The sequence below is a fragment of the Sprattus sprattus genome (assembly GCF_963457725.1).
Source record: "Sprattus sprattus genome assembly, chromosome: 4".
Classification (NCBI taxonomy): Eukaryota; Metazoa; Chordata; class Actinopteri; order Clupeiformes; family Clupeidae; genus Sprattus; species Sprattus sprattus.
Genome location: NC_137923.1, coordinates 2,927,984 through 3,070,922, shown reverse-complemented (window position 1 = coordinate 3,070,922; position 142,939 = coordinate 2,927,984). Strand labels below are relative to the sequence as shown.

The following is a 142,939-nucleotide window of genomic DNA, read 5'->3' as shown; positions in this document are numbered from 1 at the left end:
CCATCTTTGATGCTGCTTTTTCAAAAGGGTGGATTTAGGTAAAGGGATGATTGCTTGATTGGTAGATTCAAGCATGCACACATACACACACACACACACACACACACACACACACACATGTAGACAGGACAAATAGTACATATATTTGCCAGTATTTGTAAGTCAGCAAAAAAAGCTGCTTTGGTGCCTGTGTCAATAGATCTGAACAAACATTCAGAGTTGCTGAGTTGCTGCAACCTACACTTCAAGAGGACAGAGACTGTGGGGGAAAAAAGATATTTCCTTGTATTATAAAGATTCATTTTAACTGGTACATTTGTAAGTCGCTTTAGCCTCCATCATACTCCATAACACCAACTTTTTGAAATATTTCCATCTCAGATGTGCTGAGAACATATACTTTCCACATGTATGTGAAAAAGTATTTGAAATTCTAAAGCACAAACCTTACAAAAACGATACATCTCAAAGACACGTACCATTGTGTTTCCTCAATTACAATTTAGCTTTTTTTTGTTTCTGTTTAGGATGCCAGGGTTATGCAAGGGACCAAGTAAACTTTGAAGAGTGTACATAAACACTAACACTGTATGTGTTTGGTGTTTGTCATGGCACATGTGCGTGCCGTCTCATCAGTGCCAGTGCTAGTGGCCACTGGTTGTGGAGGAGGTCAGTTTTACGTAAGCAATCTAAATTAAATGCTGCGGTGATTTCAAATCACAGAGCATACTTTCAGACCTGGGAAATAGACAGCTTAATTAATTTTATATATATTACGATGAAAATAGTAAGGCTGGTTGTGTGTGTGTTTGAATGTGTGTGTGTGTGTGTGTGTGTGTGTCTGTGTGTGTGTGTGTGCGTGCGTGCGTGCGTGCTTGCGTGTGTGTGTGTGTGTGTGTGTGTGTACTCTTGTCCGGTTAGCGACACAGGGGCACCAGGGGCCTTTGCCAGCTTTCTCTGGGTACTATTTTTGTTGCCATGGAAAATTTTCCCCAGGTTCTTTGGGGACATATGATGAGTCCATGAAAAGAGCGTCCTGGTTTACTATAGCAGTGTGAGCTCTGGGCTGGGGTGGGGGTATTACACACTAACCACACTAGCATGGGTTGGCTGTGTGTGGGATCCCAACAAACAGGGCCAGTAGAGAGGCCAGCACTGACGAGGTGCTGCCAACATCGCAGCTAGGTGAATGAGAAAGAGACACACAGAGAATGAGAGAGAATGAGAGAGAGGGAGAGAGAGGGAGGGAGGGAGAGAGAGAGGGAGAGGGAGAGAGAGAGACTGAGAGAGAGGGAGGTAGAGAGAGAGAGAGGGAGATAGAGAGAGGAAGGGAGGGAGGGAGAGAGACTGAGAGAGAGAGAGAGAGAGGGAGGGAGAGAGGGAGCGGGAGAGAGAGGGAGGGAGGGAGGGAGAGCATGTGTGGGCCGATCAGCACCAACCACACTCAGAGATTGATAGCTTGTTTATAACCTGTACATTTATATTTAATGATAATGTGTAACCCTACTCAAATTCAAGTACATGTGAAATATTACAAGAGAGAAAGTGTTTTGAGTCATTGTTTTTCCACTGCTCTTTTATAAACCGTTACTGAGCATGAATACTTGCTTCCAAAGTTTGCATCATTGACTTTGCTGAGTAAAGTGTAGTCCGTCGTAACAATACTTAACCTAGCAAATTCACAATGCTCTGTTGCAAATGTCCCTTCCCTTTCCATAAGACTTCTCATATTCAAATGTGAACACATTCAGACAAACCTCCAAATCTATAAATAAACCTGCTTTTGTGTGGTCTGGGAACTCTTGCATGTAAAGATATTTATGTTTATGCCTAAAATAATCCATTATCATTATACAACCAAAAAACTCAAACATGGCCTTACTGTGACTGGGAAAGTATGTTAGAATAATAATGATTAAATCTCCGTGGTAGCAAAGACAAATAAAGTGTGGGCTGTGTGTTTGGGAAGGTGGTGTTTGGTGGCCCATGCATACAGCATATATATTGTATATCCACCCAGGCATCCGCCTCAAGAACATGCACCGAAACATTAAAAACATATTTAGAAACCCCCAGCTGGTCTTCACTTGCTAATGGTGTCACAGAGGGTGGTTGGAAGGCCAGAAATTTCCAACATTTTTCAGCAACCGTGTAATCAGAAACTCTAGGTTTCATATGGGCACAGTATTTAAAGACCAACAGATGGAGGGCAAACTTGAATCATGAGAGAATGGTAGCACTGGTTCAAAGAGGTAGACTGCTGTCCTGTTGGATTACACCCGGCCCAAGCGTTTACTTTGACAGTCGTAATAATACCTGACATTTGTTCTACACTGGCTTGGTATTGACAAGGAATGTGACAAGGAATTTCTCCAGAAATGAGATCTGATACCCATTAGTACATGTAAACTGCATGCATATGCTTCAATGTTTTCAAACATTCAGTTTCCTACTAAAGACATTTTAATAGAGTTCATATAGGCTCTAGGAAACTGATTGAGGTGAAAGCATTGTGAAAGTAGACCAGGGCAATATAAACCTCATTTTGGTCTTACTACAAACATTCAAGCTGAAAAAAAAAACTATCCAATTTCTCTCCATATCAATCAATGTCTATACCTTCCTCCATAGTTCACCTTCGGGGGCTAAATGCGTCATCAGTGGTGTAATTGTGGCGGCATTCTTTGTCTTCAGTTTCCACAGTGCTCCCTCTCAGCCATGTTCATCAGGCCCTTATCCTCAGCACGTCTCCTGATGCAGCACTTACAGCCAGAACACTCATATCCTTATGTCTCCTCACCATATCCCACTGTTGCACTCCCTTGTGATTTTTGACAGTACTCTGATGCATGTCTCTCCCCTTTAGAGAGTGCCGCAGAAACCCCACCCACCCAACCCAGGCTCTCAATATCTGACCTTTCTGGAAAGTTCTTGGCGATAGGTCATCCCACTAATACTGTACTGTTCAAATAAAGTGCTTTTGAAACCCTGGTGTCAGCCAAACTGCTGAAGCTATCGGGGATGGTGTTGGTTGGAACTTTGACATTGTCTGACTTTGATTATATGGGGAGAAGAAGACTTTGGAACTTTGGAAGTTTCATTCTGTGACAGCCCAGCGTTCCAATGAAGCACTGAATCTGTTGGACGGCCAGTCAAAAAATAATCTCAACCCTTTAATCTTGGTATAATTGTATGGTTCCACAGTTGAGAGGAGTATCCGGGATAGTCTGGATAATCACTACACAGAACACCAATTGTGAGTGACAGACTTTTCTAGAAACTGATCAACCACATCTGTGCCAAGCATGGAGGAAATGCAACAGAAGGAAGTGAGATGAAAATCGAAATCTCCACACACACACACACACACACACACACACACACACACACACACACACACACACACACACACACACACACACACACACACACACACACACACACACACACACACACACACACACACACACACACACACACACACACACAATGTGTTCCTTTGCTTGCTGCTGCAGCTCTGCCAGCCTTGAGTGTTTTAACATGAGGTGAGTTCAGCTTTCATTTCTCCCAGTAAAGGAAGTGGATGTTGGTGCTTTTTAAAGTCTTCCAGCCTTAAGGCTCCATTAAAGCTGCCTTCAAACTAACAGACTAATGGAACGTCAAACTAGAAACATACTGTGGTGCAAGTAGGAAGCCCGCTCTAGCAAACTTAAGCAAAATTCTCTAAAAACTTAAACCCAGGACGAGTCCTCACAGATAAGTGATATTTGTGTCATGCCCAAAATGCACAATATGGAGAATATGGTTAAAGTAAAAACCAAAAAGGCCCATTGGATAATCAATCCCAGTATGTACTACTGATACAGTTTATTCATTGGTTTGTAATAATAAATAGCACATTTTAGGAATGTTTAAACTCTCTCATGCATTTTCTAGTCACCTGTGGAGCGTTCCTCAGATTTTTCTGGAACATTCCACGATTTCCTGGCCTGCAGGTTCTTACAGTATCAAATTCCAAACAAAAATGAAAATAGAAAAAAAAAATTGCTATGAAATACAACATATCCACCAGCAGCATTTTGACATTTTGTTACATATAAAAATAAACATATAAAAATATAACCATGTGTTGCATATTGTCTTGAGCTCTGAGAATATCTGATTAAGATCTTTATGTGATTGTGTTAAGATGACCAAATTATTCCTGTTACACACCTTATCCATAAAAAGATATGAGCGGCAACAAATAAGGGTATAATATATTTACAGAGTAAAATTGTATACACACGAAATGTACAGTTACACAAAATGGCTTGTTGATACAGGTTAAGACCCCATATTTCACTTGCTTGACAGGACCAAGGCCGGGTAGTTTTTTCTCCCCACAGAAGACCTGTCGTGACAGTGCTGGCCTCAAGCACCGCTCGGTGTGAGGCGAAAAACCAAACACACACTAATTACTGGCTGGTTGTAACCAAGTGCTCTATTTCATTGCTTGTCCTTGGAGCAGGGCTTCAAATGACCGCAAACACTCTGAAAGCTTTTCCTCCTGTGGGATTCCTCAGGCTACAGGGAAGAAGAAGAAGAAGAAGAAGAAGAAGAAGAAGAGGAAGAAGAAGAAGAATGGCCCATATTAGTGGGTTAAGAGAAACACATTACGCACTGTACTGTGCATGCAATGAACCTCCCGCAGCCAAACTTCAGGGGTGGCCTAAAACCCAATGGCAGTTTGTCATTCCCAGCTTGCTGAACAGTTAATACCTGCTAATAGCCCACAAAACAGACCCCTTCATTCCCAAGCATCTCAAGCTGCTCATGGTACCTCTCCGATGTTATCCCATTCTGGTGGGACCCACTGTATTGTTTCCTCTTGTCCGCGGGCATCGCATCCAGGTAGCCTCCCGATTCACTCCGAATCACTCCAGCATGGATGGCAGCCCGGCATATACTGGATTTCTGGTTAAGAATGGGAGAGAATGTAGTTCTCACGTGTAATGTGCCTTGCATTAACACAAGCAGTCTGAAGTCGGTGCATGGATTTTTCAGGGCATTTGTGAGAACTTACATCTGCGTAATAGCGGTTTCCTATGACCCGGGCAGAGCTCTCGTGCAAGCAGTTGCGAGGGCAGTACAACCTGATTGCAAGGAGAGCATGATTTTGAATATAACATCTATTTGCTTCAAACTGTTTGTCAGACTGCATGCCATTAACTGTCTTCCTGGGGGAAAAGTCCATGTGAATATTTACCTTGGGCAATGCCTGACAGGCTTTTTGAATGGGCAGAACTGTGCCACTGTGGTTTCGCATGTCACTTGCTTCACTACAAGAGAGAGTGAGAGATAGAGAGAGAGAGAGAGAGAGAGAGAGAGAGGGAGAGAGAGAGAGAGAGAGAGAGAGATGTTCAGATCAGAGAAGTCTGGCTCTGCTCAACACACCAGAATTCCCAGGCTGATAATAAATAGCACGCACCTGGCACTTTTGATACGGTGAAGGCATTGGCACTCTGATTTTTCCTGAAGGTGTGAAATTTAAGACGAGTCATGTGGTGCAATAGCAATAACAGCAACATGGTGTGTGTGTTTGTGTGTGTGTGTGTTTGTGTGTGTGTGTGTGTGTGTGTGAGAGAGAGAGAGAGAGAGAGAGAGAGAGAGAGAGTGAGTGAATTGGGGACAGAGAGAAAGACTGGGAAGTGTAAACGGTGGCATTAAGGCTCACCCATGGGACTGTATTCCATTTTTATTGGACTTTGTGAAGCGCTCCTTCCTGCCTTGCCTTGTGATATCCAGCCAACCTCCATCATCATCTATTATACCAGCATGTAGCCCAGCTCCACACACACTGGATTGCTTCAAAATGGGAACACAGGAACTACATTTCCACACAGCCAATTCAATGCCTACTTGAACAGTATACCTTGGTAATACATTTTGACACTGAGGTACAAGTTTAGCATCAGATAAAAAAAGAGCAGCCAATAACCGTTCAAACGTTTTTGTTATACTCACCATATCATAATGCCCTGTTCCAATGACCTTTCCACTGGTGTAAAGACAACCGGGAGGACACTCATACCTGAAGCAAAACATATTAAATGAGTGAACACTCACACCTGCGCGAAAACAACACTGCTGACATCCAGACAAAACGTGAAAATCCCTCACCTATTGCAGGTTGTTCCTTTACACTGGTCCCTCAGCTTTGTGTCACATGAGACTTGCTGGGCTGGATAATGGATAAAGTGTTGACATTCAGACAAAAGCAGAGAAACAGTCATACATTTCAGTGGTCTAAGGGTATCTTTCTTGACATAGAATAACCCATGAGTAGTTCTGAGTAAGTATCCATGTACTGTAAGTGCACTTATGAAACTTAAACACTGAACATTTTGAAGAGTAAACTCTATGGTTGGGGATGCCATCGGTGGGCCTGACCTTGATTTCAGGTCGGGCCCCTCAGAGGGGAAGAAGCCCCTTTAGAGACGTACATTTAAGTCTAGCCATGGCTTAACCCACACACATGACTTAGAGAAACAGAAGACAGCCATGTCAAATACGCTCCACACTAAATATCTTGAACATGAACCAGGAACAACCAAAAACGCACAAACCCACACACACACAAAATGTACATATAGTACACACTGTACACACAAACCCACAAACACACACACCCACCCACACACACCCACACACACACATACATCTGTGTTGAACACATGGATCAGCTTTCTCCAGATTACGGTGAATTGAGCATACAATGTATTCTTACACATCTGTTCTGTGCTGATGACCTCATTCCTCTCTACGTTCTCATTGGGTGATGGGGTTGGGGACTGCGCTCTCGGTCGAGGCTCTTGAGGCCGCTGAGCTTCAGGCTCAACGTAGTTGGTCTCTTCTGTCTCAGGCACATATTGCCTGTCCATACCATCATCTGGAAAAGGACAAAAAGCATGGATTTTAGAACCAGTGGTCAGACGAATACATCCAGAGCTTTGAAAGGTATCAATGTAATCAGGTACTTTCTTCATTACTACAAGGCAGAAAACCCGCTGGTTTTGCCATTTTGTTGGCAGGTTTCAGCATACAGGTACACAAGTGAGGTGAGCAGAACAGACATCCTCAAAGACAAATCTTCACCATACCTTTGTAACAGAGGTTGTCTCTGCATCCTCCTCCATAGCTGGCAGGACAGGCGGAGCATGGGCTGCCATATTTGTAAGGGGCATGACCCCACCAGTTACCCCTGAGAAGGCCAGAGAAAGGAAAGGCACCTGTTTTAGTAGGATCAACTGCAGTCAAGATTGAGTTACATCCTTCAATAACATTCAATTCAATTACAAGCACCGTTTGACCCATTTATGAATATTCAGCATAACATGGTAGTATATATGTGTGTATATTAATCCTGTCCAAATGGACACACAGAGTGGCAAAGAGGGCTTACGGTGGTGAGTAGTTGCACACCAGGTAGACGGCTTTTGCCCAGATCATGCCCCACACGTTCATGTTGTAGCACACGTTGATGGCACAGCCAATGCGATTGCTCGTAGCCCAGACCAGCTGCAAAAAAAGTTTGAAAGAGCCTTTGTAGAGGACCCCATGGAACACTGGCAGCAGATGTCAGCACAGATATATTTGGTTACCAAATGCAAACAAACTGTCTGGGCTCGATCCACCCACTCAAGCTAAATATGATGTGGCCTCGTGGGTGTACCCCATTAAAGCCTCCATTTAAGCTGTGTGTGGAGCTCACCTGTGCTTACCTGTGTGTAGTGTGTGCAGACCGGCCCTGAGCATCGATAAGGACAGTGTGGGTTACAGTCCTGTGCGTACGGGAAGCTAAAGTCCCGTACCTCGTCATACCATGCCTGAACGTGGAACGTTGGAGGTCTGTCCCTGCGGAAGCATGAGTGCAATAACACAGAACTTTGATCCACAGCATGGCTGGTCATGGAAGAGAACGTTAGAGTACTTTTTTGACACATGGATATCTCTACAAATCAAGTCTGCATCAAGGCCCATTTAACATGCCAGGAACAGAACTCTATATGTCCCTGTCTCTGTTCTTGTGTAAACATCATGAATCTCTCTCTCCCTCTCCCTCCTCTTTCTCTCTCTACCTTCTCTCTTTTTTTCTCTCTTCACTGACCACCATACCTTCCCCAGTGGGCTCCCAGGTTCTGCCCGATCTGTGTCAGTAGGTGGGATGGTCCGTGTTCCCACCGACATGCATGTGCCCAGTCCTCCGCACTCCTCTCCAGCTCAGTGTCCCAAACCTTCACAAAAAAAGTAACCAGACCTTAACTTGTGGCTTATGACTGTTAACCTACTGATCTGGAGGGTCGTGTGTGGGTACGAGGACCAACAGAAAGTGCCTACTTAACTTCAAATTATGTCAAATTATGTGTGAATTCCGATCAAGGTTTACTGTAGAAAAAGCTTATGTTACACCTTTGCCGTTGAAATTGTAGCTAAATGTGCCAACATTCTTTGGCGCAAACAACAACTTTTCCCCCCTCTGTGCGTCAATTCATGGCTATTAGGTCATTCAGCGCCATCAGATAACAGCTATTATCTGCGTAAACTGCAGGTTTACCAATGCTGTTCATTTGTAGAGGACTTATTTCTAACAAAGAATGCCTTAAAAGCAATGCATGGCAGTTTTACTTGTAGCAGAGGCTGTTGTAAATAATAGCTGGCTGATAAAAAGAATGGTTACAGTGTATAGCAGGGCTGCTGCCCAACGCATGGCCTGGTGCACACAAATATCAGGCTTAATTCAAAAACACAAATGTAAAGGTGGCTGGCCTCATATAACTCATTCCACGTGTTGGTATAAGCAGCCCCCTGCTTTCCCGCAGTCTGTCAGAGCCTCTGGGCTGACTCGAAGGTGCAAAGTGATATTTCTCTGAAATGATCTGACTTTTAAAAAAAAAAAATCATCTTTACCCCTATGACATGTATAAATTCAGTGAAATACAACAGGAAGAAAGAAATGGTGAAGAATAAAATGTAAGAACTGTGGGAACAGTTTCTGGACAGTACGCTTGAGTGGCACCTGTGAGCATTGCCTGGGAAAGAAATCTCCTGAACTCCAACCCTTCCCCAGTTTTGATATGCTGACATTAGTGCATGACTCAGAATAAAGGTGGCCTACTTCTGTCTATTCTGCTGCAGCTAACAGTCAATCTTTCAGGGAGCGCCACAGGACCGGCTCACAGAGCACAGCGAGGGCTCTCAGTCTGCCGGGTTAGCGACTGCATTGGGAGGACAAAACTGGCCTCAGAACTCCACCTGGTAGTTGTTTATTTGCTTTAACACCTCATTTGCGGTTATGCCAACCATCTGGGCACATTCCAGGGGAGATATGAATCCTCTGTGACCCCCTGGCTTCCTGCTCCTAGTAATTACCCACAGGGCTCAGGCAGAGAAGAGAGAATGTGAATGGAGGTGGTCACTGTCCCTTAGCCCGGCTCCCACACAAAGGCACGCACTGTTTCACCTCCACAGTGGATGTGGTTGTTTGAAGTCTGAAATATTACACATAAATGATTTTTACAGTCTCCCATGGCCAGCATGTGGAAGCTTCCTGAAATACAACGAGCAGGCAACGAGATACACACATTTAATCTTTTTTTTTTTTATTTTTTTTTTTATAACTCTTGTAAAATCATGGTCTGGTCCTACGGCATACCCAATTGGCTTAGTTTGTTGTACACACAACAATGAATGCTCTGACTAAGAAATATGTTAAATTGAAATGCACTGACTCAAGCAACACAGGCAACTTCTTGGGGGAAGGCCTTCGGACAAAAAGCTTGTGTCTGAGATCTTGCTTTTGTGTTCTTAAAAAAAGCTGACGCTCAACTTTTAATTTCGTACAACCTTAAATGGCAGATTCCAATGCTGGCACCAGAAATGGAGCTGTACGGTAAATTGACCCTGGAGATCTCTGATAAGTTAAGACATTTACTTGGCTAAAGACTGCTCACTACTCCAAGAGGGGAGGGTTGGCTGACTGCCAGGTACAGTAGGTGAGCCTCAGTTTGTGGGCAGGGGGGGAGGTTGAGGGAGGTCCTCCTGCTTTGGCTGATGGACTAAGTTGTTTGCAGTAGACCACAGACGTGTCTGTAGTATGCGGTTTACAAATCCATTCGTTCAGTATGGACTCCACAAATCATGGCACAAAAACTTTTCATGGACTGTTTCTCAAAATGTACAAACACTACCATGACTGCTGTCTGCTTCCACAAGCAACCCATGATAGTTCAATCATGTGAAAATGGATTTAATTTACAGTACAAGGCAAAAATGATTAACTGTTATATGAAGCAAACTATTGTGTTGAACAAACATAGAGATATGAGCTCTTACCATATATTCCATATTCGAGGCAGGTGGGTGAACTTCACCCCTCAGCTTGTTGTGGAGATTGAGGATGAGATGCATATCACTGTGTGAAATAGCTCTCTTTCCCCTTGTGTTGAGTTTCCATGAGCTCTCATTCGTGTCCAGATACTCTAGCAAATCTTCCAATTGTGTGCCATTTGGAATCACCATGGAAACAACTGTTTGGGCGAACAGCAGCAATGCTACACCTTTCAGCAAATCCTGCACTGCAACCTTCATGACTGACTGACGCCCAGGTCTGGGGTGCTCTCCAGCTTAAAGGCTTCAATTGAGGTGTGAGAGAGCAAGGGAAACACATCAGGGAAGAGTTGCAGGGTTAGATCTTACTGTGGCTGAGAAGACAAAGTGTACCTGTAGTTCACATGACACTTATAAGCATTTATTAATTTTAAGGCTGCCACTTTTGGTATTCAGTCCTCTCTCTCTCTCTGAGAAAGAGTTTGCAAATATTTTACATTCCATAGCAAAAATCTGAATACCTAGACTTGTGAACATTAATTCAAAGCAGTCAGTGGTTGAGATCTATGGTATGTCTATACAACTATTTATTTATTAATCTGGCAAATCCCTGCTGTTGGGCCATAATAGCTTTGTACCCTGATGGCATTCATTAAGCAAGTCTGTGCAAGGCTGAACATGGTCATTTGAGCAGCTGCACATTTATCACCTCTACCTTGATAAGTAGGCCAATTTCCCACAAACAACAGACTCGAGGATGCTTTTGTCCAGCACATGCATTACTTCATAACTAAAAAGCCTATTGGGAAAAATGTAAAAAGATAATACATATTGAACTTCCATTATGTCTTAAGTCAGCATTCCACAGCTTTCCAGGATACCTCAAACAGTTACCTTCCATATATTTGCCATGACTTAAAATGGTCCAAGCAATTACAAAATTAATACAAAGCGTTAACCGACTCAGTTATGTCACAAAAATATCCGGGAATCAGATAATGCACAGCGTTCAGCGATAGGGAATTCAGACCAGGTGAGAGAAAAAAAAAAGATCAGCGTAAAATGGTTTAGGTGAAATTACCTTTTTGCGCGTGCTCTTCCTCTATGTTATGAATAATATGAACACTTCAGATATGTATATTCCACATTCTAAGTCGCCTTGGTTAAAATTATGGTAAAAATTAAGACAGGATGTAAGGACTGAAGTGATCGATGATAATCGAATTAAATGCGTCTCAAGTGAACTGATGACACAAATAGATGCTTTAAAACCTGATTTTAAGGTCGTTTCCGAAGTCCAGCAATCTCACCGGTTTCGACCATTCTCAAATAGGTTTGGGCGCCCACCGCGCTTATATCCAAAAATGTAGGTTCAATAGAGCGTGAGGTTTTTAACCACTCCTCTCCCTGAGGTCTTTGAGAGTTCTGTCCAAGATGCCAGCGTGCAGCCCACATGTTCTGAGTAGGCTTTAGTTAAGCGATGTTATGATCATCACGTTTCTTTTGGTTAAGTCATATTTTCCGTGCATCAACGTTGTAGGTTATGACGTTGTATAAATGCAACGTTTTCCTAATAAAATAGCTATCTGCGGTTGACCTACAAATTAGTAATCTATCCACACGATGTAATATGGTTTTGACTGTCATATCCTACTTTTTTAGAACTGACAGAATAGTTAATTATGAAAAGTATTTAGGCAAAAGCAGGCAATACCTGCTGCTTTTCTCCTGCAAGAGGAATGAGCGAACTATATTTAGAGATGACTTCAGTGGTCTAATCTACGTATATGATTAGGTATCAGTGCTGTCATACATAATACACGTATTGCATACATTAAATGTATAGAATAGCACCACCACAGATGGCAGTCTTAAAAATATAAATATCATGTAAAACATACCAAAAATATGTCTCGGGCAATGGAGCATGAAATTACCATAAGGTAACTGCCTATACGTACGTTTCGGAGGGATGAATGGTACCTCATGCCATGCAGTATATTTAAAGCCTCTAAAAGGAGGTACTATTCCTAGTTACACTTTAAGACAGGCACCCATTATGTCTAGGCTAGCTATCTAAAAAGAAAAGTCTTGGTAAGGTTTGAGGACGTACAACGATGCTTCCTATAGCATCACAGCAGTGCAGATAAAAGACACAGAGGAGAAAAGTGTGTCAGAGAGAAACATAGAAAACTAAGTAGTATGCAATATCTAGCTTGAACAGGGAGGTTCAGCACATGAACACAGATTTACAATGACACACATAACATGTATGATTCATGCGCTTCACAGTGATGAAGAGTGAAATGTAAACAAATACCTAAAAGCCAAATGCAATGCAAATAAATATATAAGTCAGTCATGCAAAGAGCCCTTTTAGTTATTTCAATTCGTTTGTTAATTTATTATGGGGGACAGGAGGGGCAGAGGTTTTCAGGACATGTACTGGAGATTGACTAAAGGCATCCTCTTTCTCTCTATCCATTTGTCAGGTAAAGTCCTCTATAGATAGACAAGAAGCAAAGTTTGCTGTCCTTTCTTTCGGTTCATTTCATTTAACCTTGCAGTTAAAGGGATTTGTTCTTAGCTCTGTTCTTAGGTCCCCTTGTGATGGCAGAGCTGCAGAGCTTTGTGTTGTAGGGTCACCCCCTAGTGTTCACTTTGCCCCACAACACATATTACACAAAATGATAACATTGATCAAGTGATTTTAAGCACAATAATTCCTGGCCCGTGAGGACTGATTAGCTCTCTGTAAAAATGTTTGTGTACTATGTCTTAATTTAGTATAAAATTGGGGTGTAGAAAAACAACTTCACATCTACATATTGACACCAGGCTCATATTTGAGGTTTTAAATCCAGATTTGTAGATATAAACATTACTAGAGGCCTTTGTTGATCGATTTAACCCATCAGTTTTGTTCACACACAGTATTCTATTTTAGCAACAGACTTTCATTATTCCTACTAATATTTGACCTATATTTTAATCATCAGAGTTTGTTTTCCCGGATCAAGTTTCCTTAGATGCCATGCCAAGACTGGTTGTCCACAGAGAACCGACGTCAGCCAGAACAAACATACTTCTAGCTAGCTGACCCTCTCATGGTCCACTATGAGGAGAACCTATGACTACAGAAGACATTATCCCAAGATCTTTACCATCTCCTTCTAAATCCCTCGATAGGGATATTGGCAATGGTATAACATGTAATTAATTATCCTGGGTAAACAACTGAAACTCAAGAAGTGAGTAAAACGCACATTTGCGAGGAGGGGGGGGGGGGGGTTGGAAATGAGAGGATGACAGAGTGAAGGAAGGCCTAGTGAAAAAAAGAAGGGCATGGCCGTGAAGATGTTTCCAGGAAAAGCTCAACTGCTGGAGTGGAAACACAGACTCACACTTACGCTGTAAGCACAAACAATGGCTGTGTAATATCCTTTGGAGAGGGGCGTGTGACCCGGAGCTGTGTCAGGAATAGCTGGCAGATCAAGTGTGAGCAAATGCATGCTGACAGTCCGCTGAATGTAACAATCAAGTGAAGAGTCGGGCTCGTGATTACGACAGACACTTTGAATGGCCGGGGCTCTTTGGTAGATTAAGGGGAAATTCATCCCTTCTGTCCCTTAACCCCAAAAACATGTAATCATGTAGTCATGCTCTCCTACAACTTGACACAAGTATTGGCTCTCACCACGTGGACAAGAGTTTACAGGCCATGCTTTGTGATGACTTTCTTTGATAAACAATGTCAATGTAGCAAGAAAGTTTCCCTCCATTTGAGTGAACAATGATTTAATGTTATTGTGAAACAGAAAGAAGAGAGCAAGACAACACCTTTATCTTGACAAAAGTAGCCTGCGGTCAAAAGACAAGTATTAAGTCCCTTTATTCAACTTCATTCTACACAATGGTTTTATGTAGAGACTGTTGCTTACATGATTAGCAAAGTTACATCACGAAAATATAAATATATCTGTTAATAACCTGCGTAAACAATACGTAGTAGAGTGTTCGTCAGTGCACATCATGCATCTTTACATGGGTTACTTTCATAATTTAGAGCAGGGGTTTTCAACCAGGGGTCCGTGGCGACGGCATTGCAGGGGGTCCGCGACATGAATCTTTGTTGATCAGTTCACCATTGAATTTTTTTATCTTTATAAATTCGCTTTAATATTTCAACACATTTCCAGATTACACTGACAAGTGCTACATAACTGCATATATTTAAGTGTTATATGCAGAATATCTGTGCAGGGGGAGGGGGCGTGGCGGTGGCTAGCGATTAACCCGGATCATTTCACATATTTAAATGTTATAGGCAGAATATCTGTGTTGGGGGAGGGGGCGTGCACACAAGCACGTGCACGCAGGCACATCAGTGGGCCGCAAATTATTTTCTAGTCAGAATGGTGGTCCCTGTGACAAAACCAGTTGAATACCCCTGATTTAGAGAGTTAATTTGAAGAGCAACATCAATGAAATTCCATTTTTGCATAAACTTTTGCCCAGTGCCTAAAAATATGTCCACATAACCATGCTACTGCCAACCGATGGAAGGTTTGTTAAAGATTGTAGGACAATCCCAAAAGATTATCAAAGGTTTTATGTTACTCTGTACATTACTCATGATCAATTTGGCAAGATAATACAAAAGAAAAGCTTGCAGAGCTCTTAACTTTTGAATTTGAACACAGGTAACGTTCAATCATGTTTCATTAGCTTATAGGATTTTTCATTAGCTTATAGCTGACAATCAGCTTAAAATACAATTTTATGGTACTTCTGAAAAACAATAAAAACACACACATCTGTAACAACACAGTTTGATGCTATACAATGCTTATAACTGAGGAAGAAAATTAGCTGTGCAATAAGCAGTTTTGCATCCTTTTCAATGTAATATAGCACCCTTTATCCTACCTCTAACTCTTTGCATTTCCAAATCCTTCCCTTCCCGGACCTGCCCAGCGTGACAGAGATACTAAGCTGCCAAAATACACAGCACTCGTTTTATACTACAGTATGCCATTGATCAACCCAGAGATATCACAGGGATACTGAGCAGGCACCACTGAAGAATTTGGAGCAAATGTCAAAGTCCCCTTTCGAATAGCTGGTCATTCTGAGTAACTGTCAGTGATTTTGTGTGTGTGATTTGTGATTTTAGCACCATCAAAACACCCTGAAATGATATGCATGAGGATCACATTATGAATGTGATTTAAGTAACTCCCAAAAAAACTATACAGAGAATATTCACGGACTGACATCGACCTGACCTTGAAATATATGATTTTTCAGACTTTTTAAGAAAAAGTAAAGTTTTGTCCACACTATAAATATAACATAATGCAAACAATATCAAACGGATTGTGAAATAAAACTGAAGTCCTGAATGGACTGTGAGTGGGACAGCAAAGCAACATCAATGCGTTGGTGTTTAATGGCAGCACTTAAATAATCTTAAAGTTTCCTTTCGTCTTTGGTTTACTTGAACCAATAAAGGTAGTTTGAGCTCACACCTGGATAGCACATGTTGTTGCTACATGATCCCCCATAACTAGGAGGACATGCCGAGCAGGGCACCCCAACTTTGTATGGCGCTTCTCCAATCCAATTTCCCCTGGAGATTGAACCATCAGTTAGCCACAGCACTGTGTGTTGGGTATTTGTTTATGCGCTTTCTTATCATCATAAGCAATATCAGAAAGAGGACTTACTTTGGTGAATAATTGCAGACCAGGTACGTCGCTTGCCTCCATAAGGCACCCCATACTAGCATGTTATAACATGTTTGGACAGCACAGCCAACTCTGTTCGATGTAGCCCACACCATCTTTAGAAACATGGAAAAATAGACAGCAATCAGTGAGGAACTTCATAAAGGGGATTTGTTGTGTATATTTTTTGTAAAAATCAGAGAGGCTCACATACTTGAGTGTAATGTGTACACATGGGCCCATAGCACCGCAAGGGACACCTCGGGTTGCAGTCTCGGGGGTATGGAAAGACGTAGTCATTCACCTCATCGTACCAAGGTTTGACAAGCTGGAGAATAGACCTGTAGCTGATCACAATAGAGTAAGGGATTAAACATTAAAATCACCAAAATGAAAGACATCTTTTTAAAAATTCCTAACAAAGATATTGTATAAGAGTTCATATCAAGAACTAACTGTACAAGAGTTTGACCTAGCATATGGAGAGTTCATTGAACGAGAAGCCTCTTAGGTGACAGTTAAGTGACAAAGAGTCGACAGACATGAACAGTGGTTTGTTCAATTAGGGAGGAGACTGAGGGGGTTAAAGCACCTGTGGTAAGAACAGCATCTCCATGTGTCTGCCTAGCAGGTCATTATCATTATTGCCACATAGGGATGTCAATACAATATGCATTGTGTGCTCCTGTGGAAGTCTTTACCACTTACTTGCCCGTTCTGACAGAGAGATTCTGACCCAGAAATCGCAGGAGATACTGTGGTCCATGGTCCCAAATACAGGCGGCGGCCCACGCTTCAGCAGATCTGGCCAGACCCTCATCCCAAAGCTGAACACAGTGCAAAGACATTTCAACAGGCAAGACATAACGCTTACAGTTCCTTAGCAAGGAAAGATACAACCCCTGCATTTTCTTTGCTGCACAAAGACATTCCACTTGTACAGTTAATATTGACAACAAGAATAAAAAAAATACGTATTTCCCACCGGTTGGGAAGTAGACCTCTAAGTTAACATGTGGTGGATTTGCCACTGAAACGCTCTACTGCCCTCCATAGGCAACCATGGCAACAGACAGCACTCAAGAGGAGCAGGTAGGCTGACTACATCCTCACAAACAGTATAGAACAAAGTGTTTACACTGGTGTGCAGAAGAACTGAGTGTAGAGAGGGGGCAGTGGGTGAGGTCCAAGTGAAGCTTGATAGAAGATGTCACAGTTATTCGTTGAAGTTCATCTAAGTTGAAAGCTATTACACGTGGGTTCACTTGAGGTGAGCCGTAAACTGACACTGTTAAACAGCAGTAGCATCCCACAGATATGCACAAAACATCCCATCCAACAGTTCAAGCTTCATTGCAGAAACCTGACAAAAGAATGTACTTAATGCATACAAGACTCACTTAATTCATACACGACTCACTTAATGCAAACATGACATGTTCATATTGTTAAGATTTTTGTTGTACTTTTTTTGTTGTACTAAATCTCCCATTTCCCTATTGAAAATGTAATGTTCTTCCAGTTCCAGAAAAAAAGCTAAATAATTACCAGTAGCAACTTTACCCTTGTGATTCAAACTCACACGTATAATTCAATTACAACTTTTAATAAAAAAAATGGCCAAGAACCCATAAGGCAGGAGCGGTGGCCCACTAGTTAATTTCCTTACTGACACTGGGCTGGCCCAATCACAGCTGGCCCAATCACAGCTGGCTCAATCACATCTCTGGCTCAGTGCCCAAAATCTGTGGATGGATGAGGCCATCTAAATAGATAAACAAAAGCGCAAGGGGTGTGTGGAGAATTTGCGGGCCAAAAGAATAACAAATCTAGGGGCAAATGCCGCCAAATGTGCAAAAACTCACAGACATGTTTGCTGCAGGGGCTGCAGTAGCTTTAACGCTACAGAACCTAACATTGTGCAGCCAGCAACAGGTGGAACTTGAAGGAGAAGCGGTGGCTGGCCATGGCCACTGCAAGGCTGAGGAGCAGGTGTGTGACAGGAGAGTCGAGGTGGGACAGAGTGAGTAGTAACAGGAGCAGGAGCAGGAGGAGGAGCAGGAGGAGAGTGTAGTTGAGCATGGAGCAGCTTAATGATGAACAGGGACTGAAAGAGAGTTAGCGTGTGCCCTGCCATGATGACAATATATGGTGTAGATTCTTGTCATTACTATCCGTGGGGTAGCTCTCCACCTACAGTAAGCATGCACCCACATACTTGTATACTAATCAAATAATTAGGAATTATACACTGACTTAGCAGAGCTTTTTCTTTGACAATTACTTGTACCTGAATATGGATGGTTATGTACTCCTCTGAGTACCAAAGTCAAAAGCGAGTGAGCACACTGGTCCACTTGCACTGTTGCATTTGTTGACGGCACTTACTACTCACCTTTGCAGTGGTTTGGGGGGGAGTACAGCGGGTACGCATATTTAAGGGGACCGCAAGGATATTGGCGGAGGGTATTCGACCGACTGTGCCGTCTTGGCCAAAAATGCCCTGTCTTACGCCCCCCTGTGCCACAGGTGATGACAAACGTGCGCTATGTGCGTAACCCTGCGTATACCCGTGATTTAGCAACACCCAGTGGTCAACTGTATGCACTGTGCTGTTTTACACAAAATACTTGTGCCATCCTTGACGATTCAAGATCTCTTGCCACTCAGAACTATCATGGCGGATGAGACTGGAAACCAGGCAAGGCTTTCAGGTTGGTAAACAGAATGAAAAAGCAACGCAAGAAACAAGCTTAATGACCCTGTAACCACTTTCTCCGCTCCCTCAAAGGAAAGCGCTTTCCCAGCTGCGCCAAACAGCATCATAACTCCTCAGCTATTGATTTATTTAAAACATGTCAAGGAGATTGAGACAACCAAAATCATAAATTGTCAACAGACGTAATAAACATGCCATTTGAACCTGCCAGGAGAAAGGCTATTTGGCTCAATTAAATGGTCGGTTGGCAGGCTGTGTTGAAGAAAGAAAACTTACCATGTATTCCATGTTAGCTGCAGGTGGAAAGACGTTAGCTCGAACTTTGTTGTGGTAGTCTAAAATGGCAATCATATCGCTTTGGGAGATATAGCGCTTGCGTCTGGATTTAGGTAAAAACGCTGAAAACTGGTCCTGGGAGGATTCCTTTATGACAGTTACGTTCGCTTTATCCGAGGACGACATGGTCGAGTTTACAACTACACCTGCCCCACTGGCAATGAATAACAAAATTGCATAGTTGGAAAAGCTGGAATTCTTCATCTTGGCCAGCTCAAACAATATAGTTGGCAACGCGGGATCTGAAAACAAACACATGCATGAATAGCTTGAGTAAACTTGTCCACGCAGAATTCGTCCCTGAAGTAAATTTGCTGGTAAATAAGAAACTCTACGTTCAGATTGCCACAGCAGAGCCCTCACGATGCACTCTAGTGTTGTGAATGATTCCTTACCTTGCCAAGAGTGTATGGCACGCCAAAGACTTAATTTTCAAAACAAAGACATCTTGCAGGACGTATGAGAGTGAAGTCCTTAGTTCCCCAGCAATCCGTCTTGAAGTCTACCATTGCATCGCTGCGGTCTGGTTTATATTCTGACTTGTGGCCCTTGAAGCGCGTTCTTCAGGAAGGTGCAGAGAGCCCCTCCCTGCCACCTGAAACACGACGAAGGGAAACATCGTCTACGGACTCTATGGCTCGCTGCCCTTGAAATCGTGATACGTTAATACATTAATATTAAGATGGTACACTAAAAGTGTTTTTTGACACATCTTCATACATCCAAACGAATAACAGATGGAGCACAACTGTTTTTTGTATCATTATATTAGCCTGGGATGTAACACCACAGTGATATATTCCTAAGAAGAAAGCTGCTGGAGTTTAGTCAAATTGCCTAATATTTCATATTGAAGCATCTTAGTGTTTAGTGTGGATAGAGTAGGTGGCTTAACACTGAGTGTTTTCTTCTGGTTTGTTTTCCATGTCATATTTATTCCACCAAGAAGATTTAACTTGTTTGGTGCTGTGTCCAAGGTGATATTCTTCCAAGCCCATTTGTATGGCCAAGTTGCAACATAGCTAAAGACCCTTCAGCAACCCATAACTTTCTTTGGCAGGTGGAGTAAGGAGAGCAAGTGACATGTCATACTGCCCTCTCCCACTCTATAAACATTGTGGCAATGTTTTTGGAAATAATATTTTGAAGTAATATTTTGAAAGTGCATTGGCTGGTATATTACATGGACATCTAGACCAGCAATTTGTTTTTTCCTGAGTTAAAAGTATCAAGCACCAGTCAGATATGTGGATAAATACACAACAGTAAGGGAAAACCACACATATCTGCCACTGCTAATGGGCTGTATCTGTGGCAGTGTCCTCGGTTTGAGAGTTCTGTAATTTTGCTGGGTCAGTTACTTCAACATTACCTACACTGAAGCAGAGTCAATGAGTTCAGATAGCTTAAGAAATAAAAAGGATATTTACACAATTTACAAAATTATTTTGTAATTACAATGCATAATTAATCATTTGAAACCTAATTGAAAAACAATGTTATTGGAAATATGATGCTATTCACATTCTGCAGCTCAGGCAATGGGAAGGAAATTACAGAGAAGCTCAAGAAACCCAATGCATTAAAACAGCTATTTTTATTTGATTTATATCCTGCTAGGCACTTCAAGGACTTTTATTCCCCCTCTGCACTGGATTTGACACTTAATGGTGGACTCATTGTTTTTCCCCTGCTTGGAAATTAATTTAACAGAGAGAAAAAGAGAGAGAGAGGGCAATGAGAAAAGAGAGGGAAACCAAAGCACACAGTGAGTTATGGATCAAGATCCATTCAAAGTGCCAAAGAGCACAGCTTGTGTTTACATGTGCGTGTTTTTTTTTATGAGGGTGAAATAAATGTATTATTTTTGTATACATGAAACCAACGGTCTATGTGTAATGTAATTGTCAATTGTGAAGTGAAGATATCAGCATCCTCCAAAATAACAACAGACCCGTAGCTGTTTAAATCCTGTACTTTTTAGATTCAGGGGCATGTGCAATGCTGAGTCAGTCAGTGGCCATGCCTTCTCCTAGCTTTAGCAGCAAAGCACTCCACCCAGTGATGTTCTTACAAATTGGCAGCGCATAGCCACTTCACTTAGTCATTTCACTGCTCCGCTAAGTTAAGAAGTAAATACTCTCCCACATCCCTTTAAAACAGCCTAAGGGCAAACCTATAATCACTTCAATGACATACAGAGGCCAAATGCATTTATTTTTACCCATTGTTTGTTTATACAATCATAGAATCAACGTTTGTTATGTCTGAAATCTGAAGCCTTTGAGATGGCTAAAATGTCACAGTTAAACATAATGTCCACACAGGCTATATCCATCTTGAATGGAAAAAGAGAAATGTTGGACAAACCCTGTCATATAAGATGTTCAAACTAGCCAAAGATCTCATTTTCATACCACTGAAGGTATAATGATTACAAAAGTCTCAGGAAAATTGAATCATTCGGGACTATGTAATCACTGGATGTGAGGACGGTTAGCAGAAAGGAAGCCTAAAAGGTGATGCACTGGTTGAAAACATTATAATGCACTTCACCTAAGTATACCTTGGACTGAAAAGTTTAATAATGTTTCAATTGTAATTGATATTCTGTAACACCCATGTATGCGAGTCTTTCATGCCAAAATTAACCAAATTAACCAAATAAAGTTGAAAAAATTATTGATAATATTTGAAAGCTGAATTGGCCTACCAACCAAGTTATTTCCATGTGCCTAAATACTTCATCACCTGGCAGTTGAAAATTAATGAAACCAAAACCATTAGCAGCAACTTCCATCTTGCCAACCGACTAGCCAACATCCAACTAGAATGTGCTGGAAATACTTTCCCATTTGAAAAGTCACCAAAATACTTCAGAGTTACTTTGGACAGAAGCCTCACTTATGAACCTCACCTCCAGCTAGTCACAGCCAAGGTGTAAGCAGGAAACAGCCTCCTTCATCGTCTCGGCGTAACCTCATGGGGAGCAAGTTGCCCTGTACTTTGAGCTTCTACTTGCACTTGCCTACTCAACAGCGGAGCATTGTGTACCTATTGGTGCAAATCCACTCATACCACCAAGCTCGACACTGCTCTCAACAACAGCATGCGAATGATTTCAGGATGTATAAGATCTATACCGACCTCATACCTACCAATCCTCAGCAGAAACCCACCACCAGCAAGCAGCCTGTCACAGAGAGCCCAATGCAGAGCCAGCCACCTACTCCATCATGACATCAACTCAAACGATCCACCACCACACCTACCATTCAAAACACCAATCTCTGCAAGACTTCAAAATCTATTACATGAGGCAAATGATCATACAACTAAATCCTGAACCATAACCCAATGGACCAAACAATGGGGCTCAATCAACTCCAGACTGCACGGCTACATTGAAACACCGACAACACAGCCTGCAGGACACATCCTTGATTGAAACTCCTTGGTACGACTCAACTGATGCAGAACAGGACATGGACGCTTCCGAGCGAACTGTCCTCAGGCACTGTGTACTATGAACAATGAAGCCCTAGCATGGCTCGTGGACACTAACTTAGTTATTTAACTACAGTATGAGATTATTTTGAGTCATACAGGGATAGAATAAGTGCCTGACAGTGTGGTGGGGGTGAGTAGGTGTCGGCCGAGGGTCTCTACAAGTATGAGCTACTTACTAGTTAGGCTACTTACTAGTTCGGCAGACAGAAACTGGGCGGGTTCATGCAAACCTACATAACGCAGTAATATGCCTACGGACCCTGGCATGGCAATGGCACAGAAGCGATTCTCCATATTTAAAGTCATTGTAGCGGCCCAATTTTTTGTTATTTTAGGGTAAAACTGCTTATCCTATCCTAAACCCTGAAGTACAGTTACTGCATAATGCCACTTTAAGGTGTATTTCCTGTTAACAGGGAGTTTTTGACCCTGTCACCATTGTGCTTCATAGGGGTGTTCAGGCCCTGGGCTCTGTAAAACGGCTAGAGACGATTTTTTTGTTTTGGCACTATATCAACAAAATGAGTGAATTTAATTTGAATGTACTCCATGCTATTACTATCTTGATCAAGAGCTGGTTAACAACTAATTAAGTAGCAGACAATATCCACACTTATTTTTATGTGTTGATATGTTAACTGTTCATATGGCCACCCATCGTTTGATCCGCTCATAAAGCAGTGTTTTAGCTGCGGTCATGGATTCAGTTTTTTTTATAGAGAGTGCACAGGCTTGCTATAAAATGTGGATTACATCTTCTTCACCAACTGATGCATAAGAGGGTCCAAATGGCCTGTTTGTGTTTGTGTAGATGTTAGTATGACATAGTTACTGGGGCGGGGGGGGGGAGTTACTTCTATGGACATCTGTAAGTGAAGATGGAGGGGGCTGATTTTCACATGAGCGGATGGCCAGATGTTCACTAGCACACCAGTAGTGACAGTAGAGTATATCTCAGCCAGTGGCACTGCTCAGTGTTCTGCTTCAGCAGCAGATCTGCTTCACTTCCCCACTGCTCTGTCCAACAGAAACAGACCCCATAAATCTACAGTCTGACACAACTCTCCTACAGTCATCTGACTATTCACCTACCTCTGCGTAGTCATGACCATATACAACATCCATAGTTTCATGATGTATATTTTGATTTCATGCAAATTCTATGACGCTGTTTGTTTTGCACGCTGAACTAGTGTTACGCAAGATATTAGACAAAGGTTTGGCCGTTTTCATACAGTGTTGTCAGGCAAAGAGCTCCATTTGGAACTTGGCAGGGGAAGTGCAGTGAGTTGGCCATCGACCATAGATGATGACGATGAGAATGTTGTTTCAGATTTGAGCTTGATGTTGCCTCAGACTCCCCGCTGCAGTGGTCAGTGACTGGAGCTAGAGCATATGAGGCCAAGCAGGAAATCTAATTTTGATTAAGTTTAGATATTATTGTAAATGCAATTACAGATTGTAGATGTAGTGGGGGTAGGGTGCTCATAAAATTACATGTTTTAAGAAAGAAAGAAAACAAAAGTGGTCATTTGAGCCGGAAACGTAAAATAATAAGGTAAGGTATGGTGTTTCAGAAACTTAGAACTAGCACAAAGTCACTTACCACACAGTCAACATTAAAGAATAAAAAAGATACATTAAACCTACTTGCAGCATCTCCCTCTCTTAGTTTACTTTGCTTTTTTTAAAAGAACATAAAATCACTAATGACATCAGCAGTGGAACGGTTTAAAATATTAGTATTCAAATAAGTTATCTTTGAACAGGTGGAAACATGTCATGTGAATGCTCCTTAGACGGAAACATGAGAAGGCGTTGGCCACATGCTGCACACATGGTGGGCAAAAGCCAAAACACATCAGCCAAGCTGGGGCAGAACATCTGCCCAGTCGCATCTGTGCACTGTGTTAGGAAAGCAGCATCACTACACAGCCCTGAAGTACAGCAGAACTTCCCACTGAAATCCCCTCTGACATCATGGTGGTGCCTCACTGCCCCAGTCCCCGTAGGAGCATACGCTTGCGTTTAGATAAGACCTATCTTTTTTCCCCCTCTTGTTTTTCACTACCTTCCCTCTGGGTGGAAAGGCCACCACAATGGCTTAATATGTCAGGGCAAATCACGTTACAGCAACATGGGTGTGATTGCCAAAAGATTAGACAAAAGAGGAAGAGTCCCCTGAAATGAACTCCCAAACACAACATTTCTCTCATTGTCATCTGAAAGTCAAATGAGAAAAGTATGGTAATTAAAGGCACTACGTGACTGACTCACACTGCAGGGTCCCCTACGGCTACGCTATCACGCACTAGCTAACTAGCTCTTACCATTCGTGGCCAGAATGTAGTGCAACACATGGTTCCGTTTAACTTTTTACGCTGGTGATTCCACTCAAAAGACGAGCTACAAACGTTGCATCATGCACTGGAAAGTGAGTGTATAACACCTGTGCGAGCCAACTCAGCACTGGGACTTCAAAGCGGATCTTGACTGGATGTGGACTTGTCAATACTCTTGCTAAGTTTCCCTAAGATAGGAAGAAAAGTTGTAAAAAATTGTAGTGGGGGTTTCTTTTCCTGACAATTATGTTGTCACAGATTTAGTTGAGGTTTGGTCAGTAGCATCTGCATCTGGAGAGAATCAACTTCAGGGAGAATCACCAGCTATGATTGCTATTACACTGGCCAGAAAGGCAGATATTTATAGGGGTTTTAGGATATTTAAATTTGTCCCACCAACAGTTACTCTTTTAATTCCACAATCCACATAGTTTATAGAAATATGTGTGGGAACCATTGTATGATTTATGGGCGAAATGCTGTGTATAGCATTTAGCCATCATCATAAATTTGTCTGCTATGAAAGAACAGCTAGAAGCTTGGGGAATCTTCTCTTGGCGATGGGTTTGTTCAGGACGTTCTTTTTCCCTCTGCATCAACATCTCTCTCTCTCTCTCTATCATTCAGTTCCATTTTTTCCCAGGTGAATAAATACAGTTATGGATTGTGTAGCGCGTTGATTCAAAGTGAACATTATGCGATGGAGGTCCTAGTTTTAGTGTCCTGCATATAGACAGCAGGGAAATGATTACAGTACTGGTGGTGGACTTGGCTGGTCAGCTGTCTGGTCTGGGCAGGAAGCTGCTGTGACCACACTCACAGTCTGGGCAGCACTGCCGGGTGGACAGGAAGCTCTTTACAGTGGATTAGATTTCTCTAGTGTAGGGGCCAGTGGCAGAGACGGCATTGGGTGTTGAGAGGTGGGAGTGATGTAAAATTTGATTTCTGGGTAGGTCTAATCTTGACCCAATGTTGAATCGGGTTTTATGACATCATTGCATACCATGAGCAGCTAACTTATGATTTGGTTTCTATTTTCGGTGGCAGTGGTAGGGCCTGATATTCTTTTTTGCTGTTTATTTTCGGAATCCGAATCTTTCAAGAATATGCCGGCTTAGGACATGATCACAGTGTTAAATAGTTATAAATATTGAACAGCGCAGAATTAATGCCCAAGAGATTTGCATACCAACGTGCTACATCTGGAGGATTTTGCCATATTTTGTACTTTCCAAACTCTGTTCTTATTTATTTATTTTCTTTCACACAGTGGGTAATGATTTGCTCTTGGTGTGTGTGTGTGTTTGTGGGGGGGGGGGGGGGGGGGGGGGAGCAGTTCTGTGCAACACCATATATAGACTTTTATCTTTGAGCAGAGAGCAGAAAAAGGTGGTTTTGTGGGTAAAGACTGCCAAAAGAAAACTAACAGGCACAAATGGAAAAATAGACCATATCACTGACATTTCAAAATATGCACTCAAGCTCACAATATGTTAAAAAAAAGAGTGTACACAATCATCTGCTATCTACTTGATACCTTTAAAATAATATAGCAAGAGACAGCGTTCCTCTGGAAAAGAGTGGGGTGTGAAGAAGGCATGCTCTAGCTGTGCTGCCCTGCATGGCATAACTCAAGGAGTAGGGACTCAAGCCTCTCTGTGTAAAAACAAAAACCCCTCTGCTTTAACAATAACATGTGACATAATGGCAAGGACTCATGTTGCCTTTGCTGAAATCATTGTTTCTATAAAAGAGGATGATGTAATCCACTTGTGTTTACTCAAGCCAATACAAGGGAGACGATAAGAAACATATATATCAAAGTGAGCAGCACGTTGAATGAATGCTATGTAACCAGTATTTTGGCCCTTTGCAGGTTATTTTTTCCTTTTTCGTGGTGTTTTGGGTGTTCTGGGTCACAGTGTGCTGCAGAATGTTGTTAACTGTTCTGTTATTGCTTTCACACTGTTGTTTTCTGCAGACTGCCTGGGATTGAAACTTTGTAAGAGCACCTGATCACAAAATCTGGTGTATTTGACCCTGTATTTGTACAAGCAAGGATTCATGTGGAGAATGAATGTGTGTGTGTGTGTGTGTGGATGTGTGAGTGTGTGTGTGTGTGTGTGTGTGTGTGTGCGTGTGCGTGTGCGTGTGCGTGTGCGTGTGCGTGTGTGTGGTTGTGTTTATGTGTTTATATGTCTCTTTTACTTGCGTGCTGTTGGTAGTGGGCAGGACATATTTCTGTCTGATGCCTCCATACTTCTATAATATGAAATATTACCTTATTTGGATATTTAACTATAAAGTAGATAAAGGACAAAAGGGATCTTGGGCCTTATGTTAACCATTTGCTTTTAATAAGACAAGCTGAAATGCAACTCAATATTTGCAGGCAGAGGTTGTGTGTAGTATCTACGTAGATCTTAAACCTGAGGGGAGACACAAATGTTTATCCAACCACATCTAAAGACAAAATTTGAAAATAGTTGAGGATGCTTGTCTTCAATGGTCATGTTACAATATATTATTTGGTAAAGGCACCTCATGATCAAGCCACAGGTTCCTATTTTGTGACCACTACCTATCACATCAGGTCCAGTAAGTTTGAAACAACTGCCTTCAAAGTTGTTTATGTTACAACATTAAGTAGAGATAAAAGTGTCACCTAGTGGTGCCTTGGTTTGGCCTCGCCATCTGGACATTTTTGTTTTTGCTGTCTGTCATCATGCTCTATGATTTTGTAGCAAAATTACATTTCTTGTAAATGTGCCTCATTCAGCTTGTGACTTTCGTTTAATATTTTAAAGCAGTGTTTTTGGAGTAAGACTATATTGCCAGTGAATTACATTGAGAATGCAGGATTGGGTCTATGGTATGATAATATGTTTTCAAGCTTGTGGTTTTGTTGTCTAAATCAGTGGCAGCAGCTAATTTGATGTTCTCCATGTTTTTCACATGCTTCTGTTGCTGCTGTGCTCCTTTCCTTCTGTATTGAGAGGATCATTTAGAATCTCCCTTTAACAAAATAGATTAGGATCCGACACCAAGGCCCTCACAACCAGGCCTGACTCATACAAACCAAGACAAAGGCTACACCACCCCAGAAATCTATTACAAAGGATTTATTTATTTATTTAGTTTTGGTTAATGTTATACACCATATAGTTTATGTTGTGTGGGATAGTGCTACACAAAATCGAATGTGCAGTAGGCCTATCCAGTAGCCTAATTGACAACTGAATGGATCGCCTTCGTATGCCTCCCATCAAAACGCGCGCCAACAGAATTCAACGCTGTCAAGGGTAAGGTAATGATTCATGATTGGTTAGTGATTTAAATCCAGATGTTCTCGTTGAAAAAAAAACTGACATCATATCCACATTTACTCCCAACCTAACCACCGCTTACATAACACACTTTATTTCAAGTTAAAAAAAGGCTGTGACTGCTGTGTATAACGGTCAACAGGAATGAACGAGGTGAACGAACATTAATTTCCTATTACTGTTGGCTGTAGATTAGAGACACTGGCAGATTAGCGAGGTTACAGCAACACATCGTTGTAATAGCATGAAAAGTTCTCCCACTCCTTTCTGAATTCAGCAAGTGCAGGACCGCGGAAAGATTGCCTGCCCTGACACCTAGTGGTGAATTACGTTACTGAAGCCTGACACCTGTAGGAAAGTAGCCAATCTTCAAGAGGGCACTTGGAAATGTTCACAAGGACATTTTGGCTAATTCATTCTTAAATGTAATCACATACTGTTATCTAACTGCGTGCCGGTGTGCTGATGTCGCAGAGGTAAGGGGACTCTTTGAATGGAAATGGTATTCTATCGAGCCTATTTTTACAGTAGGCTAAACCACCACAAGCCGATTCCTGGCATGCTTGCTAATAAATAATAGTTCTGAAAATCAGTGACGGTAGCATGTATCGTAACGGTAGCCTTCTTGCCAATTCAGGAGGTGTGAATATTGTTTGCATGACGAGTTGAAAGGCGAGTGTGCCCTGTCTGTGCCCGTTGTTATAGCGCGGTGGAATAACCATGTCCTAATGGATCAGGCTTGCTATTCTGGGAAATGATGACGTTCTTTGTCACCTCTTGCACGATACAAGTTCAAACATCTTTCAACAACTGTCTGACATGGCCTGAACTGTACTTCTGCAAAGTCAACTGCAAATCGCAGGGAACACTGCTCTTACATATCGCCTACATTTCACGAGTAAGTAGGTCTAGTCCTGACTAGTCCTCAGTCAGTACGAATATTAATTCGGGGACTATGATCTATCTTTATTAGGACCATATTAGATGACAACATGACATAATAAACACTGTAGACTAGATTGTTGGGTTATATCAGTGGAATGCTAAGTCTACAGTGAAGACCTAGCATACAGGGGAGTTTTTTGGCCCACCAACTAGGCTACTATCCTAGACTAACTGGCTACTGTACTGCGGCGTAAAGTAAAGGACTTATTGCTATAGATAATGAAACCTTAACAAAACGAGATATCCCAGGCTCTGAGTAGGTGCTATTCATAGACATAAAAATGGGCTATATACGTTTAAACACAAATTGACTGAACATCAATCAGCCTTTGTTCTCATTATTTTTTTTTGCACGGAAAGTGCTTCACTGCATATAACACATTTTCAGGTAATCAGAGCATATCTGAATTACTCCTCAAATAACCCCGAAGAGAGGCCGGGCGGCGCTATAGTACTGACGTCAGCAATTAGCCGTCTCTTTCCCGGCTTCCGACTTCTCCCCTGTCTCCCTCCCTGTGTAGTGAACAGGGGGGAGAGAGTCATAAAACAAGGCTGAAACAGCGACAGTGACAGCGTGCAGCCCCGGCGCCTGTGCGCTATCCTCCCTCTCACTCACCGCCAACATCCACACCAATGCACGCAATCACCCATCTCCCCATGAGACGACATCCCCACGCAGCGTTGTTTTCCAGGTTTCTTTTCTAGCGGGTCTCTCGTCTCTCGTCTACTTTGATCCTGGACAAAGCGACAGATAATACACCATCAAGCTTCTGCAACGAGTTTTAATTTTTCTAACCCCATCTGAATGACGGGCGGACGGTTTGACTTCGACGATGGCGGCACATATTGCGGTGGTTGGGAGGATGGAAAAGCCCACGGACACGGTATCTGCACGGGCCCCAAGGGCCAGGGCGAATACTCCGGGTCCTGGTCTAACGGCTTCGAGGTAGTTGGCGTGTACACCTGGCCAAGTGGAAATACGTATCAGGGCTACTGGGCGCAAGGGAAACGCCACGGGCTCGGCGTTGAGTCGAAAGGCAGGTGGCTCTATCGTGGAGAGTGGGCTCACGGATTTAAGGGGCGATATGGGGTCCGACAAAGCCTCAATACACCTGCTAGATATGAGGGCACATGGAGTAATGGTCTGCAAGATGGATATGGGGTCGAGACCTATGGTGATGGTGGTAAGTAGTTACTTCTTATGATTCACTTCACAGATTGGTTTAGCCTTAACAGTGTTTATTACTTATTTGATAAGTTTCATGAAATACAAAGAATGCATGTAATCTTTTTAAATTAAAATGTAACATTTTTAAAAAGTTAGGCTACATATGAGAGTCCAACCATCACCTTTCAGTATTGTCCCTTTAGACTGTTCTTTAAAAGGACCTTATGCACAGCAACAATCTGGCAAATACAATTTCTTTTCCTTTAAACTGACAGAAAACTGATATAGTAAATGCATGATGACACAGAAACATAAGTGAATGGTCCTGCGCTGAGCTGTATTGATAGGCTACATAGCTCGAGATAGGACTGGTCAGCAGTGGGCTCTCATAGAGGTCATGGCTAATAATAGAAGCATCTGCAACACTTCAAATCAAAGCCCTTTTTAACCAGCACCGACATGAAGAGCAGTATTGATCTCTGTTTCACTATGGGGAAACTAGTGTGTACTATAGGCAGACATGTTGTTACAGTTTGGCTAAATGTATTTTTTGACGTCAATCAAAGCGTTTATATGACATTCCCACACTCAGTTAAGAGAAGGGGCTGTTATTTCAGACACGTTTGGACATGACGTGGGAAGAGCCTACTGGGCAGATACGGAAGCCAACGATAATGTTTGGTTGGTTTCTATGTCTGGTACACCTGTTTCATATCAGTTGCTGGAATGCCTATGGAATTATTGTAATAGTTTACCAATCCACAGCAAATCATGGGCTTTAACTGTAACCAGAACCCAAAGAAAAATCAAGTGGTTTTAAGGTGCTAGATTTGTTCAGAGACACAATTCAATTTGTTGAAGCCATCATGTCCTGTTCGAGCAAAACTTCCCTGGAATTAGCCTGTAAAAACTGGTAAGATGGGTTAATGGATTAGAGTTACTGCAACAAATGTTACAATATCTCAAATGACTTCCATGTTTTAAAATAGTTTTCCCTCCAATGCCGGAGCTGTCAGGCTGGGCAGACTTGCTGGTGAGAAATAGGGTGGAGAGCCGCGCACCTCGTCACTTTTTCGTCATGAGGAGGCTTGGGTTACACATGTGGGTATCATTGCCCCTATAATAAATAGGAAGGTACAAATAATAAATAAAACATGTATATAGCTGTGACACAAATGGATTATTAGAATTCACACAAGGGTGTTTTTTAAGTTTGTTTCCCAGGAATCAGAACCACTGCTTTAATCTGTTCCTTATGCCAGTTTTAGTCAGGCATGGAAGTGCGACAGGCCATACATATCTGAGTCAATGGTCTCTTAGTGGATAGGGAGAAAATCAACCTTTTTCTCATAAAACCCAGGGGAAGTTCTCTTTAAGATAAAAGCAGTCAAAAATAGAGTTGCTGACTTCATGGCTTTGAGCAGGTGCAGAAGTCTCCAGAGTAACCTGGAGACTGGGGTTTTGTTCGCTAGTTGTACACCAATAGTTCGCAACGTGTCGTATTTCTTTTTAATTCCTCTGGCAGGACCTCAAGCCAACTGGCAGGACAGCTGAGTGCCAGAAACCCTCTGTGTGTGACTGTTTCATAAATTAGACACATACCCACGGATCGTGCCAATTTCTCTCCATTTTTCTCTCACTCTCTTTCGCACTGTCTCTCTCACATGCTCTGGTAAGAGGTACTCCTGCAGGTACCTCTGTCAGTCACTGCGAAGATGTGTCACTGGCACTCTTTATAAATGGGGTGTGAGGATATGTGATTTATCATCACAATAAGCAGTAAAAGCTCCTGAAGACAATTAGACCTGAAACACTTACAGACACACCACAGCGTACCAAAATAGAGACAGAGACAGATATATAGATGTAAATATATAGAAAGAAAGACAGTGGAACAGTAAAAAGATAGATAGAGGGGGAGAGAGAAAGACATCTGCTAGTTTTGAGTCTTTTTAATTGCTTCCCATTGCCATGTTATCATTTAATGAACTGTATTTCCTACAAACACTTGTGTGAAGTAATATATAGATGCAAAGACACATGTTGGGCGTTAGGGTCAGTGGCAGAATCTGGAAATAGCAGAGGCCTGAAAGAGACAGAAATAGAAAAGATGAGCTCTATTATTTACCGGAGCAGAAACAGTGAATCAAGTGTAAGCAGTGTATTGACATTAATGGTCTGCTATGAAACATTTCAACAAGTAGGATTCCCCAGAGGTGCAGTGTTAAAGAGTAGAGGGTATAAATAGGCATCCCATGTCATTTCCTCTCTGAGAGAAAACAAAGCAGTCATTCAGCCGTACACAGTTTATTGGATTGTCGATGTTCAAGTTATAATCTGATGAATCTGAAAGAGCTCTAATCCATTTGTCTTAAGCTATGAAAGCTTAAGAGTACTATGCTGCTTGTTTCCACCATGTTTGGGCTGCAAACCCACTAATATAGAAAATAATTTCTTACAGAAGCATACACCATTGGGTAGTGTGTAGGTCAGGTTAATACACTTGCTTTAAACACTTTTCCATGCGGCCGAGGTTGTTGATATGATGGGGGTGAAAAAAAGGGGTCTTGTTTCCGGACCTCACTTTCTGGGCCCACTGACAACAAAAGAATGACTTTAACCCTCATGAACTCAAGTAACCTTTTGAATAGCCTTAATTTGTTTTGAATTGACCACAACTGTGTACTCTGAATAGGAGCATCGTCGCCAGACCAGGCCTCTCAGTAACCTCTTACAAATGCCCGTGTTTTGTGAATCCTGCAGGGACGTTCCAGGGCCAGTGGATGGGTGGCATGCGCCACGGCTATGGCGTGCGGCAGAGCGTCCCCTACGGCATGGCCACGGTGATCCGCTCGCCGCTGCGTACGTCCCTGGCCTCGTTGCGCAGCGAGCAGAGCAACGGCTCCGTGCTCCACGACCAACTGTCGGACAGCCCGGCGGGCACGCGTGGCGGCTTCGTGCTCAACTTCCACAGCGATAGCGAGCTGGGCTCCGGCAAGAAGAAGGGCCTGTTCCGCCGCGGCTCGCTCTTCGGCAGCCTGAGGCAGCTGCGCAAGTCCGACTCGCGCTCGTCCATCTCCAGCAAGCGCAGCTCGGCACGCAGCGACGCCACCTCCATGAGCCGCATCAGCTCCAGCGACGCCAACTCCACCATCAGCTTCGGCGACGGCGACATGCCCGACGAATACCTGCCGGCCGAGGACAACGTGGACGCCACCACCACCGAGGCCTACATGGGTGAGTGGAAGAACGACAAGCGCAACGGCTTTGGTGTTAGTGAGCGTACCAACGGCATGAAGTACGAGGGGGAGTGGACGAACAACAAGCGCCACGGCTACGGGTGCACGATATTCCCCGACGGCACCAAGGAGGAAGGGAAGTACAAAAATAACGTTCTGGCGCGGGGCATCAAGAAGCAGCTCATTCAACTGAAAAACACCAAGACGAGGCAGAAGGTCGACCGCGCTGTGGAGGGAGCCATCCGTGCAGCCGCCATTGCCAGGACTAAAGTGGAAATAGCCACCTCAAGGTAAAATGTGCTCACACACACACACACACACACTCAAAGACATGTGAACACACAGTCACACATGTACCAAACACATGTGTCACAGACCACGCACAGAATTACAGTCTAAATTCTCCATCTTGTAGATCTCACGCCTGCCAACTCCTCTACCAAAATACACCCTTATATTGCGTGAGCGCGCTGTGTGCTGTAAATTGTCGCGCTTTATAGCATTTTGTGGGTCAGGTTTCTCACGGTAGAAGATCACAACTGCGGCGGTGACATGATCCCTAAAAATGAACCCATAGATTGTCCTAATTATTATGAGGGCAGTGTTGCTGAGTTCAGCGTGTTAGTTAGAGTGTGGCCCTGGAAGCTGTCCTGTCATGTCATGCAAGAGGCGGACATAGTCAGACACCCAGGCTGGCAGGCACTAATGTTACACAGAGACGGTGCCGAGTAGCTGGAGTGGATGGGGGCTGTCACATGCCCGGCAGCCAGTACTCTCTAATGCTGACCAGCTAATCAATACAGAACCAAAAGAATTGGCACTGGGGGTGACACTTTGGTGGAATGGGCACCTTAGAAAGAGACTATAACCAAAACAAATGCGGGTGGTTTTTGTGGTAACTTCAGATCTTCAGATCTTCAGTCCCATAGGGGCATCTTGTCTCCTCCAGAAAGTGATGAGTGAAATCTGTGGGGGAACATCTCTGTGTGAACATCTCACTGATAGAGAGCTTATGTAACTACACATTGGCTGGTTGGTGCACATGTTCATGTTTTCTATTTAGTTCATATACTGTATTGTTACTGTGTATATCTGGTGACAACGCTGATCATTGTTCCGCGCTGGGTATTTGGTGGAATAGGCTCAGAATATTGTGTCAGGATTTAAATTCATTTTGTCTTTTAGTGCTGAAAGCCCAAGATTTTCCATAAATAGATAGATCACAAATCTTCTATACTACAACTGACTATACTTAAACCATTGATTGTTTATTCCCAAGATTACATTTGCTTAATGCAGTAATGATTAAAACATTCATGCATTCTTTAGAATGGATGGCCCAATGATTTGGTCACCGGACCCCAAAGGATAGCTCAAGTTCATGTTAGGACATGTGAGGTGGCTAACTGATGCTAACACGTTGCAGTTTTGGCATGGCTGAACCCTGTCTCAGCTAAACATTATGAAAGATGAGTCTTCTGAAGACATGCTTCCACACCTCAAGAAAATAAACACACTCTGCTAGATGAGTAGTAAGACGTTTGTCCAATTAACGTTGTGATTGACTGTCCGTCGCTACTAATATCAAACCTATTACATCATTTAATAATTATAATCATTCGCAATAAATACTTTTTTCTGTGAGATGTTGAACAAGATAACAAGAAAAGCCTTAGTCCTTGTTTTGACCTATTTTAAATCAGTTTTCTAAAGGTATTATTGTTGGTTTGAAGAACCAGTTTCAGTGTAATTAAACACTAAACAGTATAACACTACACCTTTGACCTATTTTAGAGCTTTCAGACCTCAAGCTTGAATAGTCTCATTAACCCTCCCTTATTCCTGATGCTGCCCAAGTCTGGCCACTCTTACCCGTTCGTTAGTGTGTGGGCTCTGTAATAGAAACACCTGATTAACATGTGTTTCACACATAGATGATTGCCAGGCATATGAATTTTAATGAAAACTCTAATAATGAGATGTTACGCAACCCCATATAGCTAATGAAATAGTAATGTGTCCCAGAGCAGCGTAATGAATGAAATATCTCGCTGTGCCTTTGAAGTTTGTTATGGAGAGGAGTGATAAGCGCGGCTGAGAGGCTGGGGAATGTGTAGAGAGTTGGAGAGGGCTTTGGCTTGCGTCAGTGACTCCTGTCGCTTGACTGGAGGCCTGGGAGAGAGAGAGAGAGCGAGAGAGAGAGAGAGAGAGAGAGAGAGAGAGAGAGAGAGAGAGGACGGTTGAGAGAGAGAGAGAGAGAGAGAGAGAGAAGGAGGTGAGAGGGGAAGAGAGCGGTTCCTGGTACTGGCGACTGTGTTCTCACACGTGGGGTTCTGTCTCCAGTATGTCAGCACCAAGGCCTGACTAAATAAGGCAAGACAGGGATATGGCCCAGTAGTGGCGGCTGATACAGTAGGCTGTATCTCTGCCACTGCGGTCATCTGCTTGAGTACTCAGAGAAAGAGAGTGAGTGAGAGACAAAAAAGGCGTAGAGAGAAAGAAACAGAGGGAGAGATTACCTCTATGTCTGTTTCACCTGCAACTGAGATGACTCTGAACTTCTTCTTCAGTGCACTGGTACAATCATAACGCAGCTGGCTGCAGACTACATGTCTGTCTAGGCTATTTCATGGCAGAGCTAGGAACAGGTGCGTAGGCCTGAGAAATGGAACTGAACAAGCCATGACTGGCATGACCTGTATAATGGAGACGCAAGGGGGGCTGATTTTCAAAAGGAATACTGTAAACTGCCAATCAGAAAATAACACCAAATAAAAAGTGAGAAATATAATAGTCCAACATGATACTTAACTCTTTTGATGTTTTTTTTGCTGTTTTGGAACCACATTCTCAATTGCGTCCTTACATTTTGAAACCTACATTACGACTTGTTAAACATCCTGACTGTTGAGTAAGAGATCTCACCGTAGCCACTGCTTATTAACTTTCATACTTCATTAAGTGTATACCAATGCCCTCCTCTATATTTGGTGTGTTTAAGGGGCAAATAGAATATGATGACTGTTGGCTAATGCATTATATTGGGATGAAGATCCTTAGGAATCTTTTCCCCTTTAAGGCGTTATTATCACCTGCTGAAATATTCTCAACATGCTTCACACATCACCCTTCGTGCGAGTGAGTCATAATGATTTAATAAACTACAACATAATAATTTGGTGCCCTTAGCCAATCTGCATGCACTGACAGTTTTGGTGATTATGTGCATACAGTGTTTAAATCCTTCTCCAGAATTTCTTTAGATGGGCCTAGTGCTCTGCTAGTTATCTATCTATCTTTGCTTATGCTAGTGTTAGTATTTGCTTTAAGGCACTGTAATCATTTTATTTTGTTCCACTGAAGCATGTAAAAGTGTTTCACAAAAAAAAACTACTTTTATAAACAGTTTAGAGCAGTGATAAAGTGGTCACTGGAGAAGTGGGTATACTCTTATTTTTTTTTAAGCAGGCCATACAGCACAGGATAAACGCCCTGTTTTGAGAAGTGGGCATACGCAGTGCTGACAGAAAAATAAGTGGGTATACTCTGTTACCTGCGTTTACACTGGTTTAGAGTATTCCCAAAGACTTCACACAGTAGGCCCATATGATCATGAATGATATGAAAATGAAATGATATATTGCGCTGTCTTTATATTTGTTGTGGAGATGAGTTAATTGTCATCCTTTAAATGATTTGCATGCTGACAGAGGGGACTCAGCAGAATGTATTTTAAAGGTCCGCCATGTCACTCTCGTCATAAACTTTGAAGAACGTTCTATATAAGCACCTTCTATTTGTGAAAGTTAAGAGATCATTCCTCCCAGAACCATAATAACTCTGTTGGTATTTGTCACCTTTGGGATACCAGATACCAGAGTCCTCCTTTACATTTTAGGACTAGTGAAGTCTTAAGGTTGGACAAAGGAAACATAACAGATGGGCAAAGGTAGTGGAACACACCACTAGCCTATATGGATGAATGATACAATAAAGAGCAAAAAGGGAATGTGTGCAATTTCAGCAACAGCCCCTCTGCTGAGGGGAGGATGTGAGGCTCTTGACATCTTTATCGAAGCTGTTGTGTGAGATAGTCGGAGCGAGTGGGTGGATGTGGGGTGTGAGAGATGATGGCTGCCAAGTGAAAACCTCAGAATATCTGCAAGTGCTCCTTCTGTCACCAAGGAGATGGTCCCTGGCTCAGCCAGTGGAGTTCTGACCACATTCACTATATGGCTCTTATATAATGCAAGCATATGTAATGTGGACAAAACAGGCTTTGAAAGACTTCATGTGAGTTAAAAATATATATTACTGGATAGCAAAATCACATGTGGATAGATTGAGTACAGTAGTTGTTGCACTGTATTGCTTATCAGTCTATCACTGAAGATAGACTGTAATATTCCATTTGTGTAGGCAAGAGAATCTTACGTAATGACCTGGCAGAAAGGAGCTCTGGAGCAGGTTAGGTAATAATGAATAAAGGTGGTGGTGGTGGTGGTGGTGATGATGATCAAATAAGTAATCTCGCTGACATCTCTATCTTTGACTACCTCTCTATTGATTTCTGTGCTATTCCTCTTGAGTCAAGGTAAAGGCATCAGGCATTTCCGAGCAAAGCAGAGACACTATACATGTGCTGTTGCGTAGTAATTGCAATGATCAAGATAACATGTAATCAGCATAATGATACCATGGTTCATGTGGCCTTGTTAATGAGCAAGGATAGTCTATACTTCCATCATCCAAATAATTTATGCAAAAACATATGTACACTGTTGGCGTTGTCTTGTGTAAAGGTATATGTTTATGGAATAGAATATATATGATATGAATACATTCTATGATATATGGGTCGACATGTGCATGATTGTCTGTTAAATTAATGCGTTAGAACCTTAATGATTGTACTGATCTCTAAGATCACTTCATTTATTAGAAACGTTTGTCTTGTCACAAAGCTTTTCACAAGGGAAACAGTCTGTAATCCTTTAAAAGCAAGCTTAGCGCTCCTGTGCCAAATACTTTTATTGATACACACTTTTTCTTTTAGCTTAGCTTTTAGCTTAAGAAAAAAAGGATATTTCTTATATTTTGTATTGATGCAGCAATCTGTCTTAATTGCAGTAAAGTGCAATAACCAAACACGTGTAATATACTCCAGTTTCAGCAGTGTAGGTCTGACCAAGAAGCATGTCAAATTCTCGCCATGTATATACTGTTTAAGATATCTCCTAGGCTCTTAAGTGAACTAGGCTTCGAATAAATAGGTCTTGGAGTTCACCGTATTCACGGGCCTGACCAAGTGAATAAACCGTAATTTTTTTTATAAGGCACTGGCTACAGTTTTGGAATTAGAATCCATACCAATAGTTGTGTGATAGTTGTACGAATTTTCAATACATTTTTTTCTGTATGGGTTATTGCGAGAACAGTTGCCTCCCCCACTGTGGTTAATTCTAGTGTGGCGCTAAGTCAGTGTGGGGGCCATATGAGGCACGCCCAAGAGGGAGCGCTAGGCGTGCTAGAGGTACCGGAGGCAGCTCCATGACGTGGCTTAGTCAGTGTAGTGGCGCTTGGTCCTGGTAAAGATAAAGGTCAGGTGATTAGCAGAAGCTTTTGTCAAAACAAAAATCCTGCATTGATCAAGATTTTACGCAAATGCACAGAACGGAAGACATTCCACGGAAGCATATCCACTGTACCACCAACACCCACTTTGACACTAGGGGGCGCAGACTATTAGTGGGCTATCACTACGGAACCCGTAGCAATAATGCCAATGTTATCGCTACGAAATCCATAGAAATAGCCACTTCATTTGTATTCTTTTTATTTTAGATCACTCAGATGCCAGCTAGCTAACTTGCTAGCTCTGAACCCAATGATGGAGGGCTAGCATCAACAAATTGTAAACACATTTTGAAAGAAAGAGTAAACATCATTCAGATAAATACTAAAGCAAATGTGTTTCTTGGTTGCTACATCATTATGTGCACCAACAGCAATACAACCCTGGTTTTACACACCCTGGTTAAAATAACTAAACTCAGCCTACCTTACAATGAAAGATTGACTGCCCTGGTCCCTGTTGCATCAAACTCTCTCAAAACTCTGTATCGATTTCAAAGACTTCATGAATAGCCTAATCATTAGAACCAATCCTGTTATTAGTGCCAATGTCTGTCTTACTGTTCCTGTTTCTAAATGTCTCAAGCAGCTGAATGACCTTTCCACCAAAGCAGTTGAGACAGGCACTGTCAGTAGAACTGTTATTATATTGTGAAGAGGTTTGGGATTGATGTCTTTTTCCAGATGATTATCTATCTATATCGGCATTTTTTTCAGATATATAAAAAGGCGTCTTTGCCACAACTAACCCTTAATTATTGAAGCTGTGAATCATTTAGAACCAATGCACCAGTGCATGCCAGCTTGAGTCAGCCAAGCTCCACATCAGCCAAGTCCAGACTGGCCATCACTATAGGCGATTTTCCACAGTGCTGACTAAGCTTGTTTTTTTTAATTACATTTCACTTCCACCAATTCTGCTTCAAGTTCACAACTGCCTTCAATATGCTACAAATAAAATGAAAACTGCCAGTGTGTGTGCGTGTGTGTGTGAGGTGTGTGTCTGTGTAAATGTATCTCATGTCACATTCAGATATTGTGTGTGTGTGTGTGTGTGTGTGTGTGTGTACGTTTATTTTATGACACATTCAGACATTGTGCATGTGTGTGTGTGTGTGTGTGTGTGTGTGTGTGTGTGTGTGTGTGTGTGTGTGTGTGTGTGTGTGTGTGTGTGTGTGTGTGTGTGTGTGTGTGTGTGTGTGTGGGTGTGTGTGTTCCATGACAGCCCCTCAAATGAAAGGTTGCTCAGTGATTCTCTCTTGGTGTCCCTTGTCTATCGAGGGTCTGTCTGCTCCAAGCAGATGACAATGTTTTCATCTTTGTCTTCATCGGTATGGTCTCTTTAGTTCCAGGACTTAAACTCTCAAGTGAATTGATGGGCTTGTGGGTGTTTGGTCCTTAGATCCTTGGCTGGTCTCGGGTCCTTGGATGGTCTCTGGTCTGCTGACCTGTTTTGTGATGGCCATCTAAGTCTTGTATTGTTGGTCTCTGGACTGGTCTGTGTTGGTCTGCGTCCACACCTCTGGTCTCTTGACTGGTCTGTGGTGGTCTGCGTCCACACCTCTGGTCTCTGGACTGGTCTGTGGTGGTCTGCGTCCACACCTCTGGTCTCTGAACCCTTCTGGTCTCCCAGGTGGACACTGGCCCCACAAGTTCGACTGCCCTGTGCCTCATACACACCTGGTCTACCTTTGCATTAGGTGGGTATCTGGTGTCTGAAACGATAACTATGAGAAATGAATGCTGCCCCTCCTACCCAACAAGAATCTTTACACGTATATCAAAGAACATATTCAACATACAACCTTTAAAATTCACCTAAACATTTAAAAAACAGTGCCTTATACTTCACAAATACAAGCAGATTACCCCTTTTTTTATTGTGCACAGGTTGGTCAATATTTGCAACTATCAAAAATAATGTGTTATTTCAAATTATCAGCTGCTTGCGACTGAGCTACAGTAATTTTCTTCAAAACAGTGCCAATTGCATCTCTAGACTATGTTCTTTTTAAAGCAGGTCCTGGATTTTCTCTTTGTCTGTGAAGAGTAACATCTTCTGGCTTTGTGTTCCCTCTTTCTACATGAAAAACAAAGTCTTGACTTTCTACTCCGTTCCCCTTGCAGTTCTTTGCTACGTATCCCTCTCTTCCACATGCGTGACAGACAATTCCTTGATGTCTCCCCCCTGTGTCTTGGCAACGTCTCGCAACGTGACCATCCCCGCCACATGCATAGCGAATGACAAACTTCTGTGTTGAGAATTGAATAGAATTCAATAGTGTTGAATGAACTACACTTGCATTCCTGCCCTCAAGTATGAGCTGGCTTTATACAATTCAAACCTTTCTTTTACACTTCCTTTCATGGAGAGTCTGAGTCATCATGGAAAAGTAAGAGCTTGACACATAGATGGTGGGCTAGGAGCAATTAATACACACTGGAGGATCTTGTTGTGTTGCCACTCCACCACTGTATGAACTAAACATGTCCTCCAACCTTGATGCATATGAAACTGTGTCCCCTGGCTCCCAAAGCCTCTTACTAGTTACTCTAGAAACCTCTCTCGTCTCCTTAAGTTTCCATTACATTAGAAACTTTAACTAAATGAATCAATTGCTTCATATTCTATTGTGCAGAGCTGGCCTAGGACCCGCACACCCTCGGCTCATTACCGAGTAAGTCAAGAAAACAATCCCTGTCCATAAAGGGCCTTCCGAGGTTTTAAACATGTACATTTTCTAAAACAAAGCAGCAGTTTAGTAGAATACTCACCTTCCCTTCTTAAAAAAAATCACACACTGGGTGCCTTGCCATTGTCAGACAAAAAGGATGTCACCTGTGATTGATTGAAGCTGTCTTTGTTCCAGTAAAATGCAATGATGAAGCACATGAACATTCCTGTCCCCAGGTATCTTGAGTGGTGCCAGGGTGGGGATCTTTCCTTTGTAATAGCTTGATGAGATTATCACTCTGAAGATTATAGTGTCCACATGTTTGGGAGTCACAGCAGCTGCTTTGTCATGTTTCTTATGTTCTCGGGGTAGGATATACTGTTATTCCTTACGGACTTGATGATCTTTGTGAGACAGATAAGGCTTTGGTGTATTGGTGAAGTTTTATTATGGTTCACTTAGCACATGAAGCAGTAAACTCAAAATTGTTTAATAGAAGTGATACGTTTTTCTGAACTAGTCCAGAAGGCGAGTCTGGGTGGATTGACATGAATAACCTGAAAAGAGGTCATACTGAAAGGATGAAATGTTAGAAAGGACTAAAATTAGAATGACATTTAAATGGACATGTCTGTGATCCATGCATATGTCCCCTTCCTTCTCTCGGAGTCTCTTCATCGCTACCCATTCCCTCTCAATCTTTTGCTAGCTTTAAAAAATAATAATTAGTAAGTCACTTTAGGATAATACCCTTTGCTTAAAAAAAAACTTCAGTATTTCTGCAGGACTCACCAACCCCAACCTCTTAGTGTCTAGTTATTGTTTCTAAATCCACAGGGGGAATTTGTGGAGCGGCTTATCTCATGCTCAACCCTCCCTCCCCTGTCTGTATCTGGCAGTGCCATCCCTTGTCTTACTCTCCCTCCCTCCCCCCCTTCCCTCCTCATCTCTCTCTCTCCCTTTCTCTCCTTCATTCAGGACGGCACACGCCAGGGCCAAGGCAGACCTTGCTGACCAGTCTGCTTTGTCGGCCAGCCAGGATGGAGACATCGCCCGGGCAGTGGCTCGAGAGCTGGCTCCCAACTTCCATCAGCCAGGTACACATCTCGGCACCCTGCAAACACACACAGGCATACTTGCTCACTCATACAAACACTCACAGTCTCAGCTCCCGTATTACCACTGATGTTTACACCCCTCCCTCTGATTAATCCCGCCTTTGTGTCCTTCTCTTTGTGTCTGGGTCGAATGTCTCCTTTTTTTTTCTTTTTTTTTTTCCAGCTAAAGGAAACTAGAGCAGCTGTGAATGTAAATGAGGTCTGAATAAGAAGAATATGATTATCATAACTTATGCATTGATTAAGCTCCATAACAGTGTACACTGTTCGGTTTATTCCGTGATTTAATGAGAACTGTACTTCCCCGAACTATTTTTTGTAACATTCTTACAGACGAGAGCTGCAAATTATAGAAAATTAAGCAAAATATATACAAGCGTATTCCTTAAATAAAATGTGTGAGTGTCTAACGAGCTAGTTATATTTGCGATCCTCCTCTTAAACATGCCTTTCTATATAGACAACCTTACACAATGGCATGCATGCCTATTAACACATAGGCACAGGCTGTCATGGAACACACACACACACACACACACACACACACACACACACACACACACACACACACACACACACACACACACACACACACACACACACACACAATACAAAGCACCCACACTCACACACAAAGACTCATATACACTGATCAGCCTGCATCATGATATCATGATCTGTATTCTCTGAATGATCCAAGGTGCTCCTGAATAGATATACATGTACTGCTTAAATCCATTCTAAACTGTTGGTACTTGCCCCAACACCAGCAATAGGCAACCCCAGGCTCTAAACTCAACTCTAAAACCTGTCCCCCTTCGCAGAAGGGATTACTTTTTAGGAAGAATATAAATATAAAGTTTATACGTTATATGTGAATTTAACAGAAATGGAGGCAGCACTAGAGAATGTATAATCTTTAATCAATAGGGCTTCAAAATGTTCTAAAACTTCATCACAAGAATTAATCTAAATGAAACACAGGATTCGTGCCTCTCAGAGTTCAAACCAGGGCACACCTTTGAACTGCAAACCACTCCAACCCTGATGGAATTATGCCATCTAGAATGATCTGCACCTTGACACAGCACGTTACACTATAGGAGCAACAGCACGGGAGCGCTGATATACAGACAGATTTATAGCGCTCATGGTTGCTAAAGGCGAACTAGCTGGACTCAGGGTGTCAGTGTTCTTGGAGGTGTGTGGGGGTCAACTGGGGGAGTGCTTTAGCGTTAGCGGTGGTCAAGAGAATGCAGGGAATGACTGGAACCTCATGCTGAAATGCTTAACCAGCTGAGGGACATTTTTAGCATCCAATGGTGGAAATGGTGGAATAATACTAACACCAAATCTTACTATCAACAGTGAATTGATAGCACATCATACATCATGCATGACAGTATTGTTGTCTGTTTCTTTCTACTTTTCAAGGCCCCGACTACATCAAACAGAGGTTTAATGAGCCACTTGACATTAAAGAAGTCCCAGAGGTGAAGAAGGAGAAGTCAGAAAGCCCGCACTTCTACCGCAAAGGGACTACCCCCACCCACACCCCCACTCAGAGCCCGGGGCCCACGCCTCCCCCCTCCCCGCCCCCCGTCAAAAAGAAGCCCTTTTTCAGCCGAAATAAGTCACCAGCTCCGGAGAGCATTGTCACGGGCATCACAAAGGCCGCCTCCAAGATATCACTAAAACAGGAAACCACCAAGATATCAGTAAAACAGGAAACCAGGCAGGAAGTGGTTCCGCCACCCAAGCCGGCCAAGTTGGCACTGCCAGCCGCCAACACCAACTCCAGTCCCGGCAATGGCGAGCTGCACTCGGAGTACCACGGTTACAAGGTCAAGGCCGACGTGATGATCCCACCGGACCCTTCAGAGGATGAGATGGAGATTGTGGAAACCCACGTGGAGCTGGAGAAAGCACCCCCCCCTGCGAGGCAATACAGAGCCCCTACCCCTAAACCCGCGGCTGTCAAAGAGAGCAAACCTGAGCCAAAACTAAAGAAGCAGGAGTCCTTAAGGCCAAAGAGTCTAACAGAAATGAAGAAAGCCAGCATGGAGATTACCACCGACATTGCTGAACCAGAATCCGTAAGTAGGCCAAGTGCTGCCCACATCGACTTGGTTGTCTTCCTCATACACTTTCACTGATAGCCCTCACATGTAGGGGGGACTATGAGGCATGAGAATGATGATGAGTTAACTGATGTGTTTCTTTATTTCACAGGGTCCTAATTCAATTCTGGTTGTCCTTGTGATGCTTATTAATATCGGTCTAGCTATTATTTTCGTCCATTTCCTTACTTGACAGAAGATCAAACAGGTAAGACACTGAGCATGGGAGCTTTGTTCAATGTGTATCGTTACAGCAGTTACTGCAATACTCTTTAATAAGCAATGCCTGTGATTCAACGTAGTGACTTTAACCCCTCTAACTCTTTTGACTCCTTCAGTGACCTCATGAAAACTAGTGGCATAGGCCCCTATTTCTCTGCATTACGTCGACAGCCTAAAAACAAAATGGCAGCAGGGCAGACTCAGACTCAGGCAAAGGACTGGACGACTGGACTTAGAGCGAAACAGAGAGGAGGAAAGAGAGAGTGAGGAGAAAGAGAGACAGAGGAAGGGAGAGAGAAGACACCTGGAGCTGTTGGGCCAGAGGTTTTCCATCAGTTCCTCTGGTTTTGATTTGTTTTCCTTGATGCCTGTGAGAGCTGAAGCAAGCAGGTGCTGGGGAGAGCCCCAACATGAAAAATAATAATAAAAATAAAAAAAATGAAAGAATAATCATCAATGAATAAAAAGAAAAAAAAAGGAGAATTCTGCTGATCCAAGCCAGTACCCCGTCAAGTGCATGGCCACTACAGTGGCGGTTTGAGAAGGGGGTTGGGACGGGGAAGGGGCTTAACTGGATATGTTCGGAGATGCACTTTTAGATGACAGAAGCTAACAGCTGCCTTACTATTTTGCCATCTGACGTTTTGCGGAGGGAGATGTGCGGCGCTTGAACTGCCAGGGTGTGTGTGTGTGTGTGTGTGTGTGTGAGAGAGCAGCAGAGCTTACTGCCATTCCTTGGTGGCAGAATGTGTGTGTGTGTGTGTGTGTGTGTGTGTGTCTGTCTGTGTGTGTGTCTGTGTGTGTGCGTGTGTGTGTGTGTGTGTATGTGTGTATATGTGTGTGTGTGTGTGACAGTGTCCCTCCTCGCCCCAGAGTTGAAGACACTAGGCATATTTGGTAAAATAAGGGTCACTCACCAGTCTTATTTCATTACCTGCTAATGGACAGCCTTGTCCAACATCTCCCTCCGCTCACGCTTTGGGAGGGCCACTCATGATATGGCCATGCATGGGGCTGGTTTAACGACGGTTTCTGTATTGTGTCCGTTTCTTAAGGTTTTTTTGTTATTTTTACTTCTGTTCATATTCAGTTGTGAGCAACAACTTTACAATCATGTTGTTTTTGTTTTGTTTTATTTGTTTCATTTTTTAATCCTAACTAAATATATGAATATAATCTTTACACAATTAACACTAGCCAATAGACAGGACATTGTTTACTGACGAGAAATATTACAATGTTTCCAAGTACATTTAGTGTTGTAGAAATTACTTCTTTGAATTATTGTTATTGATGTTATGAATTGGTGAATAACTCATTTATACCAGCATTTGAAATAAAAAAAAGTGTGGTTTGGTTTTAAAACTTTTTGACATGGGTGTAAGAAGTAACGTTACATCATGTCTAAAAAATTAATACTTGATCTAGTTTGCTCTTGTAATATAACACTAGGGTTTAATGCATGGATTTGTTTCTGTAGTGTATCTTGGTTTGGGGAATGACCTGTTGCATTTGAATTTGCACCTTTAAATCTTTAATCACTGAAAGTTATCCACACACCTTTTATGACCCAAGCTCTGGGGTTGTGTATGCCCATCATCCCAAAATGCTTGAGAATGCTGTACTGAATACATTCAGGTAGAACTCCTGGTTCTGAAAGACTAGAATATGCAGAGACAGATGCCTTAATAATAACATCATGAACCATTGTCAGTGTTTACCTCAGAAAAAAAATAACAGAAGTCATTTCATTTTTGTTTTGTCTTAACAGACAATTTTCATCATTAGAAGAATTTATTTATTTGTATTTATATATATACCGTAATTATTTAATGTTTCATTGGTCTCTTTGTTGGTAGATCACAAGGGAATTGGATTTTATTTTAATTTAAAAGAGAATGAGTAAACTCATTATTTTTGCACCAGGGACAGAATAATATACATATATATTTTATATATTCTATAGAGTTATATTTAGCTCAGTGCTAGACATTAAAAAAGGTATTGTATTAATCGCTCTAAAGCCTCTGAAGTTACTTGACTTGAGACGTTTGTTTGCATAATATATAATCAGGTTATTTTTTGGCGCTGACAGGCGAGAGGATGTGCTGTTGTTTGACATGGAGGCAGTAGAGAAGGATTTCAGGGGCAGTAACAACAAGGTGGCGTATTTTACAGAGGGTTGTTCTGACTGCCGCAGTATGTGAAAGTGGACGGGAAGGCCAGAGGAGGGACCGAGAAGGGGAAATGGCAACAAGAATGTTTTTTTTTTTTTTTTCAAATGTAGAACTCTTTTTTTTCTTTCTTCAAGGTGAAGGATTTTAATTTTTTTTATGTGGGAATTTTGTGGGTGCAACATCCTTCAGTGGATATGTACATGGTTATTGGTTTAAGTGTACCCCACTTGCCCTCCACAATGGGATATTGTTATTGAAAGGTAAATTGCCCTTTTTGGTAATATTTATGTGCCAATAAACACATGTGTCATGTTTCTAGCAATTTTTACACACCATGAACTAACTTGTTTGGGTATTTTTCTAAACAGTCAACTCTGATTGTATGCCATAACAAAGTTGATGTTACTTCTATTACACAAAATTAATTTGTTACTGATGCGGTCAAAACCTTGAACTGTGGATGTGATTGTACTGTTTCAATCATTGAGAAAACAATGAGAATGTGTTGATAAAAGTTTTGATACACACAACCCCTCAAGCTTTGATTAATACTTGTGACTGTATTTTTTTCTGGATATTGCTTCTGTTAAGTTATAATTAAAGAAAATGTGATTTTATGACAAGGGGATTTTAATTTTTTGTGTGTGGATATATCATAGTGCATAGTGTACTCATTTTGCCATTCCACAAGAATTTAACGACACCAGGCCCAAAACCTTGGTTGAGATTTGGATGGGATGTCCCCTTGCTATACTGTGGCTTCCACCCCAGCCATGGCAGCAGGTATGTGATGCTTTTTTTAAGAGCAGTTCACCCTACCACACACACTTGGGTGTCAAAACTGCCCCCTTGTCTGGAGGATTGCTGTGGTGATCCTACGACCAAAATAGTGAACAACAGCTGCGGTAGGGAGTGTCATATTTGAGAGCAGCGAGTGTAGCTCCCCCTCTCCCCAATGCACACACACACACACACAAACACGCACACGCACACACACACACACACACCTTCTCTGAGTGCAGGACCAGCCAGAGGGGCTGCCATATGTTAATCCCTCGGTTTAGACACACACAAACATTACAGTTAGCAAAACCTCACAAAAGAACACGCAATACATCATCAGACTTGTCACTGCATGGATACGAAATGTTTGTTTTCTACACAGATCTTATGAATTAGGACTATTTTTCTTTCTATAATGTGTCTGCCGTGTCTACAACTTTAACAGAACAGAACAGAAAGTCATTATTCAGCTGGGTTAGCTAAGATAATTAAGCTGAGACCTGCTTAGCACTTAGTATACAGTAAACAGTGTGCTTAAGAAATGAATTAATCAAGGCTTTTCATTTTAGGTACTTATTTAAGTTAAAACTGTTACTAACCCTAACCGTTGGTATGTTATAATGGCATGTAAAAGATACATTGTACAAATTAAGTCAACACTAGGTACTTTGGAATTATGTCAACTTTAAGGAGCAAATGTCGCTGTACCACAAAGGGGTACAGAAAAAAAGGCAAGGGCCCAAAGACAAAAATGCCATTGTGATTTTTTTCTGCTGTCCAACTGTTTTCCATGACAGTAAGCCATCACCTTTAAATATAGAGCCAGACAGCTGAAAATCTACACTGACATTACTCAATCACACAGAGCATGGTTATATTCCTCTTGATAACCACTCTGCACTGTTTGTTCTGCTCACAGCCATAGCGCCAAACTCCCAATAAACATTGCATTGCTTTTAAAGGGGGCTCTGGAACCAACAGAGAGGGGGGGTTAACTTCAGTTTCAGAAACATTTCTGGGGGAATGGCCAAGGTCAGACAGCACTGGGTACAGACCATCTGAGGCATGTGAATGGGAGACAGCGACAAACCTCAAACATCTCCAACTACATACACAATCTCAGGTTTCATGGGTCATCACCTCTTTCATATAAAAAGGCTCCTCACAAGAACAGGGGAGGAATCTAGCATTGGGGAGGATACCAGCCATATTTACTTTCACCATGAATGGCAACTGGACTTGTTCCGGTAGACGGAAAGCAAGGAGGCCCTGACTTTACAAACACTTCACATCAGGTCCATTTCCCAGTTTTAATGTGTGGGGCACTTGTGGATAAAGTGTGTGGAATTCCAGTTGTCCTGCAGAAAGAAATGCATTATTGCATCCATTATTTTTAATTAAAGTTAAAGAAGTCAGATTTGTTGAATTAATAAGTAAACACTAAAACAAATCAAGCTTAAAATCATCCCCCTTGACAGACTTAAAGACTCCTCACATCCCTTCAAGTTCAGCTACTGGACTCCCATTGCAGAACCAGAGCAGAACACAGAAGAAACACAGAAGTTCAAGTCCAGGTAACTCAGCAGGACCCCTAATAGCACACGCACACATCCATGCAGTGCAGCCAAGCTCCCTCTCCCATCCATCTCTTTACCCCCTGCACCTACCGCGCCATTCACCTATACTTCTGCAGCATATTAGGGGCTCCTTGATTAACCCCCCAAGCTTGCCCTGCTTCAATCTCCCCTCTACCCCACCTCCCCTCCACCTCCCTATGCCATTAGAGCAAGATTGATAGGCCCCCTGGGTCAAAGCTCAGAGGTGGGCTTGTGCGGAGCGGAGGCACCTGTTCTCTCTCGTCAGGCTCCCAGCAACACTGTGCCCAGTGGCGGATGCCACTCCCGCCCCCAGGGTCTTTCCGCTCCATGCTCCACCCATGCCCAAGGTATATATATATATATATAGATATAGAATACACGACAGTATGGCAAAGGGCTGCTTTTACGCTGCCCCGGCGGATCCACCTGCCACGGTTGAGGCCCCTTAGTGATTTAAAGAGCAGTTTATAAACTCCGCTGAGAAAAGGAAGACATGCTTCCACCCTGGTAACGCCAGCTCAGTGCTCGGGACACAAGGACAGGCAGAGAGGCCGCTCCGGCAGACAGAAAAAGATGGTGCATTACAGTGCTGCATGATGGGAAATCGAAATTGTGTAGAATTAAATCAGAATGAAATCTACAGATACACTAACACCTTTGTTTAAGCAGATTATACAAAATCACAAAACATCCCTCCAAACCCCCCCCCCCCAGGTTGTACACTAAAAGAAGACAATCCCTCAGGGGGGCAGAGACCTTGGTTCCCATGGATGACATGGAGAACTGGCTTATGGTTTCAAAGAGCAGCATCTTTCCCTGCCCTGTTTAAGCACAGAAATAAGATCCGGTGCCAGCTCCTCAATGAATGACAATGCTCAGCAGCTGATGCTTTGCTCGGCCCATGAGTCAGAGCCAAGTTCCTAAATGGTACACTGGCAAAGAGGAGAAGTGTGGTGGTTTTCCTTTTTGGCTGATCAACTCATTCCTCACCACAGCTCCTTAGATTTGTAGGTCACATTATGTTTGTTTCTCAACCTGGTGAGGACATTCCCACAAATATATGAGTCGAGTAGTAACATGGTATTCAGATTACAAGATTCTTCTTAGTGTAACCAACCATTGCCATTTTACCAAAACAATGATTTTAAGGTGATTTTGAAGTGCCCAGGTTATTTCAAAGGGTTGTCACCTTATCAGCATATATGTATTTATTTGGATCTGATAAATACATTTTCAGAACAGACAAAGTTGGAAGGCAAATAGATATTTCATAAAAAAATCGTTCATTAAAATGGCAAGAACGCTCAGTATATTATGTGGGTCTCTCTTTAGCTTGCTGTATAGCAGTCTCTAGTGGTAGAGCAGGCTCATGTGTTGTCTACCGCTGTATTCCTTTATATTATTTATTTCTAAGGGAAAATGTCCGATAGGTATGGCTGCTATCCAATGTTTAAAGACCAATCTCAGCACTAAGCACTTGTGTCTCCATCATTTTTTCTCTAAGGATTTTTTTACTTCTAGATTTTCCCCTGAATATTCTAGATACTTTTGTAGACAGAAGGAAAGATTGGTTTAGCCTTGTGAATCACAGAACCTTCTCACCAGTACTAAAGAATACTACGTATGAACTCTTTTATTCTCCATAGCATTCCATCTCCATTTCTGAAACCATTCATTGAAGCCCATTTCGAAAGGAAATCTAAGTAATTTTTGAGGTTAAATGCATAGTATCTTTGGTACCTCACTGTGTTTAAAAAATAACCTCCAAGATAATACAGTAATGATGTGAATTGTAAACATGGTGCGGGGAACAACTGCATTTCTTTCTTAGCCTGTGATGGGTGATGGTGAATGCTCCAAGGGCTGTTGACTTTTTATTTTTTAACTTCAACTGTGACGTTCAGATGAATGGCATTTGTTGCATCAAATAGTTTTGCAATCATGAAGAAGTTTCCCTACAAGAGGCAAAAAAGACAAGAGTTTAAATTTCTGTATAAGATGCCACTAGTATATTATACTACTGATGGGTACTTACTCTAGGAGGTTTGAAGGCCTTGGTGTAAAAAGGAACCGTGTCATGGATGGACTCTGGGAAAAGATAAGGAAACATTTAGAGAGGTGACACTACGGTTCCAAGGGGAGAGCTCAAACTGCAAAATTAGGTTTGGTCATTGAGGAACAAATTAACTACATCCTTAGAAATATTTACTACCTTGTGGTTGAGCAGTGGAGAAAGGAAGTACAAGTCAATGTTGTTGTCAAAATGTTAAAATCACAGCTAAATGTTCTAATGTCCATGTTCAATTTATTTACATATAATGTTTTGTATTCAACATCAAGTCACTACCATGCAAGTCATTTGCAAGTAATTACGGATGCACCCCTGTAAAGAGTAGTGCAAGAAGTATTCACAAGGCGTATCATGAGGGTCAACCAACTGGGCCAAATGGTCTGGCCATTATATATATACAATATATATATATAAATCACAGTAAGGGAAGAGGGTGCGGGTGGTCGAGCCCCCCAGGTTTGAAAAGCCCAGAACCCTGGTCACATTTAGCACCCGAAACGTTTTTGGCATCTTTTGGGTGGACTTGGGGTATTGTGTCAGATGATAACCTAAGGCTACAGGACAATTGTAATCAGTCTTGTAAGGTTACATACTCAGCGCTGTAAAGTCAGAAAACAAATGAATTAGGAACCCATCCCTTCTCTTTGGCAACCTTGCCCGGCATGTTGAGGTCACACAGTTGGTAGCTGGTAACTCAATATGCCAACTCTAGAATTTTGCCACCACTTCATGTCTGCTTGCTGCTTGGACGGATCATTCATGAGTTTATTCTAACTGCTGAGTGACTGTTGATTAGCTTCTTTACACTTCACAACACACTTCACAAGAGGCAGAACACCACACCTTGCCCCTTATATTCAGGAAGGACCAGCCATTATGTTGAAAAATAACCATGCACCCCAATTGCATCGCCATCTTGCTCTTATGGAGGTTCACTGTCCTTTATTACACCAGTTCACTGGCAGGTATGTGTTTGTCTACCAGGGACTGGAAGCCTAAGAAAATTTTGCCATAGGCATTAGGTAGTCAGTGGAAAGTAATAATTTCTAAAAGATTAACAATAAGAAACTTGGGCAGCGAAGGCGAAAGGTTTTTCAAAAGTGGTCGGAACAAGTTTCATATGCCACAAATACCTTCATTCATACATAGATAAATTAACACACACACTCACACATTGTACAATTACTCAGATTTTCCTATGTGGAATTTGAGGTTCTAGACAACCAAGCAGATGTTTTTATGTCCAGTCATCCTGTTCTTCTGTACGTACCCCCTTTGATGAGATGGCATGCTCTGTAGTACTCACAGTCTTCTCTGCCTTGGACTTCAAACCACTTTTCATTTCCAAACCAAACAGAAAAACTGTGTTCAAAATAACTCAGGGTTTTCACTGCAAGTCCAAGAGCATAAAGAACGTAGTTGTAAATAAGTATGTGTTAGATTTGGGTGTATTTCACATATCAGCCACATTTATACCCCCCCATTGTTAATAGGTTCATTCTACTCTAAATAACCTACTTATTTTTGTAAGATCATAGAAGACTTTCCTTGTGACATGTAACCATGCTATCGAAGGTTAATGTGCTACACGTCGAAATAAACGTATTCTTTCACTAAGCCCCCTTTCACAAGTCTCTCACTGAACAAGTGAACTTGAACCAAGGAACCGTTTTCATCTAGGAATTTGCCAAAAACAGCATACTCTTTCAGATGTAAATATAGCCTTGCACAAAGTAGTGCAATCAAAGTGAGTGTATCTATGGGCTTTAAATCAGTGTTTATCTAAAAAAAAAAAGAAGATTAATCTCACTTGGGACTAATGAGTACGTCACACGATATTCACTTCGTCCGATTTCACATGGTGACAAACTCAGAGACAAGATTATAATTTCTCCTGTCAATGAAGGAAAGAAAATATATTAGCATTTTGATATACTGTATTTCTGTCACTGAAACATGAAAACACATTTTAAAATGCATTTAAGAGAATATATTATACTGTATTCATTTTCCGGGCCCTTGTTTGCCTTGCTCACCAACAACTACTGCAGTGCTATTAGCTAATGTTCACTAAGATCTAACTTTAAGTGTGTTTCATGACTTCATGAACATGAAATAGAAATATTATATAGCTAACATGGTGATAATTATAAAACCTGGAGAGAGTGATGAATTAGCAAACCCATTCATTTTCATGGCTGTTTCTCAGCTAGCACATTCAGCTCAGGATGGATGCAAACTGGGCAGTCCCTCAAGTGAATGATTTCAATGCACAAACGAGAGAGTCGTATGACTGACCTGAGCTGTACGTCTTATGTATCATTGTTACAGGCCAAATAAAAAACATTGATCACTGGTGGCAGTTATATACAGTTTATATATGCCAGAAAAACATTCTGCTTTTTGAATGGAGGTCTGTGACACGTTCAATGGAGGTCTATGGGCTTTTTTTTGCCAGCATAATCATTTCCAGCATTTGATTACAGAGACTAACTGACACAGAAACATCTTAATGTTGACAAGGCAAATGATTTTAACCTGCCAAGACATCTGATACGAATCTGACAGTATGGGCAGTACAACACTGTAAAGTAATAAGTATTTCACTTACCTTCATAGGAATACCATAATGTCAAAGAGTCTGAAGAGCACATAAAATGTCTGCTTCCAAAAACATATGCAATACATGAGATGAAGATGGCAAACCTTTGTAACATACTCTGCACAATTTATGACTTCCCTTGCCTGCAGTGTTCTGATCATTATTTGAAACTTCCTCCAGAAACACGGCTTAAAAGAGGTATTGTTAACGATACGTGACGTTTTCTTGTTTTGCCCAAAAGGGAAGTGTGGATTATTTCCAGACAGGAAATGAGAGTGACCTATTTCTATGTCACTTTTATTCGCTCACATGTAAACTTTGTGTAGATATCCAACAACAACTAAGCATCATTAGCAGTGACCTTGTGAGGGACCGAGGCGGCCACCCCACTTTTTGGGATGTGGGCGACTGGAGTCGGTGGTGAAGTCAGAAAGAAACGTTACATGAGTTGGTGGCTTCTTATTGATTTTAAAAGGGGGAATTCCATTGACCCCAATCATGTGCACAAAATACACAATCAAAAACAACAACAAACAGAACTCAATGTACTCACAAAACAAGGCAACCACTAGGCGCAGACTGTATTCACAAGTCTCTCTCTGGTTCCTGCAGGGCAACATGATTAAGACTCCAATTGATTTAGTACCATGGTGGGAAGGGGAGACTTAATCTCCTCACCGATGTATAGAAGAATTGTATTCCATATGCGTCCCAGAGATACAAAAGGTAGTGCATAAAGATAATGACTGAATTTCTAAATGACATTTCATGGCCAGCTTCTTAAGAAATGTGATACAAAGCTTTGAAAGCAAAACAACATACAGTGGCTTGCAAAAGCATTTAGAATGAACAACTTCCCCCGTGAACCAACATTCTGGCAGTTCCAGTATCAGAGTAGCTGCCTGCTACATATTCATAGGGTCGGGGATATTGGTTGACACCCATTATTCTGTTTAGGATACTCAACATTGGACTGTTTCAATGTCTAATCAGGGACACAGGTGAATCTCTATTGATGCTTATCTTTGCAAGGATAATGCCTGTTTCCTGATCGATCTCTCTGCGACTGAGTCTCCACCACTTTTGTATTAATTAAAATACCAACATTTTACCAAATTAAAAACTGCAAAATTCTGTTCGCGTAAGTATTCAACCCCTACACATACTTGGTAGAGAACATAGGGTTAGCGGTCTTGGATTGTAGTGCCAGAGATTCTCAGTACGATTTTGATTAGGTTTATGGCTGAGCCATAGCGTTGTACCTTGGGTAATTAACTTACTGGTAGTAATCTCTCTCCCAAGCCTTAGTTTTACAACAGACTGCAACAGGTTTTTCTGCAATGTTGTGTATAATTTATATCCATTGATTCTCCCTCATGATTATCCCTCTGCAAATGGGAAACATCGCCACAGCATAGTGGTTAGAGTTCCATTTTTCACAACTTGGATGCTGTTTTTCTAGGCATTTGCAGTGTTATATTTCAGGCACATGCAGTGCCTTAAGGACTGGCCAAAAAAAGCTTTATTTGGTATGTAATATGACAATAAAAACCTTTTCCACACATCTTAAGCAACCTCCATTCATGCTTAAATATGTAGCAACTAAAATGATAATAATAATAACAATTCATTTTATTTTTAAAGCACTTTTCATTCAAAAGAATCTCAATGCCTCCAACAAAGTGCATTTTTATGGACAGCTCTTGTGATTGCGTACTCTTACACTTCCAGACACTGCCTTTTGTTGATGTTTCAGGGTGATGGCTGGACTGTGGTGGCTTCCCATAACGTTGCACATCTGCCTTGGATACTTAGTGTGAGGGACGCCCTTTTCTACCAAGCACCTGGGTGGTATGTTGCAACTTCCACATTTGGATGGATCCAAAAGGTGCTGAACTGGACATAAAAACACTTCAATATTTTCTTGGAAGTCTTTTCCAATCACCTTGTCTCTTTGTAATAACTGCATGTCTACCAGGTAAAATAACAGAAACACAGTGCACAATTTTAAATGTCTTTAACCCCAAGGTCTGTAAGTAAGCACATTTGATTGGTGGAGAAAATGAAGTCATACATTCTTTTAATGAGAGTTGTGACAAATGAAGAGGGAAACTGTGCTAGCCAGTGTTTCACTTGCAGGAATGTACAGTTGTTCAGTCTCAACTACTCAGGGCCTCCTTTAGTAATGAATAACCCATATTAAAATAACGTCTTGACATTAATCTTAACTTACTGCATCTTCCTGATCAGGTTCACATGTTGTAGTTTTGATCGTATGGCCTATTTTCTATCTGGCTGGTCTAGGTCATCCTCATCAAATGTGAAGGGCTTGTCGTACCCCATCAGGTGGTTGTAATCGTGAGGCAGTAGAAAGGAATCAGGGTTCACCATCATCGAACGCTTCTTTGCATAAAAAGTGGTGAACATCTTGCTGATATCTGGTATCTTAACATCACTCTGATGAAACACAGTCTTTTTCTCTACTAGTAGAGCATTGTACGTGATGGCTGTGTATGAGTCTGTTCCCTCCTTATGGTACAGACGCACCACATACCCTTTTGTGATGAAGTGAAGGAGCACAGGGGTGATAAAGGTGAAAAAGCCGATGAATCCACAAAATGCCACCTGTAAGGCCAAATTTGAAACACCGAGGCCAGTCTTCAGCATGACGTATGGCATGACAATGGCACTGAACATGCTGCAGGAGTAGGAGAAAAACTTCACACCTGTTGACAGAAAAAAAGACAGATATAACCAAAGAGCCTCTCTAGATATGCCCTGACCAGACCGAGTGGAGGTTGTTTCTGTGTTTTGTGACAGCCATGTAGCAGTGATACTGACACATTAACATTTGGTAAATGTTGTAAAAATGTAGCCAACCTAAAACAGATTTGCCGAGATTCCCCGAGTAGATGAGTCTTCCATCTTCAGAGGGTCTTGCAACTGAGTCCTGCGCATACCGCACTGTGCTTTGTTGTGATATCTGGTATAAGGTAGCAGAACCGGATAGAAGTGAATAACATCAACATGCCACTTATTTGAAACCATAGGATACTTAACAAAGACTGACATGGCAGGCTTTCTGCTTTTCATTTACCTTAGAACATGTCCGCTTTTAATATACCTCAGTGTCAATGCAAACTAATACAAAGCAGGCAACCGTATCCTCGTACCTTATTAGTTTCTGTACTTGTAAACGACCTTCGTAGGCCTTCAGCCTGAGGCAGACGTTGATGGCCATTTCTTGAAACGGCTACGAACATGCTCTTAAACGCTGCACTGGAAGGACGAGTCCATGCATTCTGATTAGTCCTTGCACAGCAATAAACGGAGAGCGATTTGCACTGTGAAATACTACGTAGCCCACACACCAGACGTACGGTGTACATTTTAAATATGTTGCTGGTAAACGATATTGTGTGTTTAATCTTCCTATGTGCACAGACTTCACACTCCCATTCCGTCCCCTTTTTTCTTCGTCACTGAAACTATGTTAGTTCAAAGAACCACTGCCACCTACTGTATTGGATGTGAAAAGTATTCGACATAGTAAAACGAACTTTCAGGTTCTACTTTACTCAGATTGAGGTTTTTTTTATTCACAAAAGAGTTGGAAAGGCATGGGACACTGCACCAAGCCATGTAATTGCATGGTTAGAATCTATTCATTTCATCGGCATTTAGATGCTAAAATCACAAGACAGTTCACAGTTCGTTAGTCGTTTACATGAGGCCTGTTGAAAACAATCAATAGGACAATTGAAGTAAGGGGAACTGAGATCGAGCAATTAAAAACCGATACCCAGCGACCCCGTGATACTTGAAATCACTTCAGTGGTATGCGTTTCACAAAATGTTGTTCACTCAGACGAATTGTATTCAAATAATTAGATCTAGACTACTTGCCAAGAACTCTTACCTAATTTATTTACTCTAGCATAGCCTAAGACTCGAGTGTTATGTAGTCTTATTATATACATATTATGATTCATGTGTTTTACCTCATTTGTTTTCTATTCTATATTATATTACTTTAGCATCAAAGATTTTTATTAAAGGCACCCAGTGCAACTTTCGAGGCTTAAAAAGAAACATTCAATTTCTAGTCTTTTTTTACACGTAAGTTTCAATAACTCTATACCATTACATACCGACATTCAAGCAGATGAGACGTCGTTGTGTGGTGAGAACTGATAGAAAATCGATAACAACAACAATCGCCGCCATTTTCTTTATTTTTTGTAACCTATAATAAATAAAGCAGGCTTCCAGTCAATGGAAAAATGGCTTCTCCCCACCGGCGATTGTTGTTGTTTACGATTTTCTATCAGTTCTCACCACACAAAGACGTCTCATCTTTGCTCCTTGAATGTCGATATGTAATGGTATGGAGTTATTGAAACTTACTACGTGTTAAAAAGACTAGAAATTGAATGTTTATTTTTCATTGAATGTTTACATAAAGTTGCACTGGGTGCCTTTAAAGTAGATTCTTCTAAAGTGACACATTATATTTTGTTTTCATTTTCCATTGCCTTGGGAATTTCAAATAAGATAGTTTTTATTTCGTTCTTTTGCTTTTTATTTAATCTGATCTAATAGGCTACTCTTTGTTTTTTGTTTACATCTTCACGGTGTATCGCCCTCAGAACATGCATTGTAGGGCCTATACACTCCTGTTTACACTTTGAGATACCCTCCATGTATGGCAGGTATTATACATGTTTCTTCTTTTTTTAGATAAATCATCCACCCAATCTATTCAAAAATGACATCGACTGCTAGTTATGTTCATGTACATTAAGATGTAATTTGATTACAAAAAGTACGGTATAGTCATTGTATTAATTTGTTGCAATATGAGTGGGCTACACCAGTCCAGTAGATGGCGAACCAATAGAGAATACCTCACTCGCCACTCCCCCACCACTGATTCAAAACACTTCCGGTTCCGGACAAACGCTACTCAAAACGGCCTTGTCTACAAACACTTAAACTCATTTCAGATAGAGTTACGCTGCTCATTTGTTTACCACTATGCAAAGACCAGATTTCCGATTTCCAGCAAATACAGCTGGACTACCTCCGAGACCAGGAGGATTTAGGAGTCCGCCACCAGGTTTCGTAGGTGGACAAGGTGGCATGTTCTCTCCCCCGCGGGGTTTTGCAGGCGGCCCACCGTCACCATTTGGACCGAGATTTGGACAATATTGTGGTTCTCCAAATTCTCCTCCAGTAGAATTTAGAGGTAGTAACAATAGTTTTAACCGCAGCGGTGGTAGCAGTGGTAAAACATGGCAGCATGGCGCTTCTCCAGGGCAGTACACACAACGTAGACCGTATGAAAACCATCGCGGTAATTCTCCTAGACAGTCGCCGTTTCAGTCTCCGAGTCCAAGACACAGCGGATATCAGGTATTAATCGTTAACTCGTATCAAATTATGCGAAGTGTAACTTAATCTATACTAGCTAAAACCGTCGATGCACTCCTTATGTTTCCCGCAAACGTTGGGTGTCATCTGACGAGCTCAGCGCATCTACAAATGGGGTCATGTGCGATTACACTTTGCTTAAATAATAGCCTACCAGGCTTACTAATAGCTGGAATTATGATATTGTACGGTTGAATGTAATTGTAAGTATAAGTAATGTGTTTTAAATCAAAACAACGAGAAATTATGATCTGTTCTGTCGTTGTCACTAAGTGTTTTGACCAACCCCTTGCTGTAGGAGCAGATATGTTGTAGTTCAATGCTAATGTTTTTGCATGATTGGTTCTTTCCCGAAGGGCTCACCCCGGAACTCCACTCCGTTCAGGTCACCGCATGGCAGGGAAAGGGTGGCAGATAATGTGGAAAAGTATTACAAACCGTCAATGCTACAAGACCCCTGGGCTGATCGCGAGCCAGTCTCAGTTACAGATGTACAACAAAAATGCGGTACACCGCAAGCAACAAACACAGGCAGGCAAGGCAGATACTACAACTAGAACTTTATGGACATGACACACCCGTGATGAAATTACCTGACCGATCCTATATTTTTCTTTTTACATTGGATGGCTACGTTGTGGCTTGACAGAATTTTGCGGGCTACATGTTTGATGTATTGGACTTGATGTCAGGATTCACCAGCGTTACTGAAAGTTGGCTTACTGCTATTCTGTTACCCAAAACTATCACTGCCTTCTGGTTTCAGATTTAAACTAGGGAACTTGTCATTGGCTTGGCCGTTGATGGCTCAACACGCAGGGTGCGACTCGTCTGCAAGACAACCTTTCAGGAGTTGTGGAATGGACTAGGTCCATCTATAATCCTTAATTTACATAATTAGTTCCAGGGCATTTGATTTCATTTTTATCATTGATTTTGTGTTTTACCAAGACGTTTTATGCATATAGTAACATGTATAGAGTTGGACTGTGGATGAACCCACAAATGTGGAGATTGCATTACCAGCAAGACCACTTTGTATTGAACAGAGTTTGGCCAAGCTATTTTATATATTTTTAAGTCATTTAATATACAAAACCACACGCAATACAATTGATTCTACTCAGGACTTTATAATGTCATGTCTTGAAAATATTTTCAAGTTCAGTTATACCTGTGTGGTCGACTGATTTATGTTAGTTTGTATGGTGAAGTATCCTCTTTGTAAGGAATTGGTATTTGAGGATAGCAAACCTCAATGTCATGTCACTGGTCATGTGAACTCTGGCATAGAATTGTGTGCCACCGGTTTTTAAACGCCATCTAAGTTCTTTGTATGTAAATATAAGAGTATATAAAATCCGTTTCAATAGTTCCAGATTCTTCATTTTCATATTGCATTGATTTTTTTTGTACAGTGCTGCACCTTGTTCATCATTATGTGGCTTTGGAATAGAAACAGACTGTGGAAAGGTCACAGTGAAAGTGATATATTCATACTGCAGTTTTACTTCACAAGAAGAGTAGACTTTGTTTATGTGTTAAGTGCACTGTATATTCAACTATTTATCAGGAAAAGGGAATCTTGAATTCTCACACTTTCATATTTATTTGAAAACATGATTAACAAAAAAAAAAAAGTATGAATGGTCAAATGTTTGGACTTGAAACCTGGTTTTGGCTCTTTGCTCTGGATAATTAATCACCAAAAGACATTAACTGACAGTACAATGCTCATCACTAGTACACCACAGCCAAAGATATAAGGAGCACCAAAAATAATCTTGTCTTTACATTATAAACACAGGTTATTTTTTGGGTGTTCATAGACAGCGATGTACAATATTTCAAAAACACATTCAAAGACTTTTTTTTTTATTACAACTGAAGTCCTTTTAAATATTTGTTTTTCTTAAAGTCAGTCTGCTCAAAGCACAGCAATTAGAATGTGGGTACCAGGAGCATCAGCTATGTAGTCCATTGCAGCTTCATGGCACCTGACTTGCTCTGATGAACCAATCACAACAGCGTATTTATTCAAGACATCTGGTTACCGTGACTGTTTAGGTAATACCAAGGCTAAAGCATTAACACATTACAGAAAGAAATGGAAGTAAAAATAAAAAAAGTAAACAATGGGAATGAACAGGTATGGGAAAATATTTTACCAATACACCCCTTCTAATTGTGGTTCATATTGCCTTTAGTGATCCTTTTACAGAAGAAGTAAGTGCAGTAAGCAGTTGACTTTGCTTGGATCTGCTCCTGTAAATTCTTATGCAGTCATGTGGAGATATACAGGATTTTATGATCGATCAGTGGGCCACATCAGAACAGCGACATCCGCTTATTTTTCAACAATGACAGGAGGCTTAGAGTTGTCATTTTATACAAATGATTGCCCAGTTTAATCTCATAAATACATTAATAAAAATGTTAACAATGAAGGGGCCCATTCACAAAGACTAATCCAGGTGTACATATTGAATTGTACACCAGAATTGGTCATTACATTTCTCCATTGAAACAACTGGCTGTTGAGCAATTGTTAGTGTTTCATTACTACCTGTCTTTAGGTTGGTTTCTTAATCGGTTTCCTGTGAACATTGAGCTATTATGTTGTTTCCCAGAATTCCCTTTGAATCAGTGAAGCAAATGAAATGATCAAGATAAAGTGTAAAGTAAAACAATAAAATATCACATTGACATTCTAAAGTTGTGAAATGCCTACAGACTTCAAGTTTCAACAACTTTTTAAATACGCGAGTGTGCTTTTGGTAGAGGCCCACCGATGGAGAGGGAGCATGGGCGAGGCATAGTCAGTACAGGGTCGTGAGCTGATGTACTCTGAAAATTAAGGCAACATGTTCAAAGTACAATGGAAATATGACCTAAATGCAAACAGCAGTTTCAATAAACTTCCTTCTTTCCAAACAGAAAAAGACATACATAGGGCATTGCATATAACGTCTACGTGAGACAGCGAAATGTGGGGGAAATCTCAACTATATTTGGAGTGTGTATTGAGGCAGTAGATCACCAGTGTACTGTTAATGCAGTAATTGAATAACAAAACAATATTCTGGAACCAGGGTAACAATTTACAGACCCTACTCAGGTGAAACGCAGCAAGATGGTTATTTTACCAAAATCCCCAACTTGCAGCGACATAAGCATGGAAAGGATTTGCTGAGTTAGTGAGTTTTTTTTAAATGTTTTGTATTTCAAGCTGCATTTTCTTACCAGCTGACTGGGTAAGGATAAAAACAAACACAATGTATAGTGTAGTCTTCAAGTAGAACAAGCTTTTCATGTCTGTGCCCGACCACAAAGTAAGATAAAAAATATTCAACGATCAATTTGCCTCTCACTGATTCCTCTCCATGGTGCCTCACATTTTTTTCTTAAGATTCCGTTTGTTTTGATCCACACAACCCACTCATATCCTGTGGCCAAAGTCAATTGCCATGAAACCCTAAAGCTTGTTCTCCCAGCGCTCACAACCTCACGGTGTTACAACAGGTATCCTTGGCAGGGTGGTGAGAAAATCAGACAGGCCATTGGGAAGCAGAGGAGAGCGGAGTCTGGTGGTGGGAAGTTGGCATTACAAGCACAGGTCACCCAGTCATTATAGAATGCAGCATCTCTCTCGAATTCTCTTTGCCAAGCTCTTCCTCTTCTTTTTGCCATTTTTCTCTTTGCTGTCCTCCATCTTTCTTGCTCTTATTTCACGCATCAAGTCAAAAAACACCTGTAAGATGGAAAAGGCTTTCAATGAACCGACGATACAACTTTCTTCTGAACAACTCTTAATTGGCTATGAAAATGTAACGGACTACATCTCAAGGCTAAAGACAATAGCATTTCTTATTCCTTCAGTAGTTGATATAGGGCTTAAAATTGTAAACGGCTGAAAGATGATATGTTTTGTTGGGTTTATACCTTGTCCACATTGGCACGAGTCTTGGCAGAGGTCTCCACATAGCTGACACCCCACTGATCAGCACGCACCTTCGCCTCATCAGTTGACACCTGCCTACGGTCCTCCAGATCAGACTTGTTCCCCACTAGGAGGAAGGGCACGTTCTCATCTTCCTTCACCCGGAGGATCTGCTCTCTGAAATCACAAACAAATAGCTGAAGCCACAGCCCCACTGCCCAAACAACTTGCTAACGTTATTGTTTCCTCATTAACTCCCTTATGTTACCCAGCTGAGAAAGATTTGTTCTGCTTCACCTAAAGTCTGCTGTGGCGGCAAAAGACTCCAGCTCTGTGATGGAGAAGACACAGAGGAATCCCTCTCCACTGCGGAAGTAGTTATCTCTGATGGCTGCGTAGTCCTCCTGTCCGGCTGTGTCCAGAATGTCAATCTGAACCTCCTCGCCATCCAGAACCACCTTCTTTCTATAGCTGTCTGCTTTAGTGGGTTCATAGTCCTCTACAAACTGGGAGGAAAAGACCACAGTTCAACTAATTTCCTTCAGTTTTCCTTTTTTCAGGTAAATTATTGTATTTCCGTTAATTGAAATGTCTCAAAACCATTCGCTTGAAACATTTGTTTTAGTTTCTGTTGTCAAAGATAATGGTCCCTGTCTGAGACCATTCTAGATCATCTCTGTAAATTGTAGCAATCACATTGAGCTTACCTCATCATACATAAACTGCAGTGTGAGAGCAGACTTTCCCACTCCACCACTCCCCACCATTATCACTTTGTGCAAGGCTAGGGAGTTCTGTCCCTTTGGCTTGTTGGCTGCCATAGCTTTCCAAACAGGAAGGAAGAGTATCGACCGAAAGAAAAGGAGACAGGACAGGACAGGACAGGAGAGAGAGAGAGGGGGACGCAAGAGGGGAACAGTCGCCTTTAGCAAGCCGAGTCAATCTGTGGAGACAAAAGAATATTAGTTTTAAAATAGAGGTCTAAAATAACATCTGAACTTACACAGTTAATTGGAAAACCCAATCACACCGTTTTAAAAGTGGAGCATTTTTGGAACTCCACAGCCAAACATCTAATCACGAATCTAAATCAACTCCGTGCCCTCAAAGGGTCTCTGTCCCACCGTGCATTCCGAAGCACTACTGTGGCTTGGACACATGATTGACAAACATTTCTGTCCTTATTTGTTCGGCACTAAGGGGTTGTTTGGTAGGTCCCATCCCCCTGTCCCCATTCCCCTATACAGAGACAGCGTTTTTCCTCAGAGCGTATTTACAACTGACAGCCACCTAAAATGTCATAATTTCCCCCAATACAAAAGAGAGACAATTATTTCAGACAGATCTTTGTCGTGTGAATTAATTAGTGAAGAACTGTACGCCTAACTGCAGTAAACTTGTTTCAATATCGAGAGGGCACACTGGACAAGTGTTCTTATTTTTTTTATTTGCACACTCCAGTTAGACTAACATGATTTATAGTATTATAGTCAAGTATGTTTGTATCACAAAATAAAATAAAAAACTGCCATTTTTATTTAGTTTTCCTATTTTTATACTACTATTAATCAAATCATAAGACACGTTTATGTTTGTTATTCCAAATGTAGCATAAGCATGCTTACTTATTACTTTAATTTAAGTATTGAATTAAGGTGTGACTAATCGTGACTACTGCTTATAGAATTTCTTGTTTTTAGATTCACAGCTTTAAAAGATATCTCTCACTACCCATGTGTGTCCTCACAAATCCTTCCATCAAAACAAACATGAAAGCATCTAAACCCGCATAAGATGTTTTTTTGTCCCCCCCCCCCCCCCCCCCACACTCTTGGCATTGTTTAAACAATGACTGGCACAGACACACATCACCCACATCTTGCTTGCAAACAAACTCCTATTTTATTGTGAGGACATGTGAAGCTTGTCTGTGCCTTCGGAAAGCTAGTGTGTATTGGCAAAATAAATAAATAAATAAAAACACAACCACAACAAAGACTCTTTTTAACTTGAGTGCTCAATGAGACTAGTCAGTCTGTCAGGTGCCAGGCCCCCTAGCTATGGCATCATGGTCCCACAGACTGAATTCTAACAAGCCTGTGAGGTTTTGGACCTCTGGCTCTGAAGCGGGCCTAGGGTGCTTCCACAGACACCTGTCACCTCAGTCCAATGTGACAGCTCCTGCAGAAGCATGCAATGCTTTCTGTGGATGCTGACTTGGATCAGTAGTCCCTTTTTGAATAGTAGCGCTTTTGACAAAACAAGGTCACAGCGACAGAAAGGTCAATGTATAAAAGCTGCAACATTTTAAAAAGAAGTTTATAAATACAAGGATAGAAAAATAGCCCAAAAGCTTTCTTCCACTGTACATTTGTTTTACGTGTTTGCATGTATCAGCGTGTCAGGGGCTTATTAACTATCCGCACTAGTGATGACAAATAGTAGGATGTGAACAGGAACAAAAAGCTGAGCCCAGCCCACACCACACAGTTTGCGATCTCTACACTGTTTACAAACAGGGTGTGGCATTGACAATAAACAAATACATCCCTCCATAAAGTCATTTGTTTGTCTAGTACTGTGAGTACAACTACAGGCAATTTAAAGAACCCGACGAACAAGTACATTATTTTTGGAACAGTTGTACAGTTTACAGGTTGGGTGTTTGGACACCTTGAATTAGTTTGAATGGGCCTTTTGTTCGTTCACATACATGTATGCCAAGGTCAGAGGGAAGAGAGAAAAACAAAACACTTGGCAGCCACAGAGGAAGTCCAAGGCTATAGGATTCATTCCCAGGGTTTCTGTTGCCCTCACCCAGACTTAAACTAGGTCTTCTGCTTCCATTTGCTTTTCCAACTCTCAACCACAACGGAACAAAGACTTTTGTTCACAGAACAAGTGGGATTTTTCATCTAAAGTCCGTTGGTTAGACTGGTGGAATCGCTCGTTTTATCCAACTTCCAGCTCGCTTATCTCTTCCTCTTCCGAACCACCCTCTGCATCACAAATCTGTGGGGACTTCCCTGTGCAGACATGGTTGCTAAGCTACAACTTGTCTGTTTCGTTAGTCCCCTGCACCCTCTCTAAGCTCTGGCAATTTTCCATATGATTTCCATTGAAGTATGAGACCTTGCAAACAAATGTACACAGGAGGCTATGTCAGGATTTGTATGGTCATTTTGTTATTTAAAGAGAAAAATCAAACCATCATTTATGTGTCTTTAAATTAGATTATAACAAAGACTTTTTAGAAGAAACCATTAGAAACTTCTGGATTTACACAGATGGGCATTTCAGACGGTCCGTTGTTAATTATTTTAAGTGGCTGATGCTAGGTGTGTGTCCTTGGCTAAACATCCTGTTTAAAATGCCATCCATGTTTGCTGCTTCCGAAATCTCTCTGCATCAGATAATAGGCCCCTGTGTCTCGTGCCAAGGGTATGCAGCTTCAGCCAGCAATTCTAAATTGCATTGCAACATGGACGTCACACCATCAAGTGAATTTATGACTATTGCTGATAAACGAAATAAAGCATGGTGCTCAGTATAGCACAGCAATAGTGCAATATCAGCCAAAGACCAAGCTATAATAGTAGGCCTATAGCCTGCACCACCATACTATTCCCATGGTCCCGTTAGGTTCTTAGCTCAACAAAACTTAATCCAACTAACACATATGGTTCCAGGCTCATATAGATTGAACAATTTGCAAATGTTCTTCCTCTAACTAACAATGTTTTAACATTATTTTGGTGTGATGACAAGTCACATATAACACTGTAGTAGATGGATAAGCCTGGGTGCATAAAACAATAAATGGTTTATTTGTTAATATACCTATTAACACACATTTTCTTTATAAATCAGTTCAGTTTCTAATTTGAATTTCATACTTCAGCTGGATGCAGTTTGATATACACTGTGGTACTGTTTCTGTGAGGCTAGGAGTGGATTTGCATCACTCCAAAAACCTGCTGCAACTTCCACAAACTGTGAACCTTTAATTAGGTATGTAAGAAACCTGGTAACACCACATTGTGGCACCACACTCCCCCTGAGCCCTTAATGACAAAACTACATGAGGACTGCACCACTTCACAACAGTTTAGGCTAGTGGTTTTGAAAGGTGCTAACTGCAACGTGTCATACTCATAGCCATCGTCCTGTGAGGCTTGTCCATCCCTGGCCATATAAGACTTACAAAGCTACAGATTTTCGTTCCCTGCCTCCACACCCAGGGTCAATTCAATACATGTTTACTCTTCCTCACTGGGCTCTCTGCCCGAGTCCTTGACAAACATTTCTGTCCTTATCAGCGGGAATCCTGCAAAATCCATCTGCACCCTAATGATGACATCCTGGAGTGAAGACACTTTAAAAGAGGCTCACATATCAGACCAACACATTAAGTGAAAGAATATCTACATCCTCATGTTCATGAAAATTAAATCCTACTCTACAACACAAGGATTAAACAAGTGTCTCCACCATGAAGGATTTCGTGAGAACAGGTCCCACCCAGCAGAATAAGACAAACAAACTACACCTTTACATTAGTGGTTTACCACTGAGCTGGTAATCACGTCACACCTATAGTGAGGAAGAGACTGGGCGTAATTAACCCTGTCTGTCTGCATCAATCCCCTATCAATTGTTTACTTTCAGGTTTATTAAGTTTATGAGTTTTACATACTAAGTCCAACTGATGACAATTGTCTTAGAAATTGCATTATCAACAAGAGAAACCTCAACCCAGTCTGATTCCCAGCCACGCTTAATCTAGCAGTTGAGTTCTGGCACTTGGCTGTCCAAGATAAATGAAACGGCTTGTATGAGGATAAAAATGCCATTACGGACATGGAGCATAGAATGGAATAGGCTACTTCAATCCTCAATGCATAACTTCAAGTCACAATGACTGATGAACTCTCCAGTGAACCGTTAAAACATATATCATGGCAAGCATTTCTAGGTAGTTTTAAGTGGAATCCCGTGCAGGGTGTGGTAGCGGCCTTCTTTGACTCATTTGAGTTGATAGACATCATACAAATCATAGGGTCTTGGTGGAGATTAAGTCTGGCACGACAACAAACGTAGGCTGAAATGGCTACGGCAAGCAGTTTTTTGTTGAAGTAAAGCCACCTGTTAGGCTACTTTGTCAGGTAACCGAGGTGAATAAATATATTCAGTTGGTAAACTGGCTGGCTATCTTTGCTAGATAGGCAAGTCGGAGCTGTCTGAGGAATGTTTGGTTCAGCGGTTTGCGTTTGCGTTTACTGTGGTTAGCAACCGAGAATTTGAGTGACTGAGCTGGTTCACTTTGTAACAAGCTATTTCGTTTGGTAGTAACTGCCCCCCCCCCCCCCCGTCCAGATAAACTGAGTATAGTTAGAATCCACGGATCCACTGACTATGATGCCGTGGCGTGAACCACCAGGAACATTATTGGCCCAGCCAGGAATGTCGCAGCTAGCTAACGTTACATTTTTTTCATACTGTACTCTGCTGCAATTGGCTTATGGTCCATCACTTGCACTGTCGTTACAACTGGCGTAAATTGATAACAAGCTGCTGTAACTAACGAACCAGCTAAGACTTATCAGACTTGACATGGCATTGCTTCATAAGTCATTTTGTGAAGTTCTATCCAAAGTATACGTTAGCTTTCAATAGATAGTTTCCTTCTGCATATGTTGCAAACGTTATTGTTGGTTAGTTGGGAAAATAACAGCACCGTTACACCATTGACATAACGTTAGTATTACAAGCAATATCATAAAATGAGTGTAAGCCCGCCACATTAAGCTAACGGTAGCCAACTGTAACGAAGATACATTAACGTTATTCGGGTGGACATTTACAAGACTTGACATACAGTTAATGGCAGACACTAAGCTAAGACATCGAGATTATCTACACCACAAAACAGAAGCAAACCTGTTTCAGCTACTTAGCAAGCGATAGCTACTTTACTTTGCATGACAGTTTACCGTGTCATCTTGCTATAAACGAGGCAAGTTATTCTAAGAGGGATTTTTGACTGCCAATCACCTGGTGTTTGCTTTTATAATTCGGGAAAATGCTTGCACTTACCAAATGATGATGCGATATAGTGACACCTGTCACCAAGCAATCTCGTTTTGTTCTGTAAGCTAACGTTGCTGGTCACAGCATGTCGACCCAGATCGAGGCGGAGACCACGGTGACCGGTGGGGTTTGGATCCAGTGTTGTCCAAGAAAGCTGGGATAGCTAGGATAAATCATCAAGCGCTCAACTAGCAAATTGGTAGAAGAGCTAACGCTCGACAGGCGGTGTCTCGAACTAGAGGTAAATAAGATGTTAATGATAGATCGATAGCTACTCCACCAAAAGAGTCCTGCTATTTTTTGGAAATAAATATATTAGTTAGCAAGCTAGGAGCTATGAAAGGCAACGGCATCAAAAAGAGACAAGTTAGCCAGCTAGCCTGGAAGGTAACCTGTTAACGCTAATGGTGCGGGTCACGTTATTCCCTCCCTTGGCTTTAGCTATATTGACTGAAAATTTCGTCCTGAGACACCCCTCAAAATGTGAGATTCCTTGTATCGCCAGCAAATGCTTTCCCTCGCCTGCCGTTGGGTAGATGTGAACACGTCAGTTTCTGGCTGAAATCCAGCCTGGAATATGGCGAAAGGGCGTGGGCTTTGGCGAGGCTGTGATGTCAATACGCACACAGTGCCCTGTATCCGATTAAAACCAAGGGGGATTACAATTTCGTCATGATTGACAGGCATGTGATAAATTACATCATTTAAAACAAATAGAAGCTGAGCACCTTTCCTGGAATTTTGTAGTATATTTCTTTGCTAGACTATGTTCAATAAAGTCGTGGAACATGTGCCCTCCAACTCCACATCAAAACGCACGTCAAAGAGCGTGTTTAGACATTTCACAGAATATTCAAATGTATATAAACTTTTACAAAAGATCAGCTACATCATTGTTTTTTGTTTGGGCTGGATGACATCGTACGGATAGAGCAACACAAAAGCACCAAAATCATTGTAAACATGCAAAGTGCAGGCTATGTCTTAACTGCTCATGATGGTACCCTGGGAAAAGGGTGGAAAAGAATGCTTTTTTCATGTTTTGTAGAAAGAATTGCGCTGTTCAGGCTATCAAAGTACTAATTTTCAACTTAGGTTATACTTTATGTAAACAACTAAATGTATTGTCAGTGAATCAATGATGGGCTTATTGATGAACATCCTGAGTTACTTCACAATAACCAAGGTGAGCACACACTTCAATCTTTGGGACAGGAATGATGGTAGTCTTAGTAAATTAGGATGACCAATCTGATTTAAGAGGTTGTCGGTGAACTTGAATATTTGACTCTCTGTATGCCTCATATCTGGGACAGGAGCATCACTGTCTCAAGTACCCTAAAGCCCACCAATCAAGATTTCCGTTAGGATACAACTGTGAACCAAACAGCTTTAAAAAAAAATGTAAGTAGTAAGTGTGGCCAGCAACAGAGGGATAAACCGCTAACAAATAAACACAAATCCAATTAGAATCTCAGTAAGTAGATATGGCAATTACTAATTTCCACTGTTTGCACAACTATGAGTGAAAAGGTGAAACAAAACACTACTGCAGAGCGTTTCAGTTGAACAATAGTACAGCAAATACATGTACAAGTTTAATGCCATTTTCATAGCATCTTTGCATGTGCAATGTGCATCAATCAATTATTTCCATGATGCGTCTCTCTTCTACGTGCGGGTCACTACCTAGTGTAATACAGTCATTGCACCAACATGAATAACATAACAGTACCACCTTGTGGTTGACAATATAACATGATAGTGTGTCTAAAATCATTTAGATTAATTGTTTTGCTGGTATTTAAATTGCTCTTCTGAATTCACTCACACATGTGAAATCAGGCATTCACTCAGAATAACAGTTTAACAAACCCACTACTAAAGCAGAAATTATGCTATAAAGAAGGGAGACATGCAGAAACATAAATCAGGAGTTGTTGGGTGATGTTTATTTGCTTTTATAGTACATACAAGCAGAAACATCAGATATAGAGGTAAATGAAGTACATGAAATGGCAACTGACATCTGATCAGACTGTGAGATCAGGATTGCCATCAAGCATTCTAAGCAATGAGCGAGTGATGATATAATGACTTACAACTGCCAGGAAAATATAAATCTGATGCTCTTTTGATTTGCAGGCTCGACAACCAGATTAAAGTGCCGGTCTAACTCTCTGTACCAAGATGGTCAGGTCAAGCCTAATAATTAATTTAAGGCCTTTTTTCAGAAGTGACCATATTTCTCAACAAAAACAACCACTTCAAACTTTAAATAAATTCAGCCAGCAGTGTTTAATAGATTCTATAACCACAATCATCAGGCAACTCCAGATTGTCCCTCTTCTCATAGAGGGATGGCTCTCCACTCTTTCCCCTCTGTGAGAGCACGAGGTTGGTGGATAAACACACTATAACGGATGCCCTGGTTGGCTGCAGCCCTCACAAAGCCGCTGTTGGCGGTCATTGTGACAGAACGTAGTGAGTCTCCTGTTCCGAAAATCATAAGCGACCTATGGTTCACCTTGGAGCTCATGGCCAGGCGGTTCGTGCGCTCCGAGGGCTCATCAGGCACCACCGTGAGTCGGGCGAGCAGCTCATCCGCCCGGGCTTTCTCTCCCGGACCACCAAGCGTGTCCAGGATCACACGGAAGTCCTGCACAGCGGACTGACAGGCGAAGAGCTCCTTGCCTTGCATGAACTCCTCAAGCTTGGGCAGAACCTTGTCCTGCCGCTCCTGGGTGGCCTGCTCAGTCAGCACGTGCTCCTTGAAGGCAAAGTGGCAGCGACCGTGGCTTAGTGAGGACACGTAGGTGATGAGCGTGGTGATGTCCAGGTTGGCCTTGTTGCACACATCCACCTTAACTTCTGTGGGGAAGGACAGGCGGGCCACAATGGTGTCTCTGTCCACACGGGTGTGCATGAGCTCACCGTCTACGCCATCCTCTTCTCCATCATCGTCCTCCTCCTCCACCCCCTCCTCGGGTTCATTTTCAAATCTTTGCTCTTCTTCGCCGCCGCTGCTGCTTCCATCTTCCTCTTCCTCCTCCTCGTCTTCATCGTCTTCCCCAATCATAGTATTCACAGCGACAATGTCTCCCCTCACAGAAATGTCCATTTCCCTGAGCCGGTCTGCCATGGGGCTCGACACACCATTATAAAATGCAAAGATGATGTGTGGGTTGCTATACTGCACTGGTTGCTGACGACTGGCCTCAAGAAAGTCCTCAGCCTGAGACACAACACTCTTGTCCCCGTACTGGCCTCGGCCCTGCCAGATGTTGTGTAGAGCCTCTGCCTTGCGCCCGATGGCCTTGACCCAGGTATGTCCATTGTTGGCAACCACATCTACAACCAGGGTCTGCTTCTGGCCATCCGGACCTTCATGAGCGAACACATGGAGTACGCTCACCACCTCTTCAAGGCTCTCAGCCGACTCGACAATGGCTCTCAGGTGGGTAAGGTTTGTGCTCTGCAAATGAGACTCCTTGATCTGGACCTTCCCAGCCTCCACTTTCTGCAGGAACTTGAGCTCTGCCCGAAGCTTGCTGCACAGCTTGGCCCTGCCTTCCACAACGCTGGTTTGTTTACTGCACAGCTGGTCTACACGCACAAGAAGCTCCTTGGCCACCCTGATTCGGTCCTGTAGCATTGACTGAGTAGCCATAGCTGTTGCATCATTCTGGAGTACATGGAAAATACAAAAATGAAAAACAGGACAATAAAAGAATATTAGAGAGCAATGTGTATGTAAAGCAACAAACTAAAAACTAAATATTTCATTTAAACGTATTTTTCAATGTCAAATTGCGTATTGGGGCTAATGGCTAAGTTTGAGTCATGTAATTTGAAGCAATGCCAGCTAAATTAAAACAAAACAAGACCATAATATCGCACCAATCGAATGGGATAAGTTAGCGGTTCACTTTAAATAGCACACGAAATGAAGTCACTTTTGGCTGATCAACAGCAGAAACAACGTTTACCCTTAGCGTTGCTAGCTAGCTGTCAACTAACTTTAGTTACCTTATTACGAAAGAGAATCACCAGATGCGTTATTGTGCCATCAAAGCTACGAAATAGCAAAACCAATTTAGAATAAAGATGTATGTTGTTAACGTTATTCTTTTCGCATTGAATGAAGTAGTCGATGACAGTTGATTTTGTGCTGGACAAGAGTACTGCTTGCTACTGCCTAGCTAACCTGGACAATCTAGCAAACAGCTAGCGAATACGTGGACATTGAACCCGCCAGCAAACGCTAATGTTTTTGTTTTACCAATCACATGATTATATTATTCAAAGTACAAAGCCATATGTTAAGTTAATACTGTTGTCAATAGACTGATATATGAAAAAAAGTGGAAAAAGGAATAACTTACTACGACGATGAGTTTCACAAATTCCTGTTCACATTCGGCTTTCCAGCACTATCTACCACGGTTCTTCAGCACATTTGCAGCATTAATCGAAGTTTGCTTATTAACGTACGGGCGCCACCTGCCTTGGCGGAATGGAACTTTGTGGCTCGCCATGATTAACTAAAATAAAAACAGTAGCCTATGTAAGTTTTAGGCATTTCATTTAATTTTAATTTAAGCATAGGAGAGGCGTAGAGAGGTAGATAACTAGGTTTAAAAAGTATCAAGGTAAGATCCAAGGCTTGCTGAGGTTAACTTTTCCTTCATATTGTTATTCATTGCCCCCTCTTTGAAATCACTTTAAAAAAAAAAAAAAACAATAACCTTATCAGTACATGCCTTAAAGCAGCAAAATGGAGGTCTGTTCTAAAACTAGTCGCAAACACCACCAACATCCAAGCTGACACTGATAGAAGCTTGCCACCACTAACTGGTGCCTTTTGGCTGTAGCTGGCAATGTCATGCATGTGAAAGATTTTATTCCATTTTTTTGCAGGTGGTTCCAGCCCGTTACACAGAAATACATAGGGCCTATATTTTGGATGGCTATTCGGGAAGACAAAGGTGTTTATCTGTCCTTCACATGACCATATGCTATACAAATTAATTTGAGGATGCATGGTTCCAAAACGAGTTGCCTATAAAAACATACCTCAAAAAGTGTCAAATTCTTGCATAGTGACTACAAAAGACTGGTCTTAGGGACCCATGTGTGACTTTATAACTCCAGTATGAGACTACAACGTTTTTCTCCAGTTGTGGTAGAGAAAGTCACTAAAATCTATCATTGGCAAGGCTATGGGCTTATATGTCTATGTCTGGTCCTGTCCAGCACAGGTGTGTTTTCATGATTTATTTATTGCCACTTGTTTGAGGCAGCATCTCATCACTGTGCCACATTTCTGCATAACTGTCTTGAAGCTATCTGGATGAAAGAATACAAATTTGCAACATTCCCTCATCTGAGACAGATGTCTTTTCTTGTTCAAATCCAAGCCTTACAAGATGGTCACTGGGAGACAAAATGTCTGAAGTACGAGCTGTTCCAGTTACATACATTTGCTCTGGGCAGTACAGCTATATCAAATGGAAGTGTATTTTGTACTCACTCAGACCTGAGAGGCATGATTAGAGTTACTGAATAAATGCCATCATCTTTAACACTTAGGTAAAAAAGAGAGACCATTTCAATTCCCTAATATATTTCCAAATGTCAAGGCCAAAGACCTCCTTGTGAATCTGTCGTTTCAAAACTTTAAAGGTTTCAAGGATGCTTTGCTCCGGTGATAAGGATTACTGATGGCATTACAACCAAACTGATTAGCAAAGTAAAGGGAAGGGGGGCAGAGCTACACAAATATATTTCAGTGGACACTAACAATCTTATAGTATTGCAACTTAACTATAGTATTTTCACGTTACTTTCCTTCCTCAAAATGTTGTTAGATTTATCAAAAGGATCCGAATTAAACTCTGTTCACATGAGAAAACAATGTCTGGCAGGGCAAATTTACCACAGGAATACTTCTGCTATAAAGTCACACTCATCCTCATGTTCACTATACAGGTCTCAAAACCGCAGAACGTAACTTACACCCTACCAGTGTACAGCCACTCCATCTGCAAACTATAGTTCCTTACATTTCCACTCAGAATAAGATATACAACAAACTATTGTTGCCAGAACGTAATCGTTCAAGATTACACACTTTGATTAGAACAGAAAATATCCGGTTATTTCACTTAATTCTTGCTCATTCTCTCACTTTCTGCAGTGGGCATATAACATACTGCAATGCTATGCTTGTTCCTGAAAGATCTGAAAGAAAATGTCAGTAATGCCTTCACAAGCTTCTCTTTATAAAATCCATTAATGGGCTTGCTGATAATTATAAATTCTTTAAAACATGCTGCACACCTTTGTAAGTTGTGTTTACCATGGTGGAAGGAGAAGTAAATGAAACAAGTCAATAAATACCTGTCATAATGACACAAAACATTCTTAATTCTATGGAATATATGTACATTCATTCCTCTCATGCATTGTTGCAAAACCATTCCATAAAAGTCTTTTATGATATCCTGTTCCATTTAAATTGCACAGACTTCAGTGGATGTCTTTAATCATCTGATGACTCCCTTCAGGGTTTCACCTCTGAAAATGGGAAATGTGTCTCAACTGTCTAGTTTGATTTTCATAGTAGTTTTAATAGGTCCAGCCTGATAGGGTAAACATCCGTTGGCCGACTTAGAACAAAGACATCACTCTGTGTTCCAGTAGGTACAGAGAGAAGAGCAACCACTAATTAGTTCTCTTAAGTCATCATGCATGAAGAAGTACCACGGGGAGTCTGTGGACTCCATACAGCTAACCCATTATTTTTTATTAGTGTGAAGTGTTGTTGTAGGTTAGGTTGTAGGTTTGTTCCTTCTTAGTGGGCACGCCTCACGCCTCAGATGACATGTCAGTTTGAAACAACTACATATGCAGCTGTATTCATATATGCATTCAGTATATGACTATGACAATGTTCACATAACCTATAGTTTAATAGTTAAAACTTTCATGTCTATTATAAGTTGCCACTGATTTTATAAACTGATCAGTTTGGCATTTATATGTTATTATTTTTGACAACTATGCCTGACACCTTTACTTGCTTTCGTCCATCTTAATTGTTCTAGTGAAATTTGAGCTGAAACAAAGCATTTACATAGCTGCGATTTTCAAGACTTAAAGGGTCTAAAATGCGAGCCAAAGAAGGCAGTAAAGGTTCTAAGACACTACTCTTTTAAGCCAGCAGAGGGGGCTACACAAAGGTGTCACCATAAGGTCATTCCAGAACGGTGGAGCACACAACAGTTTGGAGCAACAAAGTATTTTTTACCTCTGCTACTTCTATGCGTCATCCTTCAAAAAAGGTTGTCTGGTGAGATTTTTTTTAAAACAATCTATTCTTTTAACTACAGAGTGGCTTGACAGTCGCTTGCAAACAAATAACAACGTTTAAAATCATAATTTGTCTATGGTTGAGACTGAGATATGAAAAATGATCAAAAGAACTGGAGGACTCTACATTCTGAATAGTTTTTAAGCTTCCCAGCCCAGTGTCTCTTTAATAGTCGACCCTTCTCTTTCCCTTCAGGACACTGACAAGCTCCTGCGAAGAAAGGATTTTACAGCAAATCCTCATCGCCTCCTGCGGACGCTAGCAGTGTCTACATGGTAACGGTCATATTCGACGAGAGCGAATGCGTGGTCCTGACGCAACAAGTTTCTGGTTTCCAGTCTTCTTTCTTCGCCTAGATATCAAACTGTAAAACGCGGAGTCCTTTTTCTTCCCCTAAATTCTATAAGGACTGCTGGTTTTGAACATCACGCGGCTGTTTTTCGTGTAGTCACCTTGACATTTTATAAGGAAGAATATAGTGATTGTATTGCAAAATGATGGGACTGTTCTGGTCACCGTTATCTCGGCGAGCTGTGGATTAATCGCACAAGAAAGTCATTTCTTCAGAGACTGCTTTTATGTTTTCCAGTTTCATCTATCGCATTATTCCAGGATTATGAATTTCATTTTGTATGGATATTTTCACTGAGCCCTGCAGATAGAGTATGCATTCCACAGGATGGGTGCGAACAATGGGAAACAGAGTGGGAGTGAAGGTAAGTGCCAAGCCCAAAGTTTCGCAGGGAGTGAAAATAACCCCTTTCCACATTAAAATGAGTGTGTGCAGAAGACTGTCTTGCTGCCATGAGTCATTGTCTACAGTGATCACGTTCTCTTCCTTCATTGAATATATTTGTGTTCGTAGCGTAATTGTGTAGCGCACGTTTTATCAATCTAAGGTTTTGCTGCGACTCTTTATAGGCTACTTTTTTATGGATAATAAGTTAGAAGCCATGGCCGACGATGTGGCCTGCGCATCTCCAGGGATCTTGGGGCCTGCACATGATCTCAGCCTATTTTTTTTTTAGCACATTTTGACAATGGCCTCCTTTACCGCGTCTAGAAGGTAAAAGTAATACTTTGCATATGCCCCCCCCACCCCCACCACAGAAGGATAAGGGGGTTGGTTCTGGTGCACTGAAACGCTCAAAAGAAAGGATGAACACGTTTCAGAGACCCAAGAGGCAGCCAGTAGGGAAAGTTCCCTGTCAGTCTGAGTAGGATATGTCCGTGCCTTTTGCTAAGAATAGTGTTGACTAAATGGAAGACCCCAGCAGGTTTGACATCCCCCAAAACAACTGTAGAAGAAATGCAGGGAGGAGTGAGTGAAGGGAAAATAAAGGACTGCCTGGAATGGCAGTACTGCTCTTCTTCTGAACACATTTGTCTGACATCCTTATTGTTCGTGGTGACATTGACAACCACAGCATTGCAGTGGTGGCGAAGGAGTGATGAAGCTGCACACTATAAGTACAGACTTCTCTGTGGTTATTAGTGACCCACCACAAGTTTTACCCCAGTTGTGTGCTTTAAGGGAAAGCAACAGGTTTGTTGATCCCGCAGGCTTTTAAAGTATGAGCAAGTAGCAAGAGCTACACTTAACTTCACTCCACATGCACTATGTGTAGCATGGCACATAAAGTTTAATACTTCTCTGAACCAAGCCCGTATTGTCCTTGGACGGTTTTTAGTTTGTCTTCAGGATTATTTTGCATATAGTTGTATCCATTAGCGTTCAGTTGCAGTGTAATGTTTTCAACTTGGCCTTCTAACTCATGACTACTAACAGGGCCAAGGCACTCTTACCCACAGAGCAAGTTTTGGCTTTGTTAAAGACTTGTGGAAAGTGGTGCTGCAAACCACACCAGACTTTTTTTTTTTTTTTCTAAGGTTATGTCTTGGCATTTTCCCAGCACTGGCATTCAGGCATGACATCAGCAACTTTCCATAGTAAACAGAAGATGGTAAATGGCACGAAAAAAACCTCTCTTCTTTCTCAAATTCTCAGAGTCAGAGGTGTTTCGTATTCATTGTGGCTTGTTCATGTGTAAAATATGTTTCATGAACATGCTTTTTTCATATGATAGACCTCCCCTTCAGCCTCTCCCTCTCCAGACTTCTGCCAAGGCTTGTGATGCAGAGATTTACAAGGAATTGTGAAAAACATCTTGTCCTGCCACAAATGGTTGACAGGATGGACATTTTTAGCATAAGAAACATACAGTATATCTGAAAGGGAAGCAGACAAAGATAATATATACTTTCCTATTTTTATGGCTGCATTCTCCCAGAGTGCTTTCAGAGTGGATGTGTGCTGGCCTGTTTATTGTAAGCTTTTTTATAACATAAGAGTTATCTTAGTTTAAGAATAAATGGGGAAGAACGACAAAGAATATATTCCAGGATAAACTTGGATCAAACTATATATAGACTTATCTCTTATCTATATGTATTTCATGCTGCCAAGCACATCTGTTAACTCAGTCAGTGGCACACACGAGTCACAACATTTGAGAGTTTTAGTGACACATCCGTTAAAGTTCTGACACCACATCGAGGCAAAACTAATTCTGATTCAGCATTTATTCCAAACTGGATGATGTTCCCCCTTGCGAGCATCTTCATCCTTTACTTGAGAACACAAGTCTTATGCTTGACAGTTGCATGGGTCCTTTGAAGGAGGAGGACCCCAGCCAAGCAGCACTACTTGGGCTGTCCCAAATCCCATCACTGTGGAGTATGTTTAGCTAATTAATCTCATCAACAGCATGACCCGCATTCCTGAGAGACAATAGAGAATAAACAATACCTCTGGTGTAATTACACAATGCACTGGTGCCTGGTGTATGATTTAGCTCCTCTGTAACCCCACCTTCTGAATCCATTGCAACATGCTTTTTCTGGCATACAGTGTATCTTCTCAAGATGGAGACATTCAGATTATTTAAAAGAAAGTGTGTTTACATTGTAAAACGTGCTCAGAATGCTGTTTGCCTATCAAACTATTCCTTCTATGGTAAGAAAAGTCTTGAGCCAAACGTATGTTGACCTTGAGCTCCAGGTATGATTGTAAACATGCTGAATTGGTACTGCCTTCCAGGTAGTCAAGTCTCTTAGATGGAACATAAACAGCAGGCAAACCCTTTGCAATCTGGAACTATTTCTGGAGTTTAGTGAATCAGTGGATTTAGGATCAGTGTGCTTTTGATTGAAGGTACAAATTCATTTTCCAGCTACATACATGCAGGTGGGAAACAGACAAGCATTAAGATTTCACATTTTAACAATAAACATATGTCTCAATTTCACATCTTCCTTTTTTTGCAATGAACTTATGTCTCAATTTAACATGTCAGCGCATCTCTTCTTTAGTGGAGTGGGTATCATGTTATTGGTTTGGGTGATTTGTTATCTTCCAGAACGGGATTTCTTGCAAAGGTTTGTGTCTGTGCCCATTCACTCTCTTCCCATGTGTCCTGTACACAGGACGTTTGTGTCTGTGCTCATTCACTCTTACATATGTGGCCTGTATGTACCCAGGAGGTTTGTGTCTGTGCTCATTCACTCTCTTCCTATGTGTCCTGTACACAGGAGGTTTGTGTCTGTGCCCATTCACTCTCTTCCTATGTGTCCTGTATGTGCACAAGAGGTTTGTGTCTGTGCTCATTCACTCTCTTCCTATGTGTCCTGTATGTGCACAAGAGGTGAGGTTCTAAGGCATCTGGAATGCTTCTGCTCTGAGTAGGCCTATGTGATGAAGAGAAATGGAATGCTGGGCATTTATTAACAATGTTACACTCAGTCTGCGCTGTGTAAGGGGGGAAGGGTTTCAAGGTTATCTTTCAGTATCTGTACCATATTTTATTTGTACCTCTAAATGATCTTAAAACAACGAGAGAGCTATAATCATTGAGAACGTATTGCAATTTATGAAGTGATGTATTTAGTGATATGCGATGAGAGGATTATTTTTGAAGGAGTCATGTCTTCAAATAATCAACTATGGAGTGCAAGCAAATATTGAGACTGGCTTTTCAACAAGTGGTGTAACATTATATTCTGCCTACAGTACTCTCACAAGAATGTTATGCTGTAATGTGTTTATATTTTACTCTTTCTTAATGAATCCGTCTCTGCTCTGCTCTAAGCTTTAGTACTATTTTTGAATGATGCTACCAACTGGGTGTCCTGACATGTCCCGTGGTGATCCCTGTGTTCTTAGGGAAAGGCAGTTCCAGTATTTCCTCCGACCTGAGTTCAAGTACGGATCAGACGTCGACCAAGGCTCCAAAGAATGCAGCTACCAGCGAAGGTAGGGGCATATGGTCCTCATTATCCGTCATTGCTCTGAGTTTCTATTTTTTTTTGTGCAGTGTTGACTATTTTTGGGAAAAAATGTGTTTTAGAGGTGCTTCATACTGAAAACAAACTGGCCTAAGCCATCACTGTTGAGAAGAAGGAGGCGCTTCCCCCTTTCCACTCCATTTTGAAATACCCAGGCGGCCAACAAGAGGGAGAGCGGTCCAAACCCATTGAGGGGCTGAGGAGACAGAGAGTCTTAGGGGAAGAGATAGTGAGGGAGGGAGAGAGAGAGAGAGAGAGAGAGAGAGAGAGAGAGAGAGAGCAAAGGGAGGAGGAGGAGGAAGAGAGAGCATGCAGTGGGGCTCTTTTCTCCTGCAGGGGTGTCTTTTTGAGGCCTTGACTCTGTTCAATTTTATGGACTGACTAGCTGGTATGAAGAACTCACAAAATTGCTGCGCACCCACAACCTTCTACAATAAAATGAAAACAACTTTCAGCACGTGAAATGCTGAGCCCTGGCAGAGCTTTACTCTTCATAAGCCTCCGTTCAAACGCTTTTTATAGTGTCGGAGCTTTCAGAGATAAATGTTTTCTGTTTGTTCGTTTTTTTAACGCGGACAAGCACACATACTCACTTGCACACAAACGCACACATAATGAAACTCCAAAGTGCACACACTCCGTAATTTGCTGCGCTGGACATTATGTCTCCATAATAATAGCAGGGAGGGCTGTCCTCTCCTTTCTAAAATAACAGCGATGTGGGCAGTGCTGAGGAGGACTGCTGGGAGCACAGGCCAGCCTCCGAGGGAGCATGGGGGCCTGCTGGGAGTGTGAAGGGAGCCGGCAGCCGCCCCGGGGTGGGCAACGGTGAGAGCTGGCTCGCGGCGTCTGTGGTCACGGCCTGCTCGGTGTCCTTCGGCCGGAGTGAGAAGGGCTCGTCTCCACCGTGAGCTTGCCCCTTCATCCACCCTCTGTAATGTCAGTGTTGAACGCCGCTGAATGACTGCTTGCTTGAAGCGGGCTGATTTATAGGACGGCCTCTCGGCGTCAGCAGCCAAGAGAAGAAAAAGAAAACAGAGGAGCTGTTCAGGCTGTGGTGGTGAACAGACAGTAAGCGTCCCCCAGGCGCACTCCTTCACTTTGACTGGGTTGTGTGTTCTCAGAAAACAGACAGGAACATTTGGATAACCTACACTACTCGCCTCTTGCACCGCTAAGACGTTTGACTTCAGCATGAGCTCTGATGCGTGTTGCAAGTTAAGAACCGCCATTTGACAGAAAGGATGTGCAAAGCACCTAAACACAGGCTGTGCAGACTAGGCTATGATGCTGTATTGGCAGTGAACACTAGGCTATGGTGCTGTATTGGCTGTGAACACTAGGCTATGGTGCTGTATTGGCTATGGTGCTGTATTGGCTATGGTGTTGTATTGTCTGTGAACACGAAGCTATGGTGCTGTATTGGCTATGGCGCTGTATTGGCTATGGTGTTGTATTGGCTGTGAACACAAGGCTATGGTGCTGTATTGGCTATGCGCACTAGGCAATGGTTCTGTATTGGCTATGGTGTTGTATTGGCTGTGAACACTATGCTATGGTGCTGTATTGGCTGTGAACACTAGGCTATGGTGCTGTATTGGCTATGGTGTTGTACTGGCTGTGAACACTTGGCTATGGTGCTGTATTGGCTGTGCACACTATGCTATGGTGCTGTATTGGCTATGGTGTTGTACTGGCTGTGAACAATTGGCTATGGTGCTGTATTGGCTGTGCACACTATGCTATGGTGCTGTTTTGGCTGTGCACACTAGGCTATGGTGCAGTATTGGCTGTGCACACTAGACTATGGTGCAGTATTGGCTGTGCACACTATGGTATGGTGCTGTATTGGCTATGGTGTTGTACTGGCTGTGAACACTTGGCTATGGTGCTGTATTGGCTGTGCACACTATGCTATGGTGCTGTATTGGCTATGGTGTTGTACTGGCTGTGAACACTTGGCTATGGTGCTGTATTGGCTGTGCACACTATGCTATGGTGCTGTATTGGCTGTGGACGCTGTTGTCTTACTCCTCTGGCACACAGCTCTGTGATGCTGGAATAAATAGAACCCGCTGATCCATTGTGAACACAAGAATGGGGAAATTTGTCCCGTGGTTTTGTCACACACCACTCTTAAACTGAGATGCTTTATCTCTCTGTGTCGAGAGGAGGTTAGTTTTGGACCAGCCTCTGCTGACAGATATCCAATAACAAAGCATTCAGGAGAATCTTATTGCAGTGTTTTTGACTATGTGTTTTTTAACATGTAATCCTGCATGTGGTTTGGGTGTTATTGTGTGCACTTTCTGTGGAGCCATGGGTTCATTGTTGGTCCATACTCATGAGCCTTGATGCCTATAAACCAAGGGGCATTGTACAGTCTAACTTTAAGCCTTTTAGATAGCATTGTTCTGAAGGCAGCTTTTTCCACCACCGTTTCCTTAGTGATAACTTACCAAGGTCATGTGCCAGTCAGCTCAAAGCAAGTGGTTCTGGATTTGGTTTTGTGTGGTGTTTGTGTTTTGAGGTAGCAACCGACCAAGGAAAGAAACAGGCACTTGTTAAGTACCCTGTTGAATGGCTTTGCGGGGGACATGGAGTATCGGTACCTCAGTTTGTGGTCTGTATCCTTTTCTTAAGCTGCCCACTGTGAGTTCATGCACATTCCACACATTTCCTGAAGGTTTGGAGAGGAAGGGCAAATGTCAAACACTACTGCTAGTTTCACCACGAGTTTACTTAAATCATCATCATGTAATCATCCATACTTTCAGTATTTATAAGCTATCATCTTGACAGTGCATGCAGCTAATGCTGAAAGCAAACTACATTAGCTACTGTTGACCCCTTGAAGACACCGCATTAGGTTGAAATGATCTCATCTTTTATCTTCAGGACAACTTTTAAATGTCAGTGTTGTCAAGTGGTAATTTAAGAAACCCTCCCTTGTGTAATGAATAATAAATGGCCATCCCACGAGTCCCTTCGCCATTGTTCTTCAGCCTTTAGCTATCCGATTCAACCAGAACCCACATTGACTACTACTCTGTGATGGGTGTTTGGCTGTACACTTTTCTCTGTTTTTTTTTTTTTTTTTTACAGTGGGTCAAAAAGAAAGAAAGCAAGCAAGGCTGGACTGATTGTATCTAGTGTAATTAGCCTTGCAGCCCTTGCTACCCTGCTGGAAGTAATCAGTAGCCCCACGCCAGCCTCATCTTTAAGCAGCATATGTTCTTGCTGTGCTAATCCTTCAGCTGGAAACAACAGAACACTTAAAAGCTGACCCATGGAGGCCTTCCCACAGAGGCAACATGTTGGACTAAAGAAAGCTTTTGTGAAATGAGGGGATTTTTTTTCTTTTTTTTGACAAAATGTTGTCTTTACTACTCTTCAGAAACCACTTCTTCATGACATCCATGTCCATGATTTGGAGAATTGTGTGTTTTTAAGACCCCCTATAGACTGTATGTGTCCTCATCACCGCACCAGTGGGCTGAGTCATATTTCAACCCAGTGGCAGAGAAGAGTTCATTGTCAGTCACTGACTGTTTGAGAGAAGGTCATAGAGCTCTCTTGGAAGGGAACATCTCAGCGAGTTGTAGCCAAGAACTAACTGGAAACCATCAAACAAGAAACTAAAGAATCACTGAGCTCTGGTAACCTCAAATTGGCCTTCAAATGTTTCAGCACGGAGTTAAAAGTCTGTTCTATGCTTCCAACAATGATAGTTCTTGGGCAAAATTAGTTTTACCCTGAACCCGATGCCAGAGCCTAAAAACAGCAGTAGTGCCATGGAGGTTTTCCTGCAGAATCATTTGGTGCTGATTGGCAGCTGTAAGGGTTCACTTACAGGGACAACGCTGAAGAGCTCTTTATTTAGAGAAAGGGTATGAGCCTTTGAGATGGAGGCAACTGCCACAGAGAACACAGTAGGAGGGCACAGTAATGCAGACATTACTCATAGCAGTCTCACAGCGTGGGGACATGGGGTTTTATAGCCTGGATAAGATGCACCCCCTCTCTGTGCAATACATTTTTAGAAAGCTCGGTTGGGAGCAGAACGCCATCTCAGGCTTTTACGAAATGTAAGACCATCCGATTTTGAGATAGATACACCAGCATGTACAAAAAAATGTAGAGTGGAGAACCGTCTGTTTGGGTCTGAAAAAACTGAATTTCTTTCTCAAAGCTAAAATGTATTACACAGAGTGTAAAATGTGAGGCATAACACAAAGGTTATTCTATTCTAAATTCTATTCTCTTCCTTTTTACAAGGCGGTAAAATAATAATGTTGATACTTGAACATTTGACTTGTCATTGTCTGAAGACAAGAGTGAGATCCTGTCTGTTCACATGCGTCACACGCGTCAACTGAGAGAATGTAGCAGAATGCTGCCATTATGGTGCGTGAGTCTGGATTTGCTGGAGAAATCTGAGCTGTGTGTCTGGAGCGCATTGGAGAGAGGAGTCAAGGGTGAGCTGCAGTTCACTGACAGGGAGACGGGCCAGTGTGTAGTGGGAGGGGACTGGGGTCACGTGCGCAGCCGTATCAGTGTGGACAGAGTCGATTGTGGGCCATTTTTTCCCCCTGCTTTTCTTTGTGTGCAGGTAATTCCTGAGCGAAAGGCTAGCTATCTCCAATACCTTTGTAAGAAATCAGACTATTCAAACCTGAAAAAGTTTGGTCTATTGTTTTGAAACTTAAGTAAATCTGATTGTCTGATGGTACAATGATGCCAGTACCACAGAAAAAGAAAAATCTACTCGACAATAACTACCTGAGGTCTAAACCGACACCTGTGTCTGACAAGCCTTTCCAACAGACTTGTAGCGATACCTAATGTAAACATTCCTCTTAGCATAAGGTTGGAAGTTAAGATAGGCTTTTCACACAGAGAGTACAAATTTCTGTTTTTCCCGTGTCTGAGAAAACATTGACAGAAACGCAGAACAGTCATATGGACACGGATTAGAGACACACATCTCTCTGTGATGACTGAGAGGAGTCTCTTTGGGAAATGCGAATCTGCACCTGTGGTACCGTGCAGCCTTTCTCCTCTGCAGCTGTTTATTGGGTCAGTGCCATGTCGTGATGATATTGAGGGCCATAATTTGGACTTTATTTCCTGTCTTTGCCCTGGTGGTGTGCAGCACCTGCTCTGGACTGTGCATAGTCGTCTGGTCCACCATTGTTTTCACAGACACCAGATAAAGTCCAAGACAGTCAAAGACATTTACTTTGGCAGACCATGGAATGGGTGGTAGAGAGCAATACTGGTTAAGGAGGCATTCCTTGGAGCCTGATAGGAATTGATGTTCCAGTTTTTCCACTTTTCCACTCTGCAGAGTGTATTATATTTAACATCTGACTGAAAGGCTTCTGGTCCTCTCATCTCTTTTCTGGCTCCATAAAGAAAAGATTATTGACAATAATTGAAATGGTTCCACAGGCTGTTTGATTAGGACGTCTGTAGAAAGGATAGCAAATGCACTTGTCAAGTGAAAATAACAGTTTTCCTGGGATCAACTAAGGAAAATGGAACACATTAATAGAGATTCAGTGGATGTTAAAGAAATGGTTTATTTTCCAGTGAAGATATAGGTTGATAGCAAGGACCAGTGCTGCTTAGAGTTAGCCATTGATGTTCTCCTAATGAAAGCAGTGAGCAGTTTTCATCTGCGTTGTAGTTCCTCCCAGCAAGATGATCTAATGTGGGAAAACAGAAGGCATTCCCTTGCACAATATCTGATTGAAATGATTGAATCTGAGGCAAAGCTTATTGTCATTGCCCAAGCTTAGTTTGTGTCATCGGGTGTTGTGTTGTGCTGTGCGGTGACGGTGAGTTGGGTTGTGACGGATAACATGTCAGTGGCTTCGTCAAAGAGGAAACAGGTGTGAGGAAGGGTGCCAACACATGACTACAGCTGAGGTGAGAGAAACACGAAGACAGCATTGATTTGCAGACTGTCCAGTAGTTCCTTGTTGTTTATGAGCTTGTTTTCTAGATAGGTCTAAGACAGGATTGGCCACTGTAATGAACACGACAAGAGGAGGGGGGTAGAAGATAGGGTGGAGAGAAGAGGGGTAGAGAGAGAAAGACAGGGAGGGAGAGAAGACGGGAAGAAAGTGAAAGACAGGGAGAAAGAGAGAGGGGAGAGGGACAGACTAACAGGTATTGTAAATGGAAAGAGACTCAATATTTTGTGAGCTGTTCACTGGAATTTAATATTTTGTTTCTGTGATCTGAGCTATGGATTTAACGAGAGTCCCAAAACCAACCGCACTGTTATTCTTTCCAAGGAGCACCAGCCATAAAATCCTTTAACTCCAAAGTGATTATAGAAGGTTTGTCAGAGCTTGAAACTTTATTATTAAGCTTCATTCCATTCTCATTTTCTGATCAGCAAAGTGGAAGCATTCTTCTTCTTAATGATACACAATCAGCATTTGGTTTTGCATGAAACAACTTCATGGCTTACACGTGAAAAAAAAGAGGTGTGAAAATGTTTAATTTAGTTAAACGTCAGATGATACCCACTTGCAAGCGCCGGAAATGAAATCTACACAGACATCTGAAAGGCCCAGAATCCTCCTACCCCAAGAAGGATGGTGCCAGGAGCTTGCCAAAAGAGTTGCACTTTCATGTCAAACAACGGGACTGATTACAGCAACCACAGTATGCTCTTGATTAGCAAGATAGAGATGTAGTCATGCGAGGTCAGTCTATGGGGCAGATGAATGTGTTTCCTATGTGGGGAGAGGGGAGCATAAACACGGTGCCCAGTGGGGCCCACTGCTGTTGTAGAGGGCTGCTGCGGTCTCTCAGTCTGGAGGGGATGTGGTTCAGTAAGAACTGGCATCAGAGGGAGGCTTCACCACGTGGATTTGCGGGATCCCTTAAACCACACTTTAAAAAAACTGGGTTAGATCAGACCTTGGGATTATTAGGATCAATGTGTGCAGAGCTATATCAGTGGTGACTGTGTGTGTATGGCCATGGGGTCTGTGTAGTGGGTTGGTATGGTTAGTGGATGTTTGTGTATCAGGATAGGCCACTAAACTAGGCGTCACATACCGTGTAAGGTAATCGCCAGCATCAACGATTCATTCGCTCATCCTTGCCATTTAGTTCGAGCCAGTGTGCAAGAAATGTTTTTGCTTTTTGTCGTCTTAGTAAAAGTGACAACAACAAAGTCCTATGTGAATTTCATAATGCAGGAAGTCATTTAACCTCTGGTCCTCTCCTGCCCAAATGTGGTCTGCCATGCACATGGGAGGTTTTAGGGAACAGAGCTGTGAGCTGACCGCCACTTCCAGAGGCAGCTCTCTTCCCTGGTCTCTGTCAAGGACCTGCCTCGCAGCACGGCTATCCCCTTACACAATCATGGGGGGAAATCTGTCCTGAGCAAACTTGTAAAATTCCTCAAACGGATACCTTTTCCGTGACCGGGACTCTCTAAACATTGCCATGACTTACAGCGTTGTCCGGAGGGAGACAGGGGAGGAGAGTGAATCCTATCTGATGGCGTCATGTGGTAGGAAGAGACAGAATAAATTGGGAAGACATGTGTGTGTGATGGAGTGTGTGATTGTAACTGTGTGTGTGTGATTGTGACTGTGTGTGATTGTGACTGTGTGTGTAAGTGTGTGTGTGTGTGTGTGTGTGTGTGATTGTGACTGTGTGTGACTGTGTGTGTGTGTGTGTGTGTGTGTGTGTGTGTGTGTGTGTGTGTGTGTGTGTGAGAGAGAGAGCAAGAGAGAGACATAGAGAGAGAGAGAGGGGGAAACAGAGGGATTCCGATGACTGCCTGGGGCTCACACCAAACACGTAGCCATACAATCAGCGACTTGTGGTGGAGGCCTCTGCCTGTGTGTGTGCTGCTCACTGGTTTCCTGCCTTGGGGAACACTCTGGAGAACAGGAAAGCAGTGGGCAGCCATCTCTATTGTGCCCAAACCACACTGGTGATGTCACAGCTTCCTGCAGGTCAGCTAGTGTTGCGCTCTACCAAAAGGTGCGTAATGTGTTTGTCTGTGAAACTAGCTGTTGATTTGGCTCAGCAGCAAAGGAAGCGATGGGGATTATAATGTCTGTAATTGATAGTGATTGACACTTCTGAACTAGGAATGTCGCCTTCAGGATGTAGTGATGAACCTCTGTGCAGCACGTGAGTTGGGGAGAGTGAGAGCATGGAAATAAATTGTCTTCAGGCAAGTTCACATGAAGATATTTGTGGCAATGGAAGGAACTACAGTCAGGGACCATTCACAGACTACTTATAAGAAATCCCCCAGAGGAACGATTTCCAGTGTTCCAGACTGTGTCTTATTGCCACATTTTTTTGTTCTGTCTGCCGTGTGTGCCACACAGTCTGAAGCTTAGACTCTTGTCAGGTTGAGATTAATCCACTCTGAGCCCCACACACACAAAGACTCTGAATCATGAGCCTGCAGACCTTATTGAAGCGATGTCTGGATGATGTGATTACACACAGAGGACTGCCTCTGCTCTTCACCTCGCCTCCCATTCTGACCTGAATAGGTGGGAATGGGGAGCACACTGGGGAAATGGGATTTGGCTTATTGAGCTGTGGGACAGGCTATTTATATTGCCTGCCTTCCGGTGACTCGGGACACGGCTAAACATGTCGTGCTGCAAGGTCACCTGCTGCCCTCGCCATCCGACATCATCGTGTTGCTCCCCGGTCAGGCCACTGGTAGACGGAGACATATTTATTCTTGAAGAATTCATTTTTTTGTATTAGTTTGGTCTCCTGAATGGTATATCCCTTTATGACCATACAGTCATTACGTAAAAAATAGTGTAATGTACAGAGGAGAAGTTCCATTCTAAGTCTAATTTTCAGTTTGGGTTTCAGTCAGGACGTCTCCTCAACCCAAAGAAAGCAAGAAATCCGGAGGCTAAGTTCACACCTGTATTGGCATACGTGTGTTTGATTTGCACTGGGCTGCTGATGTGGAAATGTGTGCTGAGCCCAGGGAGGGTGTGCGCAGTAAGTCTGGCCGGCCCTCCATCCGTCTGGTGATTGTGAATACACAGCGACCCTGCCCAGGACGGCCAGCGATCCGGTGGAGTAGAATACTTCTCCAGACCCTCTCTGCTTTCTCCATCACTAGCGCAGCTCCATCGCACCAGCGAAGAGGGGGGGGGGGGGGTGATGGCGGGGGAGCAGGGTGAACTGGTTAGAAACATGAAATGCATTACTTTTTGTCCTTTACTGTGGCAAAGCCTTAGTTTAAAGACCAGATGTTTGAATATTTCCTCTATGATGTTTTTGATTTAATAAAAGAAGGGGGCTCTGTGCCCATACGGATGAGTCATTTCAGGAAAGAACTTTGTCGGATGCGTTCCAGAATTTATGGTGACACAATGACTCAGGCTCTTTTTTAATATGATAATTAGAGAAGGGAAACATCAAAGACATAGCAGGGGAACCCAGCTACATTCATACAAAGAATATGGCCTGGAAAATGTGCATTGAAAAAAAAAAAAAATAACGGCTCTTTTGGCTTTTATATACTTGCGATCCTGAAGGAAAAAGCAACAGCTCTGAACTGAAAGTCTTTTTTTCATGCTGACATTTGACCTTGAACAGTGCTGTGTTTCAGCCTACTTGCAATACTAAAGATTATACAATATAATTGTGCTTCTTACTATCTACACTGACTGCAATGGCAAAATGGATAATTCAGCGCTTCAGACATAGCTTACGGTCTAACATGGTTATAATGAAATAGAAAAGAGAGCCCCAAAAAGTGCAGCTCTTCTTCTATAGTGTTGTTACAGGCATATGTGGTGAGATGGCTGTAAATGATTCGTCCATGTGGTCTCATTGATGGTCTGTGAGCGCAGCTGCTCCGAAATGCATCTGCATTGCTCTGCAGAGCCAGAGAATCTCGCATGAGAAGCACAGAAGGCATTTTAATCAGAGCAAGATGCCCTGCTGAAGGCTGAGTGCGGGCATAGCAACCTAGTACAGGTCGGCGGGCTGTGTCTGTCAGTAAGCACCGGTAGACAGGCTCACCAGCCGATCACAGAAAAGTTTAGGTCTGTCTGTGACCGCACTGAGAGGTTTAAAGCAAAAGTTAATCAGATTTTTTAAGACTTTTGGAGCCTGGAAGTAGTTTTCCATCTCTGTGGAGACTCAAAGACTGAGTTCAGACAGTGGTACAAAAAAAAAAAAAACAAAGCCAGTTTTTACACATTGCTATTTATTCATGAAAGTTTGTTTTCAGTAGAACATACATTTTAAAAGCAGGCCCATGCCCAATCACAGTGCATCACTGACAGCCTCCTGAAGTTGTGAGTTGGCAGCGCTTAAATGTGGCAAGTTATCCGGGCAGCCATGAGATCAGGTTGCAGGCGGCTGCCAGGGGTCAGGCCCTGTGTCGGCCTGCATGAAAAATGCCTCATGACATCACACTTCGCTCCTCTGAACTAAAGAGAGTGTGATGGATAACCAAGGAGAGGGGAAACTGGAGAGGTGCTTCTGCAAGCAAGAAAATGCATTTTGATCAAAGAAGTTAAGGGCTTTTGTGAGCAGACTTAATGTGATTGATGATTTATTTTCTACAAATGTGGAAGACGAATGTCAAATTTGGCTAGTTCAAGAATGGAAAAATGCTTGACTTTGAGTGGTTGGTGTTAATGTAAGTGTGTGAGTGAGTGTGTGTGTGTGTGTGTGTGTGAGCAGAGTAGTAGTTGACTTTAAAGGCACCCAGTGCAACTTTCGAGGCTTAAAAATAAACATTCAATTTCTAGTCTTTTTTAACACTAGTAAGTTTCAATAACTCCATACCATTACATACCGACATTCAAGCAGCAAAGATGAGACGTCGTTGTGTGGTGAGAACTGATAGAAAATCGATAACAACAACAATCGCCGCCATTTTCTTTATTTTTTTTAACCTACAATAAATAAAGCAGGCTTCCAGTCAATAGAAAAATGGCTTCTCCCCACCGGCGATTGTTGTTGTTTACGATGTTCTATCAGTTCTCACCACACAACGACGTCTCATCTTTGCTCCTTGAATGTCGATATGTAATGGTATGGAGTTATTGAAACTTACTACGTGTAAAAAAGACTAGAAATTGAATGTTTATGTTTCATTGAATGTTTACATAAAGTTGCACTGGGTGCCTTTAAACTCTGTTTCAAACAAAGCTATGATATCAATCATTGATAAAGGCAGGCAAGAGTTACTGAATGTGCCTGTGAATGCTTGTGTCTGTTTCACTGCTTGTGTATGCCAATGTGTTAAGCCCATTGCAATCTCCACTCTACAAATTACATAGTAGGATTAAACACCATAAAACTGTGTCTGTCTGACCTCCCATTCACCCTCACTATGGCCTCAAGAAGTACACTTAAAACACTGAAAACTTGGCCACCATTCTGTGCTCAGTTTGTCTCTTCAAAGAGGTGATTTTCATCTGCGATTGCACCAAAGAGTCCAGACTCCAGATAAACAGCTATCTGAGTTCTCTGCACTTAAGGAACAATTTGCGAGACGAGAACTCTCCTCCTAAGATGAAACAGAACTTTTTTGTTGTTGTTGTTGTGAATGTTGTCGCTGTATTTGTTTTCTTTCGACAAAAGGACATGTATGTGCTGAGAGAGCATGATCATGTTGAGTCGCAAGTGGGGCCGACTGGGAATCCCCTCAGACCTTCCCAAACAGCCCGGAGAGGGGCATGGGAATCCTCTCAGACCTTCCCAAACAGCCTGGAGAGGGGCATTCAGGAGACCAGGCGTTCCCAATGATCCGGTCAAGTGGCAGGAAATGGATGGGGATGTTGCCTGATGGGAGTCTCCATGGTGCTAGCAGCAGCCCCCCGTGTGGCCCGGGCTGGTTGGCAAAGAGCATTCCTCACATTCTGGCACGTCACTCTTGAGACCTATCAGTTCCAGCTCACGCTTTCTGCCTATCACTGGCTGCCTAACACATGGTCGAAAGGAGATTGAATAAGGGGGTGTTGTGATTGTGGACAGGGCCGGTATTTCCCCGGGTCAAACCAGTGCTTTTTAAACCTGAGGCTGATATGTGTGGTATGTTGTGGGTTAAAACATCTTTTTCAGGGTTTTGAAATCATGTTTAACATTTGAATGAATGTGTTCCATTGTGTCTGTATAGCTGGCGGGACTGTGAACAATTTAAGGTTTTTCTAACAAAAAGTTATCCCTAAGAATAACCATATTACTGCATGTGGTATTACCTCATAAGAAGCTTTAAGATAGCATTATATGAAGATTACTGAGACACAAGCGGTTTTGTGAAGATGTTTTGACTGCTGGGAACTGCATTGACAAAGCTATAGCTTATCTAAGGCAGCTTTATACCTTTACTTAGGTTTATCTTCTCTTGGAAAAGGACCCTAAATGAAAAAAAATAATCTGTTGTGTATTTCTAAACAGATTGCCTAAATATTCCCTGCATTACAACAATCCATTGCAGAATATCAAGTTGAAGTCTCTAGTTTTTTATTCTTTTCAGTCATAATGTGTTGTTTATCTGTATCTCTTGTGCATTTCCAGTCTCACACTTACATACTGTGGCGCTCGATAAGTGCCCTCTCTACTGTAGTTTGAACCATACAGTCTGGCAGGAAATACAAATGGAAATGTATCCAGTGTTCTTTCATGAAGAGTGATAGACATTTGTCAAGATGCAAATGGCTAGAGGCAGATAAGCCCAAGTTGTGTCTGTGTTCTTCATCTTCAGCCATTTTGTCTGGAATATCAATCAACTGCTCTGGCAAGCCAATGCAAAACAGGAGACGTCCTTCCTAATGCGCCTGAGCATGTGAGGAGGCAGAACTTGTGAGAGTAGAAATTGAACCTGGTTGCTTAACTTTTTCCCATTATAGTTTGCCATGGGCAACTACCATTTCACATGCGTGAAATCCTACTGGGACAGTGTTTGATTTACAATCATGGTGTTGGCATTTTCTCTCAAACCACACATATCACCTCATTTGCACTCTAATAAAATGCCATCTGGCATAGAATTAACTGCTCTCGAAACATATCATATATTAATTTATGGTTGCGATTCTTGGTGTTATATAATTGTGGGATTCTCAAATCATTTGTGGTTCAAGGTTTATTTTTTCCCCTGTGGAGCTGAGTAAGTGCTCTGGTAGAGTGACTGTATTTGTTAAATGAATGTGTACCAAAAACAGTGGTCATAAATACCAGCAAAAAGCTGTCAAGTCACATATAATTCAGAAACAAACAAAATGTCACTGAAATATATCCTCATCACAGTTTTACTCATCATGTTTAGTGTCTGTTTCTCCGCAGACCAAATGCAACACATAAATATACATGGATATAAATCAGCCAGGTGATTTAGGAGCTAGTGGTAATCCTGACATTAACCATGGGATACAAGTACGTTTTGCATGGAAATCTGTGTTGACTCTCATTCAGAAAGAATAGGGGATAGTACAGCCAATATCAGCAACAATTAGGAAAGAGAAAACACGGCTTTTGGGAGTTGTGTTTGTTTGGGCAGTGAGCCTCATCTATGGGCTGGTGTGTGAGGAGCCAGATGAGGTATTGACAGGTTGTGTGGAGCAGAGATCCAAAATCCACCGCCATAGAATGCAGTCTACAAAGCAGCTGTGCCAGAATCCTGGTCCTCAGGGTATGGGAAAATGATTTGGGGGTTGAAGAAGACTGTGCTAGCTGCATTGTAGGTCTTGGGTCACGTCGTCTGAAGTAAGACAGCTCAAGGGTAGCTCAGGCACGTTTATACCCTCCTCCTCCTCCTGTGGCGCGCAGGGCTGGGGAGAACACAGGCCCCTTGCAGGAAGTTTAACAAATGGGAGTCTGATTAACACTGATGGGAGGATTAGCAAATCACTCTAATCCCGCTTTTTTCCAGCGCCTTAGCAGCCTGGCTCTTTGTTTGGTCCACTAGGCCTAAACCCAGCACTGGGAGAGGTGATCTAAATTGGGGGGAATCTCACATTCTGTTGAAGGATTCAGGTTTTCAGGATTCTGAGGTGCCCTCGTGTTTGCTGGCTGTGTGGCAGTCACAGATCCTCTGCAAAGCAAGAGTCAAAAGAATGTTTTGCCTGATATTGATATTATGGTGTTTTTGTAAATGTATCGACAAGTTAAATGATGTATAATAGATGGGCTTATGCTGTAAGTAGCTTATGGAGTCTCTAATTCTTGATGGTCAAGTATTTCAGGGGATCCAGTTGGGTTGTGTAAATGGGCTAATTGAGCTGTCAGATGGGTCTGTTACCGTTGGATAGAGCTGAAGGAGGAATTCCTTGGTAAAGGCCCACAGTGCACAATAACTGTTTTAGCCGACGAGACTGAGCGACTCTAATTGTGACACCTCTTCAGGAGGAACCCTACCCCGAGGCTCGTATTGGCTGCCGCCAATATGTGCTTACAATAAGCATAGTGTTCTGTGTGTGGGACAGACAGCTCAGACAGGCTCTACCCCACCCTCGCGCGTTTCAGATGGGGGATATAAAAACTAAACTAAAGTCATAATTGTCACATAACAACCAAACAAGTGCCAGGGGCCCTCTAATGACAACACACACTTTCCGAGGGTGGTGCTATTATGAGGTGCTGGCTGCAGGGCGTGACCAAGCCTGTCAAAGTCTGTGAGTGCTCTTGGCCTGTGTATATGCCAGAGAGGCCTGCACTCCCACCCATAGACACTGCTGACACTCCTGGGATTCCCAGCAACATGTGTCATAAGTGCAAAACAAAAGATCTCACCAACACAGTCATGAAAGGAGGTATTGGTTGGAATTCTTTGTCTCTCTCCTTTCTTTTTGTTCCTTTCGTTCATTTTTTTTTTTTTTTTTTTAAATGATCTTAAACTCTTTTTTTGTGTGTGTGATTCAACTCAATACTGATCTTTTTTTTTTATTATTGGGCATTTAAAAAAGATGTGGTTTCCATAAGAGAACACATAGTGTCACTGAACTGGAAACTGGCTTGCAACCGTGCCAACGGAATGCCACATTGAATGAGAGCTACTGCTCTCTTCTTGGCAATGAGACTTCTGCCCTGTGCTCCATCCACTAAAAATCCTCTAACCTCCACTCAGATGTCAATTTCACAGGGAACGCAGGACCTGACACTTGTGACATGAAACAGTGAATGCTTGCCGTCTTTGCTAGAAAGGGTCTTGAAATGTTCGGTTAAAAGCATTTTGAAGCCTCTTAAGTGGAAGTGTTTTTTTTTGTGACCAGCAAATCAGCTATAAGTTATGAAGAGGTGCCTTTAAGACAAAACAGACCTGTGGCCCAAGAGTGTTTTTTAAGTTGCCATTGGGATCTTGGTGGTGTGGATGAAGCTCTGGAGTAAGACAAATTCAGGCTGCCACAAGAGATTAGCCCTGATGAATATGGCTTCTCCAGGCAGTGTTCTGTGCACACACCAGCCTGAGAATTACATGCTGAACTGTCTTATTTCCTACAGGCATGAATGAAAAATTGTTGCCGCATAGGAAGTCTGCACAAAAACTCATCAGCTTTATGGCTCTCGGACAGCAGAGTCCCTGAAATAAAACAGGAGTGGCAGGACTGTTCTTGCTTGGGTTGCTGTACATTGACACATACTGTATATTATTTTCTAGTTTGACTCAATAGTGTTGTGCACTAAATTGATTTGAAAAAGCCTCATTTTATTTCCCCTTCTGTGTGCTCTCATTCCTAGACTCGGACCTGAGCATGAGGACGCTGAGCACGCCCAGTCCGGCGCTCATCCTGCCCCTGCGCTCCTCATCGCTCTCCCCGGGCGTGCTGTTCAACGGCTCCTCCACCTCCTCCTCCTCCTTCACCGCGGAGACCGTTGCCATGGTGCACGCCCCGCCCGCCGGCCTCACCCGCAGGTACCGGGGCGCGCGGCACCTGCGCGACCAGCAGGAGGCGCCAGTCGACATCCTGCCGGACCACGCCTTCCTGCAGATCTTCACGCACCTGCCCACCAACCAGCTGTGCCGCTGCGCCCGCGTGTGCCGCCGCTGGTACAACCTGGCGTGGGACCCGCGGCTCTGGAGGACCGTTCAGCTGACGGGCGACGTGCTGCACGTGGACCGCGCTCTGCGGGTGCTGACGCGACGCCTCTGCCAGGACACGCCCAACGTCTGCCTGACCCTGGAGACGGTGGTGGTGAGCGGCTGCCGCAGGCTCACTGACCGGGGGCTATACACGGTGGCCACGTGCTGCCCGGAGCTCCGGCGCCTGGAGGTGGCTGGCTGCTACAACGTGTCCAACGAGGCCGTCTTCGAGGTGGTGTCGCGCTGCCCCAACTTGGAGCATTTGGACGTCTCTGGTAAGCATTGTTGCCTTGCGTGGTGCCATGTTGCCTCAAGGGTGCAGACCACTGGCTTTTATATTTCTGTGCTTTATTAACTGAAAGCTGTGTGGTTTACTGCATAGATTAGATAGACTCAATCTGCAAGAATAGTCATCAGTCATTCAGACCACTTGGGTGGGGGTTGCTTTTGTAAGGCATTTCCTTTCTATAAGTTGCACTGAGCCATAGAAACATGGAGAGATGTCAAGACAACAGGAGGAGTCTGTATCCTCACACTGTGTATAACACAACAGGAGGAGTCTGTATCCTAACACTGTGTATAACACGGATGACAGCTGTGGCTTTTTTTCTTTATAGGTTGTTTCAAAATATCCCCATTTCCTCTCCAAGCTGGGAAATATATTAATAGATCTGGCCTCTGTCTTTCCATGCATTTTGTGTCTCATAAGGAACTTAAGCCCATTCAGAATCAAGATCTCGAACTCCTGCCAGCATTACTATTCTCTGCTCTCTTCATTTAGGGACTCACATTAGCTTGAATACATAAACAGGCATTCAAGTGTGGGTGGATGACTTTGTTCATGTACAAAACTGATCCCGTTCGGCTCATAATGTTGGTAGTACATGGTAATACAGACAAGTAAAATATCTATAGCAATGAGTTATTGTACATTTCCCTACCTATGTTTTTATTTATCATTTTGTTTGAGGTGGGGGGCGGGGTTGGGGGGGGGGGGCATCTTTGAGAAGACAGTCCACACAGACCTCCATCCAGCTTTCTCCCCATTGTAGTGCAAACACCAGTGTAAACCCCTTGTGCTGTATTGATCACGTCAGTTCAGTCTTAGTTCAAAAGCCCTGCATCTGGGCTTCACTGTATGTGTGGCAGGTTTTTGGGTGAGAGACTATGGTGTGGGGGAAGACAGGATTGTGAGGGAATGCAACAAATCAGAATCCTCCTCCCTCTCCCTCTCCCTCACCCCCTCCTCCTCTCAGTGCCTGGTGTTTGATTTCCGACTTCCTGCACCTCACTTCCTGTCTGAGTGCATTGTTGAGCTCCCTGTGCGAATATTGGTGTGTTACTCATGTTCCCTCTGCTGTTTGACCTTAGCATTGCATTTGCAGCCATCTCTCCATAGACAGTACCATCCCCCCACTCTCTCTCTCTCTCTCTCTCTCTCTCTCTCTCTCTCTATCTCCCTCTCACACACTCACACAAATAAGTTTCAGATGTTGTTTCAGATGTTTGTAACCACCTCTCCACTTACCTTTTATAGGATGGCTACAAAAATTTGACATTAAAAGGACCCCTTAAGGAAGAATGTGTACACTAGTTATTCCTGAAATTGTCAGATAAAAAGTAAAAAATATGAAAAATAAGAATTAGAATACTACTTCTACTTCTTATAAAAATAATAATAAAAATAAATACTTTCACATTTCTTATAGAATTGCACTTTAACAGTTAAGTTAAAATGGTTCACTTTTCACTTTTCTGTTTTATATGTTTGTGCAAAACTTAACACTAGTTTCATTATTGGAAAGATCAGACATCTTTTTAAATGAAAGTCACTGCTACAAAGGAATCTTTAAGGAATTAAATGCAAACATTAACATCTTTTTTTTATATCTAACAGTGCATAAGGTGTACTGTACAGTATTCACAGTGTGTGTTACGTAGTAAGACTCCACTGAAAAGTGTGCAGTCGTAACATAGCTGTGGCTGCCAACTCTAAGTGCAGGCCAACTTTGTTTTGGTTGAACTCAAAGTCTTTTCTTCTCGGTGCATGCCTTCACTCGGCTTGTCTTTTTGATTAAAGCTTTCATACACAAACACATTCTTTGGCCTGTCTCATTCCATTCCCCTCCACTGATACCTTAAAGAATACATTCCACGGAGGCTAGAAGAGTGCATTCTTTATAGATAGACCAGATAGAAAAATGAACAAGTAAACTGTATGAAGTGGAATCAATTTTACTGCTTTTTAACATGAAATGATCTGATGACTGTAAATCCGAAATCACTCTGATTAAATCCCAAGTCCTTAATTGATGAGGACTGAGGCAGAGCTGTAGGTGCTCAGCTGAGAGTTTGTGTTGATGGTCCCTAAAGTGAAACAACAGCCAAATATAATCCATATGTTGTCAGTTGCCAGCGGTTCCCCATATGTTCTCTACCATACACTCTAACACTCTCATTTCCCCCCCTGTGCCTGTCCCCCTGCAGGCTGCTCTAAGGTCACGTGCATCAGCCTGACGCGGGAGGTGTCACTCAAGCTTTCCCCCATGCACGGCCAGCAGATCTCCATCCGCTACCTGGACATGACGGACTGCTTCGCGCTGGAGGACGACGGCCTGCACACCATCGCGGCGCACTGCCCCATGCTGACGCACCTGTACCTGCGCCGCTGCACGCGGCTGACCGACGAGGGCCTGCGCTGCCTGGTGCTCTACTGCCCGGCCGTGCGCGAGCTCAGCGTCAGCGACTGCCGCTTCGTCAGCGACTTCGGCCTGCGCGAGATCGCCAAGCTGGAGGACCGGCTGCGCTACCTGAGCGTAGCGCACTGCGGGCGCATCACCGACGTCGGGGTGCGCTACGTGGCCAAGTACTGCTCGCGGCTGCGCTACCTGAACGCGCGCGGCTGCGAGGGCCTGACGGACCACGGGCTGGAGCACATGGCCAAGAACTGCCCCAAGCTCAAGTCTCTCGACATCGGCAAGTGCCCGCTGGTGTCGGACGCGGGGCTGGAGATGCTGGCGCTCAACTGCTTCCACCTGAAGCGGCTGAGCCTGAAGTCGTGCGAGAGCATCACGGGCCGCGGGCTGCAGGTGATCGCCGCCAACCTGTTCGACCTGCAGCTGCTCAACGTGCAGGACTGCGACGCGTCGCTCGAGGCCCTGCGCTTCGTCAAGCGCCACTGCAAGCGCTGCATCATCGAGCACACGAACCCTGCCTTCTTCTGAAAGCAGAGGAGAGAAGGGATGAGTGGGAGGAGAGGAGAGGCAGAGGACTTAGTCATTCATGTTGTAGCAATGTGTCACTGACAGCCACGTCCTTTCCTCTCCAGTGAGGCGATTTGTTTTTTGGTGCAGGCCCTTCTTTTGTATTTAACTGGGATGGTTAGGGAAATAAAAGGAAATTTGTATTTATGTTTTTGTGATACAGTTTTTTTTTTATTAGAAACCCATACATTCAGAAGGTTTAATAGGTAAGGGGACACTTACTTTGAAAAAGGAGTTCTTCAGCAATGTCTGTTATACCATATGTAAGAGCCGAATAGATTTGGATACCGACAGGTACATACATACCACATTTCAGCTTCTACCGTTTGAGGAATTGCAGTTGACTGCTTTAATCTTGATGTTCTGTAACAGATTGTACAGGGAATATGCAATAAAGCACTATTTCAGTATAAATAATTGTTTGACAATCACGTAAGCATTACCTGAAATCTTAGTCCATGATCGTTTATAAAGGACATTCAAGTGCTATATGTCAGCTACTCTGTCATGTTTTGTTGTATTCTATCTCCAAGGGAATTTTCATGTACATGTGCCATTTTATTATGATGTCTTGTTCACTTTCATTATGGTCAAATCACTATAAGAACCAGCCTGTTTATGTCAGGTGGTTTGTTTAACAGAGAATTTGGAACACTATGGTGAAATAAAAAATATATATCTATAATTATAGTACTTGGGTTATATTTATTTTTTTAATATGCCCTTCATATGTACCCATTTTACTACCTTGATCCTCCAATCACATCTATGAGAATGATTCTCTTCTTGAACAGTGCACTCATAAATAAAAGTGAGATGGACATATCTGTGAACACTATTAGTGTTCTTTCCAGGTAGAGACTGACTGTGATACCATCAGGGTTGGGGAGTAACTGCTAGTTACATGTAACAGTGTTACATAATGAAATTACAAAATAAATGTAATTATAATCCGCTAGATGCCGCTAAATCCAGCACAGTGCACCTTTAAGCACTTAAGCACTACCATATACTGAAGCTGTCACTTCAAGAAAAAAACGCCAAAGGCCCTCTCTAGAGCCAGTGTTTTCTGTTCTGGACTTCTGTAGAAACATGGTGGTGCAACATGGCGACCTCCGTAGAAGACAACCCACGCCTTTGTAGCTAACAAAAAAACACAACAATTCATAGTTGCAGGTAATTATAGGCTAATGATAATATGATTATGAATACTGTATTAATTTCCCCTCAAATCCACACTGCACCTACAAATGTCAGAAAGGAATTTCAATGGATGACCCATTTATTGTATTTGATTACTGAGATGGTTCAATATAAGTCCTTCTAGATTTTAGCGTTGATTTCAACACTATACTTGATGGCATCAAAGATCATGCACTTGCTTGTATGAGGTCTTGCCTCTCTGACTGTTTGCACATGTCTGTAATGAACCATCTACTTATACAAAGGTAAATTATGGAGTCCCTCAAGGCTCTATTCTTGGACCCCTGCTCTTCTCTTTGTATATGCTACCTTCAGGCTGTGTAATTATGAAGCATGGCATCAGTTTTCATTCCTATACTGATTATACTCAACTATACCTGTCCATGAAGACAGTTGAAAAAACACCACTAGCTTGATGTCACCTTTCACGTGGGCTTATACAAAAAGCAACTGCGGCATCCTTTGCCAACAGGACACAACAGATACAAGTCAGACTTTGACAAACGCAAGAAGAGTATACCGGTATTCTACACTTCCAATGAAGTTCTGTTTAATGTCGCCCCCTACTGGTCTAGGCCGCAATATCAAAGGGGAGACAGGCACAAAGAATTCTGATGAAGAAATATATTTATTAAACAGATAAATACATTAATAAATGAAACCCATTCCCACCAAACCATTATGCAGAAATCCTTACCTGCTTATAATACATACTGCATGCTAGCCTTTAGCCATAATATAAACAAATGCCATAATTTACATAATATTTGGCTTAATTGCTCTGCCTATCATTTTAATTATAACCTTGTGAGGACACTGTGTACTCACTAAGTTGTTCTATTTTAATCTACTATTAATTCTGTATATTTCATTTATATACCCTCCAATATGTTTCTAGGATTGAAGTATATATCTTAAACATACAAGTGTGCTAATATGATATACCCTCTGATACGACAGGGGTCTTTTCTAATAAGAAAGATGTAAAAGTTTGCATATTTCGAAGCATTTATCTTCCTCCATTCTCAAATGAAGGTGAAACCATTTTCACATTGGCATTGTAAGTCCATAGGCATGATAACTGTTACTTGACCTAGTTGTTTAATGAATGTGAATCGTTGTGTGAAGTTGAATGTTTACAGAAAATATCTTTGTCAACTGTTTACTTACTCTGAGTAGATGACATTTGTATATTGTGGTGAGATATAGGTGAAAGTTCAGCTCCATAGTTCATGAGAAGGGTTTGAGTGACAACATTGCTACCTCTCATAACGTGACTGCCACTCTGTCTAAGAGTTTTCTGGTAAGATCGTCACCCATTGACCAATAAGGAATGTTATCTTTAAAATGTGTTTTGCACACGCTGTGCGCGTCAGAAGTTACCATAGAAGGGATCCAGATAGGTGAAAGCAACGTCTCTCCCTAAAGCCTTACACTGCAGCTTGCCTGACCTTCAGAATAGAACATCATATCTCTTTTTCTATTCCTAAAATGGTCTGTTTCTGAATATGTAGGTGCTGGGTGAAACTGTCAGATACATCATCTACGTTCCTTCAGTGGTATTATTGCGGGCTTCTCGGAAACTCAGGAGAGAGCCACGGGAGATGTGGAGAGACACTGCAGAGGGGAACATCACAGGGCTCTCGCAAGGACACCCTGAAGCAATGAGCAGAGGCCTCTTGAAAGAAACAGAAACTCTCCAACCCACATCTACATCTGATGGAGGACAAGAAATCTATCTTAGTCTACTTGGCAACTTTAATAGTTATTTCACATCTGTTTTATGTTAATCAATAAATGTCTAATTTTCCAGTGTTGTCTGAAGTCAAGTCTTCTTTATTTTCAGTTTAGCTCAGTCTAGAAAACACAATGCAATTGGTTTAAAAACACACAAATCCAATATTGGGATATAAATACATTTGTAACTGCAAGTGTATGAGCTTTTTGTTCAGGCTATTTGTTCAGTTATTCATAGTTATTGGGCATTAGAACCTGACATAGTGAATTATACCTCGAAGCTGAGACAGAATGCTTACTTTAGTTAAAGGACTGCAAAAAACACTGGCCTTATGATTTGTAAGGCTTCAAGGCGAGCCTTTTTTAGCATCTTAATCTGACCACTAGAACTCACTTTTCATCGTCATTGCTAAATAGCTAATTTAGGCAGGCTACCCAGCTAACGTATCCAGTTTATGGCTGGACAGTATCACCAAGAATAAAATCCTTGTGTCTCCTATTTACTGGAAACCTGTCTATACAGAGTAGGTTGTACAGGATTCATCCTTATGAGTCCTAAAACGTGAGGTATACTTTATGTACGGGTGCAAAACAAAGGCCTTTCAATCTGGATTCAATTTGAAAACATTCCAAAGCAGTAACTGTCCTTAACACCTGAGAGGTTGCAGACAGGAATAACTGTGTTAGTCCACTATCAGGGGCAGTGAACAATGTTGTACACATGAAAGAATGAGAAGGAAATGGATTTAATCACATTCCATTTACCAGGCCTCTACCAGCCAGAAAGTACACTTTACTGTAAATGAAATGCCTTTGATACAAGAGCTTGTACCGTCAACAGTGAACTGCAAATCATCACTATAATAAAGAAGCAACTTTCTTCACTTGAAAATGTACGAGCACCATGTGACCCGTGTGGGTGAGGGATGATGAATGCAAAGGATTATGGTTAATTTACTTAATTTAGCTGGTTAAAAACAAAGTTGGTGTTCCTAATTATAAGATGTCTGCATCTTTTAAGACCTAATTACTTTTTTGGATTTAATTGGAAAACCGGCCTCCTAATTCCCTATCGCCCTGTTCTTTTTAAATGGTTCTCTGTAAATCCCCTATTTCGTGCCCATTCTCATCCCGGTAAAACACATTTTGTGTGTGTGTAAGGGTGTGTGTGTGTGTGTGTGTGTGTGCATGTTTGTTTGGGTGTATGTGTGTGTGTGTGTGTGTGTGTGTGTAAGTATACATTTATATATATAAATATATATAACTATAAAGTAAATGAAGAAAAAAGAGAAAAAAAGATTTCTTAAATATTGTCACCCTGTCACCCTGTCATTATTCATTTGATTTTATATATAATTTCGACAACATAAATCAGCTCTAATCAGTTTCTTATCATTGTCACTGTTGTCTTCCACTGTCCTTGTTTGTTCTGAGTATTTTGCACAAACAGTCTATGTACTGTGAATTGATATAGTTTGTAGGGCTGTCACCAACTTAAACTGATATGCTGATGTTCATTACCGTACCGTGCAAAGTACCGTTAGAAAACATTCAGTAATACTTTGATGATAACCTGTCATTAGGATAAACTGGCAGTTTTTTTCCATTATTGTGACACTGCTTGTTTCACCACCTGTATCTGGGCAACCATACACATTTTGTGTCATGTGACCCTACATTTAGTTTGCATTCTCCATTTTCATTTTTCACAATTTATTGTTATTTTTACTTTATCAAAAGTAATCTATCTCTGTTGAAAACAGCTACATCAGATGTGCTGATAAACTGGCAGTTGAGTGAATTAGCAAGAGTGAACTCTGGGTAGCTGGACTAAGTAATTTCCCCAAAGTGGTAGCTGTGGGGCAAAATTAGTCAAATACTGTAGGTGGTGTTTAGTGTTAGTGACAAAAAATAACAGATACATTTAATATTTTAGATAATAGCGGTCATTACACGTAATTACAGAAGAAAATAAGGAAGGGCCCCATAGTAATGAGCATGTGGCACCAGCTTTTGTTTACCTCTTGAGGTGGGTGATGAGGTAGAAAGCACTGTTCTTGTTATGTCATTTTGAATAGCATTCTCTGTACATATGTGTCATGTGAGTGTTCATGTCATTGGTTACAAAGTTCCCGATTTTATGGATATTCAGAACATTATGTGACATCTTGGTGGTTGCATTACATTATGTTTTTAGCCTCAAAAGTGTACCGGCAATTAAGTAACTTGGGACCCAAAGTGCTTTAAATTAAAGTGAAATTGAAAATGAAAATCAGGTTTTGGTCTATCGGATTTTTCAGCTGTGCGTAAAGAACTATACCCTAACCACACCCGCCTGCTCCTGAAGATAGCAACTTTCACGCAAACCCGCATTGAGAGCAGCGTACTCATTCTGCCCTCAGTGAAAGTGTCACCGGAAGAAGCTATGATGGGACACACGAGACCTTACTGATGCAGCGGCTTCTTTCGGGATGTTATCACGTGCGTCATATTGAAATGTCCTACCACAGTAAATCAATCATTGCATTAAAGTTCTCGTGACTTTTACTGAGATGTGCATTGAAAACCTTCACATTATAATTCACTGTCTTGTGCGTCAGTTTGCCGAGCACCATGTTGTCATAGTTGTCTCACTTTATCATATAGTGACGAGTAGGGGACGGTTAATCGTGTAGTGTGTATTAGCTTAGTTAACAGTGATAAGAAGCTGGAGAAGAGGCTTTTACTATCTGAACAATCATGTTTTGTTTGTTGACGTCTGCAAAATTGGCTACGTTATTACAGCTCAACAGCACATCATGAACTGGAAATGAATACACACCAGGGTGATATTGTTTTTCATCGTGTCATTGGTCAGATAATGTTCATAGAGGTATGGTCTGGGCAAGTTTCACTTTCTTATAAATAGACACAAGTCATCTTATACCGAGCAACTTCAACTCCTCTGAGGACTTCAAAACATCTCAACATTTCAGTAGTAAGTATGCTTTCAGTGCTTCTTGAATTTATAGATCTTGTACCTTTCATTTCTCATCAGTAAATGCATAAGTATTAGTATTATAAGTAAAGTATGAGTATTAGTATTATACTTCTTACTTCCTCTAATAGCATTAACAAGACCACTTTTTTTTAATTGATTAATGTATGCTTTATCCAGCATGAGGGTTGGAACTGGAATGGTGTTATAATTAAATGAATGATGTACTTTTACTATGAAATTAATGATGGACATTTGTTCTGTAGGCGCAATCCGCATCATTCCCCTCATCATAACCATGGCTGAATGGACAGAGTGCATGAATTTTGGCATTACCATTGCCAGGCAAGCCAGCAAGGTAGGAGGTCACATTCCCTAAATATCCACAATGGTGTTCAGACTGTAAGTGTCTGTGTTTGGTGTAATGACTAATGCACCACGTTATTATAGGTCATTCTGGAGGCATTTAGAGCAAAAAAAGATGTGATGCTGAAGAGCTCTCCAGCTGACTTGGTGACAGAAACAGACCAGAGGGTGGAGAAGATGCTCATCTCCAGCATTAGGGAGAGATATCCCACACATAAGTAAGTCTTATTCTGTCATTAATCTTATTCTGACAGAACAGTAGTGTGACTTCCAATAATTAGGGTTCTAAAATGTCAAGCAGATGACAAATGGCAAAGTGCCTGCCAAGTAGATGATAAACTTTTGGAAGGAGTAAGCTGAGTACCACAAGTTGGACTATGAATCTTCTTGAACTGTGGGACTAGATCTTTTCATAATGTTACCAGTGACATGAATGTTGAGTGTGCTGTGCCCTTGATCTGACCACACAGGTTTATTGGTGAGGAGTCAGTGGCTGCAGGTGAAAAGCTTGAACTTACAGATTCCCCTACCTGGATCATAGACCCTATTGATGGCACTGTCAACTTTGTGCACAGGTACAACCTTCAGACAAAGTGTATTTATGTCACATCTGTGCATTAGGAACAATGGCGCTCGGATGTGGCATTTACTGTTACTGTCATGTGCTTGTCCTCAGGTTTCCCTTTGTTGCCATTTCAATCGCCTTTGCTGTAAACAAGCAGGTAAATATATGGCCAGTTCTCACTGTTTAGTATTTTACAGCTAACACATTGTAATGGCCTTACCAACTAAGTATACTTAATCCCAAGCTTGTGTTCTGCTTTTGTTTGTAGACTGAGTTTGGAATTGTATATAGTTGTGTGGAGGATAAGATGTACCGGGCCCAAAGAGGCTGTGGAGCCTTTGTGAACGATGTGCCACTGCACACTTCTGGCCAGGAGGGTATGTTGGTCCCATTGAGTCTGTTAACAGAGCCTGCAGTTCCAGATAACGCACATCATACACACACACACACACACACACACACACACACACGGGCACACACACACACGGGCACACGCACGTGCACGCACACGCACACTCACACGCACACGCGCACGCACGCACGCACGCACGCACGCACGCACACACACACACACACTCATGCTAACCTCACCATATCCAAAGATTTGAATGAATCACTCCCTTCCAGATATCACCAAATCCCTGGTAGTGACGGAGATAGGAGCAGAGAGAGATTGCCTGGCTCTGTGCACAATGACGACTAACATCATGAATCTGCTCGCGATCCCAATTCAAGGGTAAGTGGATGAGCAGACACAGGATGTAGTACGATAGATATTCAAGTGTGCTATTATCTAAAATTATTTTATTCAAGCCACATCCGAGAAGGTTATTTTTTATCTTCTCCTGACGGTGGGTCGAAGTGCATTCTAATTCATTGCATAAATTCAGATAAAACATTTGTCAGTACTTTGTCCGCATAATAGCTGAGAATGCTTTACATGATTACCAAGAAACACTTGAGGCCTTGTGGGGAAGATTCATGTTACCTGCCGTAAAGCATCTGTTTCATTGGCCCCTGGCAGGATCCGGGCAGTGGGCACCGCTGCTGTTGACATGGTGCTGGTGGCCACAGGTGGCGCTGATGCCTATTACCACATTGGCATGCACTGCTGGGACATAGCTGCGTCTGCCCTGATAGTCACGGAAGCTGGTGGTGTGGTCCTTGACACTGATGGTAGTGATTTGTCTTCAATATGGTTGTTTTTACTTCTACTTGTTTCCCCGTTTTGCTTCGACAGCAATGGCAAGATTCAATGTTTTTTTTTTGTAGATGTGTTGCGTGTTTGTGTGTGTAAAGCACATTGGGTTTTTTAACTCAAGCCAGCTGTTCATAAACTGTAGTGCATTTGAATGTATAGGGTGATTAAACAGGCACTGAACAAAGCGTCACTAAAACCATCTATGTCTTTCCAGGGAGTGAGTTTGATATGATGTCCAGAAAGGTGATTGCTGCCAGCAGCATGCCAGTGGCCAAGAGGATTGCTCAGGTGGTGCGGGCGTTCCCCTGCACTCGTGACGATGAAGACCCTGCCGGAGTTACTAATGGTGGTCATTGCTAGTGGCCTGTGAAGTCAAAGGGACCAAGATCATAGTTTTTGAAATATCTGTGCTCATTGTTGCAGTGACAACTTTGTGAAATAAACCCTTATGACTGAAAATGCCTACTGTGGTCTGTTGGGGTTGATATAGCGAAACTTACGGTATGCCTTAGAGTAAGAGTTGGGTTGGGTAGCCTCCCAGCATGTTCTGGGGCGAGAGAATGAAGTACAGCCAGTGTGTTATGGTTCTGTTCAAGATAATTCAGTTTGTGTTCCCTTTTGGGTCTGATAGTGGTGTGTGTGACTGGTTATCATTGTCTGTGTGTCATGCTGATTAAGACTTGTAGCCTCTTGTGTTTTATGTTAAACATCCACTGTTAATGTGTCTATCAGTGGGAATTGTAAAAATTCCTCTCCTGTTGCACTGCTGGTTGACATGTTTTTGAGTGTTAATCCCTGATGGCAAACATCTAAATATAAAACCTGCTGCTAAAATAGTCAATGGAACTGTCAGGACCTTCAATCATAGACAGACATCTGACAGCTCACAACGAATGAGAGACCATATTTGTAACATACTGTACAAATTCTCTATGAATCTGTGAGAAATAGCTTACTGAACAACTTTGACCACCAGGTGGTGCACAGTCTCTTTCAGTTGGTTTGTAAATTTTACGCAAATTCAACCACAGAATTAGACCACATTTGCTCCCAGTTCCATGGAGCTAGCGACAATAAGCGACAGTACGCAAAAATATGGCGGTAAAATGTGTCAAAATAAATGTCTGCTTCTAGGTTTGGTTTGAAAATCCAGTTTGACAAATGTTTCACTGTTTGGCACGGTATGTGCCTGTTGTGCTGCTAAGTACTCTAGATAAATATGCTCCAAATTGCATTTGCGAATTTTGTCATCTAAGCAGACATTTGATTTATACTGCAAGACAAAGATTTTTTTCCACAGAAGAAACATAAATATAGACAAATATAGAATTACAATCTTAATACAAATGTACACAAACTAAACTGAATATGTATATCAATCTAAACTTAAAATGAGAATCTGGGAAATGTGCAACAGTGCAAGTTTGCTTCAGTATGACGCTGTGAATAACTGTCCGTGGGCAGAAACAGTATGTGGGCATTGTTGATGAGACTGACTGCTGTCGGAAATAAACTGTTCTTTTGACGTGAGGTTTTGGTCCTGATGGACTGCAGACTCTTACCAGAGGAGAGTTTTTTCAAAAAGACCTGACCAGGGTGGGGGGTTCAGCCATAATCTTGCCTGCTCACTTCAGGGCCTGGGAGTGGTGCAGGTTCTGGAGCCATGGCAAATTGTTGTCTCAGTAGAAAAAATGATGCACCGCAGTCTGCTCTTGTCTTTGGCAGTGGAGGCAGTATACCAGATGGTGATGGTGCAGGTTAGGATGGACTCAGCGATCGAAGGGTAAAGGTGCACCATCGATTCACCGTTAATTGAGGCCTCAATGTCTATATATTCTCTAAAGAAATACATCTCTGTTGACCTGGTGAAAGTGACTCGATTGGGGTTTGATGCCCTGGTACCTACAAAGGAGATTCAGATCTCAATATCTATTCACAGTATTTCTCAAAGGACCTGTTGGTTTCTTTACACAACTGCAAGGCGTTACAGAGTGCCATAATTGTGTTCCTTATTAAAAAATATACATACAATACACAGACATACACATCCAGCACAGACAATATTTACGTACACTCTTGAGAGCTGGTGAACAAAATAAATGGTATCATTGGCAACAAAGGCGATTCAGGTGTCAATATCTATATATTTCCTGTACTAGTACTTGTTATAAGGATTGCATTTCACCCTTGTATCAAAGAAGCACAACGTGTTGTTTTCTCAGACACAGGGGTTAAATTGGGATTTTCTATGTAGGAGGGCTCTGATCCGGAGGGGCAAATTTCACAAATCTTTCGAGGATTATGCAGTAAATAAGTTGCCAAATTAAACAAAAAACACATCACCGTTAAAGTTAACTTTGTGAAAAGTAACCTACTAACAAATACTTTCCATTTTCCACCACTTGTTTGTCATGTCATCCATTCATATGGATGTGAATCAATCAATACTAATACAATTATTAGTATTTGTTAGTAGGTTACTTTTCTAAAAAAATATTCACAGGGTCAATGCTAAAATACACTACTCACCCAAAAGCCAGATATCACTAACTTTTTGTGAGTAGTGTATGTTCAAGGACCAATGCATAGCCAGGAGGAAGATTCAGATGATGAGCAACCATCCACAAGCAGTGAAGCAAGCAGCCAACAACTCCAGCATTTTTTATATGTTGCTTAATATGTACTCTGTAGATTTTGAGTGTGTTTGATGAGGTCACATTAAGAGCTGATTCATTGATACAAATAAGTTTGAAATTCATCCAGCTAGGAATGAGAAATGTGATTCGGAGATCGCATAGACTACTTGCTAAATCATTTAGAATTAGCAGCATTGTTCTTTTTAACTAGCGCTTGCGAGTTGACACACCAGTAGCAGGCTATCCCTGCATGTCTAAGGTTAATTTTTCCTGCTTAATGAAAATGCAAGCCCATATCTAATGATATTAGCCTATTGGTGATGATCGACCTCTTTCAAAATACCGTGCACCTTTAATTTTGTTTCTCTTACCTCGCCATTCACCTGTCTACTACGATATGTCTGATGATGACCGATTGACGTTGTGTTGTCTGATCGCGGAGGAGGAGCTGCTGCGCAAGTTTCGTGCGCGATATGCCTACTTCTCAAACTTGCTCCAGATGTCTAGGCCAGCCTTTCCCTACCATTATTTAGATTTTTGTTTTAAAACAACATAGATTTGCAATGGAAAAGTTATAAATGAGTAGGACAACATTGCTTGTGAATGGACTAGGCAGATTGCCAAAATCAGCTGGAGCTGCTGCGCAGCAGATCTGCTTTGCAGAACTCCAGACCCGGCAGCTTATGTGCCGGGGCTCCGCCCCGGACAGCCCCGGCCCAATTTAACCACTGCTCAGACACATAATTTGAAGTTCATCTGGAGGCTAATCTAGGCAGGCGGAATAACACATGTACATGTACACATGTACACCTTTTCTCTTATAGGTACAATTTTGGATTTGTCTTTTCCCAACATTTCTTTGAAAAAGGAATTTACTTTTTTTTAAGCACTTATAACACTTATAGGTTCGTTGTGTTTAATAAAGGTATTTGAAGCTTTTTCTAGTTTGGTTTGTATTATTCCACCTCTACGTTTAGTGTACCTTTGGTAGCACATGCAGTTTATTGAATGAGTATTCCGTCCCTCATCTTTCGTTATTACAGTGCATGAAATGCCCTGTATTGTTATTCCTAGGCTTCTTCTTCTTATTATTCTTGTTACCTTTTTCTGCGATTAATTCAGCCCGAACCGAAACTTTGTCGCGTAGGTCTTGTAAAGGACACTTATGCTATGTATTTTTCACTTTTCTAAACTTTATACTTTTTAAGATATTAAATAAAAACGAATCTAAATTTTCCCATTGACTTACATTGGGCCATTATGACATCATAATAGGGTCTTTAAACTGGCTTGCACCTGTGCTTCACTGACACCTGCGCCAAACCAAGGAACCTCTTCTCTGTCCCTCTCAATTTAACTGTAACTAGGAACATTAAGACACCTTCCATTCTCTACTTTTTTTTTCTCCATCTTTCTCTCTATCCCTCTCAGTCTACTTTCTCTCACACTCAATCTCACTTCTTCACTCCATTTTTATCTCCTTTTTTCAATATTTTCACTCTCTTTTTCTCTTTATCCAGAGCCACTCTTGTTCACTCTTCTTTCTTTCTTCCACTCTTCTTTCCTTTCTTCTTCCACTCTTCTTTCCTTCTTTCACTTTTCTTTCCTTTCTTCACTCTCCTTTCTTCTTTCCTTCTTTCACTCTTCTTTCCTTTCTTCTTTCCTTCTTTCACGCTTCTTTCTTTTCTTCTTTCCTTCTTTAACTATTCTTTCCTTCTTTCACTCTTCTTTCCTTTCTTCACTCTTCTTCCCTTTCTTCACTCTTCTTTCTTTTCTTCTTTCCTTCTTCCACTCTTCTTTCCATCTTCCACTCTTCTTTCCTTCTTTCACTCTTCTTTCCTTTCTTCTTTCCTTCTTTCACTCTTCTTTCTTTTCTTCTTCCTTTCTTAACTTTTGCATTTCATGCACTGGTATTTCCTTCAGGAAATGCATTTTCTAGTTGTTTATTAAAAACCAATGCCTAAGTCTCGACTTTTATTTTGAAAAACAATACAGTGGCGACCATAGTGAACATTTCGTTATTGTTGCTGGCTACACGCTGCCTTGGCTCCTCTATTTACCGGTGAGCTTACATTTTTCTTAAAACAGAATTTGCCTTCACATTTTATGGTAGGATTTGATTTTATGCTTTATCCATAATGTAGGCAGTTGGTTACACCCTTAACACAGCAAATACATGCTTTAGGTTTAGGACGTTTAATCAAGTAACGCGATAGACTGTTGCGGAAATGAATAGTACTTAAGATAGACCGACTCTGAAATCATACCAAACCAAATTGTAGAAACCTATTCACGCGAGGTTATTGTTTGACATGCTTTACTTGATTGACCCAATTTAAGATTAAAGTTGATGAAAGACAATGCATTTTCAGGTTGAAATGTTACCCAGATTCGCTTGGGTCGGACGGAGCACGACTGTAGCGGAAGCTAGCGTATTAGTTGAAGTCAAACTTATGAAGAATATAACTTTATTTTGTCTGAGATAATATTGTATACATCTGTATACTTGTCTTTGAGGGAATACATTATCCACATCTTGTATCTGTGAGACAGTCCGTCAGGAGGTTTGTGTGCCTTGTGGGGGCGTGTCCCTGAAGGGATAAAGTGATGTGTGCCTGACTGATCTCCAGAGCTCATTAGGAAAGTTATGATTTTAGCGCTAGGTTGAGTTTAGAGAGCAGTTATTTTTGGAGAGGTCAGGGCACTATTATGCCTGTGCACTTTCCCACCTCTTCGTGTGTGCAGTTTCCTTTAGTCCAGGAAGTTCTTGTAAAACCTACACTGAATTAATTGAATGCGCCTAGCAAGACACGAAGTTTGAAGGATGGTATTTTGGTAAACAATTGCACAGGTTAACAACGCTATCGTTAATTTTACTGGCAGAGGACTTGTTGTCCTATTGTGACATTTTTTGTTTCAAGTCTTTTACGTTTTCCTGACATTTCTGCCTATAAAACTCTTGGTTTTCTAGATTTCTTAGAGGAAGGCCAATACCCAGCCATAATGCCTGACCTTTGGCAAGAAGCCATGGACCACGCTGTGGTCTTGGCTCGGAAGTCTGGAGAGGTAAGTGAATATGTGGCAGTGCTCTGTCTCAACGCAAAAGAGTGTGGTGTGGAATTTCATTTGACACACGTGTTCTTTAAGGATATTTTTTATGTCTTGGATGAGCAGTATAACTGTACTGTATTTTGACCGGCAAGTTTGTATTGCCTTAAAGCTTCCTATGTCATTGTTTTACCCGTAGATTGTCAGGGAGGCGCTGCAGAATGAGATGAAGGTCATGTGCAAGAGTTCCTCGGTAGACCTGGTCACCAAGACTGACCAGAAGGTGGAGCTGCTCATCATCGCTTCTGTCAAAGAGAAGTTTCCAACACACAGGTAGACTGTGATAGAATAATAATAATAATAATAATAATAATAACAAACAACTTCAGGAGCTGTAGAGAGCAACAAACCACAGCCAAAAGCCCACGCAGGCTAATAGTGACTCCTGATGTATGGCTGTTGGAAAGCTCGAAATGGAATTGGGGGAAAGATAATTGAGTAACAGCCATGTAATTAACAGATGGACATTAATCACGTACTCTGTATATATCTCTACCTGAATCTTTCTTTAGGACGAATGCCATTTGGCAGAGAACATTCAGGGTGGTACTTGAGGGTCTGTGAAAGTGCCTTGGGTCATTCAGTGTCCATGTTAAGTGTGTTTGTGTGCTTCATTTCAGCTTCATAGGAGAGGAGTCCGTGGCTGCTGGACAGCCTTGTATTCTTTCAGACAACCCAACTTGGATTGTTGACCCTGTGGATGGGACTACCAACTTTGTGCATGGGTATTATGCTACTTTTGTCCCCTGGCAAGTTAATTACATCTGAAGAGAAAAGAAAACTGTGTATTCATAGCATGTTCTCATTGTTCTTTTCCTGTTTACACAGATACCCATTTATAGCCATTTCAATTGGATTTGCTGCTGATAAGCAGGTGAGGCCATTGATATTAAAGTACTACTGTTTGTGTTTCTGGTACTGGAGATGATCCCAAGCAATGAAGCCATATCTCCTTGATCCTTGCCCTAAGAGCACAGTTCTCTAAAATCTGTATATGTGTGTGTGTGTGTGTGTGTTGTATATGTGTGTGCCTGCGTTCTTACCTTATCTGCCTGTAGCTTGAGTTTGGAGTGGTGTACAGCTGTCTGGAGGATAAGATGTACACAGCTCGGAAGGGCAAGGGTGCCTTTTGTAATGGCGAGCCTCTTCAAGTGTCTGACCAGACAGGTGAGGCCGAATACATTGCCTTGAAAAATCTCAGGGTAACCAGTTCTATCAGATGCTTTCATATATCAATTTAGAAAAAGAAAGGAATGATGGCAATAGCGCTAATCTTATTTTCTTTGTACAATTTCATCTCGTTTCCAGATATCAATCAGTCCATGATTGCCACAGAGTTTGGCTCTAACAGAGATCCAGAGGTTGTTGACAAGATTTTTTCCACCATGAGAAAAGTCCTATGCCTCCCTATCCATGGGTATGGATTATTGTACTCTCAGCCTCAGATTAGATCCGTATGTATGAGTTTGAAATAGTTAATGGATGGAACGTCCCTTTAGCAGCAGGAAGGCGGCATGCTGCTGCAGCCCAAATTGTTTTAGACTGCTCCTGTACCCCCAAGATCCTGGGTTCATGTCTCAGCGAATAGACATACTGATCAAATGCATGTCTTTGTGTTACAAGTCAGTTCTAAAGACAAAAAAAAAAAACATGTATTAAATTTAAACGTAAGATGCTTTACTAATCTCTGTAGAGACAGACCTCTGAATCTTATCTCTCTCTTTCCAGGATGCGAGGTGCAGGCACTGCTGCTACCAACATGTGTATGGTGGCCGCAGGCTCCGTGGAGGCCTACTATGAGATCGGCATTCACTGCTGGGATGTCGCTGCTGGCGCTGTGATTGTGTCGGAGGCAGGGGGAGTCCTCATGGATGTAGGAGGTCAGTTATATCCTTACAGATGGAACTATTCGTAGTTGCTCTTATTGTAACTTTCATCATAGCCCTAATAGACACATATTGCTTTTGGTCAGTAACAACAGTTCACTCACTGGATGCACAGGAGAATTGATTGTTTATCGGGAGCTTGAGATATTCTCTCATGTCTTATCTATCGGGAGCTTGAGATTTTCTCTCATGTCTTATCTTAGATTCCTGGTCTGAAATTCCAGAATAGTTTCTCAGTTCTGATCTGAAATGAATGACTTGGTATTTACTTCCTTCTAGTTAATTCTAGAAGTTGTCTTTGTGCTAACTCCATTCTCTAAACTCAATTCAACTATCAAAAATACTGAAATTGTTCTGATTGTTGATTTCTTAAGTTACATGATGTTTAACAGCCAGTTTATTCAATGCATTAGAAGATTAACTTGACCTTCTTAACATTCTCAGGAGGACCACTAGACATGATGTCCAGAAGAGTGGTGGCAGCCAACAACAAGACAATCGCACAAAAACTGATCAAGGAGATCGAGGCGTATCCTGCAACAAGAGATGATGCTCCAATAGATTCAAAGGAATGAAGCCATTGAATCATTTTCATTTTAATTCATTCTAGTAAGGGAAGTCATTTTATTTGGGTCATAGGTCTGATGTACAGCAGTAGTGGATGACAAGAAACAGTCATTTGTAGGTTAAAGTGACGGTATGACAATGGTTTAATTTTGTTAAGTTCTTGCATAATTTAAGGTAAACACTGACAGTATAAATTATATTTTGTATTCTGCACTGAGCACATGCCAGTTATTTAATAGTGTGGTTTTGAAAATACACATTATGAAAGACCAATGTCCTAAGTTTCTTGCCATTTTTGTTTACAGTTAGTGCAGTACAAAAATAAAAAGTACATGTAAATATTAAACTAATATATATACTGTGTACTCAGTCAAAAGAGTGAGACAGTAGTGTTAGTGGCAATATATTCATCTATCCTTTCATCACCTTTGAGGATGGCCACACTACCTTAGTCAAAGTGCAAAACAGTGCTCAACATGAATGCATTCACAGAAACGTGTGATACTGCTTATAAAGGGATACAAATGAAGACATTAATAACTTGCAGCCTACAACAAACTATCTTCACAAACGTAGTAGTCTTGTAAGAGCAAACAGCAGCCCCTGGTAACAGAGAGTAAATGAATGCGTATCAAAAACGCACAACAAAAAAACAGAAATTCTGTTGTCACAGTGAACACTAGAGGGTGCTAGAAGACAGACGTTACTTATCCCGTACAGAGAGGACATGGAATGCTTCAGCAGTAGTGCATCCCTAGGCAGCCCTGAGAACTAATGAAAAACGGAACACTAGTGTTTCCCAACCATAGAGCACTTCTCCTTCAATACATCTGCAGTCCTGGTCACATACGATCATTTAAAAACACCCGAAACCCAATCAGCGGAACGTCTTTGCAGCAGACACGCGTACCAGAAACATCGTTTTAAATATTATTCTAATGACTGATATTAATGTTGTTATTGGCCAAGATCAGCTTGCCCTAGTCATTGAGCAGCTTGCCCCTAGTCATTGAGCAGCAGCAGGAGTTGGGAGTCTTCTGACAGGCCCCTAGCAGGGTTGGCCTGTGAGGAGGACCAGGGGTTTCTAACAGAGATGGAGGGGGAGGAAGAGGAGGGCTCCATTTTCTTGCTCCTGCCCAAAGCACCAGTAGAGAGACCCACTGTCTCAGTCAGAATCTGGGGAGCAAGACAAAAATGCATAAGTGGTATGCGACAAATATACTAATTGTTTGAAACTGTGGGAAGATTGGAGGGTGTAAACTTGCAACTACGTAATTCAGATAACTAGATAACTACAGAAGCCGCACTTTAAGGCTACAGGATATGCTCTATAGCAACACCATATATTTAAGCAATATAGTGCGAGTGGGGTGGGTAAGGGATAAACCCACGGGTGGTGTTCGGCCGTCGCCATCAAGGCCGGAGGTAAAGTTTATGATGTGGCCATTCATTTACCTTTCTCAGACGCTCTCTGTAAAGCTGATCTGATTCCTGAGGTTGTTGCTGTGGAAACCGGACCCTCCATCTCTGTAGCTCGGCAACCATCTCTTGGATGTCGAACAAGAGAGCTGGGTCCAGATGCTTCTGGTTGACCAGCTCCACAAGGCACTCCTTATAGTGCAACCTTTTAGGGGAGACACATAATTATAGGGATATATATATATATATAGTGATAAAAGGTGCTTTTTCCCCACAGCTGCAGCTGCCTTTCTCCACAGAGAATTGGTGGTTCACAGAATATGCCTGGTTATGGTTTTGTCCAAAGCTACTTATAAAACATTAGAAAAACATTACACCCTCTCCGTTGTATGAAAATACAAAGCTATGACTATATTTATAAAGTATGCTTCAAACAAATTAACTAATGACTTGGCATGAAAAGTGCATTAAAAATAAAATTTATTATTATTATTATTAGATGTGTATCTGGCAATATGTATAGCTATATACATCTAGTTTTGATCATTCCATCATCTCCACGCAAATGCCCAAACTATTTCAGGTTTGTAGTAGTGATGTTTAGATCGGTGTAGCTGACCAGGAATGGGGTGAAAAACGCTTATCACTCACGAGCAGTAGCCATTTTCTTCTTGAAGCGCTGGGCGACCACACGGCTCCTCCCTCGTAGTGCCACTCTCTTTGTGTTCGAGTACCCCACACACACCTGCAACACACACACACACATCCATGGGCCTACTCAACATCTACTAAACTCCACTCTCTTTGTGTTCGAGTACACCACACACACACACACACACACACACACACACACACACCTTATCCATGGACCTACTTTACTCCCCTCTCAACATGATACTCAGCAGACTTACATCTCCCTGCACAATCTACATTACCACACACTGCAGATACCGGAAAACGGCAATTGTTTAAACAACAGGTGTACATAAACTGAGGGTACCTCTCCAGTCTCTGCCTGCTGCTCCGTGTTTGTGCCGTATCAGGAGGGGAAGGGACACTCGGTGAAGCTGGAGGGAGAGATTGGCATCATTCAGATGGTTTTACATCAGATTGATGGGTGGTCATTGAGCGTGTGTTTCGGGGGAAAGGTAGGGAGATTACCTGTAACAGCCTTTGCAGCCTGTGCACACTCCAGTCTCTCAGGTGGTACAGGCAGTCCCTGGGGTGGTGGGCGTGTAGCCCCTTAGCGCCACACTCTGCAGAAAACCTGCAAGCCTGTAGAGAAACAGATGAGCACAGATGCATCCACGCACACACGCACACACACACACACACACACACACACACACACACACACACACACACACACACACACATTTCTGTAAAGTAACAGATGGTTAAATCGCACAATAACACAATACAGACTTCAGGAAAAGTGACTCACAGAGCCAAGCTTGAAAGGTCGACCACAACCTCCACAGAACTCATGCTGACACTGGGTGCATTTGAAGTGAAGACATCCACCTTTGGAAAGGTAGAATCGGAATTTGCACTTTGGGCAATCTAAGGAAGAAGTGCAGACAAAGGCACGGCGCAATGAAGACAAATAAAACAGTGAACAGTTAAACCTAATTACTACAGACTTTAGAAAACGTGAAGAGGGTAATATAAAGGGCATACATAAGCACCCATACGCTGGTGGGAATACTGTTTATGGGGGGAATAATGTCCCACCTATTTTGTTTCTGCTCATGAGGTGCTCTAGCCGTGTGTTCTGGTACTCGGGGCTGTTGTGGAGCTGCCACTCCTTGAACTTCTCACAAGACAAGCCCTCGTGTTGGGGAGCCCACTGAAACACACACACACACACACACACACACACACACACACACACACACCCACACGAACACACGAACACATGAACACACACAAGCTTGCACACAGAATTACATTCAAAGAGACATTGCACTAATGTCTTGATATTCTCAAATCTATCTCTGTGCATTTGCGGTTTATTTGAGAGAATACGAGAATATGTGTGTGTCAATACTGATTTATGGCTGCTTGGGCTTGCACCTGTGCTTCTGTGTGTGTGGGTGTGTGTGAGTGTGTAGCTAGGTGTGATTAAGCTACTCACAGCACTCTTGCACTTGAAGCAGGTGCTCTTGCCACAGCTGGGGCAGTCCATCCTCAGCCTTTCGACTTCGTGCAGCAGCCCGAAGCAGCACTGCAAACACACACACACACACACACACAGCCTTAGGGCATGACTGCACAGGGTCCCCTGGCTCTGTTTACAGTAAGCCCCATGGTGGAAGGTGGGGGTGGGAGTGAGGGCCTCTTACATGGGCACACCAGCGGAAGTTTGGCATCTCCTGCAGTGCCCGGTCCCTAAGCTTCCTCTGGAAGAGCTCGTAGGTCTCCGGGTCAAGGTAGTGCCTGATCTGGAAAACGCAGACAACATGGTGGCATTTCAGCGCAACGCGTGCGCTAGGTTAAATCAGCACACAACTGGCAATGTGACCTATGTGATCCATGCAGCTACGCACTCACAAGTAATGTGTTAAATCATGGGTGAAGCCAGGATACACCAAGAGCACAGTCATTTATGTGCAAACTCTAACTACATTCCGGGAACAGATAAAGAATGGCTGCACACTGACTTCACACTCACTGATGTGCAATACTAGCACAATGGTGCAACATTTTGAACAGGAGATCCACCCCAGGGAAGCTGCCCGTCTGGCCTTCTATGGGGCCGGGTTCTACTGAGCTGACCTGTGTGTCCAGGAGACTGAAGTACTCCACGGACTCCTCCAAGCACTGGGCTCCGCGCACGTCAGGATGATTGCACAGGGGACACACAGCGTGCGCGATGCTCTTCTCTTTGATGACGGAGGAGAAGTAGGCTTTGAAGCAGCTCTCACAGAAGGCACACGAGCAGTGAGTCATGGTGATGATCTACAGGAGGAAAGACAGACAGAGAGAGAGAGTGAAAGAAAGAGAGAGACATAAAAAGAGAAAGGCAGAGAGATAACAAGTCTTCAAAGTAGGGCGGTTACACAGAGAGCGAGGAGGAAAAGGTCACCACTTCTCTCTCACTTCAGCTAAAATCCACAGCACCCAATGTGTGTGTTTATCAGACCCGTATCAGACCCGCATCACACCCAGAGTCCCACTCAAAAACAACCTGCGGGATTAACACCACCCTGTCTTGTCTTGCGTACCTTGCTGAAGCACACTTGCTCCTGGCAGATGGGGCACTCGTGAGAGAGGTACTTGAGGGCGGAGGGCAGGTCCCGGCACGCCTGCACCGCCTCCAGTACGTCAGCGGGGCTGAAAGTGTGGCCCTCCATCGTCAGCAGGCTCTTGAAAATGGCCGCCTTCTCACCCACAATTCCCTCTGGCACCTGTGAAGGGAATCGAATGATCAGCACTTCACGTTGTCAGTCACAGCTTCTGTAGCGTAAGTAATTAAAAGTCTTAAAAATCTATTCTTTAGTGGTGTAACGTGTTAAAGGGCCTCCAACACCAGTGATTCTGAGGGGAAGCGGGAAGCTGTCGCCCTCTGGGTGTGAAACATCAGAGCTCCTGGCTGTGTGTCTTTATTAGGCCTTCTCACCTGAGAACGATCAAATTTCTTCACCTGGATGGGAAACTGTTGCTCGTTCACTGCAATCGCTCGACTTGGCTGTCTCAAAACTTGCCTGACGTCTGAGAGGAAACACAAAGCTGTGAGCCAATGCTGTTGGGCATTTTTCTGTTGCAGCTATACAGTTATTTTTACGATTATTATTAAGATGGTCGCATATGTGCGTTGTGTACTGTATTATTGTACTGTATTATTTTCGAATGATTGTAAACACCCCACTCCATTACACTTAGTGCTAAGCAACTTTATCCTACACGTCCCCGAGAGTACCTCTTGGATTGCGGAACGTGACGTAGGCTTGGTCAGGATGGTCGGTGGGATAAGTCACATCCACAACCTCCCCGCCACCGTTGTGCTTGCGCTGGAAGTAAATTGTCAGCTTGTTCTTCATTCGACTCGGGGAGACGCCGCGGGGTAGGTGGTCAACCACTACAGTGTGGTCGTCATCCAGCAATCCAGCAACTTCATGGGGCTGCTCACCAAATCCTGGCCTCTCCCAGGCCTCGGTTACGTCTGTCGAAGATTTAGAGGCCACATATTCATTCTTTATTCGGTAGTGAATATCTAGCACAACGGGAAGTGAATAGCTAAGACCTTAAAAGTACATTGCATTGTAATGTAAATGCATTAAATCAAATGTAGGTATAATGTGTTTCAGCATGAGACACAGAGGCAGATATCAGATGATGGTTCAATTGTTATTAAAAGTCATATTTCTAAATTGGAGAGATCTGTTTTTCTGAGAAGAATCAAACAGGTATTCTAAAGCAAGCACATGGAGGTATGATAATGCGAGACTGATTATAAATATCAGCCAAACACGAAAACCACAAACAGATCAAGGCATTTCACATTTCAGAAGAAAACACAAACCTGTGTCTTTGGTCCCCAGCTGGTATATATTAACAACTTTCTCTAGTTGCAGGCTCTTGAACATGTTGTCCACATCCTCCACATTAGAGGGAGTTATGTTTGGAACTAACAAAAGGAAACACCAATTACCACTGATGAGACACAGAGAAGCACTAATTAAAGACATTTCAAACCACATCAAACTCCTCACTCCTCAATGCCTGTAACACAACGTGCTATTAAGCAGCCGGAAATTTCTGACAGACAGTGTGTGGAGTGTGAGCCTGACAGAGACAACAGCAGACGGTCCCTACCAGAGGCACTTGAGAGAAATGGGTTGGTGGGGTGGTGTGTCCTGACCACTGGCTCCTCAAACGTGATGCCCATGTCCAGAAGCTCCTGTGTGTATGACCGCCTCACTACACTGACAGGCTCCCTGGTGGCTAGGGACTGACTGGATTTTGAACCCTTGGGTAGAACTAAGGATGACATCATATAGTTAGAGGAGAAGTGGAAAGATCCAAAAGGCAGCACAGTACATGTGTAAACAAAAAACAAGGACATGCAGATCTGCCGTAGCAGTGAAGAAAGACAGCGAAGAGTGACAAAAAGAGAGAGATGAATGGACAGTATGTTATTATTTTTGGAAAGTACTCACTATTGCTATTAGGCTGCACTGCACACGAAGAGGACATCCTGTTTTGGTCACTGGTGTTTTGTTGTGAAGACATTCTGTCAGAGTAAGGCCAGCTGTAATGACATTACACCAAAAAGCACAATATAGCATGCTTACCAAGGTATTCTTGTGTATCACCAAAAAATAAATAAGAGGAAAGGAATCTCCACTACAACAGAATCTAACACTCAGTATATGTTTTTGAATGACAGAAAAGACAGTGATTCACCTGTCATAGGGGGAGGCGTTGGCATCAGCTGACCCAGTGAGCGGGGGCAGGGGAGGGGTAGACAGAGTCACAGACCCCACTGGAAATGCAGTGAAGAGGGGGGTTTCCCTTTGAAATGCTGCCCTCATCTCCTCCAGCACTATGGAAAGGCTGGACCAGCCCTGTCCAAAAACACAAACATTTGCAACTCCCTCAAAAGCATTCGAGGAACATATGTTTGTCATGTGTCGATAAGAATAAACAAACATCTTTTCCATAAAAGACCTAGTTAAAGTCCCACATGTGTAGCTTCATTCAAAGACCGGTATTTGGTACACCTGGCCTAAGAGCAGTGCATAAAAACACAAAGGATTTTTTCGGTCATGTTAAACTTACGATTTTCCAATTGTTCAGACAGTGAAGATGCACGTGGCCGCTTGCGTCCACGAAACTGCTTTTGGCGTTGATCACCATGAAGACAGAGGGACACACAGAGCACTTAGGAGGACTCTTGGGATGCGTCTCGTGGATCCATACACAGATCGGGATGTTGTACACGTTGCCTAAACAAAAACAAAATGTAATACAGAGTAAGATTGCGCAAAGCAGGGGGCATGGACAAATGAGATGGCAGCAGACGTGTAGGCTGCGTGTGAAATCGGAAGTCACAATGTTGGCTGTACCTTCATAGACAACAGGTATAGTGCCACCCAAGTAAACCAACTTCTTCTTCTCATTATTAGGGTAACCTGGGATTTGACACAAAGCACATGAAAACTTAAGAAACAAGCTTGAGCTTGCTCCAAAAACAACACCAAAAACAAATTCAACCCTCTCAGCTCACTGTTGTTATTTCCTAGCTTAAAAATGTCAAATGGACGTTTATTAAGTAAAAGAAAAACTTTAATTTACCCCCTTTGGGTGAATGCACACAGATAATTGTGGTTTCAGTAACATGCGTGCTTCCGTTACGGTCACATTTCACTTACAGTAAAAGTCAACGTGGAGATTAAGGTCTGTGTAAGTGGATGTGGCACTCCTCACGTCAGCCAGGACCTCATTAGGGGAGCAATAGTTGCACTGAAATGTGACAAATAAGGATTAATTATAAGTCAGTCTGTTTCAGACCAATCCACTGAGGAGGAAGAGGAGGAGGAAGAACAACCTTCTATCCCTTCTGACAGGCACTAAAGTGCTTCATTAATTCTTCATCCATTCATATTTCCACAGAGTATAATTAACACACACACAATATTGCTTCTGTTTTATTTTATATGTTTGTAGAGCTTTAGACCTAATATTGATTTAGGCTAACCTGGCTCTCCTTTAATTGGTGCATCAGAATACAGCCTAATAAGAGTGCCAGTGACAGAGTGTGGTCGAAGTCAGTCAGTCTATCTAACCTTCTCCCACCTAGAACATTGTGACATTTCCATGTCAACTGTCATCATGAAAACATCCCTGCTAGCCTGCTAGCCATCCTCGCAAAGTTTTTACTTGCATGTCGTGGGTGCAGTAACGACAGCTTGTGGATAAGTGGGTTAACATCAAAACAAAAGCAAAACAATTGCCTATTCCGTCTACCAACAACAAGGACGTGACATGAGGAGACTATAGCCAATTAACTATAGTGACAGATCCACTTCCAACCCAGATAACAATCATAACAAGTAAGTTAGCATGGAGTAGGTAGGTTCTCTTGTAAATTAGCGTGGCTAACTTTGCACATACCTCAGAAAGTGTGTCATACTCCTGGCCAGCAGTTACTCGCGCCATGTTACGTGTTGTAGCATGAAGAACACTGTAGACTATGTAGCTTTTATGTCACAGACAATCGACTGGAAACATAAATGCATGTACTCTATGGCTTTAACTTTACTGTAAGCCATTAGCAAGCTGGCTAGTTTCGATATCTTTGGACAAGCTGTCATTACGTCACTGTGTCTGCAGGCCGACTAGAGTAGGCTACTACTTCCTGCCATTTTATGTGTGGCATGTGCAAAGTAGCGGGTAACAGCAGAGTACTTTGCTACCAGCTATGGTGTCAGTCATGCTACTTTTCGTCAGAGAGCAGGTTTGTTTTTAACTGGTCGTCATCTAAATCAGATTACTTCTTTAATCAGTTTTAGACATTTTTGCCTGTCACCGAGTCTGTTCAGGTTGAAAGTACTCGTAGTTGACGCTAGATGTCAGTATGACACTCTAGGGATGGCTATGCAAGGTGAAACAATAAGCCTACAAGCCAATAAGCCATATACAAGCCAATACAAAAGGAAAAACTAAGAAAAATGAATGTGTAACAACGCTGGCTTTATCCATAGCCTAAAAAGTTCAGACAAGAAGCACGATTGATCTTAACCTCCAGCACATAGAAAAGAAAAACAGACGCTTAAATTGTCCCGGTGGGTATTCATTCAACTTTGTAACAAACACTAGGCTAATAATTGTTGTGGTAGCAGATGGTCAGCATAATTTCTACTCTTATGTATTCAGCTGTTATGTTTTAATTATTGCTTTCTATGTTTTATGTATTTTAAAGAGAAATATCTAGCTGAGATCAGATAGGCTAGTTACTCTGTCTCTGTTGTCTCTGTGAGAGGACATTGTTCGTAAGGCATTGCATGGAGCAGGGATTGTGTCTAAAGATGCCAGTTAAGGAGCGTGACAGACAGACATATGTGTGGCCAGCAGAGATAGAGAGAGAGGGAGAGAGCACTGTAGAGAGAGAGAGGGAGAGAGCACTGTAGAGAGAGAGAGGGAGAGAGCACTGTAGAGAGAGAGAGGGAGAGAGCACTGTAGAGAGAGTGGGAGATAGGAACAGAAGTGAGACTAATGTCGTTTTCACGCAGTGGTGACAGTAAGACCCTGTTTCTGCTGATGACAATATCTACCTGCAGCATGGGATTGTGCCTCAGTGTGAAGGTGACTTCTCAAGAACAGCTACCAGCCATAGATTCGTTTCCATGAATGGTAAAGGCGAATTAGAGGGCTAGAATGCTTTTGACGTTTTTGTCACTTGAATGTTTAAATTGTACTTGAAACTTGTATGTGTGTGTGTGTGTGTGTGTGTGTGTTTTTTTTTTTTTTTTTGAGTGTGTGTGTGTGTTTGTGATTGCGTGACTATGCTCATGTGTGCAGGAAGTATTCATTGTCATGAAATTCGATGTTTGACATGTAACATGGCTCTGTCAACACCCACTGAGGAAGAGATTGTGACATGAAGCTAACACAGTCTAACACTGGGTGGACTCCGGACAGCTTAATATATCCAGACAGTTGTCAGGTCATTTGTTTGCCACGCGCCGTGTCTGAATCACCTGGGCAGGCACACAACTGCAGCAGACCCTGGAATGAGATAGTCTCCTTGATAGTCTCCATGGTCCAGACCCCATTGTACCACTGCCCTACTTCCAGACAATGGAAACACACTTCACTGCACACAACTGCTCCCCCATACAGCTTTCTTGGATGGGGAATGCGGCAGACACCCCCGATGGCCCTGGAGTGAATTTACCCAGCTGTGCATTAGCCTCTTAACCCACCCTGCCCCCCTTCTTTGACCCGTCCACATCTGCACACACACACACACACACACACACACACACACACACACACACACACACACACACACACAAACACACATATGTGCATGCACACATCCTGCACCTCTCAAGCACTTACCATCCCCCTCACACACCCACCCACTTACTTACAGACACACACGCACACGTGTGCGCACGGCCGCAAAACTCTTTATGGGTTCAGGGTGAGGCTATACCAGATGCTGTGGTGTACGCTTGCGCTGAGGATCAAACCGACCTCGGCCGCCTGCGGTCCTATTCATGGTGCCGCGCGGCGGTGATATTAGGAGTGGCCCACTCCCCTTTGTCACATGCCTCGTCCTCCACAATAAAGAAGTGGCACACTGTGCATACTGCCAAAAAAATACCACAGACGTCACATGCCCTTTCAATTAGTGAGACGCAAACTTTTCAAAACGAGATCCTCATGGCACAGGGTGGGGTAATTGAAATTGTATGCAGGACGAAGGGGCTTTTGCCACCAGGGTATCGCCATGGATTAAACTCAACCAGATGGGTAAAAACGTCTTTTTCAGATGATTTTTTTAGACAAAGTTGACAGGGAATAATTTCAAAAAGTGTTGCTATTCATTATACTGTATATTGACTGTGTATATTTGTAGATTTTGGTCTTTGGCCTTGGTCTCCTAAATAAGTAACTGTAAAACTACTTTCAATTAACAAAATAAAACTGATCTAATGGATAATTAATGTTTCACTAAAAGGCCTCTACTAATCTTTCATTACTGAAAAAGGACTTTTGTAGCTGGAGTCTAATGAGGAAATACAAAAGGCAAAAGTGCCACACCACGTTTGGGGAAAATCAATCTTTAAATCCCACATAACATTCAGTGCAGTGAACCAGCCGATAAGACAATATGAGGTGTTGAAATGTGAAAACACTTCTCTTCTCTGTGCTGTGTTCACATTACCAGTGCTCAGAATGCTGAACTTGTCATTCTGCAAAAATGTTTTATTTTATATGCATTGCACTGGCAGACACAAGCAAGGCTGATATAATGCTAAGTGAGAGCCTTTGAATCTGTGAAGCGTGCAAGATATTGAAAATGAGAAACAGATCAAAAAGGAAAGGAGAGGTTGTGGTGTTTGTGTACACAAACAGGGGTTTACTGGTGCAGTTGATCTGGGAAAAGGCTAAAAAGAGCTTGTCAGACTCACTTCGGGAGAGTGAAGGAGGATTCCTAATGGGGTCTGTCATCTGCTAATGATCGCCCATGGCCGTGATGCGGAGAGGATTTTCAGGGGGGGCCTTGCAGACAGGGAAGAGATCCATAATAATTTGGCATCTCTTAATGAAAGCCACTGGGCATTCCCTGACCACTGCAGAGAGGAGAGGCGAGTGCTGAACCCCTTGCTGGAAAAGAGCATTCAGCCATTAACCCTGTCATCAGCTAGCAAACACTACATTTAACATCAGCCCTTCAGCAGCAGTCTGTCAGAGGACCCCTGATGTCCACCCCTCCGCATCAAACCGAGCACAGCTCATTTTAAAGGCTTGGGCTTTGAGTTTGGCATCAGCCAAAGCAGTTTGGATACACAGAAAGCCTGCAGCAATGCAGGAAGGCCTTCCTAGTTTACCAGTCTGACCTTAACAACGGAATATTGAAAAAAAAAAAAAAAAAAAAACCCTCAGACGCAGCCTCTTAAAACTAATTCCATCACTTGCTAATTGTTGATCAGATTGAGATACGGGCATGCAGTTTATAGGCAGTTTATAGGCTTTTTTTTTTTTTTTTTTTTTTTTTACTTTTTGGGCATGTTTCCCTATCCATCTTGAAATAACAAAATGGTCACAAGGTCTACCACTGGCTGCAAGTGATATTGATATATCTGGAGGTCTGTGTCAACTTATTTAAGGTATCATGAAGAGATACCTTGAGTAACTGATGGCACTCCTTCTCCATGCAAAGTGGAGACTGAATTTAAGTGATGCCCATTTTGATATTCCACATCTTTGTACTCACAGAATGAAACAGAAGGATAATTGTCCCTTGTTTTCCCCACTTTGCCCACTGTAAATATAGTGGTTGTAAGCTGCAAATATGTCACACTGTGCAGAGTAAGAATGAAATGGCTATGTTTGAAAACAACCGCAGCACTTCAGTTCTTTGATACATTCAAAAGGACTCACCTGAAAGCACCAGTCTTGTCTCTGAGAGCCAGTCCATTTAGCTTGGTAGTTTACTAGATCTCCAGCTAAAGAGTGTAATACTGATACCTTATGCGCACAGTGTATGTCATATATTTTGAGCTGAACGTTTCCTGCACAGGGAATTATGGAACAATCATTGACATATATCTGTTCAAAGCAAACATCTGATTACCAGTTTTTGTCCTCACTGAGTGATTTCTCTGGTTTGTCTGTGATTCACAATGCAGTGCTATTATAGTGCTGAGTCAATGTCCTCGTATTGTTCAACAGATCAGATGAACTTTAAGGTATCCTGCCGTCAGCAGTGGGGAATGGAAGTGAACTCTGTCATGTTTCGCAGATGCTTAAGCACTGTGGGCACAAAGCGTTGAGCAATGGTGCCTGCCCTGTAAATATGATATCTCCTTCCTTTGTCCTGTCATCCCCTCAGCAAGGATAGCCCCAGCATGGATAGCCCAAGATAAATGTGCACCAGTCAATTCATTCTCCTTGGACGAGGTGAGAGAGCGGATTGATTTTTTTAATCCATTATAATTGAAGATGCTTTGCTTCACCGCAAGCTTAGCCAGCTCTCCATACCTTCATACCTTTGATCACACCTTTTTTTTTTAAAGGGATGTGTAGCCCAGAAGGCAAAAGGTTAAACAGATGCTTGAAGACATGTTCTCAAGACTATCAATCATACGCCTCCAGGACCTTGCCGAGTAGAAGAGCCGTCGTAGAGGAGTACGCAGGGCACGGACGCGTCCAGTGAATGAGAAAAAGAACAGACAAATTGTGCTCAGTGGGGTGAGGTGCTCACACACTGTCATTAGGGCTGCAGTAGGTGATTAGGTTTGCTTTGACTTGATTGAGCCCTGCTCAGGCACACTATATCCCACCAATCAGACGCTCTTCAGGATGTTAAGGGGAATAAGTGAGTAATGTTGGCCTCTGGTGTGCTGGTGTAAGGCCTTCTCTGCTCTCTGCTCGTAAAGGCCAGAGGGGTAGCTAATTATATTTTGGGGGCATGTTGGGAGCACTATCTTCAAGCTTCGAGGGTGAATAGTATCTCAGTGATTCAATGCAATGCATGCTTCAAAGAGCAAATGTTTGCCTTGGGCAGAGCTTCAGTCCCAACCTTTGGCTTAGAAGTAAACAACATTGCACCAAGTATTTTCACTCGGCTTAACTGATATTAAAAATAAACAAGAATGGCTGCAAACACATATTATTAATGGTTATTGAACAATATTTTTGTGAAAGATTACAAGTCAGCCTTGTGTTTCATCTTCAACAATGATAACTGCTTCAATTCTCCCATGGCAGCTTTTGGATCTCAATTCCCTAAAAAATAAATAAATAGCCCTCCACCCACCCCAGTCACTCCCTTCAAATGCATTCAGGCTCTGCTTTGCGTAATTTGCTGAGTGTTGTATTAATTTAATAAATCTGCCTTCCTTTACTTTCTCCTTTCTCCTTCTTCTCTCTCCATTGCTCAGCCTGCTGACTCAGTGAAGCGCGGTGTGTGTATGAGTGTGTGGTTTCACCCTTGACGACCTGGCGTTTTAGGAGATTTAGGACTGTATGCTGGGTGCACCAAAACTTTGAACCTGTGCCAGCACTATTTCAGTAAGCCATCTTAGCTCCACCGAACCTCTCTTTTCAGTGGGAATACTACCCTGATAGCCAGTAATTTGGTTCACTCCTTACACAACGTACACAAGGCCATCAGGCAGACAGTGTGAGATAGTGTGGAAGAGGGGTAACGCCGTAAATTAAGTTCTTTTCCTCAGAGGAGTTAACAGTTTTCACAAGAGTAATTGGAAATCACAGCTCAAGGTTAAAGTTACAGTATTCACTTTAGAAGTACTGTTTTTCACTTCCGGTAAAACTAAGTCTTTGCTGTGTCATACAGTTACATGGGACCTACATTAGCACGCTCCCTGGAGCAGATTTATGCTCTATCTTGCTAATTATGAATGACATCTGATATAAAAAACATTTGTCGGTGCTGCCACCACGTGGCAAGAAATCTTTTATGCGTTCCAAGAGTGGTGGTGTTGTTCATTTCCACATGTTCGGTTGCATCTCTCTGAAAATCGGCTAAAAACTCAACTCCTCCATCATCTGCTTCAGACTCTAAGGCTCCTTGAATTATATATACATATTCAGCTTTCAATGCTGCCTGGTTCTTCTGCACCTCTCCTCTCAGCAGCCTGGCATTGAAACTGAAGCATGGGTACATGGCACTCTGCTGTCTATGTTTTTTCACCCAAACACTCGTTGTGTTTAACAGTGTTAACATTAACATAACCTACTGTTCTGCATTCCAGTGTTACTGTCTCATCTGTGTTTTACCATATAATAAGAATAGAATACAAGTATTCCATATCTATGGGCTTAACCTTTGTATTGCTCCTTTACTCAAAAATTCACAAATTCTGATCTCCTAGTCAGTGTCAACTAATGACTGGGTGTATTGAAATTGAGATAACTTCTGTAAGCTTACGTTTATTTTACATGGAAACCATGGGTATGAATGGCAAAATAAAGTTTAACTGTTTTTAGAAATTGTGGGTAAATCATATTATCTACTTATATACCACATGTCTTTTGTGAACTATTACTATTAAAGGTGCCTTGTCATTTTGGCTAGAAGCATCCTTTGGCTCTGAAATGTTAGCCCTTTTCATAATCTATGCTCTCCTCTGAATTTGATGACATGTTTTCCTCCTCATAATTGAAGTTGTTTCCTGATGGCATCTTTTGTGTGTGAGATGGATGATCAGCACTCTCAGAGGGCATTGCGCAATTCAATTTTGTGTCCTCCTGTAATTTGTCGGCAGAAAGTTAGACTAAATTAAATTTGCCTCTGCCTTTTTGGAAATTGTGTAGTTTAATTTCTCTTCTTTAAATTCTGCTGTGTGCACCCCTGCCGTGTCTTTATTCCAGATAAAAGAGCAGACGGTCCAGGATACAAAGGGTTGGCCACGGGGAGTAGCCTCTGATTTCCACTCCTGATCAGCATTTTTGTGGGAAATCCTGAAGAATAGAAAAAGAAATGCCCGCTGGATATTCTCCATTGCCAAGCAAAATGCTCTGTAGATGTGAATAAGAAAACAGGCCCTTGAGGGGGGGCCAATCCCATGGATGTTTCATAATAGTGACTTTTAAATGAGGACTGCTGTATAATTAAGGGTCCATAGGAGACAAACCAAAGGTAAAGGACGCTATGAAATACTTGCCAATTAAGGATATGTAAGTATATCTGTAAGGAAGGTTGCTGGTATGTCTCTTCTAAAAATACATGCTTTGTGTGCAGACTGCAAAATTAAACAAATGGTATGAAAAGGCATACTCATTTAATAATCTGTCAGGTGAACTGGATGGCCTTCTAACCAAAGAGGCCTTTCTGCCCACCAGGAAAGTCTGTTACCAATGAAACGAAAGACAGAATTCTTTAGTAATTCCCTCTCGCTGGGTAAACCCTAGACATCAACACACCCTTAGAATACAAATCACTAAAGTCATGTGAACTAAAGAACAAACAGGCCTTGCTTGTGTTTGCTTTACTTTTTACTGCTATTTCTCTGTCAGTATCCTCAACGTAGCTCATACCCCAGCTGCCCAACATGGCCACAGTCTTACAGACGTAGCCAAGGCTTTTGAGTGCATGAGGGTGGGTAAAGTAATTAGAACCGCACCTCTCATCCTCTCTGCTGGTGACTCGCCCTAACCCTTGGCCCAGCCTCACGCTGGATTTTGGAGTGCCATACGCGGTGAAAATAAGTTATAATGAGCTTTTATTCGGTGGCCGGCCTAGGTGTATCAGAGAGAAGGGAGGTACCACAGAAGGTGAAAACAAGAGCATTATGAATTCCTAATCCTTGATACATTATTCATGCATATAACAAGCCACAGAACACAAAGGCGGGCAGGGGAGCCCTCACTTCAAACAGCGCTCTCATATCTCTGTGTGGGTAACCCAGGCATGCTTCAAATAGAGGAATGGAGTCGTTAAAATGCATACATTAACATCAGAAAATAACCTGTGCACTGCATGGAGCCTTTTGCAAAAGGGGATGAATACAGTCAACTGAAAAGACGGATGAAAAATAAAAGTTAACACAACAATCTGTGGGAAGTGTGATTTGGCAAGGGGATGGGGAGACGGGTTGACTGGTGGAGGTTTTTTTTTTATTGAATTCTTTCATCGCTCCCTCTTAAAAGAAATACAGGCCAGTCCTGTTTTCTGCCTTGCCGTTGACTTTGGGTAGAGCACATTATGCTATGAACCGTGCCATTTCCACCGTGTCACAACGGTGAAGGGAGACGGCTTGAAAGAAGTAACACATCCGATGCACAGCAGGTGTTTAAACAGCTCTGAAATATCACACACAAACAGGGAAGAAAATGTGATCGGAGAAAAGGTGCTTGGAAGGACACAACGGGGTACAGACACCAGGGGTCGAACTCTGCATCTCTCAAGTCTAATATTAAACTGTTGTGCATGACTCAGAAACTGTATTAGAAAATCAACAGATGAGACGATGTCAAAGAAGAGAAGACTTTTAGAAGTCTATTGCTTATCATCAAATACAGTTCATAATCATAAAAACATGTGTCTTTCAGGGTTATATTCGGAGCATACTGAAATGACAAAAGTGATTGTGATGATAAAGAAAAGTGCTTTTCTAATTATAAACTATCAATACAATCCTGAATTAACCTAGAGTCTCTCAACTAGCCATTTCATTTTTGTTCAAGAATGTACACATACTTACACGATTCGATACAAAAGTATGGACACAAGTCGCCCCTTCTCCATTCTACAGTAAGTCTTCGTGGGTATCTCTACCCACCTTTTCTGCCCTCAGTGGGTTCAATTCAATTTCATCTTTATTTATATAGCTTCAAAACAATAAAATGGTCTCTATAGGCACCTCAGAGAGCCCTGGACCTGAACCCCTCTAGAGCGAGCAATTTGAGGTTTTTAATTTTGCGTCCTTTGTGTGTCATGCAAGCAGCAGATCTAACCTACCTGCCATGCGTGTATATTGTGAGAGCACAATAAAAAGGGAGAGAGAGAAGGCTATGGATTTAGAAGAAGCTTTTTCAATAGCTCACGCTTTAAAATCAATCTCCAGATAGCACTCTTTGTAGGCCCATCTAAACCTTGGCCTACCAAGCAAAGATTGACATTATGTTTTATGATATTCAAACTGTACGATGTCCACATGAAAAGTCATTTCTGTCAATAAAAACCTTTTCTCCGTTCAGTGCAAGTTTATTGGTAACCTATGGCGATGTCCTTGTCTTTGTCCTTGTCCTTGTCCTGTGTCCTCCTGTGTGACCTAGTATGAAAGTGTTTTTCATGTAGACAAGCAGTCTAGTAGAATGGATGGGGTTCATGTGAGCTTCATGTTCATGTGAGTCAGTTGACAGACGAGCGGCCCTGCATGTCATGGGCTGGTTCTAGGATTACTGTCTCTGTCTCAAACTGCATGAAAATGGCTCATCGAGCTGACAGAATTGTTTTAAGTTTATAAACTAAGTCCTGAATGTTTTCAACACCTCGGATGGACCTAACAAAAGATGGATTTATAAAGGAACTAACCTTTCACAAATAGTCTTGACAAGATCTGACCGTGTTGGCCACAAGGCTGACACTTAACCTTTGGTTGAAGATTGAATGGTTATCAGCTTTCCCTCAAATTATTGTGTATAAACCAGCACTGCACAGAATTAAACTGACAACAAGGTTGTCAAAAAAAAATCAGGAAAATCTGATCATCTATATTTGCCTTGATATTTGCAAGCACTTGATATTGCCCTCTAGAAATAGGGAAAACTACAAAAATGTGGATAGATGTATCAACCATATGTTTAAAAACTTACTGAAAAATGAACAGAAATGTGCATTTAATTCATCAAACATGTCTAGGGTCTTCTGAAATAGTCACTTGGGAAAACACTTAGTAGACATAAACCCTTTTCTCAGTTTAATCTCTCAGTAAAGAATGCTAAAATGTTAAATATATGAAAAGGACGAAGCAGCAAGTTTTCTTTTTAACGTACACCAATGATTAATTAAGCATGTAAAGACTCCCGTGCACTCAGAGTGTCTAATCGCATTTCGCCTTTAAAGATGTTTACAGCTTGCCGACTAATTGTGCACATGCCTTGTGCTAATCTCCCTGGCTATTGTTGTCTGTTTGGTAATCCCTTGAAGGCAGAGGAGAGGTGAAGCGTGCACGCAGGAGTCTCTCAGGTCCTCTAAGGCATGCTGATGACTACACCTTGACAACAGAACCCCTGGACCTTTTTTTCCCCCTGTTGGGCCTGATTTAATTCCATTAAGGAAACCATAGAAAAAAAAGAAGAGGGACAGAAAAAATAATCTATTACTTCCATTCAGTCTAAGATGCATGCTAAGCGTCTATCAAACAACTCCAACAACACCAAACATCTTCTTTGAAACTATTTCTTTCTTTCTTTCTTTTTCCCCCCTTTAAATATGGGATGACTCGTTTCCTTTTCTCTTTTGGCAATCTTATTTGCCTGACTGAGACATTAAGTCAGGTCATCAGCTGCAGATGTGCTGTGCAGTTAAGTGTAAAAAGAGATCTTGGGAGAGAGGGTAGCCTTGAAGGATGCTGCTTCCATCACTGATGAATGAGCACACAGAGACATGCACACACAAACACACTCAGAATAAATGAACAACAGCCTTATCCATTGCTTTGCGCCAGCCTTTGGGTTAAATGCAGGTGATCTTAATCTATCCATTTTGACATGAACAAATAAATAAGTAAGTCAATAAATAAATAAATAAATCCTGTACATGATGACAGAGCAATCCACTAGCTATGCAATACTTTGCATCATCTCATAATTGTTTTTATTTTCTGGTAGGCTGTCATTCAGTCAGAGGAAAACACACAGATTTGAATGACTAAGTAGCACTGTGCTCTTTGTTTCTATCAACCTGGTTCATATGCCTGAGTGACATGAAAGGTAGGCCTACCGTGCAATGCCGTACCGTACTGTGAAACAGTTTGTTAGTTTTATGGTGGAACAAAAAAGTCAATCATTTGTTGTGTCTTTATTATGCACACTCTGTGCACATCTCAGTTGGCCAACATGGGAAGGTTAGGAGGTGCATTAGCAACCCCCCTTAGAGCTGACCTCGGCACTCCGCTTCCCAAAACCACCAGGGCAACAGCAGCGTGATGTATAGGGGAGTCAAGAGCTCTGGGGTTCTGGGTGCAGTGTGAAGACCTGGGGGTGCTGGAGGGGGGGGGGGGGGGGGGGTCTTTTGAAAGGGGGAACAGTTCAGAAGGGCTCCAGGAGCCCAGGGCTGCTGGGAGTTGGAGTGCACAGTGGCAAATAGAAAGGCGGGGGGGGGTTGGGGGTTGGGGGTTGGGGGTTGGGGGTGAGGGGGTCGGTTTGGTGAGCAGTCAAGAGTCGAGCCCTGAAGGAGCCATGACTAACAGGCACAAACCCCTCAAGGAGGAAGTCACAAGCCGGGCTGTGAACTGAAAGTGACAAGAAGGAGCCCACCCGTAAATCTGCTTTTCATTTTAATTAGCCTCAAAAACAGGCTAGGGGGGAATCAGGGAGGAGGCCAGAGGAAGATCAACACAGACAAAACCAAAGCCCTCATGACACCAAGAGGTAGTGTGTGGAGACGGTATTGGTCTCTGTATGTGTGAGAGTCTATGAGCTAACGCCTAGTTGATAACAAGCTCAGTGGACTAGTTTTCATGTTGGTTTAATAGAATGTGAAACTGATTTCCCTTTAGCTTTTCTTTTTCTCAAAGCCTGCATGTCATTTGTATGCAATTTGTAAAATTGCCAATATTTATATATATTCACATACCTACCTCGACGCAATGTTACTTGATGTGTTGAGCTGTATCGCTACAATTTATTCGTCAAAAACATCATTAGTTATACTCTCTAGGTTCACAGACCTCTTTCACATTCTTAAGAGATGCACTTACAACCTAACTATCAAGTAAAGGTGTCTGAATGACTCTTATTAAAAATTGACTGAGATCATACCCAAATGAACTTCTCGTTGTCCGCTGTGTATTTTAACTTTCCCATTTGAATATTTTCCGATGTCCACCCTTAATGCCCTAGTGACAACCTTGCACTGTAATGCAATCAGTTCCGACAGGCATAACCAGTGTGGTCATAGAATAATGCGTCCATACGCTAGTTCAATTAGAGAGCGATGACATATGCGGTTGGTTCCTGCTGGGTGGATAGAGGATCACACACAGTGGATAGGCCTACTGTGCTTATTCTCATTTCACCCTGCTCTTTTCAGAACAAAGTGTCACCAGTGCTAAACATCTGTCAGGTTTTGGGAGGGAGAGGAACCAAACGCACAACAGAAGCAGAAGCAACTGCAAAAAGTGAGCTTTACTTACAAAGTGAGGTTTCACAGTGACAAAGATCAGGCAGGCAAACTAAATACAGACAGTAGGCTAAGACTCAGGCACAGGCACAGGCACAGACACAGACACAGACACAGACACAGACACAGACACAGACACAGACACAGACACAGACACAGACACAGACACAGACACAGACACGAAGAAGGCAGCGCAATGAACTGACAAACAAATCTTGAAAAGGCAGGGTTTAAATATACAGAGTAGCCTAAAACAGACACAATGAGGAACAGGTGAGCACAGAAAATGGCGGCAAACTAACAGCGACAGGTAGTAGAACATGACATGAAGGGTGGGGTCAGAAGCAAATAGAAAACAAAAATAAACAAAAGCACATGGCCAAGGAACTAAACAAAAACAAATGGTAGCCAAAACCAGACCTAAGCAGCAGGGGCATAACAGCAAAAATAAACGTTTATGAAGAAACCCTGACAAATGTCAAGCCATGTCCAGTCCACACCACAGGCTAGTGAACTCACCAGATAAGTTATATGAGAACCTGGGGGTGAGGTACTCAGAAGAACCATATAAGAACACACAAGTATTACTCCCACCTCACATGTCAGCTATAAAAGAGGCCTGCCACCTTGCAGGTGGTTCACTGTGAGGGAGTGTTGCTGCAGACCTGTGTGTTAATCCAATGAGCCAGGGAGGGGGGCTAGCCAATGTGCTAATCTCACTACTTTCTCCCAGGGTTGTTGCTTGGTTACAAAGCAAGCTTGGCTGGGTCTAATTAGCAGTTGGGTCACATGGGCAACAGGCATCGGCAAATAAATATGCTTTCTTTCCTTCTTCTAGGACAATCTGTTTGTACATTTCTACTAAATTCTGTTTGTTGTGATCAAGTATTTATAGTTGGGCACTGCAGTAACAATCAACATGGAAGTCAGAAAGAAACAGAAACAACTAGGCATTTGACTCCCTTCAATCCTTCCTCTTGCGTGCTCCATCACACTGAGTGGCCACATTTCTCAGAAAAATTGTCCCTGGAAACTAATTAGTGAAAGTTACTTCATCTAGAAATGAGGACTTATTATACAGAAGGCTGTTGGGTGTGGGTGCCATTAATTGTCATAAAACAGATGAATTGTGTTTAATAAGCTTCCAGCAGCAGCTGTGACATTTCTCTATTTTGTTTTCTATTCACGTTCACCTTTTGAGTATTTAAAATTAAGTCAATTTAGTTCTGCCAATGATACATTGCAAAGGTACCAGACTATAAAATATACAGGCAGCTTATATTTAAATAAATATTGCAGTATCTGCAGCCAATTAGTGTTGTGAAAACAATGAATAAATGAATGCATGAGGGCTGTTTACTTTAGGTGTTTGTGTTAACTCTACATCAACATTTTTCTTTCCTCTCAATTAGTCATGTAAGTAATTGGTGACCCTGTTATTACCTGTTACTGCCATATCCAACCATCAGAAGCTTTTTCATTTGAAGAAGGCAGGCTTGTGTTTTCTGCTGGTTAATGTTTTGTTTGACTTTGAAGGGTAAAGGAACCTTCAATTTTCACTTTGCTGGTTGGTGCGCATTTGTAACAACACTGTCCAAAGCCATTTAGGAGTTCCTCATCATCACTAGCAGAGTCTATAAAGTAACAATATATAGTATGATAGTAAGTATTTTAATTTTTGTTTTATCCAACTCTAAGTCAAGCGATTGTCAAGTATACAAACACCATCACATGAAGCACTACACCTACTCCTGCTCTGGCAGAATTAGCATTGCTGGGTTAAGTCTATGTAAAGTATATGCGCTGGAGTGAGCTCGGCGCAGGAAACAATTGCTTGCCAGTGACAGGGGAGTGACGGCTTCTTAAATACAAGATGTCGTTAACAAACACATCCCTCTGTGGCGCTGCCTTTAATCACCGACGCACAAAGGCTGTGGGGAAACACGGAGCGTCCAAGCACAAACCCGGCACCGTGTGATATTCAAATGATGGGGTGGTGCAGCTATGGCACAAAAACAACAACATCAAAGAACGACTCCTAAGCAACAGGAGCAGCTTCCTTCTCTCTCTCTCTCTCTTTCTCTCCCTCTCTCCTGCACACTTCCTCTCTACCATCTTGGCGAGCTATTCCATAAAGTGTAAATCATTCTTCTGTCTCTCGTTAAAGTTTCAAGGCGCATACGAGGCGCATGAATGAGTTCTAGCGTCATCTTTACCTGTCTGTGTGCAAGGCTACGGAGCGGGAAGGGTGTGAAATAATCCTAAATTGCCACATAATAGCTGTCATCATTGGTAATCTAAAAGGTAATATATCTGCCTTCGCTATAAGCCACTACCACAGAGTGCATTTCTGCATGATGGGTTGCACTGTTCCCCGTTTAAGCTCCAGAGGTCGGTCATCTATTCTGTCCTCCCTCGATCCATATAGTCAAATCAGTATAACACGATCATATCTATAAACTGATAGAATTCCAATGATAGTCATTTTCTAATGTTGATGCAATCCCACTTTGATGTCAGTCAAGTATATGTTTGGTCTGCGTTTGGCTATTCATAATCTTCAGTTAAAAGTCAGTGCCGTGTAAACTAACTGAGAAAAGGATGGCCTCAGTGGTTTCAATCCAATTGGCCTCTGTTCCTGAAGGTGCATTTTATGTGTGGAATGAATGTACAAGAAAATCATTATAGCACATTTGAAGATACTTCAGGGGAAAGCGCTCTGTTTGGAGAATGTAAGATACAGAACACACAGAAGAGATCTCTGTGTGTGTGTGTGTGTGTGTGTGGGAGACAGAGAGAGTGTGAGAGAGAGAGTGAGAGATAATTGTAAGTGTTTGTTTTGTGCACACAAATGAAAAGTTTGGCAGAAGGGTAGGAGTGATTGTGAGGTGAGGGTGGTCATATTGAGATGACAGGTGATCCTTTCATCTGCAGTGTGAGCGTGCGGGATAGCGGGGACACACAGAGGACAAGCACAGCTTCTGAGCCTTTCAAGATCTAAGTGGAATGATTTCAGTCAGTGCTAGGGATGATCATGGCTGTTTGTGGAATGTGATTAGTTAGTCGTTCTTTATATAGCACAATTCTTACACATGTGTAATTCAAAGTGTTTTACTATTTTATTTACAAAAGAAAATAGAACAACAAGAGATTCAAACCGTAAAGTGCATTTCACGAGAACATTGAAAATAACAGACTAAAAACGTAGAAAATATAAATACATTAAACAGTAAATGAGTAAAAAGTAGACTGCATTAGATTTTTTTCAAAAGAATGAGAACAGTTGGGTCTTGAAACTGGCTACAGTTGGAGTACATTTGATCTCATCAGGAAGTTGGTTCCAGAGTTGAGCAGCCTAGCAGCTAATAGCTGCTTCACCACATGTAGTTCTGACAGCAGGTATTACAGAGTCTTCTCCAGTGATATGAGAGATCTAGCAGTGTATGTTCTGCATACATATCTGACAGGAAATTTGGTCCTGTCCCATTAAGTGACTTATAAACAAGCCACCGTGCCTTCAAGTCAATTCTGTGGCTTACTGGAAGCCAGTGTATTGAAGTTATATGGTCAATTATTTTGGGTTTTATACCAATCATCTTTATCAGTATTTACCAAAGTGTAGGCATGCTTTACAGTGTTTCATATGTTTTATACAACTGCCTGTTGCATCAGCTGGAGCAATGTTACTCATCTCAGAGAGCACTCAGGACTATGACAAGCTGTTGTGGTCCACTGCAAACTTCATTTCTGACTCTAAAGACGTGGGGTATTGATAGCTTGCGGTCGTTGTTTACGTCCATAACTTTTCTGATGCATGAGGTTTGTATGATGAATGTGTCTTATTATGGCCCAGTCTCTCTCATATTTCCTCAGCACGAGGCTTCATGCTCCAGTTGGTCGGTCTGAGGCGTCTGTTAGGGGACCCAAACTCTGCCTCTGCTCACACAGAGAGAATACTGGGTCATCATGAGGGACGTCTCTCGCTGCCACATCGCAAGCCATTCAATTTAATGCTTTAGCAGACACAACGCGGCCTGCTGTCAGCGCTTTCCCCCCCACCAACTTTTCTTGCAGTCCGGCGTGGCTGTGCCTTCTCCGAGGATGCTATTTGTTGCTGCCAAAATCAAGGACTTTTTCAATGGAGATATGACATCAGGGGGAAGCGTTCACTGTGACCTCAGAAGTAATGACTTTTTATGATGAAGGTCATCTCTTTGAGCAGCTCGTTATATTGAAATAAATCACACGCTTGAAGCTCCCCTCCTGGTGCCTCACAGTCTCGTACCAGCAAAATGTGCACCTGTTGATGGGAGTCAAAGGCTGTATTGCTTGAGTCTACATGGTAGCAATGAACACTGTGCGAGTATTTGACCTGCAGCCCTGGCCGTTTGGCACGGCTCCTTCTAATCTCTTTGGCTTGTGGATGACCTCCTCAATTTCCTTTTCTTTCTTGTATTCATTTGGCAGTAGAGATGCTTGCAGATTGTAAAAAAAAAAATCCATTTGTTTTAGGCCTTGTCACAAAAGCAAAC

General features: G+C 42.2%; 11 protein-coding genes across 14 annotated transcripts; 5 read left to right on the top strand and 6 right to left on the bottom strand.

Moving 5' to 3' along the window:
- Window positions 1-4,514: 4,514 nt before the first annotated feature.
- Window positions 4,515-10,629, bottom strand: crispld1b (cysteine-rich secretory protein LCCL domain containing 1b; the record flags this gene model as incomplete). Its single annotated transcript, XM_080836828.1, has 14 exons — window positions 4,515-4,566; window positions 4,823-4,956; window positions 5,066-5,135; window positions 5,249-5,321; window positions 5,471-5,514; window positions 5,717-5,847; window positions 6,007-6,073; window positions 6,163-6,223; window positions 6,770-6,931; window positions 7,143-7,243; window positions 7,445-7,560; window positions 7,764-7,896; window positions 8,158-8,276; window positions 10,375-10,629. The coding sequence occupies 14 exons, from the start codon at window positions 10,627-10,629 to the stop codon at window positions 4,515-4,517; spliced, it is 1,518 nt and encodes a 505-aa protein (XP_080692954.1).
- Window positions 10,630-15,864: 5,235 nt separating this feature from the next.
- Window positions 15,865-19,356, bottom strand: pi15b (peptidase inhibitor 15b; the record flags this gene model as incomplete). Its single annotated transcript, XM_080837884.1, has 5 exons — window positions 15,865-16,000; window positions 16,098-16,213; window positions 16,312-16,444; window positions 16,806-16,924; window positions 19,093-19,356. 5 exons carry the CDS (start codon window positions 19,354-19,356, stop codon window positions 15,865-15,867), a joined length of 768 nt encoding a protein of 255 aa, XP_080694010.1.
- Window positions 19,357-29,802: 10,446 nt separating this feature from the next.
- On the top strand, window positions 29,803-45,702 carry jph1b (junctophilin 1b). Its single transcript, XM_080837568.1, has 6 exons — window positions 29,803-30,459; window positions 33,207-33,972; window positions 42,970-43,088; window positions 44,544-45,205; window positions 45,342-45,437; window positions 45,568-45,702. Exons 1-5 carry the CDS (start codon window positions 30,081-30,083, stop codon window positions 45,420-45,422), a joined length of 2,007 nt encoding a protein of 668 aa, XP_080693694.1. The 5' UTR covers window positions 29,803-30,080; the 3' UTR covers window positions 45,423-45,437; window positions 45,568-45,702.
- A 10,656-nt stretch (window positions 45,703-56,358) lies between these two features.
- Window positions 56,359-58,151, bottom strand: tmem70 (transmembrane protein 70). 3 transcript variants are annotated; one of them, XM_080838171.1, is made up of 4 exons: window positions 57,856-58,151; window positions 57,563-57,665; window positions 56,916-57,408; window positions 56,359-56,653 (listed from the first exon to the last, which is right to left on the bottom strand). In XM_080838171.1, exons 1-3 carry the CDS (start codon window positions 58,069-58,071, stop codon window positions 56,963-56,965), a joined length of 765 nt encoding a protein of 254 aa, XP_080694297.1. In that variant the 5' UTR covers window positions 58,072-58,151; the 3' UTR covers window positions 56,359-56,653; window positions 56,916-56,962. The 3 variants fall into 3 exon arrangements, with proteins under 3 accessions (XP_080694297.1, XP_080694298.1, XP_080694296.1); XM_080838172.1 differs by having other exon boundaries at window positions 56,359-56,578; XM_080838170.1 differs by lacking the exon at window positions 56,359-56,653 and having other exon boundaries at window positions 56,685-57,408.
- Window positions 58,152-59,642: 1,491 nt separating this feature from the next.
- mplkip (M-phase specific PLK1 interacting protein) lies at window positions 59,643-61,430 on the top strand. Its single transcript, XM_080836955.1, has 2 exons — window positions 59,643-60,097; window positions 60,472-61,430. The coding sequence occupies exons 1-2, from the start codon at window positions 59,720-59,722 to the stop codon at window positions 60,670-60,672; spliced, it is 579 nt and encodes a 192-aa protein (XP_080693081.1). The 5' UTR covers window positions 59,643-59,719; the 3' UTR covers window positions 60,673-61,430.
- Window positions 61,431-62,493: 1,063 nt separating this feature from the next.
- On the bottom strand, window positions 62,494-70,625 carry LOC308364788 (ras-related protein Ral-A). The gene is made up of 5 exons (XM_080838028.1): window positions 70,152-70,625; window positions 64,763-64,998; window positions 64,353-64,561; window positions 64,058-64,232; window positions 62,494-63,866 (listed from the first exon to the last, which is right to left on the bottom strand). Exons 2-5 carry the CDS (start codon window positions 64,874-64,876, stop codon window positions 63,744-63,746), a joined length of 621 nt encoding a protein of 206 aa, XP_080694154.1. The 5' UTR covers window positions 64,877-64,998; window positions 70,152-70,625; the 3' UTR covers window positions 62,494-63,743.
- A 1,450-nt stretch (window positions 70,626-72,075) lies between these two features.
- On the bottom strand, window positions 72,076-74,597 carry cUnh7orf25 (chromosome Un C7orf25 homolog). The gene is made up of 2 exons (XM_080838165.1): window positions 74,531-74,597; window positions 72,076-73,830 (listed from the first exon to the last, which is right to left on the bottom strand). Exon 2 carries the CDS (start codon window positions 73,813-73,815, stop codon window positions 72,496-72,498), a length of 1,320 nt encoding a protein of 439 aa, XP_080694291.1. The 5' UTR covers window positions 73,816-73,830; window positions 74,531-74,597; the 3' UTR covers window positions 72,076-72,495.
- Window positions 74,598-77,414: 2,817 nt separating this feature from the next.
- fbxl7 (F-box and leucine-rich repeat protein 7) lies at window positions 77,415-101,835 on the top strand. The gene is made up of 5 exons (XM_080836848.1): window positions 77,415-77,499; window positions 77,716-78,236; window positions 81,743-81,832; window positions 97,585-98,202; window positions 100,415-101,835. The coding sequence occupies exons 2-5, from the start codon at window positions 78,200-78,202 to the stop codon at window positions 101,149-101,151; spliced, it is 1,482 nt and encodes a 493-aa protein (XP_080692974.1). The 5' UTR covers window positions 77,415-77,499; window positions 77,716-78,199; the 3' UTR covers window positions 101,152-101,835.
- Window positions 101,836-107,405: 5,570 nt separating this feature from the next.
- Window positions 107,406-109,599, top strand: LOC308364357 (inositol monophosphatase 1-like; the record flags this gene model as incomplete). Its single annotated transcript, XM_080837478.1, has 8 exons — window positions 107,406-107,465; window positions 107,558-107,691; window positions 107,944-108,048; window positions 108,150-108,195; window positions 108,307-108,415; window positions 108,666-108,774; window positions 109,063-109,214; window positions 109,454-109,599. The coding sequence occupies 8 exons, from the start codon at window positions 107,406-107,408 to the stop codon at window positions 109,597-109,599; spliced, it is 861 nt and encodes a 286-aa protein (XP_080693604.1).
- A 4,310-nt stretch (window positions 109,600-113,909) lies between these two features.
- Window positions 113,910-118,350, top strand: LOC308364356 (inositol monophosphatase 1-like). Its single transcript, XM_080837477.1, has 9 exons — window positions 113,910-113,937; window positions 114,847-114,941; window positions 115,123-115,256; window positions 115,604-115,708; window positions 115,812-115,857; window positions 116,042-116,150; window positions 116,292-116,400; window positions 116,712-116,863; window positions 117,314-118,350. Exons 2-9 carry the CDS (start codon window positions 114,879-114,881, stop codon window positions 117,442-117,444), a joined length of 849 nt encoding a protein of 282 aa, XP_080693603.1. The 5' UTR covers window positions 113,910-113,937; window positions 114,847-114,878; the 3' UTR covers window positions 117,445-118,350.
- A 68-nt stretch (window positions 118,351-118,418) lies between these two features.
- Window positions 118,419-126,132, bottom strand: LOC308364354 (uncharacterized protein). Of its 2 annotated transcripts, none has more exons than XM_080837474.1 (21): window positions 125,975-126,132; window positions 125,233-125,323; window positions 124,927-124,992; window positions 124,640-124,806; window positions 124,265-124,425; window positions 124,018-124,109; window positions 123,674-123,838; window positions 123,381-123,485; window positions 122,778-123,020; window positions 122,478-122,569; window positions 122,083-122,265; window positions 121,634-121,816; window positions 121,201-121,299; window positions 120,993-121,082; window positions 120,590-120,704; window positions 120,300-120,418; window positions 120,017-120,130; window positions 119,856-119,922; window positions 119,507-119,600; window positions 118,892-119,060; window positions 118,419-118,612 (listed from the first exon to the last, which is right to left on the bottom strand). In XM_080837474.1, the coding sequence occupies exons 1-21, from the start codon at window positions 126,017-126,019 to the stop codon at window positions 118,439-118,441; spliced, it is 2,634 nt and encodes an 877-aa protein (XP_080693600.1). In that variant the 5' UTR covers window positions 126,020-126,132; the 3' UTR covers window positions 118,419-118,438. The 2 variants fall into 2 exon arrangements, with proteins under 2 accessions (XP_080693600.1, XP_080693601.1); XM_080837475.1 differs by having other exon boundaries at window positions 122,502-122,569.
- Window positions 126,133-142,939: the final 16,807 nt, after the last annotated feature.

Excerpts from the sequence above, each read along its gene's own strand:
- tmem70 (XM_080838171.1), bottom strand. The coding sequence starts at position 58,071 with ATGTACACCGTACGTCTGGTGTGTGGGCTACGTAGTATTTCACAGTGC. Across the intron at positions 57,666-57,855 it reads CAAGTACAGAAACTAATAAG|ATATCACAACAAAGCACAGT; the intron begins GTACGAGGATAC and ends ACCTTATACCAG. Across the intron at positions 57,409-57,562 it reads TCTCGGCAAATCTGTTTTAG|GTGTGAAGTTTTTCTCCTAC; the intron begins GTTGGCTACATT and ends TTCTGTCAACAG.
- cUnh7orf25 (XM_080838165.1), bottom strand. The coding sequence starts at position 73,815 with ATGGCTACTCAGTCAATGCTACAGGACCGAATCAGGGTGGCCAAGGAG.
- mplkip (XM_080836955.1), top strand. The coding sequence starts at position 59,720 with ATGCAAAGACCAGATTTCCGATTTCCAGCAAATACAGCTGGACTACCT. Across the intron at positions 60,098-60,471 it reads CAAGACACAGCGGATATCAG|GGCTCACCCCGGAACTCCAC; the intron begins GTATTAATCGTT and ends TCTTTCCCGAAG.
- LOC308364354 (XM_080837474.1), bottom strand. The coding sequence starts at position 126,019 with ATGGCGCGAGTAACTGCTGGCCAGGAGTATGACACACTTTCTGAG. Across the intron at positions 124,993-125,232 it reads TCTCCACGTTGACTTTTACT|GTTACCCTAATAATGAGAAG; the intron begins GTAAGTGAAATG and ends GTCAAATCCCAG. Across the intron at positions 120,419-120,589 it reads CATGAGCAGAAACAAAATAG|ATTGCCCAAAGTGCAAATTC; the intron begins GTGGGACATTAT and ends CTTCTTCCTTAG.
- jph1b (XM_080837568.1), top strand. The coding sequence starts at position 30,081 with ATGACGGGCGGACGGTTTGACTTCGACGATGGCGGCACATATTGCGGT. Across the intron at positions 33,973-42,969 it reads GTGGAAATAGCCACCTCAAG|GACGGCACACGCCAGGGCCA; the intron begins GTAAAATGTGCT and ends TCCTTCATTCAG. Across the intron at positions 45,206-45,341 it reads ACATTGCTGAACCAGAATCC|GGTCCTAATTCAATTCTGGT; the intron begins GTAAGTAGGCCA and ends TTTATTTCACAG.
- LOC308364356 (XM_080837477.1), top strand. The coding sequence starts at position 114,879 with ATGCCTGACCTTTGGCAAGAAGCCATGGACCACGCTGTGGTCTTGGCT. Across the intron at positions 116,151-116,291 it reads TCAAGTGTCTGACCAGACAG|ATATCAATCAGTCCATGATT; the intron begins GTGAGGCCGAAT and ends TCTCGTTTCCAG. Across the intron at positions 116,864-117,313 it reads AGTCCTCATGGATGTAGGAG|GAGGACCACTAGACATGATG; the intron begins GTCAGTTATATC and ends TAACATTCTCAG.
- fbxl7 (XM_080836848.1), top strand. The coding sequence starts at position 78,200 with ATGGGTGCGAACAATGGGAAACAGAGTGGGAGTGAAG. Across the intron at positions 78,237-81,742 it reads GAAACAGAGTGGGAGTGAAG|GGAAAGGCAGTTCCAGTATT; the intron begins GTAAGTGCCAAG and ends CTGTGTTCTTAG. Across the intron at positions 81,833-97,584 it reads GAATGCAGCTACCAGCGAAG|ACTCGGACCTGAGCATGAGG; the intron begins GTAGGGGCATAT and ends TCTCATTCCTAG.
- LOC308364788 (XM_080838028.1), bottom strand. The coding sequence starts at position 64,876 with ATGGCAGCCAACAAGCCAAAGGGACAGAACTCCCTAGCCTTGCACAAA. Across the intron at positions 64,233-64,352 it reads GCCGCCACAGCAGACTTTAG|AGAGCAGATCCTCCGGGTGA; the intron begins GTGAAGCAGAAC and ends TTGTGATTTCAG. Across the intron at positions 63,867-64,057 it reads CTCGTGCCAATGTGGACAAG|GTGTTTTTTGACTTGATGCG; the intron begins GTATAAACCCAA and ends TCCATCTTACAG.